Here is a 121,896-nt window from a genome sequence, read left to right on the forward strand (position 1 = left end):
GGAGAGTTGGCAAGATCCCTTCCAGACAGTTTTTTGGTTATCTGATATAGCAGCCTTACGTTGTTGTTCTCAGCAGCTTGTTGTGCTTGGGCCGCTTGTTAATCCGCGCCCTTTTATCTCTTCTCACACTTCTCTTAATCTCCTTGTTTAATTGGGCATGCTTCTTTCTCAGGTCAATTCTCTCACTTAGTGACTGTGCTGCATTGAGTAGGGCTTTGACGCACTTTCTCTCGTCAATTATGTTCCACGTCTTTTGGGAAATCCACTCCTCTCTAGAGTTTCGTCTGTAGCCCACAGCTGCTTCACCAGCACCGATAAATGCGGCTTTTAATAGCTTCCAGCTGTCATTAAGATCACTTGGGTCAGTGTGTTGCGTTTCACGTGCCAACGTATTCAGGCTTTGCACAAAGTTCCTTTTGACCTCTTTTTGCTTTAGACCAGACACACTTATAAACTTTTCTATAAATACTGTTCTGTTCAGTATAAAAATAGAAAATATAATAAAGATAGAGAGAAAAGGGGGAGAGAGAAAGGAAGTGTAAAAAAATTTAACAATTATAAAAAAATACGATTTAAATTTATATATTTTATATTTTAATAATATATAAAGTAATAATATAGTTCTTTTATAATATTTTTTATAATTTTATAATTTCATAATTTTTGTTTATAAAATAAATATATTTTAATAATATAAGATTTCAATTGAAGTAATTTATATTAATGCCTCCGCCTCGATTTCCTCTTCCCCGTCCTCTTCCTCTTCCTCCTCTTCCTCTTCCTTTTCTACCTCGCATCCCGCGCCATTCTCCTCGTCCTCTTAGCGCCGTAATTACGGCGGAATTAATAAGATTGCCGAGCTCTTCTTTCTGAAACATAAAATACAAATGTGTGTGTAATATAATAATAATAAATATAAGATACATAACAAATGTTAAACATGTATATCAATATATATACAGGGTGATTCTAAATAACTTTATGCTTTTGCAAAAACATAATCTTGACCGAATTCTAAGACGATTTTTCCTTTGGCAAAATTTCGTCCGAAGCTTAGTTTTTGAATTATTAAAGGAAGTAGTTAACGTATGACGGGTCGAATACAAGAAGCAGGCAAGGGTGACGCGATTCACCGTCAGACGCGGGTGCTTACGCGGGGCGCCTGCTGCGATCAGCTGGTCGCTATACACATACATACACACATGCGAACACATACATTCTCTCTCTGTCTGTCTGTCTGTCTGTCTCTCTCTTTCTCTCTCTCTCTCCCCCCCTCTCTCGCTCATTCGCTCACTCACCTGTTTTTTTTTTTTTTTTTTTTTTACGAGAGAGGGGAAAATACATTTTATGCATACCCATCGGTCGATCCAGTGAGTTATGTGGGACTCGAGTACCAAGTCGAATTACTAACTCGGTACTCCCTACCCACTAAAAACCCCTCTCTTTTCACGAATTTCCTTTGACACACTGTCCCTCTGACTTCCCGAGATCTGTTTTCACATAACGTCAAAAAATAATTATAATTACCTTGTTCGATGACTTTTGATGACGTATTGCTGTAATTGCTTGAAGGAGAAATGAATTTTCCGATAGATCGTACGTTCTCAAATTTAACGTAGATATCACGTTACAAAAGACAAGAAATCCACACTAAATTATTAACTGAAAGTTTTTCTCCTTTCATGAACTGTATTCTTTTATAAACTTTAACGTAATCACATTTATTTACTCACTCGATGAGACGAGAAATTTACTAATGACTCTATCATTAATCACTATTAATCACTGTCGAATAATAACTGTTGGCGATTAAAAATCACTCGATGAAAGAAACACGCGCGGACACGTTACTACACGACGCGACGACGCGACAATGCGACGATAATTACTCGGCGACTGCAAGCAGTTTTTTGTCATGGTAGGTTGCGGTAGGTTAAGGTACTACTGGCGCAATCGAACGCAATCATGTGTTCGATTGAAGAATGCGGTAAACATAATAAACATTTAACATATTAATATTATTATTATCATGAATGTGTGTGATATCCATACATCGTATATCTATTTAAAAATTAATTAGATTAAATAAGTGTTTTTAAAATATTTATTACTTTTACTATTATCATATAAAATATTAATATTAAATATTTATTTAAGATAATAGTAAAAGTAATAAATATTTTATATAAAAACACTTATTTAATCTAATTAATTTTTAAATAGATATCATATGATGTATGGATATCACACACATTCATGATAATAATAATATTAATATGTTAAATGTTTATTATGTTTACCGCATTCTTCAATCGATCACATGATCGCGTTCGATAGCGCCAGTAGTACATTAACCTACCGCAACCTACCATGACAAAAACTGCTTGCAGTCGCCGAATAATTACCGTCGCATTGTCGCGTCGTCGCGTCGTGTAGTAACGTGTCCGCGCGTGTTTCTTTCATCGAGTGATTTTTAATCGCCAACAGTTATTATTCGACAGTGATTAATAGTGATTAGTGATAGAGTCATTAGTAAATTTCTCGTCTCATCGAGTGAGTAAATAAATGTGATTACGTTAAAGTTTATAAAAGAATACAGTTCATGAAAGAAGAAAAACTTTCAGTTAATAATTTAGTGTGGATATCTTGTCTTTTGCAACGTGATATCTACGTTAAATGAGAACGTACGATCTATCGGAAAATTCATTTCTCCTTCAAGCAATTACAGCAATACATCAAAAGTCATCGAACAAGGTAATAATAACTATTTTTTGACGTTATGTGAAAACAGATCTCGGGAAGTCAGAGGGACAGTGTGTCAAAAGAAATTCGTGAAAAGAGAGGGGTTTTTAGTGGGTAGGGAGTACCGAGTTGGTAATTCGACTTGGTACTCGAGTCCCACATAACTCACCGGATCGACCGGTGAGTATGCATAAAATGCATTTTCCCCTCGTAAAAAAAAAAAAAAAAAAACCACGGGTAAGTGAGCGAATGAGAGAGAGAGAGAGAGAGAGAGAGAGTGTGAGAGAGAATGTATGTATTCGAATGTATGTCCGTGCATAGTATAGCGACCAGCTGATCGCCGAAGGCGCCCCGCGTGAGCGCCCGCGTCTGACGGTGAATCACGCCACCCTTGCCTGCCTCTTGTATTCGACCCGTCATACGTTAACTACTTCCTTTAATAATTCAAAAACTATGCTTTGCACGAAATTTTGCCAAAAGAAAAATCGTCTTAGAATTCGGTCAAGATTATGTTTTTGCAAAAACATAAAGTTATTCAGAATCACCCTGTATATATATATATACAGGGTGGCCCATTTTAATCCATCCAGTCGAATATCTCGAAAACCAAGTCCGGAAGAAAAAAATGTTTCAGACAAAAGTTGTTTGGTTTCGAGGGGGCCATAAGATGGTACCATTGGTTTGACCTTGAAGAGTCATTTGAAGGTCACGTGAAGGTCACCTCAATTTTTTTAAATGGCACCCCCTATTTTTTATTACTTATTCTTGTAGCTTATCTCGAGAGCTTTCCAAAACACTATAATCAAGTATTTCTTCATTGAGTACTTTTCGAGTTATGAGGCTTGAAATCATTTCTTAATTTTACATAAACCGTAAAATATCTTGTAAAATATTCATTTTTCGATTATCTTACCTTAATACTTTTATGTACAAAATAATGAGAGGAATCAATTGGTGTAAAGAAAACATAGTTGTTTTTAAAAAAAAATATGTAATTGTTAATTGCAAATTATATATTTTTTCTTCAAAACAACTATGTGTTTTCTTGGCTCTAATTGTTGCTTGAGGGATTTCATTCCATATTTGATTTTGTAAGAGATTATCCGAAGACGAGCATACACATTTATAAATATGAACATTTCCACATTCCCGTCCCCAAGGTATGCATCAGGTAATGCTAATGCTAGCGGTAAATGAACAAAAATGTATAGGTAACTTTGGAATGCGTCAAATTATGCAATTTTTTGGAGACGTAACACGTTCTTACTTTTAAGGAGAGAGAGGGAGGATAAATTCTAAATCTGACAAATGATTTTTAAAATAGAGGCTTTAAGCTTGAGAATGAAAAAAAATTATCAAATACAATCTTTTTTGACGGAGTTATACTTATTTGAAGTTATGCGAAAATTTGACATGAAATTACCTATGCGATAATTTTGTTGACGAGTGTACTTGAATTTATACAGAGTGTATAAAAAGTACCGGGACGGTGAAATATCTCGAAAACTAAGCATTTCAGAGAAAAATGTTTCAGAGAAAAGTTGTTGAAGTTGTTAAAAAATGTTTCAGATACAAGAAAACACATGGTTTTTTCGAAGAAAAAATATGTAATTGTTAATTGCAAATTACATTTTTTCTTCGAAACAACTATGTGTTTTCTTTACACTAATTGATTTTTCTCATTATTTTCTACATAAAAGTATTAAGGTAAAGTAATTGAAAAATGAATATTTTACAAGATATTTTACGATTTATGTAAAATTAAGAAATGATTTCAAGCCTCATAACTCGGAAAGTACTTAATGAAAACTAACTTAATTATAGTGTTTTGGAAATCTCTCGAGATAAGCTACAAAAATATGCAATAAGAAATAGGGAGTCCCATTTAAAAAATTCTAGGTGACCTTGCTCTGACCTTGGCGACGCCACCCAAGGTTAAACTCATAGCGCCAGTAAATAGATCTTTTGAAATCCTACAATTTTATCTGAAACATTTTTTTCTGAAATGCTTAGTTTTCGAGATATTTCACCGTCCCGGTACTTTTTACACACCCTGTATGTGGCAATTGTGTATAGCGCAAAGAATTATGCGTCTGTTCTTTGTACCGGGAGTTTGGATTCAAATCCGGTCAAAAACATCAGATTTTATTTGATCTTGGAATGTAATGACAAACTAGTCCCCAGAGTGCGAAACTTTGCAACGAAAAGCTCCTAAATAATTCAGAATCGTTCAGAACTGATATTTAATAGACTATTAAGAATTTTCTATTTAATTATATTTCTTAAGGATAAAACAATTATAAGAGTTACATAAATGTTAAGAACTCAGAAAATATATCATAATATAAAATGATTATATTCGGGTTTAAAAATAATAGAAAGTCCTGGAATTCATCGGGTTAATATATATATAATTTGTTGCATATTTCCAGGTCGGTCCTGGAATTCATCGTGTTAATATATATTGCATATTTTCAAGTCGGTCCTGGAATTCATCGGTTTAATATATATTGCATATTTCCAAATCGTCCTGGAAATATACTTATGACATAAAAAAGTTCCATGCCCGACCTCAAAGTTACAAAAAGACCTGGAAATGATCGATGTACATCTAAAATGGACCTGGAATTAACCCTATGACATATATATATATATATATATATATGTAATATATGTAATATATATATATGTAATATATATATATATATATATATTACATATATTTGAACCTATATTATAATAAATTAATCATTAATCATCTGTGTGTTGAATATATTGTTGAAAATATTGGTTTTGAGCATATATGGACGTTATTATGAAGAACAAGAAAGAAAAAGATAAAGCGATAATTCTCAGATGTAAGTTACATATAAATCTAGGGTAAATATTGAAAACAGGTACAACCTCACCGATGACCTTGAGCTTGTGATATGTTGTCAAAGTCAATGTCCTGAGTCATATTCAGAAGGATTTATTTGGCGGTCACTCTTAATTAAAAAGTTATCAATAAAACAAGTATAATGAACAAGTGATATAGAATGAATAAAAATAACACAAGTAAATTGTAGATATTTATATATTGCAGTGTACAAAATCAGTAGATGTTATCGGATACATTCTTGCCATCGTGTCGAAAAATGCTTCAATTCTGTCTCGATATTCGTGTTCTCGTTTAAATAAAAACTCGGCAATGTAAGCACTATAATGTTTGTTAATAATTCCATACTTAGGAATTGCGGAACGTAAATCACGCCATACGCGTTCAATATTCTGTGTGTGAGCACTTGTTTCCGGATCAACAAAGTTCATCTTATGATTTACGCTGCAATGAAGAAATCCTTCCTCTGTCAGGCAATTGTACGCTTTCCAACGATCAGAATAGATTGTTGTGTTTGGTGCAATTCGTCGTTTTATAATTTCTAATAAATTTTTTGAACTCCTGGATGGAACTGGTTCGATAAAAATTTTCTTTGTCTCCCTATCAATGCCTCCAAACACCCATTGACCTTTAACTATGCGACCTTTTCCATATTTACGTTTTCCGATTTTTGCTTCATCAATTTCGACGATATGATTCGAACCACCAATTTTACAATTTTCTTGTGAAACCCAAAATTCACAAATCTATAAAAAAATAGGTTTATATTAGTGTCTAAGTAAAAAAAAATCAGTAAAAAAATTTGCAATTTATTTACAAGTGAAGCTGTGATTCTAAATAATCACTGAATATATAAGTAAAAAGTAAAAAATTCAATAAAATTTATGAATGTATTTTGACTACATTTTACCTGACGGCAAAAAGATGACCAATCAATCGCTGTTCGGATATTGATGCTAAGTTCGCTCATTAGACGATGCACATGTGGCGGTGGATGATAAATAAAATATGCGATAAAACGACACATTTTTTTTAGATTTAGATGTGCGTTTTCAAACCACGTACCTCGAAAAGTACTAATGTTGTAACCGCAATAAATTTTCTGTCTCTTCTTTTTGTTTCGTGTTACATACGAAACACTGAAACATCTCAGACGCAATGTTTCACGATTTAGATGTAATTCCGATCCACATTTCGGACAAATCACTGTATCACGAATAACGCGGTGCAGAATTAAAAAATCTAGCAACGTATCGAAATTATCAGCAATACGTAAGAATTGATATAATTTCATTTTGAAAACTGTTTCCTTCAACAGCTGAAACAATACTGTGCGATTCTTTCTCTTACTCTATAAATTTCTCAGAAAAAATGTAAACAAAAATGAAAGAACAACAGTTTTATTTACATTCTTGTAGCATGTTAGGTATATATATATGTATATATAAGGGCTATAAGGTGAAAAACAATAAAAATAATTGTTCTGTTTTACATTTTTTTTTAGCGATGACATTACCACACACACACACACACACACACGGGGGGGTGCAAGGGGGGCCTTCGGCCCCCCTCCCGCACCCACCCCGTCCCCCTCGCTTCGCGTGGAAAGTTGCAAAATGGAATCTCGCTTCGCGTGAGAAGTTACTCTCCTGCATTTATTACGTAGATAGAGGTGCTTACGGTAGAGTGCAACTTTTCACGCAAAGCGAGGTTCCAATTTGCAACTTTCCACGCAAAGCGAGGGGGACGGGGTGGGTGCGGGAGGGGGGCCGAAGGCCCCCCTTGCACCCCCCGTGTGTGTGTGTGTGTGTGTGTGTGTGTGTGTGTGTGTGTGTGTGTGTGCGCGCGCGCGCGCGCGCGCGCGCGAAAATATTTGATTTCGGCCCTTATATATATATATATATATATATATATGAAATTACTCAGGAAAACCGATTCTGAAAATATTTGAAACTAAATTTTGCTTGGAAATGGACCTTGCTTTGCGCGAATTTCAATTGCTCATAACTTCTTAATAAACAATGACCGCCAACTAAAACTTTTTGCAGGTTACTCAGGGTCATGACCTTGACCACATATGTCAGGGTCAAGGTCATCGGTGAGGTTGTACCTTTTTTCAATATTTACCAAATCTAGTAATATTCGTAAATCCATTATTTCTCCTCGAAGAAGTGATAGTTTTCCATGAATTTTTTTGTTAATATATTCGTTAAATAATTATGCATGGTGCGACAGAGCCAGATTTTGCATTTTAGCTTACAAAAATTTATAATAAATAAAATTCGCGAGACTCGTATTTAGCTGCACCTGACCCGCTACTAGGCACGCATCTCTCACATCTATTAGCAATTTTATTTTGATGTTTTATCCAAAACATCGCTCTGTGGCACCTTGCAGATCATCCTCCTGATTATGAATATCATAATTTTAATATGATTCTGTCTATATTTTGGTCAAAATAATGGGTTTACGAATTTGTAGTTCCCGGCTCTCCGTGAGAGGTCTCTACCGTGCCTTTAACCGACCTTTAGGCTGATGGCAGAGAACGAGATGTTAGCGTTTACGTCTGTCGTAGTCATGGACGTAAAGTAAGACAGAGAAAAACGTATACGTAAGTAGCATATATATTTTTCTCTGCCTTATTTTACGTCTATGACTACGACAGACATAAGCGCTAACATCTCGTTCTCTGCCATCAGCCTTAAGCACGGATCGGATTTCTCACTAGAATTGAACAGTCCGTTCCAGTTCCGTTCCGTAATAGTTTTCTTTGCCAATCTTATGTAGCAAAAACCACAGATATCTATACTATAACTAGATCGCTAACTCCCATTGATTTTGTACATAAAATGTGTCCCCGAAAACCATGTAATATGGCGGTCGCGCATGCGTAATATTGGTGGAAAATTAATATGGTGGACACTTGTAGCCAGCTAATATTTAAGTTTTCACCTTAAAACTTGTACTTTTTACATTATAAACTTTTAATTTTGTAATAAAATAAATATAAATATATATATAAATGTTATATACATATATTTTTAATCTTTATATATTTTTAATTTTCTATATATATTTTTAATCTTGATTTTAATTATATCATATACCTTTTAAATATATTTTGATATATTTTATCTTTAAAGGCTGTAATAAATTTTAATTAAAAATGAAGAACATTATATATTATTTAAAAATAACTTATATTCAACTGTAAGTTTATACAAATGTAAGTTTGTACAAATTACACTTATGTACATTGTACATAACATCAACCAATCACAAACGTGACTGCTGTCCACCAACGTTACGCATGCGTGAGAATTTAGTACATAAATTTCGTGGACATGTATTTGACGCAAGTTAGCGGTCTAGTATATAGTATAGATGTCTGTGGCAAAAACGGAACGGAATCTGGTTACAAAATATATTTCACTCTTACAATTCAGTATTTCAGAGTACTCACACAATGTTATCGGCAAGATAATTACACAAATTACGTATGTTATTTGTATATTTATTGTTTCAGTCGCATCAAAATAACGAAATATCAACGAATCAAGCACATTTACCTGCGACCGATGCGACATTCCGTTCCGTTTTTGCTACATGGGACTGGTAGAGAAAACTATTACGGAACTGGAACGGACGGCTCAATTCTAGTGTGAAATCCGATACGTCCTTCCGATCCGTGCTTAATGGGACTGCACCCTTAGGCCGATATTACATTTGTCGTACGACAAATTTTTTAAGCACATTGATTGGCTGCGGGATAATAATTTTTTGAATTAGCCTTAGCCTAATATTACATTTGTCGTACGACAAATGTTTTAAGCACATTGATTGGCTGCGGGATAATAATTTTTTGAATCTTTAGAAATTTTCTATCCCGCAGCCAATCAATGTGCTTAAAAAATTTGTCGTACGACAAATGTAATATTAGCCTTAGGGTGCCGTCACATGCGGCGTAACTTGCGTAAGCGTAACTTGCGCCGACCAATCACATCGTTTCATTTAAGTATCAGCTTCCGCCTAGTCATTTTACGCTCTTTACGCTATTATCGTTACGCCTAATCCAATTTTTGGCGGAAGAAACTGATGTATGTGTATTAATAAGCGTATCGTACAGTGTTGTTCAAGACATAGGTCCATATTCTGGATCCTCTTTTATCGATAAAAGTGCCTCTAAAAGTGGCTTACAGCCAATCAGAAGGCTTATAAACCACTTTTAAAGGCACTTTTATCAATAAAAGAGGATTCAGAATATGGACCATAGGATAGTGTAGGTACTTGAAGTGGCATCAAAAAGGCATCATTCATATTTTTAATAAAATATGAATAACGATCAAATCTTCTTCCACTTTTGCCATCGTTTCCAAATAATTATTAATATTAAGTTAGGATCCATTATTATATACTTTTCTGTGGGTTAAAACCTCTGAATTACTTTCTAAATATGTAAATACTAATATTCAAATTTTAACTTTAAATTTTAATTTTATCTAAATTATTATAACATAATTAGGATTAATAATAGATTTAATTAATATTTTTTTGAATAGTGAGTCTACTGGTATCACTGATAGTCCTTAACATGGCCTCAAGAATACATGTACTCCCTGGCAAAAATGAGACGTTTCATGAACGTTTGTTTGGCGTTTACATGAAGTGGAAGTTCGTCGAGAGTTTAAAAACGATTAGTAAAGAGTTTGTAGAACAAAAATTGCAACACTGCAGCGTTTGAAAGACGTTTGTACATAACGTTTTTGAGAGTTTGCATAGCGTTTACATGGCGTATGCAAAGAGTTCTTTAAACATTTATAGATCCTCTATTAAGTGTTTAATTTCATCTTTGGAAACTGCGTGCATCCTCTATTAAGCGATTACCCGACAAAAACAGTACGTGAAATCCACGTTATTACCACGTAGATTAATATCGTTGAATCTACGTGGATATTCAAGTGGATAATCCGCTCAAAAACGGTACTAGAATCTACGTGGAATCTATGTGAAAATTTCATGAACTTTCGAGACATATTACTTTTTTCATTTTTGATAAGTGAATATCTTGGACATTTATAAAAGTATATAAATACACTCGGCCATAAGAATAATTTTATTTTTATTTATATTTTATTTTTAATATACGCAATAAATAGGCTATCTCCCATTTATCCGTTTAATTTCAAATAATCTGTTCCATATTCTGAATCCCAACAAGCGATCCAGATTATTAAACAAATTATTTTAAATTAAATCAGTTTATTAAATTAAACTGACTAAAGAACCGTCTACAATGAAAATAATATCGGTGCAGTGGACGGTGGAGTAAGACTAAGAGTAATGCGAAATGGAAAAGAATCATTCGCTTACGCCTTACTCCACCGTCCACTCCATATTACTTCCATCGTAGACGGTCCTTAAAAGAAAAAATAAACTTCGGATCGTGTTAGTATCAGTTCTTTATATACACTTTATGACGGAAAGTTGAATACGAGTTAGCTAATTTGATGCAGCGCCGCATAGCGGCAAAGCGAGGAAGCATATTCTATATACATATGTACTATTACATTTCTTAGGCGTTTCTTAGGCGTTTCCAAGCCGTTTGTGTAAACGCCGTACAATTCGCCACATTGAAAAAGTATTTGCTGAAAGTGAAAAAACGGTATTGGAAAAAGTGTTTGTTAAACGTTTGAGAAGTCTGATAGTAAACTCTGTACACGAAGATGTATCAACGTTTACTGAACGTACTCTGAAAAATGTTACCTCAGCATTGCAAAACTTTTACGTAACATTATATAAAGAGTTTGTAGAACAAAAATTGCAACACTGCAGCGTTTGATAAGCATTCAAAACCCAACAGCGTTATGTAAGTGCTCTTACAAAGTTTGAAAAGCATATAAACTCTCAGAAAACCCTCACTCAACGGTTGTTAACGCTTTATAAAGTTTCTTATTTTCGCCAGGGCTGTTTTAAAGTTAAAAAGATTGAAGTAAATATATACTTAATATATCTTCTTAACTTTATAAATATTGCACACATTCCGCTTCACACATACTTGTATGCAGAGCATCGGTTCCCCATGATGCGTAATTTTCGAGACGCGTAGGTTACGAAGACCAATCGCAAATCTTCTTAGCATTTCCATTAGAGCGTATAACGGAAAATCTAATCTACAATTGGTTGTATTTGTTACGCATTCCGCACAATACGCCCCATGTGAAAGCCGACTTTCAAAATGACGTAACTTCAATTAAAAGTTACTAGAATACGCAAGTTACGCTTACGCGAGTTACGCCGCATGTGACGGCACCCTTAGGGTGCCATCACATGCGGCGTAACTTGCATAAGCGTAACTTGCGCCGACCAATCACATCGTTTCATTTATCAGCTTCCGCTTAATTATTTTACGCTCTTTACGCTATTATCGTTACGTCGAATCCAATTTTTGGCGGAAGAAACGCTGATGTATATGTATTAGTAAGCGTGTCGTTCAGTGTTGTTCAAAACATAGGTCCTTATTCTGAATCCTCTTTTATTGATAAAAGTGCCTCTAAAAGTGACTTATAAGCCTTCTGATTAGCTGTAAGCCACTTTTAGAGACACTTTTATCGATAAAAGAGGATTCAGAATATGGACTATAGGATAATGTAAGTTGAAAAAACATTGTCAAAAAATTTTAATAAAATATGAATAACGATAAAATCTTCCACTTTTGCCATCGTTTCCAAATAATTATTAATATTAAGTTAGGATCCATTATTACATACCTTTCTGTGGGTTAAAACCTCTAAATTACTTTCTAAATATGTAAATACTAATATTCAAATTTTAACTAAATTATTATAATTAGGATTAATATAAGATTAATAATAGATTTAATTAATATTTTTTAAATAGTGGGCCTACTGGTATCTCCGATCATCCTTAACGTGGCTTCAAGAACACATGTACTGTTTTAAAGTTAAAAAGATTGAAGTAAACACAATCTTCAATCTTTTTAACTTTATAAATATTGCATACATCCCGCTTTATACATACTTGTATGCAGAGCATCGGTTCCCCATGATGCGTACTTTTCGAGACGCGTAGGTTACGAAGGCCAATCGCAAATCTTCTTAGCATTTCTAGAATGTACAACGGAAAATCTAATCTACAATTTGTTGTATTTGTTACGCATTCCGCACAATACGCCCCATGTGAATGCCAACTTTCAAAATGCTATAACTTGAATTAAAAAGTACTAGAATACGCAAGTTACGCTTACGCAAGTTAGAGCCTCCGCACAAGGTGTTTCGTAACGCATTACATTACGTTAAGTATTGATCGTAAACTCCGTACGTAAATTTAAACTTCAGTCAACGCACAGAAAAAATCGTAACGTAAAGACAGTAGAACTGATCAATACTTAAGGGTGAAATTACACGGTACGGAATAGAGCGTGCGGAATAGAAAGTGCGTCATAGAGCAGCCAATCAGCGCTATTCCGCATTACGCATTACGCACGCTTTGGTGTGCTCTGTTCACATGGTACGTAAAAATGACTTAAAAGACTGAAAAAAATTTGAAATGTTTTAAAAATTGAAAAAATTAATTAGAATACATAAACTATTGTAACGAAAATAATCTTTTATACAATTTGAGGCATAATATGTCATAAAGACAATCAATCAAAATAAAATTAAATTTTATTTTCTAAATTCTATCTGTATTGGATACGTCAAAAAACCTTCTATGACGCACTATGTGAACAGAGCACACTGAAATCGTGCGTGATGCGGAATGCGTGTTTGTGTATGTTTCTTAGCATCTGCTAACGGATTTTGATTTTGGAGCATCTGTCTCGTTTTGTATTTTTAATTACAAACTTACTGTAACACAGAATACAAGAAATGTTATTAAATCTACAAAAATTCGCATTTTTTTTAAAATACTGGACATTTTTTTACTCACACTAGATTGTGGTTCACTCATGCTGCTAATATCACTGTCCATGTCTATTTATTTTAATAATAAACTTTTTCTTTCCGTTTTAAAATGACCCTCACGACGGACGTACTCCAAATCTGTGATGCACTCGCAGACGACATGAAAAAGTACAGAAACGTGCGGAATAGCGCTGATTGGCTGCTCTATGACGCACTTTCTATTCCGCATGCTCTATTCCGTACCGTGTGATTTCACCCTAACGTAATGCGTTACGGAACACCTTGTGCGGAGGCCCTAAGGCCCGAATTCATAATCGTTTCAAATCTTAGATCTCGTCTCCAATCTCAAATTTCAGCTTTCAGATTTCGAATCTCCAACCAAAAATTTCAGTGCTAGTGGCTAATCATCAAAATTCGGTCCTTCATGACTAAGTGAGAGTAGAAATCCTTAAGCCCCTTGCACAATACTAGGCAACAGGCAATAAGAACAGAAATAGTATCTATTCTCTGCTCCTATTGGCGAATATTTTCTGTTCCGCGTATTTATTGGTGAATAGTTTCTATTCCTTATTTCTATTGCCTGTTGCCTAGCATTGTGCAAGGGGCTTTAGAATATTAATACTTTTTATTCAATGTAGAGACCTGACTATTGAAATAAATAATAGTGAAAAATTAAAAATTATAGCTGCAAAAGTGTTTGTATAATTATTCATGTTTTTTTTTTCATTTTCTCGCTTCCCATTTCGCTCATTTTCTTTAATTCATGATAAATTATCTTTAATTATTATTTTGATTGATTGATTCACCTCTTTTCCTCACTTATTTAAGAGTTTAATTTATTTGTGATCAAAAATCATCGTCAAGTAATTATAAGTTTTATATCACATTAAGTTTTATATTATAAATAATTTACAAACTGTAATAATATTAATCTTTTAATATTGAAAAAGCAATTACAAATTATTTTTATAAACTTCTTATTTTGATTAAAACAAGCTCTTAATCAAAAATTTTATGCATATATGCATTGCATATGTTTTTTTTTTATTTTTCAATGGTCAGGTCTCTGTATTCTCTTAATCATGAAGGACCGAATTTGATGATTAGCCACTAGCACTGAAATTTTAGGTTGGAGATTCGAAATCTGAAAGCTGAAATTTGAGATTGGAGACGAGATCTAAAATTTGAGAAACGACTATGAATTCGGGCCTAAGTTTATACACAAATTAGGGCCTCCGCACAAGGTGTTCTGTAACGTATTATGTTACGTTAAGTATTGATCGTAAATTTAACTCCGTACGTAAACTTAAACTTCAGTCAACGCACAAAAAAATCGTAACGTAAAGACAATAGAACTGATTAGAAATATCATTATATACAAGAAATATTTATAGGTCTCTTGTTTTATACAAAATGTCATATACTTATCTTATATATAATGATATTTCTAATCAGTTCTACTGTCTTTACGTTACGATTTTTTCTATGCGTTAACTGAAGTTTAAGTTTACGTACGGAGTTAAGTTTACGATCAATAACTTAACGTAACGTAATGCGTTAAGCTAGCGCCAGACTATGCTCGTTTTCGCGAATCATGATGCGTGATTCGTGATTCGTATAACGTTCGCGAATAATGTGGAGGGAAAATTCGTCAATTCGTCATACGCGATTCGTCATTCGCACTGATTCGCTAACCGAGCGGTTTTTTGACGAAACTCAAAGGAGACGAATCGTTACGAATCAATCCATTCGTATCGCGCTACACTATGCGTAATTAGTTCGTGTTTCTCTTTGATAGGTTATTGTATCAATTATAATGAAGAGAGAGACAATGGAGAACTGAACAAATAATCGCGTGCTTGAATTTGTAGAAGACATAAGACAACAGATGTTTATGGGATCCAAAAGATAAATATTATAAAAAAAAACTGGTCGAAGTAACGCGAACTAAGAAACGACGAATTACGAATTACGAATGGTATAAAGCGAATCGCGAATAGTGTGGAAGGTTTACACTGACGAATAACGACTCTCCCTGAATGTCCAACGAATCTCTATTAATCACGAATTACGAATCACGCATAGTCTGGCGCTAGCTTTACGGAACACCTATATGAAGCTAGCCGACGGAAATTATTAAATATGATTATTTTTAATTTTTCTAAATATATTTCGTTTGTAAATCGTTCGTGATTGATTGTGAGTCTGTTTTTAACGTTTGTGACAAATTAGATTTTTTGTAATTAACAATTTAATTTTAAGCATGATATCAGCCGACACATTTTAGTAATAAACAGATTTTGTAATAACTGATAACTGTAATTGATAGGAAATCGTTTGTGATTTATAAATATATCAATATAATTGTTTGTGAGTTAATAATTTCTTAATTATTTGCAATAAATAATTTTATAATTGTAGTGCGCATGCGCAAAGTACTCAGGGCTCTAGCCAATAGTGCGTCGATGCATTATGCGCGAAGGAAGTCGACGTGGCAGCCAATCATCTTCAACTTTTCTGAATGAAACTAGCGGGTCGCGTTCTATGTTCTATGTTTTATGTTCTATGAGCAAAAGTCCTATTAATTTTTTGGAGTAGCTGTCATTTGTCATATTATGTTTGTTAATTAATGTAATTAATATTACATAATTTGTTAATATGATCTAAATCATACGAGTACGTTTACACGGCAACGTTAAATCAGGTTTACTAACAACCGCTGTTGCAATTACTGGTGTTAGATGCCGTGTAAGGGTGCAGTCCCACGTAGAAGAAAAAGCGGAACGGAAAAGCGGAATGGAAAAGAAGTATAGTGGGGGTAACCAATCAGAACGTTTCTCCAAAAGATATATCTGTTCCGATTTTAAATAACCGGTTCCCCATGTACCGGAAAAAGCGGAAATAAGTAAGAGTAAAAAATTATTTTTTATGAATTGTAGTTAACAAAAATAATCAATTTTGTAAAAAAATATCTTTATAATAAATGGAAAATTTCAATGGAATATAATTTACGAAAAAACAAAGTTAATTCAGAATTATTGTAAATTTTAGGTTAGAACTTTTTCCGTTTTTGCGTAAAATATATTCCATGGGGAACCCAGTCATATAAAAGCGGAATGGAATAAAGAACTTTATAATAATATAAATTTAACAAGAGAAATATATTATTTTAGTGTAATTTTATGTTTTTATATTTTGTAAAAATATAAAATTAAACTAAACTATTTATATGAAACAATGATAAAATTACATTTTATATTGTAACAAATATTTTATTCAGAATAATATATTTTCACCTAATTTAATGTTAAGTGTAATAAATTGTTACAAAATTTAATATATATATCTGAAAATAAAACACACACACATATTTTATATTATAATAAAAAATTTACCGATGACATTATTATTTTATATAAAAATAAATTTATAAATTTTATTTATGAATAAGAAAAACTAGATATGCTAGGTATGTACATACATACGAGAACGCTAGGTATGATGTCTTTTGGAGAAACGTTCTGATTGGTTACCCCCACTATACTTCTTTTCCGTTCCGCTTTTCCGTTCCGCTTTTTCTTCTACGTGGGACTGCATCTTAAACCGTGCTTTACGCCGATGTTATTACACCAGTTGTAGTAACGCTACTCCTGCTGAGGAAAAGGAGTAGACTTACAAATCCGGCTTTAAGAAGACGTGTAAACGCTACGAGAGTCATAACAATCGTATTGCCAACCTGAATAATCAAGTATCAACGAGTGACGAGTACTAGTATACAAAAACTGCCAATAAGTTAAAGTAAAGAGGAATAGTGATAAAATAAATCCTTGCGTGTAAACGAACATCACTTTTAGGGAGTTATAACTACGATTGTTACTAAACCAGATTAATGTTGCCGTGTAAACGTACTCATAGAAATGCATAAATAGTTCAGGAAAAGATCAGAATTGGATAATACATCTCTTTGATTTATCTGTTTTTTTTCCTCTAAAGAATAAGTATATTTGTCTTATTTTAAACATAGAAAGTGTAAAAATGTAAAGAATGTAATACTAAAGAAAAGAGCAGGTTCTCTCAGTACTCATAGCACTAGATCGGAACAGAATTTAAAGGGAAAAGTGAAAGCGACGTGGACGCACAGACTTCTAATATAATTAGACTGCTAACTCCCCATATTTTGCTTATATAAAATGTCCTCACATTTTATGTACTAACGTGACTTATTCTGCGCATGTTTACTTAACCTTGCGTATGTAGCTTGCGTATGTATATACATATACACATGCGTTATCGCAGAGCGCATGCGCAGAATAGAATACCTTTATATACCTATCTGTGATTTGTACATAAAATCGAAGCCGTCTTATATATAAGGAGTTAGCAGTCTAGTATATATAGAAGTCTGTGCGTGGACGAATGAAAAACAAAAGATTATCGGGACAAATACATAACATAATTAATCTGTCAATCAAATAGGGTGATTGCCCTGTGATTGCCTTGAAGAACTCTCGAGAGATGTCCACCCAATTATGCGTGACCTGGTCGAATCTAGAAAACAAAAACAACACGATGCAATTAAAAAATACCGCCCTAGGAAGCGCAAGCGCGAACGATGCAATCTAGGTTAAACTGCACCGAGTCGTAATATACCAGCATGACGGACACCGCCTCCGTCATTCGTAATTAATCGTATAATTCGCGAACGAAGCTCGCTACAGCGATTTATCCGCGTCGAAACTTACGACGAATCCTTATTCATATCAATCGAATTCTGATCCTCCACCATAGTCGCCATTATAGCGGATGATTATTTTAACCACGGTCTTACATACAGGTCTGGAAACTGGTCTACTTTTTCGGTGGTAGGGGTGTCCCGCTTAGGTGTCTCGAAATTGATAGTTTCCTGTATGTCCGCACGAGTCGTTGCGATCGAGGGATGTTCAGGCGCGCATGCGCAATTCTCTTTTGACACCATTGACATCTGAATAGATAGACGGAGCCTTTTGAGAGGGGTAACTGATAAATGCAGTAAGGGGGAGTGCATGAACTTCGGTTAATTCCGTCAACGTTCGACTATATTCGGCACAATTTGACATTACATGACGATTCCATTGACATCATCGATTCTCAATTAGATTTTCACAGACATGTTTAAAAAGTATTTATTTAGAGAAAATCGCTAACGCCGCTAAATATAAAAATAATATGAAAATATATAATAATATTAAATAATATATAAAATATACATACATACATACACATATATATATATATATATATATATATATATATATAATATTATGTATATATATTATTTAATAAGTAAATAAATAAAGAAATAAATATATATATTATATATTAAACAATATTAAATATATATAAATTTAAAAATAATATAATAAATATAAAAATAATATGACATTAGTCACAACACAACTTCGCACAATACATGTGAGCTGAACTTTGATGTTAATGATTGGAGTCGAATTATTAACCGATCATTATCGGGAATAACCGAATTCAACCGAAGTTCATAGAGTCCTCCCTTACCGCGAATATCAAAGCCCCCCTCGTCCTAATCGATAGCTAATGCTCCGTCTATCTATTCACATGTCAATGTTTGACACAGAGACAAAGATACATTTGCTTATCCTTTCCGATTACCACTTATATCGCTTATTATGTAAACTTATTAATAAAACATTTAAAAAAAAAACAATATTGATACAGTAAAATTATTTTGAATATAAATAAAATAAATGTTGAACGTACATGACGAAACTGTTACGAACAGGCCTGTTAATATGAGAAATTTGAATGTATTGGACTTACATTTCTAGCGACAAGTTTAATTCGTTCAGAATTTCAGTATTTCGCGATTCAACGAAAAGCTGAAAAAATTAAACCACATTCAAGATGATGGGAATATCGATTTATAACCACGATTTTACATACAGGTCTGGAAACTCCGTTGGTGGGAGGTGTCCCGCTTTTTGTCCTCGGTTTGTATAGTTTGAATATTGGCCGCGTGGTTCGCAACATGCATGCATGTTCCCATGGGATATTAGTTAAACAAGATAGCGGTATCTAGGCATCGATCATGTAATTTTAAGCGGAATTTTTCACTTTTCACTCAATAATTTCACGTGAACTTTTTCACGAATCACTGTGCGATTATATAGCTAAATCCGTGAAAAGTGAAATTACCAAAGGCGGAAACGAACTTATAGATTACAAAATTACTAATATTACTAAATTTGTAGGACTTTCGCTTCCGGTGCAATAACGGTTGACACGTGGAAAGTAGGCAAGTGTGATAGTGAGAAATAGTGAGAATTGCAGAAGGGTGGTGATAGTGAGAGTGGTGGAGTGTGAGAGCGGAGGTGAGAAAGAGTGTGAGAGAGTATAGAGGGAATAAGAGGAGGGCCGGATTAGGGAAAAAACGTGTAATAAAAGGGAAGCGAGGTGACAGAGTAAAAGGCATAGAATAGGGGGATAGTAGATAGAGACATAGGAAATCGGGCGGTTGGCATAGACAGTGAGTAGATAGGTAGGAAACAACGAGGCGCACGAGGGGCATAAAGTATACAGTAGGGATAGAAGGGGGAACAGAGAAGCGCGCGTGGCTCAAATGGAGACGGTGTCAAAGGAGAGAGTAGGTGTATTAGGAAGGAAGGAGAGGGAGAGGGGGGGAGTATAGGGAGTTTAGACGAGTTGTGGAAAAGGAAGAGGGAGGAATTGGAGAGGAGTGGAGGGGGAGAGGAGGAGATATTTAAGAAAAGTAAAATAATAGAAAGATCGCCGGTGAAGAATATAGAGATGAGTGAGCTGGGAGAGTGGATGAGGGAAATGAAAGAGAGCTTTGAGAGAATGGCAGAAAGAACGGAGAGAGCGATGGAGGAAGTAAGAAGAGAATGTAGAGAACAGGGAAGTGGGTTGAACGAGAAGATGGAGGAAATGAGGAGGGAGTTCAGAGAGCAACAGAAGGAATGGAGGGAGGAGAGGGGGGGAGTTGAGGAGGAAGCTAGAGGAGATGAAGGAAAGAATAGGAAAATTGGAGGAGGGAGAGAGGAAGGAGGATAACGTGATATAAGGCAGTACAGGGGGGAATAAGATAATAGACAAGGTAGGTGAGTTAGAAAGAAGGTTAGACACCAGAGAGAGGGAGGAGAGGAGGAGGAATGTGGTAATAAGAGATGTAGAAGTAAAGGAGGGAGGAAGAAGAAAGGCAGTGGAGGAGATATTAAGGATAGTGGGAGCGAAGGTGGAAGTAGGGGAAGTTAAAAGGATAGGAGAAGTGAAAGAAAGAGGGCGGGAGATGCTATTAGTCAGGTTAGAAAGTGAGGAGCAAAAATGGGAGGTGATGGAGAAAAAAAAGAATTTAAGAGGTAGAAAGGAGAGAATTCTGGAGGACCTGTCGTGGAGGGAGAGGAGGGTTAGATGGAGGTTAGATGGAGGCAAAAATGGAGGAGGCGAAGGGAAGAAGAGTTTGGGTAAGAGGAGGGAGAATGAGAATAGGGGACCAATGGTGGAGGTGGGATGACGAAGGAGAGGTATTGAGAGATGAAAGAGGTGAGATAAGAGGAGAAATACAGGGGGAAGAAAGATAAGTGGAGAAGAGAATGGGGGGATAACGGGGGAGGAGAAGAGAGGGGAGATTGGTAGGGAAGAATGGAGGGTGGCATTCTGGAATGTAGCGGGGTTGAGGAATAAGGACAGAGATTTTTGGAAGGGGTTGGAAAATTGGGACGTAATTGTGTTGTCAGAGACATGGGTGGATGAGAAGGGATGGGACAGGATAAAAGGAAAATTACCAAAAGGATATAAATGGGGGACACAAATAGCAAAAAGGAGAAGTAGGAAAGGGAGAGCAATGGGAGGAATGGCTATGGGGATAAGAAAAGAAGTAATGGAGGAAGGACAGGAAATAAAATCAGAAAGGGAGGGAATGATTGGAGGAAGAGTGAGAGTGGGGGGGGAAAGGTGGAAAATAATAGGAGTATATGTGAAGGGGAATTTAGAGGAAGTGTTAAAGGATATGGGGGGATGGATGGAAGAAAAGGAAGTGGGAAGTAGAATACTGATAGGTGGGGACTTTAATGCGAGAACAGGAAGAGAGGGAGGAGCGGTGGGAGAGGAAGAGGAGGGGGAATCAGGAGGTGAGAAAAGAAGGAGATCAAAGGACGAAAAGATAAATAGAGACGGAAGAAAGTTAGTAGAATTGGTTGAAGAAAAAGGATGGAGTATTTTTAATGGAAATATGAGGGGGGATGAGGAAGGCGAATTTACGTTTACGGGGGGTAAGGGATATACAGTAATAGATTATGTGATTGGAGATGAGGATGTGAGAGGGAGAATCAAAAGAATGAGAATAGGAGATAGAATAGAATCAGATCATCATCCGGTGGAAGTATGGGTGGAAGGGAAAGTGGAGAGGAAGAGGAGAGGGGAAAGGATAGAAGGAGTGGGAAGAGTGATATGGGATGAGGAGGGTAGAGAAATGTTTAGGGAAAAGATGGCATTAGAGACGGAAAGACTGAGGGAGGAATGTGAGGCTAAAAGGGTGATTCCGCAGAATCAGACAGGGTTTAGGAAGGGAATAGGTACAATGGATAACATATATGTGGTAAATTATCTAATAAATAGGCAATTGGGAAAGGGAAAGAGAGTAGTGGCATTATTTGTGGACTTGAAGGCGGCATTTGACACGGTGGACAGAGAGGTATTATGTGAGACAATGAGGATGAGAAGGATAAGAGAGGGTTTAGTGGAGAGAGTGAAAGAAGCACTGAGAGAGACGAAAAGTAGGGTAAGAGCAGGAGGGGAAACGGGGGAGAGTTTTTGGACGGCAAGGGGGGTAAGACAGGGATGTCCATTGAGTTCGTTGTTATTTAGTATAATGATTGCGGACTTGGAGGAGGAGATGGGAAAGGTGAAGTGGGGAGGGATCAAGATGAATAGGGGAGAAAGGATAATACCTTAGCTTATGCGGATGATATAGTGCTATTGGCGGAGGAGGAAGATGAAATGAGGAGCATGATTGGTAGATTGGAGGAATATATAGAGAGGAAAGGTTTAGAGTTGAATGTAGGTGAGACGAAGGTAATGAGGTTTAAGAAGGGAGGAGGTAGAATGAAGAAGAGAGAGTGGAGGTGGAAAGGAAAAAGGATGGAGGAGGTAAGGGAAGTTAGGTACCTGGGGTATACGTTGCAGAGGAATGGAGGATAAGAAGTGCATATTAGGGAAAGGATTAAGAGGGCGGCGGCGGTAATGGGAGAAGTATGGGGAATAGGGAGGAGAAAGTTTGGCAAGGATTGGAGTAGAAGGCTATGGCTGTTTGACAGGCTAATATGGACAATATTGTGCTATGGAGTTGAGATATGGGGTTGGAAAGAAAGGGAAGGAATAGAAAGACTGGAGGAAAGATATATGAGGTGGGTAATGGGTCTAGAGAGAAGAACACCAGGATATTTGATAAGAGAAGAAATTAAGAGGGGAAAGTTAAGAGAAAGAGCGGGAAGGAGAGCTTGGGGATTTGAGGAAAGGCTGAAGGAAGGGAAAGGTAGTGAGTTGACGAGACTATGCTGGAAGGAATTGAGGGAGGGGGCGAGGGAGGGAAAGGTAGGATCAGAGTGGGAGGAGGAGAGAAAGAGGTTCTTTGAAAGCAGGGGATGGAGGATTGGGTAGAGAGGAAGAGAGAGGAAGGGGATGAATGGTTTGAAGAATTGATTAAGAGGGACAAAGAGGAGCAAAGATTGGAGAGAGAAGGAAGAATAAGAGACTCAAGATATAACAGATGGTATAAGATGATAAAGGAAGAAGGAATACCAGAATATTTAAAGAAGGGATGGGGAGAGAGCAGGTGGAGGAGGGTATTGAGGTTTAGATTGGGGAATGAGATAGGCGAGAGTAATTATTGGGAAGAGGAAGATAAAAGGATGTGTAGGTTATGTAAAGGGGAAACGGAGACTTGGGAACACGTATGGGAGGGGTGTAGAGTGTGGAGGACTGGGGGGAAAGCTGGCAGGAAATGGCAGGGTGGATATTGGGGGGAGGAGGGGAGGGAGAATGGTGGATGAGAGAGATAAAGAAAGAGAAGTAAGAAAAGATAGAGGAGGGAGAAGAGAGGCAGAGGAAGAGGAAGAGAGAGAGTGAGAGTGAGAGTGAGAGTGAAAGAGAGAGAGAGAGAGAGGGTAGAGGGAGGGACGACGGAGTTGAGAGGTTGAATGAAAAGCAAGAGGAAGCGGAAGTCGAGGGCGTGTGTGTGTGTGTGTAAAGGAGGGAGGGGGAGCGAAGAGATTCGCGATCCCTCAAGTAGTTAATAAATATAGGTTAAGTTTAGGATAAACGTAGATTTAAGATTTTTTTTGTAATAGATTGTAACCCTGAGGGAACAATAAAGATTATTATTACTAAATTTGTAAACCGCGAAAATGATTTATTGATGATTTATTTGTAAATACTATACCTTTAGAAATATAACCGTTTCTTGTATCTCACAGTTGTAACACAATAGATATATATTACAAAGTTACTAGATTTTCACTTTTCCGCCAGGAAATTTGATGGCGAAAAAGTTCACGTGAAAAGTTTCACATTTCCACGTTTTGTCGAGTTACATGATCATGAGTTCACGTGAAACTTTTCATTTTCCCCTAGGGCGGAAAGGCGAAAAGTGAAAAGTTTCACGTGAACTTATGATCATGTAACTCGACAAAACGTGGAAATGTGAAACTTTTCACGTGAACTTTTTCGCCATCAAATTTCCTGGCGGAAAAGTGAAAATCTAGTAACTTTGTAATATATATCTATTGTGTTACAACTGTGAGATACAAGAAACGGTTATATTTCTAAAGGTATAGTATTTACAAATAAATCATCAATAAATCATTTTCGCGATTTACAAATCTAATAATATTAGTAATTTTGTAATCTATAGGTTTTAGTCTCCGCCTTTGGTAATTTCACTTTTCACGGATTTAGCTACATAATCGCACAGTGATTCGTGAAAAAGTTCACGTGAAATCATTGAGTGAAAAGTGAAAAGTGAAAAATTCCGCTCAAAATTACATGATCGATGCCCTGTTTGTAACAGTTTCGACGTGTACGTTCAATATTTTATTTATATTCAAAATAATTTTACTGTATCTGAACTTAATTAGTAATACTCTATTACACATGAAACAGTTAAATAAAACAGTATATAAACGTTTTGAATGATTAAATACTCACTACTGATATCGTTATTTAGAATATGATATTATGTGCGTATTATTTAGAATATGAATTATTTTACCGTCAAAGTATACTTATATTATATCATTGCATTTAGATACTTGGTATGTGTAATACTTTAGTGTGCGCACAAATTCAATGCAGTATAAATGATTAAATTTATCAGCAAATAGTATTTGAAATAGATCATAAAATATTAAGGAACTATAATAAAATATAATAAACAAGTATTATTATATTTATTTAGATATATCACAAAATCAATTAAATTTTCAACAAAAAAATAATATTGATAAAGAAAAGTGAAGTGTCGAGGAAACTATTACTTATGACCACGGTCTTACATACAGGTCTGGAAACTCAGGCCTTTTTTAGTGGTGGGGGAGGTCTCACTTAGTGTGTCCGTTTTTCGACTAGAAGTCGCAATACGAGCGAGAGAGACAGAGATAGACGGCAGTAATCGTTCTCTCTCTAACATACGTCTAAAATGCGACTTCTAGATCGCAGCGAACCTAGCAGGCAAGCCGTGAACTCCCGAAAAACGGACACACTAAGTGAGACCTCCCCCACCACCGGAGTTTCCAGACTTGTATGTAAGACCGTGCTTATGACAAATTAAAATTGGATGAGGATTTAATCAGTGCTGTTCAAAAAAGGCGTGCTTTATATGATTATCGTATACCATTAAAAGAGCGAGGAAGACTAAAAAAAGATGATTTATGGAAAGACGTAAGCCAACCCAGCAAACACAGAATATAATTGTTGTGCAACACAGAAGTAACAGGTAATACAACGGCTGTTACATGTTGTTAACATTGAAATGATATAATTTCCTCTTACAACTGCAATGTAATTATGTTTTATAATTATTTCATTGTTATGTTATATACTGGTTATTATCACTATAACAGCAATATAACTTAAACATATCACGTAACATAATAAGTATTATGTTATCGTTACTTTGTTGTTATAAAACGTGTTATATAGCAATGTTATATTAATATTATATTATATATATTATAACATGAATGTAATATATACATTTGAAGTGTTCCCGTCTTTACCGCCTTTGGCCCCCGTTGGCGCCATAGACATAGTCTATGGTTGGCGCCTTTGCATTCTTTCCTCATCTCGTAGTACTAGCCGCGTGTGAGTTTTGGTTAAGTGCTTTTTTCATTCAAGGTAATCCTTTTTATTTCTAATAGCAATATTAATTAAAAACGTTCAAAATAAATATTATTATAAAGAAAAGTATAAATATATATATTTGTCCATATTTTTCCAACAATATTTTTTTATGCATGTGAAATGATGTAGTAAAGGTTATGCACGCAAAAGTCGCATTGCAAGAATACTAGGTTATTTGTATTTCTGCGGAAACATTTAAAAATGTTTATCATTATCAAATATATAAAAGCACTAAAGATGATTGATAATAAAAAGTATTTCTAAAACTTTCGTATAAATAGACATGATTTGACATTGCATTCTTGCAATGTGACTTCTGCATGTAGAATTTACCACACCATTTTACATAGACTGACTACAATAAATTGTTTTACCATTAAATAATTAAAATTTCTTGTGTTATATTGCAGACCAATTTCTCAGAGATCTTTATGTACATGCATATATGTTTGGACAACCAACACATTGGATATTTTGCTGGGGTAGGACAGAATATGTTGGACAGAATACGTTGGATTTTTTGTTACGCATTAATTAGGTATGCATTAAAGTAAATAATATATGTTGATATTTATAACAATTATTATCTATCTGTTACATAATACATAGAAAAATTGGAAAGTTGGACAATTTTTAAAACTATAATCAAAATGCCAAAATGAGGCAGTGATACAATTTGTAAGTATAAAAATTCTTGCTACAATTGTGCGTTAATTATGATATAGACATATTTTTGAGATTTGATTGAGATTTTTTGAGATTCTTAAGTTAAATATGCCCTGAGTTGTTCGCATTTCTTTTTTAATAATATGTAAACACAGTTATTTCATTAAAAAATATTACCAAAAATATTTTATTAGACAAAAAAATTATTAATGAAGAACTTCATGTTATACTCTTTTTATAATATATTATTAGTGTGCTTAATTGGAATACATGTTAAATATATTTACTTTTATCTTTTTTATAGAAAGAGTTTATGTCAAAAAGTGGCGGACACAATGGCAAGGATAATATTCATCGAATATTAAGCAAAACAATAACAAATGAATGTGCAATAAAATGCTCTTGGAAAGGGTTGCGAAATAATTTCCGAGTTTCTAATTTACATTTTATTAAAAATTATGAAAAGTATGTTATAGATTTTCGTGAGTGAATGTGTACAATGTCTTACTGTTTTCCTTAACTGTATGATCTACGTTTTTTTATATTTGTATTATCTATTTTTTTCAGGAGAGGTAACATCACGTTATGCCATATTTACTGAAACAGACTTCGATAATATTACTGCAGAATGGATACGTTCTGCAAGTCAGAGAAATAAGAGAGAGAGAGAGCGAAGGAAAACACCGACGAAGATAATAATGAAATAAACGAATAAAGCAATAAAAAAAGTTTTTTTTATATTAAAGATAAATATTATAAGACAGATTATATAGATTATAGATTAAGAAGTAAGTTCGAGTACACGAGCATTTTATTTAACTTTCGAAAAAGTCAATTACCCTGTGCTAATAAGTATTCAAATATTTTTATTGTATACAAATTTTACAAACCGTTATTAGATATAATTTTTATTTTGTTTTTGTACACGACCATGTCGAGTCATTTTTTGTTTTTTGTACATGACAATCAGATGCATATGTATATTTATGTTCCTTGAAGGACTAGATTAGTGCAGACTATCTTTAAAAGGAGATAATAAAATATATATATATATATATATATATATATATATATAATAAAATGATAATCAATATATTTTTCCCTTTCATATTATACAAAAACATATACAGGGTGACCCATTTTAACTTAGGCAGCCAAATAACTCGAAAAATAAGCAAGATAGAGAAAAATGTTTTAGACAAAAGTTGTATGGTTTCGAGGGGGCCATAAGATGGTATCATTGGTTTGACCTTGAAGAGTCATTTGAAGGTCACGTGAAGGTCACTTCAATTTTTTTAAATGGAACATCCTATATATTTTTGTACATTCTTGTAGCTCATCTCGAGAGCTTTCCAAAACACTATAATTAAGTACATTTTCGTTAAGTACTTTTTGAGTTATGAGGCTTGAAATAATTTCTTAATTTTACATAAACCGTAAAATATCTTGTAAAATATTCATTTTTCGATTACCTTACCTTAATAGTTTTATGTACAAAATAATGAGAGGAATCAATTGGTGTAAAGAAAACACATAGTTGTTTCGAAGAAAAAATATGTAATTTGCAATTAACAATTCCATATTTTTTCTTAAAAACAACTATGTGTTTTCTTTACACCAATTGATTCCTCTCATTATTTTGTACATAAAAGTATTAAGGTAAGATAATCGAAAAATGAATATTTTACAAGATATTTTACGGTTTATGTAAAATTAAGAAATTATTTCAAGCATCATAACTCAAAAAGTACTTAACGGAAAGGTACTTAATTATAGTGTTTTGGAAAGCTCTCGAAATAAGCTACAAGAATGTACAAAAATATATAGGGTATTCCATTTAAAAAAATTGAAGTGACCTTCACGTGACCTTCAAATGACTCTTCAAGGTCAAACCAATGATACCATCTTATGGCCCCCTCGAAACCATACAACTTTTGTCTAAAACATTTTTCTCTATCTTGCTTATTTTTCGAGTTATTTGGCTGCCTAAGTTAAAATGGGTCACCCTGTATATGTCCTTTTGTACATCCCAGAAAAGGTCTTTGAATTAATTCCAGTGAAAGCAAATGAAATAGCTTTCGCTTAGAATTAATTCAAAGATCTTTTCTGGCTATGTACAAAGGTAAATTATAAGTTAATATACAGTTACAGATAACAGTATAGTTATATTACAATAATGCAAGTAATATAGCTGCTATATAACTTTTATATATTTTATTTGTTATCTGTTATATTTATGTTATACAACTGTAATAATCCATGAGTGGGAAATTTCAACTAACATTTACGTTACATGTACCGTATACGTTATATTATTTATTATATTTCGTTATATAGTAACAACATGATAGTTATATATCTGTGTTTGCTGGGAATATTTAAAAGGTAAAATTTATATTTACTGTATATATGTTTGTGTGTGTATATATATATATATATATATATATATATATATATATATATATGTGCGTGTGTGTATACATTGATAATAAAAATTTACGTTTCAGGATTATATACACCTGTAGAAGCTGAAAAACGTTGAAATTATTTAAAAGATTGCTACAGAAAAGCAAGAAATACGCTTAAAAAATTACAGAATAAACGAAAAAAGAAGTGGTGCAGCTGGAAAACCAAAAAATGAAGAAATGAAACCTTCATTTCGTCATTATAATGCAATGAATTTTCTTAACGATGTATTAGAACATCGACAGTAAGTTTAATTGAAAACGTTTAGTGATATTTTCGATTAATGTTTATTTATAATTTATAATTTTTATTTTAGAACTATTATATCCTTAAGAGATACAATACCAGATGATATACAAGCTTCAACTTCAACTGATATTACAGATCAATCAACGTCATTAACATTAAATGATAACTCATCAGATAATGTATTTGGCGATTTTTTTAATAATGAAAGCAATGATAATGAAAATATATCACATTCAGCCCTTTCGACTTCTTCTACAAATTCTTCGTCATCAGAAAGAAAAAGTACATATTTTTATTGTTTATTAATTACAAATATTAAATAAGTTAATAATTTTAATAATAATAATAATAATTTTGTTTCATACATTGATTTTTTACAGAAAGAAAAAATCAAGTTCTGAAGAACTTGAAAAGAAGAATATGAAAAAGTTCTTATTGAAACTTTAAAGCAAAACGTACAGCCATGTCCTGTAGAAGGATTTATGTTACATCTATCAGAAGGAATGCGTAAACTTCCTTATAAGGAAAGATCAAAATTAGAAATAGAGTTTTTATCAAGATTACGCGAAGTTGAAGAAGAACTAGGATTATTAACATAATAGTTTTCATGCTTTATTATTACTTATATTACACATTATTACATTTATTATTGTTTCTTTATAATATATGACTATAACTATGTATATATATATATATATAGCAACATAAAGAATTAATTTTTTTTATTTATTTATATAATATTTTATACTTATAATTTCTATAACTATTATTACTACACTAATACTAATTCTAATTACAATCTATTAGATATAATAAAATGTTTAAAAAATGTTAAAAAAATGTATTACATTAAAAAAATGTAATTGCTTTTATAAAAATAAAAAAAATTGTTTTTATAAAATCTTATTTAAAAATCATTATTGTATGCTTTTTCCCATTGCTGTTCAATAACTCCAGTTGTACAAAAATAATTTGCAAATAAATCTCTAATAGTTCCACCGCGTTGAATATTATTATTTGTTAGTATTTCCGGAATTTGAATTTTTTGACAACTATTTGTATCTTGTGGAATATTAATAGAATATGTTCTTTGTTTTGTAGGGAGAGAAAGATCTTTAATCATTAAAAAATTGTGTAAACATACGGCAGCTTTAATAATAGAAATAGCATGATCAACATTTGTTGCTAGAGATCTTCTAAAAATTCTCCATTTTGCAGTTAAAATTCCGAAAGCACATTCAACAATCCTTCGAGCACGACTTAGTCGATAATTAAAAACTTTTTTCTGTAGGTTTAAATTACCCATTCGTGGATATGGTCGTAACATATATAAAGTTAAAGCAAATGCTTCACCTACAATAACGTAAGGCAATTCAGGACCATTCTCTGAAATTGATCTTACTTTTGGCAAATTTAAACGATTATTTTCTAAACGATGTCCAAGTTCACTCTCCTGGAGTATACCCCCGTCACTTCGTCTTCCTTCTGCTCCGATATCAACTATAGTAAAAATGCAGTTTGCATCTACAAGTGCTAGAAGTACAACACTGTGACTGCCTTTATAATTATAATAAGTTGAACCGCTATGAGGTGGAACCTGCATCATAAAAAATGTTTAAAAAAAATAGTAATTTATTAAATTTGATAAATAAATAAATACATAATAAACAAATAACCTGGAGTTCCATATGCCTTCCATCAATTGCTCCAATGCAGTTTGGAAAATCCCATATATTTTCAAAATCAATAGCTTTCTTTATCCATAAATCTTCTGTAATTTCAGAAAAAACTTTTTCTTTTAAAATATCCCAAATAGCTTCACAAGTTTCTGCTATAATTTTTGACACAGTATTTACTCCAACTCGGAAAGCAAAAGATATTGATGACATACTGTCACCTGATGCCAAATAGCGTAAGCAGAGTTGCAGACGTGTATATGCAGATATTGGAACTCTTATAGCTTCTTGTTTCATGATTATTGGCTCGATTAAATTTAATAATTCAGTAAATGATGTTACACTCATTCGCAAATATTCAAGATATTTTTCGGGATCAATATTTTCCATTTCTTTGATTAAATTATTACTTGCTCCTTGATTATATCTTCTTTCTTCATTAAATATTGGTCGAACCCAAAATCTTCGTTGTTTTCTTTCTTCTTCTACTTTTTTTAATAATTTGTAAATTAAAAAAGCTTGTAATAATTTTCTCCGACGCAATTCCTTTTGGCATCTTAATTGTGGAGTTGTTTTCCACTCTCTAATTCTCTTTATTAATAGTAATAATATTTTATTTGCTTTCATTATTTCAATTTCCTAAAATAAATAAAAAATATTTTTTATAAAATATTTATTAAAATATTTATTAAAAATATATTATTCTGAATAAAATATTTGTTAAAATATAAAATGTAATTTTATCATCGTTTCATATAAATAGTTTAGTTTAATTTTATATTTTCACAAAATATAAAAACAACAAAATTACACTAAAATAATATATTTCTCTTGTTAAATTTTTATATTATTATAAAGTTCTTTATTCCATTCCGCTTTTATATGACTGGGTTCCCCATGGAATATATTTTATGGAAAAACGGAAAAAATTCTAACCTAAAATTTACAATAATTCTGAATTAGCTTTGTTTTTTCGTAAATTATATTCCATTGGAATTTTCCATTTATTATAAAAAGATATTTTTTTACAAAATTGATTATTTTTGTTAACTATAATTCATAAAAAATAATTTTTTACTCTTACTTATTTCCGCTTTTTCCGGTACATGGGGAACCCGGTTATTTAAAATCGGAACAGATATGTCTTTTGGAGAAACGTTCTGATTGGTTACCCCCACTATACTTCTTTTCCGTTCCGCTTTTTCTTCTACGTGGGAGTCCCACGGTGGGACTGCACCCTTATCGGAGTGGCAGCGAACTGATACCAAATTTAATCCGTGGAAACGCTTGATAATAAATAGTGCCAACCATATATTTACAGGTTAGATCCACAGATATCTATACTATAACTAGATCGCTAACTCCCATTGATTTTGTACATAAAATGTGTCCCCGAAAACCATGTAATATGGCGGTCGCGTATGCGTAATATTGGTGGAAAACTAATATGGTGGACACTTGTAGCCAGCTAATATTTAAGTTTTCACCTTAAAACTTGTACTTTTTACATTATAAACTTTTAATTTTGTAATAAAATAAATATAAATATATATATAAATGTTATATACATATATTTTTAATCTTTATATATTTTTAATCTTCTATATATATTTTTAATCTTGATTTTAATTATATCTTGATTTTAATTATATACCTTTTAAATATATTTTGATATATTTTATCTTTAAAGGCTGTGATAAATTTTAATTAAAAACGAAGAACATTATATATTATTTAAAAACTTATATTCAACTGTAAGTTTATACACAAATTACATACTTATGTACATTGTACATAACGTCAACCAATCACAAACGTGACTGCTGTCCACCAACGTTACGCATGCGTGAGAATTTAGTACATAAATTTCGTGGACATGTATTTGACGCAAGTTAGCGGTCTAGTATATAGTATAGATGTCTGTGGTTAGATCACATACTGTATTACATTCAACAAAAGTTAAATTGGCTGCACTGAAATTTAATCTTCCTCACTTCTATTCTACTTTCGATGGAAACAGTATGTTAAATCCGATGCGCACCGAAGCAGAATCGGATTGAAGACTTCGATGGAAACTACCCGGTAAAAAATTTTTCATATATAATTAGACAAAACTGATTATATCTAGTTATACAAACTTATATATCAATTTTGTCCATATAAAAACGGATATGCTGATGCATAAATGGATATGAATATATATATATTTGTATATTATTATATAAAGATATATTTTTATAATGAAAGTAACAAATATAGGTTTTTGTTTTTTATTGTTGCGTGCTTGTTACAAATTATTTACTAAGTGTTACATCGCATTTTTATTGTCTTACATTTAACTAGATACAGTATGATATCCTTTGTAATCACGTATATATATATATATATTGATTTCCGACATTGATTTCCGACATTCACCCGACATAAAAAAAAATTATATTCGTATATTTATTTCGAAATTTTATTACTTTTTTTAACTACGTTTGTTTTTTAAGATGCAGCCTATATGATGATTCTATCTGAAAATTAGCGTTTTTTGTAATGGATTAAATGTTTTCTCGTATTTGAAAAACACACTTACCTTGGTGGGACTCGAACTCGGGACCTCTGGATCGTGAGCCAACTGCCTTAAGTGGTAGCCCACACAGCACATGATATCATTCGAATATTCTATACTCACACTGTAAATATACGTTACAGATGTAATATACTGAGAATAATCTCATAACATCTCTTGTTGTATATTATTTTTCATATATTCTCAGAATATACTTTGAATATCTCGTATTAGTATATTCTTTCTCGTATATTTTCAGGATACTCTATAATATTGCATGTGTTTCTTCATTTTGCCGTTACGCGCGCCACCAAACTCGTACTTAATTTTTGGTGAAATGGACATAAAGGACTGGTACTAACATGAATTCCAAAGTTTCTTCTTTTTTCTTTTTAGTCAGTTTAATTTATAATAAACTGACTTAATTTAAAGTAATTTGTCTAATAATCTGGATTCCTTGTTGGAATTCAGAATATTAAACAGATTATTTGAAATTAAAATGAGAAGTAATCCATTTACTGCATTTATTAAGGTATTTCATCTATTACCGAGTGTACTTACATAATTGTACATAGATTATCGAGATCAATATTTCAATAAGAATCATTTAATAAACACTAATAGGTGTTTTTCAAACGTTTTATATTCATCTATTAGAAATAACATTTTTGTCTGAAATTTTGTTTATAAAGTAAATAATTTCACATTTTTATTTATTTTTTACATCACGAAGAATCTATTTTTTATTCTACATATGTATAGTCCAACTGTCTTCTATATTCATATATAATTTATTAATGTAAAAATATGCTTAAAATATTCTAAAAATATACTCATAATATACCAAGAAATATTCTGAGTATATACTGAGTAGGTTTCTAAGGCAGACATAGGAACATCCTCCGTACATTCTCAAAATATCATAGTATCTATATCGAATATTAGTGGGATATACACAATCTACGTTTGCGATATACTGACAAGTAACACTACTCAAGTACCATTCGCCGATATTCTTGAAACTTTGCACACACGTAGTACATCGAAAAACATTAAACACGTGTTTTTTTATTTTGGCTAACAAGGCGTTTTAAGGTTAGAAAACGCATTCGAAAGTTTAACACCACATTTAGCACAATACTAACTAACGCTACTCATGAGTGTCATTCTCTTACAGCTTTTACGACATTTCTCTATCATAATTTCATTGTCTGCGTGTTTTTGAGATCGCTAATGACGATTTTGACATCAGTTATATCAATGTAGAGGCTGATGAAAAATGGCAAATTTAATAGTAGTCATACGAAGGATGTCAAAATGTGACTGGGCAAATATCGGTGGGCAAATTTCTTAACACCCTTCTTTCAAATGACGGAAACAATAAGCAAATCACGAAATTTTAAGAAATTGAACCTTATGAAGACAGGATTATTAGGTCTTTTTAATGTTTCCAATTATACAATCTGACATATAGTAATCAGAACGGCCGATGGTAACTTATATGTTCAAGTTTCGTCTAATATGCTTACGATACCACAATTTGCACATATATTGTCAAAATGAATTATATTTTTACCGCATTTCATTATCATTATTGCAACTTTTGCTAATACCATTCATAACGAATAAGGTTTCATCAATCGTTTTTAAAGGTTGAAATCAGGGAGCAATACGACAGGTTTCTGATTACAATAAGTTATATTCACGAAGTATTATCTTTTTTCATTGCGTATTTTCGAACTACAATTGATAACAATTAGTTTTTCATCGGCCGTTTTCACAGCACGGCTTTAATATTTTCTACATTGTGTATCTCTTTGAATACAATTTACAACAAATAGGTTTTCATCAGCTGTTTCCACGTCTACTATTTGTTATTAATTGTAATAACGTTAAGTACTATTCTTTCTCTGCGTTTTTCTCGAAAAAATTCATCAAAACATGTCTATGAATCCAAAAAATATTCTTCGTTTACTAACACATAGTTTCAGTGATTCGCAGTATGATGTTGAATCGATTGTGACAGAAGATGAAAGATCATTTGCAGCTTATTTGGAAGATCTCATTAAATCTTCTGTTGGTTCCAACGTGTTCACTGAAACTTACGAAACATTGTGTTATAATGATGACAGCGTAATACCTGATGCTGTTGAAGTCGATGACGATTTTGAAGATGACTTTGAATGTGTTGTTCAAGATGATAAAAAACTGAAAGTTGAGATAGACGTTGATTATAAAAACAGAGCGGTCAAGTTTTGGCGATCTGCTAAAAATGGTAACATGAGCTTTAGTACGGTAAAAAGTAGATTTAAGAAGGTTCCAGATAAAAAAACGTTGTACAGGTGAGAAGCACAAGTACCGGAGGGAGGCACAAGGAATGAGAAATTGTTTCGTATTAGTACATATGTTTTAGATCAATTCAAAAATGCTATGGAAAAATCACTACCTGTTCATGATTTAGAGTTGAAAAGATGGGCTTTGAAAGCAAGGGATGATGTTAAACTATCAAATAAACTCTTCTCTGCTTCTTCCAAATGGATCCATACTTTCAAAGTGAGACATAGAATAGTATCTAGAAAGATTAACAAGTTTGTTACGAAAACCCAGATAACGAGTAAAGAAACTCTCGTACAGAAGAGTAATGAATTCGTTGCAACAGTGAGATCAGAAATATTATCTATAGGAGAAGATAATGTATTCAATTCTGATCAATCAGGCTTTAATTTAGAATCACATGCAGGGCGTACATTGTCATTTAAAGGTACTTTGAAAGTTGAATGCTTGGCTCAATCTATAAATTCACTGACTCACAGCTACACTATACAGCCTTTTATATCTGCAAGTGGGGTCTTAAAGTCACCTTTGCTAATAATGTTACAAGAGACACAAGGTGAATTTGGTCCGATCGTCAGAAACAATATTTATAAAGCTGAAAATATTCTTGTGCTTGCTTCGAAATCTGGCAAACTTTCATCAGATCTTGCTGTAAAATGGTTTGTCGATGCTTTTTTGCCTAATGTTAATGAAGCATCGGCTCTATGTTTAGACTCTTGGACTGGACAAACGGAAGAAAAGTTCGATGTTATAGATAAGCGTGGTAAAAGAGTCAAAATTTTAACTATTCCCGCAGGAACAACTGGTATGATCCAGCCATTAGATGTTTATACATTCAGACCATGGAAGAACTTTCTTAAACATTTCTCGGACTTAATCATACTATATAACTACGACATCAATTTACATTTGAGGAATAACATCTTAAAGATTCAGTCATTGATTCATAACCAGTTCTCATCACCAAGATTTGTAAATTTATTCAAATACGCTTGGTGGAAAAGCGGGTATACTTCAGAAAAACCAGAAAAATGTGCAACACCTGTGGAATACTGCTTCGAGAATTGTGGTACACACTGTAGGTTTTGCACAAACATTTCCATCATAAAATGCGCTTGGTGCAACGAATCTTTATGTATACAACACTTTTTTGCTCCAGACTATAATGCTTCTCCTCACTACTGCAAAAGATACGTGAAATGAAGGCAATATTTTTAATTCCATCCTTTTCTTTTCAGCAAGATATGGGGAATTAAAATTCAAGTATATGGAGAAGGCCGCACCTTGTCTTCAGTGGCCGGGTCAAATCTCTATCTTGCCTTCACTGGTCGAGTAGTACAACTATCTTGCCTTCACTGGTTGGGTATAGTACCACTATCTTGCCTTCACTGGTCGGGTATAGTACCACTATCTTGCCTTCACTGGTCGGGTAGTACCATTATCTTGCCTTCAGTGATCGGGTAGTACCATTATCTTGCCTTCACTGGTCGGGTATAGTACTACTATCTTGTCTTCACTGGTCGGGTATAGTACCACTATCTTGCCTTCACTGGTCGGGTAATACCACTATCTTGCCTTCACTGGTCGGGTAGTACCACTAACTTGCCTTCACTGGTCGGGTATAGTACCACTATCTTGCCTTCACTGGTCGGGTAGTACCACTATCTTGCCTTCACTGGTCGGGTAGTACCACTATCTTGCCTTCACTGGTCGGGTAGTACCACTATCTTGCCTTCACTGGTCGGGTATAGTACCACTATCTTGCCTTCACTGGTCGGGTAGTACCACTATCTTGCCTTCACTGGTCGGGTATACCCTGGCGAAAATAATTATCGGAGCGTAAGTCGAATGTAAGGAAAGAGTAACAGAAGTGTAAACGAAGCTTCTAGGAGGCGTAAATTGAAACAACGAAACGTAAACGAAATGTTAACGCTTCATTTACGTTTCGTTGTTTCAATTTACGCCTCCTAAAAACTTCGTTTACACTTCTGTTACTCTTTCCTTACATTCGACTTACGCTCCGATATTTATTTTCGCCAGGGTAGTACCACTATCTTGCCTTCACTGGCTGGATAGACCTTCCCATTGCCTTCAGTTTCCGCCATTTGGATGCGTCATATTGAATTTTTCATCCGCCACCTCTAGATTGATATAACTGTTGCCAAAATCGTAATCATGTATCTAATAAACTTCGCAAGTGGCGTTAAATAAAGTTTTTGAAACTTCTGCGATTTTGTCCACCATTTTGTATTTGCCATTCTGAATCTCGTTAAACTAATGTCAAAATCGTCATTAGCGATCTCAAAAGCACGCAGACAATGAAATTATAATAGAGAAATGTCGTAAAAGCTGTAAGAGAATGACACTCATGAGTAGCGTTAGTTAGCATTGTGCTAAATGGTGTTAAACTTTCGAATGCGTTTTCTAACCTTAAAACGTCTTGTTAGCCAAAATAAAAAAACACGTGTTTAATGTTTTTCGATGTACTACGTGTGTGCAAAGTTTCAAGAATATCGGCGAATGGCACTTGAGTAGTGTTACTTGTGAGTACATACTCAGGATCTACCTGTGCTGTATGGGAGACTACTTCTTCATTTAATTTAAGTGTTATATATTATCTACATATGTCATAACTAGCGCAAATATATAATTTTCCATAAATTATTTTAAGAACCAAATTTATCATTAAGAAACAAATTCAGTTTTAAGAAAGTAATAAAATTTCGAAATAAATATACGAATATAATTTTTTTTTTAATGTCAGGTCAATGTCGGACACCGCGTCAGCGGACAGTTGTCGCGGTATTGCCAACGTTGACCCGTGAGTCGGCATCTGGCAAGAGTCGGCTAACCTCGCTTGGACCGATGTCGCGCCGCGACTTAGAACATATAGATATGGAAGGAGAATGCCTTTGTTCTCGACCAGAAAAAGATGTCCGCAGGAAGTGAGAAAGAAAATCATCGTTGCCTCTCTCTCATGAGTTACTGCTCGAAAGTGCGCACGCGCGGCTTACGTTTGCGCCGGTCCCTTGCCGGTCCGGGTCTGAGAAAAATAAGGTTATATTATTAACCGCATGTTGAAACATATTCATTTCGTAGATAGATTTTACAGTTTATTTGAAAACGTGCTCATTCGCGAACATACATACAGTGTCAAAATTCAAGCAAGATGGGTTTATATTGTATTTTATGTGGTAAAAAGGACAAATCAGTTTCCTATTTACGGTGAGTAAAAATATATTTAATTTATTGATGTCAGCAATCTTAGCAATGGATATAATTATTGAACTATTTAAACTAATTACTATTGAAAATATTTTTTTCTATATTTTAATTACTTAAATGTATTTTATTTGTCAACAGATTTCCATCAAATAAGCACATCAGGAAGCAGTGGTTGAAATTCTGTAAGAAAAGTGAGAAAAATTTGTATGTCTCGCACAGATTGTGTACAGATCACTTCAAACCCGAGGATCTGAGGAAGCATTTAAAATGCGTTGTTGTACACGAAAAAGCTATTCCTTGTATATATACGGTGGAAGGACAATTTCTTACTGTTGAAAATGCCAGTAAGATTAACGATGACAATATCTGTTCTATTATAACAGAACAGATCAGTGACCCCGAGAATCACAACATGAACGGGAGTTATTTGTCCTACATATGTAGTTCTTCGTTTATTTCATGAAGGAAAACGCGCAACAAATGTTAATAGAAACGAATATATTCGACACAAATTTTCAAAATTAATTTTATTTAAAAACCAATAAAATTGTAACAAAATGTAATAAAATATTTATACCATATTATATAAAGACTGATCTTCTCAATATTGATTTATTCATTCTTCCATTCCTTTCTTTATATATTTATAAAATACATAGATATATTATACCTTTAAATAAATAAATATTTATTACTTTAATAATTAATTTATACGTAAATAAATAAAATTATTACAAATATACAGGGTGGACCATTTTAACCTTTAATGGAGAATAACTCGAAAACCAAGCCCGGGAGAGAAAAATGTTTCAGACAAAAGTTGTTTGGTTTCGAGGGAGCCATAAGATGGTATCATTGGTTTGACCTTGAAGAGTTATTTGAAGGTCACATGAAGGTCACCTTCAATTTCTTAAATGGAACCTACTATTTGTCATTGCATATTCTTGTAGCTTATCTCGAGAGATTTCCAAAACACTATAATTAAGTACCTTTTCGTTAAGTACTTTTTGAGTTATGAGGCTTGAAATAATTTCTTAATTTTACATAAACCGTAAAATATCTTGTAAAATATTCATTTTTCGATTATCTTACCTTAATACTTTTACGTACAAAATAATGAGAGGAATCAACTGGTGTAAAGAAAACACATAGTTGTTTTGAAGAAAGAATATGTAATTTGCAATTAACAATTCCATATTTTTTCTTAAAAACAACTATGTGTTTTCTTTACACCAATTGATTCCTCTCATTATTTTGTACATAAAAGTATTAAGATAAGATAATCGAAAAATGAATATTTTACAAGATATTTTACGGTTTATGTAAAATTAAGAAATTATTTCAAGCCTCATAACTCAAAAAGTACTTAACGAAAAGGTACTTAATTATAGTGTTTTGGAAAGCTCTCGAGATAAGCTACAAGAATATGCAATGACAAATAGTAGGTTCCATTTAAGAAATTGAAGGTGACCTTCATGTGACCTTCAAATAACTCTTCAAGGTCAAACCAATGATACCATCTTATGGCCCCCTCGAAACCAAACAACTTTTGTCTGAAACATTTTTCTCTCCCGGGCTTGGTTTTCGAGTTATTTTTCATTAAATGTTAAAATGGTCCACCCTGTATATACAGGGTAAGGCATTTATAATGACGCGGGCGTATTTCTCGGAAACGAAGCGAGATATTAAAAAATGTTTCAGACAAAAGTTGTAGGGTTCCAAGGGGGACATAACACCGTGACCTTGGATTATTCTCGGAATGCGATTTTGAAGGTCATTTCGATGTCTACTTGATTTTTTTAAATGGGAGGGTGTACTTTTTCTTCCGGAAATGAAAAGAGCGTTCAATTTTGAGTCTAAAAGTACTAGTACACTTATGACCTAAAATTGATAGTTGATGAGATATTTCAAAAATAAAACAACAGATATCCGTTCTCTACATTACCTGGGATCAACGACATAAACAACAATGAAAACAATCTGATGTAAGCAAACGTAGGCTTATTATTCAAAACTTAAATAATTTTATTCCAGTAAATGTTCGAAATGATGGCCATTAACTTCGATATATTTTCGAAAACGGTTTTCAAAAGAATGCTGAACTTTTATTAAAGTATCTTCATCGATACTCGCACAGGCATTGATAATCCGTTGACGCATATTCTCAGGTGTAGTCGGTGCTTCTTGATAAAGAACCTTATCTTTTATGAATCCCCATAAGAAAAAGTCTGGAGAAGTGAGATCCGGAGAGCGGGCAGGCCAATTAACAGGTCCTCTACGTCCTATCCATCGATCAGGATAATCTCTGTCTAATATTTGTCGAGCTGCAGCTGCATAATGAGATGGACAACCATCGTGTTGATACCACATATTCAACCGTTCTGCGATAGGAATGTCTTCAAGCAATTTTGGTAGTTCTTGGTCTAAAAAGTTTCTGTACTTCGGTCCATTGAGCGCACCTTCAATAAAGTACGGTCCAATTATTCGATTTCGGTGAATACCACACCAAACATTCACACTCCATTGCCGTTGATGCTCTACTTCCCGTAACCATCTTGAATTTTCTAATGCCCAGTAATGTATATTGTGTCGATTAACTTGACCATGATTAGTAAACGTCGATTCATCAGAAAATAATATGTTAAAAAAGTTGTTGTCTTGTATTTGCAGTAGAGCCCATTGACAAAATTCGACACGATTTTCAAAATCATCTCCATGAAGCTCTTGGTGCAAACAAATGTGATATGGATGGAATTTGTGGCGCTTCAGTATTCGAAGAACACTTCTTTGAGAGATTTCCAAATCACGTTCAATTTGACGGGAACTTACTTGTGGATTATCGGCCACGACAGCTAATACAGCGATTTCCGAATTTTCTCCAGTAACAGTTCTCATTCGATGTCTTTTTTTCATTGCAACACTCCCCGTTTCTGAAAACAACTTCACAACTCGTTGAAAACTGCTAGCGGATGGCTGCCTTCTTTCAGGATATCGTTCCGCGTATAAGTTGCATGCTACTCTAGCGTTCTTCTGTGCTTCACCATAAATGTAAATCATATCGATCTTTTCAGCAACCGAATATCGGATATCCATGATTTTAAAGAAATCATCAATGAAGTAATAATCGAATGTGAAAATTTCTCTTCCGAATCTCAATCTGATCTGATCTTCTTCTTTCAAACTCTTCTCCGTTGTCAACGCTTCGTTGCCTCGGACGCAAACCAAACAAAAACAAACTTTACCTCGATTTCCTTCTTTGTTTTCATTGTTGTTTATGTCGTTGATCCCAGGTAATGTAGAGAACGGATATCTGTTGTCTTATTTTTGAAATATCTCATCAACTATCAATTTTAGGTCATAAGTGTACTAGTACTTTTAGACTCAAAATTGAACGCTCTTTTCATTTCCGGAAGAAAAAGTACACCCTCCCATTTAAAAAAATCAAGTAGACATCGAAATGACCTTCAAAATCGCATTCCGAGAATAATCCAAGGTCACGGTGTTATGTCCCCCTTGGAACCCTACAACTTTTGTCTGAAACATTTTTTAATATCTCGCTTCGTTTCCGAGAAATACGCCCGCGTCACTATAAATGCCTCACCCTGTATATATTTATTTATATTAATAAGTAAACATATATTATATTTATTTATGCATCGGTTGTTCAATCCTATTATTAATTATTTTATCTTTTATTCATTCACTTATTTAACTATTACATTTATTCATGAATTTTTTATTACAGTCGATTTATTCATTTATTCATTAATCGATTAATTCATTATTTATTTATTCTGACTCGTTTAATCATTTATTCGGTTATTTTTATTCATTTTTTGACTCATGCATTTCATTATTTATTTTATTTATTTGTTCTCTGATCTTTTCATGATTTATTCATTAAAAAGAACGAATATATACATATGTCACGGACCAACTCCGCGCTCGCCGGCGGATAATCGCAGCCGGGAGCAGGATTCGGTTTTCGGTTAGGCAAGATCAAAGATCACGCTCGGGGTTTTCGTCAGAAAATAAAAGCGAGGTTTTCTTTACGTTAAATATGTACAGAAGAGAAATGTATAACTGGTCGAACGTATGCGGGTACGGTGTGACGGTACGATGCAGCGTGTATAAATGAAAGGTATAAATGTTCGATCGTATGCGTGTACGGTGTGACGGTACGATGCAGCGTATATAAATAAAAGGTATAAATGTTCGATCGTATGCGTGTACGGTGTGACCGTACGATGCAGCGTGTATACGGTCGCGATGCACAAGTAACCCGTGCTTTAATATCTTTCGCGGGTTCGCACGTTGGAATGCGCGTATACCGTGTGTGTTTACAAACGGCGCGGTCAATGACCGTTTGACGTAGCGTGGCTCGTGTTTTTGTCACTCGTCTGGGCTTTCGGTCTAGCCCCGTTTTTATGCAGATGATAAGCGTACGGTTCTTGGAAATTCGCGAGTATTTCCTAACGGAGATAAGAAATTCCGGGAACGCCGTGCCGACGAGAATGCCTCGTCCGAGGTAGCTCTCCTCTCTACCCCGAGGTGTATGCACCGGGCGTTTAGGCGGTCGGATGTTAGACCGATATCGAGATCTCTCGATCGAATCGGAGTGCACTCTGATTTGGTTTCTCTCGGTCGGAAGAATGCTCAGATGGAAGGAGCCTATGTCAAGAATCGAGAGTGCTCGATGGAGGAAGAGTGCGCTCTACCTCCGGATCTTGAAAGTTGGCTAATTCTTTTGGAGCGGTCTAGGTTTTCGGATCTTTTCACTTGCGTGAGCGGATTGGAAAAAGGATACTTAATTCGCCGAATGCGACCTTTTTATACCGGCTAATTACCCGCGTCGGCGCGCGGCGGTATTACCCCTTCCGAACGGGTTTCGGAAAAACGGTACGGTCGGGCCCGTTCGGAGGGATTCGGGAAGTGCACCGAACGCGGGTTTTCGCCGGTCGGCGGTTCGGGCCGCATCGGCGACGCTCGGTCGTTTTCGGCTAATTTAGCCTAACGGCTTAAAGCCGTATACGGTACGTGTTAAACGCTTAAGCCGGTTATACAATACGTCGCATGTCGCAGACGGATATCGATAATCGTTAGTCGCATGTTGTATGTCGAATGAAACTACAACATACTATTATACAATATAGATCGCAAGTCGCATGAAATTTTAAGGTTACAAATAATAATTAAATAGAAATATAAAATGGGTGATATGGAAATCTCAGAAATTTATTTAAATTTCTTATTAATTTGGATACAAATTATCAAAATGAGACTCATAATCAGAAGAAGGCATAGAAAAGTGAGAAGATGGTGGGTAAAACCTCACATTTACACGAATATTAGACAAAAATTTGGGGCACATCAAAAATTGTTTACATATTTCCAAACAACTGATCATGAGGAGCGTTTATAATTTAACACGAATGTCAGTACAGCAGTTTGATTATTTACATGATCAATTAAAATCATTGTTGATAAAAAGAAGTCGAAGAGAACCATTGCCAACAGAAATATGTATTGCAGTGACATTGAAGTAAGTTTAATAATGTTTTCTATTGCAATTATATTTAATGGTAATTTAATTATTTATACTATATTTATTCCTTAAATTGTCTTTTAATAATTTTAAAATTATTTTCAGTTTTTTAGCTCATGGTGATAGCATGAATACTCTCGCTTTGTTTTATCGAATAGGCAAATCAACTTTGTACAAAATTATTCCAGAAGTATGCAATGCTATTTGGGAAATATTGCAACCAAAATATCTTCAATGTCCGCAAGAAGAAAATGAATGGATAAAAATTGCAGAGGATTTTAACAATATTTGGAATTTCCCCAATTGTATTGGAGCTATAGATGGGAAATACTGCCGAATCCAAGCTCCACCTAATTCAGGCAGTGCTTTTCACAATTATAAAAGCTATTTCAGTCTTATATTACTGGCTATTGCAGATGCTCGTTATCGTTTTGTTTGGGTAGACATTGGGGACTATGGTATGTATTATTACAAGACTAGAAAAGAAATTTGTTAAGAAGTTATAAATAACTTCTTATATTTTCTGATTCTTATATTTTATATGATTATTTTCTTATATGATTCGTATGTTTTATATATTATATATTTTTTATAGATATGTTTTTAATATTTCAGGTTCCCTAAATGATGCTGGTATTTGGTCAAATACCACAATGAAAAAAGCATTTGAAGACAATACTATATTTATACCGAAAGCTCGTCCTTTGCCTAACACAAATTGCTCATTACCATTCTGTTTGGTTGGTGATGAAGGATTCCCCCTAAAGACATATTTGATGCGTCCATTTGCGAAAAGAAATTTACAAAATAATGATCACAAAATATTTAACTATCGGTTATCAAGAGCACGTCGAATAGTTGAAAATACTTTCGGAATTCTCGTTTCGCGATGGCGGATTTTACATAAACCATTAGCTTTAAAATTGAGTACTGTAGAAAAGATCATCCAAGCAGTAACTTGCTTACATAATTACATTATAATTACAAACATAACAAACAATCAATATTTAAATAAAAAAAGCGTTGATCAAGAAGATGCTAATGGTACTATAATACCAGGAGATTGGCACAAGTAATAGAAGAACATGGTTTCATTAATCCTTTAGGACGAATCGGTGCTAATATTGGTACAGCTGCAGCTATCAGACAACGTGAAATTCTTACAAAATATTTTGTTTCAGAAGAAGGAAGTATTCCGTGGCAATGGAAATGTATATAATAAATGTGATACATAATTTTTGTATTAAATTTTTTATAAATTAAAAAATATAACATTACAATATATAGTATTTTACATTACTATCACAGTGTCTCATTTTTCATTTCAATTATTTTTTAGAAAGAAACAACTCTACATTTTTTCTTTTCTTCTCTATAATAAGAACACTTACTTAAATTTTTTTTTAACGTAAAAATATTAGAAACAGTTTATAAAATTAAAAATCGTTTGTCAAAACATAATATATTCCAATATTAAAGATTACTTATATAATTTAAGCTCTTATATACTCTAAATACGTCACATATGAGATTAATAATATAACGTTACATAAAACTTAATTACTAACTGAAATATGTACTCTAACTTAATATTGCACTGTTGACTTAATATTTATAATATATATTGTTTTTATATATTGTTCAGCTTTAATATACTATTATATTAGAAATAAAAATGTAAATGTAAATAATATAAGACTTTGGTAAAACTAACAAAATTTTTTTTTTATACCATAAAATATTAAAATAAAAAACAGGAAACAAAAACTGCACCAATATTTGAGTACTAAAAATATTGCCGTTTTTAGTATCTAGAAAAATATAATTATTTAAAAAATCTTTGGCAAAAAATTTTAAAATATAATTGTTATAATTTATGTTTTATAACCTTTCTCATGTTTTATAACTTCTGAATTATTTGTAGCACTTCAATCAGACATTGGGTCTTATTTTTCGCACTAACATAGTTTAACCCTTCTTGTATAGCAAATATGTATCCATCGTTTTTACGTTTATGATCACTAAATTGTGATGAAATTAGTTTTAAACCCGTAGAAATTGCAGAACTTGCTTCCGCTAAATCTTTATTTATTTCATCATCTTTGGTCTTTCTACGTTTAGCAAAATTGTCCATTTCCGGTACACTTTTTCGTATAGGTTTAAACATAGGCTCATTTTCCGATTTTTGAGAGCCAGAACTTGAACTTGCTATTGAAAATTGTTTGGTACTTAGACTACTGCAACTGGACACGACACTTGCAGGTCTTTTTATTACTTCATCGACATTTAATATCACATTTTCTTCATTGTTTACTAGTAATGTATTATCTGAGATATTTTTTATTATATTAATATTATAAAGATTATTAGTAAACAATAATTTCTTTTCAGTAATACAAACCTTCGATAAAATCACTGGGTACATTATAATCATGTTCATAAAACGGTGAAGAATAATTTATACTTTTATTAGATTCCTCAAGTGGCAGCAAATTATTTTCTTCTGGTAGATTTGCCTATGATAAAGAAATCGTTGATTGGTTTAGAGGAACAAATGATGATTTCGTTCTATTAATAAAATAAAAAAATAAAATATAAGAAAAGAAAAATTATTAAAAAATCAAATAACCTATTTATTTTATTGGTTATTCTCTTGATGAATATAATGCAACTCAAAATAAATTATTACTTACTGTTAAAAATGTATGTGACTAGCTGACAGCTTTTGTGTCAATGGAACAGCAGTGTTTGTATCAATGGCCCATATTCTGAATCCTCTTTTATCGATAAAAGAGGATTCAGAATATGGACCAATATGTACATCTAATTTTAATATTACACAAACTGAGACTTACCGTCGATGAGCTATGTGAGGAATCAAAAATAACATGTTACGATATAACTCCCATTCTTTTAGTGGTTCATATCCGGAACCTGATGGTGCCAACTTTTTTTTCGATTTTCTCTTCCAAACATATCTCTCAAGGAAGACCAACGTTTCTCAATTGCTTCAGCTATATAAAAAATAAATTATAATTTGCATTTATTACAAATATAATATTTATAAAAAAGTATTTATATATCTGACATATCTACATGATACAAATTTTTCAAGTTTCTACTTATTCTTGACCATGTTTCCTTCTTTTTACTAGTATTCTTAAAATTAACATCACTTTTATCATATAAACATTTATTTTCACGAATAAAATCAATTAAAATTTCATCAACGCTGATAGACTCCATCTTAACCTAAAAGAATTGTTTCTTAAACATAAGTCGTAAGCCAACAAGATGGGACATGGTCATCTTTCTTTACGACAACGACAATCGACTTGTGACAACTTTATGCGTCAGCCGACAACAGAGTGCACATGCGTGCGACATCCGTTTGCGACCTGCGACGTATTGTATAACCGGCTTTAAAAAATGTGGGCGCACCGCGCCCCTGCCTCTGCCCGGCGGGTGTTCTGCCAGGCGGCAGCTTCCGGCGGATCGCATGCCGGGAACAAAGTAACATGCAGGGAGTGCATCGTTACACATATATACATGATTGATTTGTGGAGGTCTGTATATGTACACACATGATGCTTGTGTGCGTCAGCAAATGACACGCATGCGCACTTTCGAGCAGTAACTCATGAGAGAGAGGCAATGATGATTTTCTTTCTCACTTCCTGCGGACATGTTGCAGTCTGCTATTCCTCTTCCATATCTATATGTTCTAAGCGCCGCGATCGGATAGTGACAGTCGGTTGTCATGATATCGCCAACGTCGATCCGAGAGACGGTATCGGACAAAAGTCGGCCAACTTTGCTTGAGCCAACGTCGCGCCGCGATCGAATAATGACAGTCGGTATATATATACCTGAAAGCAATAGCGAAACGGTTCAGAATCACAATTATTTACTACGTGTTTAATGAGCCTTTACAAAATTACAAAAAAGGAAAACGAAATAATCAAAATGAATGAAATGCTGAATGATTAGCGACCCGACGTCAAAAGAAACGAATAAGAAATATATCTATATACAGCGTGAATATGTACAGAAAGGAACACGCGATCACTGAATTTTATCGATGCGAGCACCACGGATCAGAACTTTCACGCCCCAAGCGAACACTCTCGCGAAATATCGATCGGAAATCTTGAACCGCCTTAATTCTGCCGAACACCGCGACGGAAATCTTGCCGAGCATTCAATGAGATGCCCTCTCGACCGGAGATCTTGTCCGCGATCGACGGAAATCTTGTCACGTGGCAGACGGCGATCGCGACCCCGACGGACGTAAATTACTTGGAACGTTCGAGAGTCCTTTTCCAACGCGTGGAACACTCGTGCTCTGGTTTCGATACTAAATTCGGTTCGAAATAAGCGTGAATCAATCACTGATTGCGATATAAATCGATGGCCGAGAATTCGAGACTCGCTTATGCGATACAACGCGTTACATGAATGAAGGACAAAACGACTGCTCGGAGTATGGCGCGTGAGCCCAGCAGTTATTCCAAAGGAATCACTCGACGAAGAGAATTTGGGCGCGACGACCTTATCGATGCAGAACACGACGAAATTCTAGAAGAGATATTTGCGCGTGACCGATAGAAGATGCAACGCGAAGAATATCTGAAATTTTTAACACTTGAAAGAGTTGAATCACAGCACATCCACTCGACGCAATGTCTGGCACGGGAAGCAAGATTATTCGGCCACGAGGTCGTCTGTTTCCGCTATCACCACCTGTTGTTAGTGGGGATGATATTCGCACGTGGAGATCGCTGATTGCTTCGCGGATTTACCGAGTTGCGCAATCCGCGAAAATCACGCGGTCGCGATTTCTGCGCGTGTCCCGCGTTGCGCGATAGTCTTATTTAGGTGTTACGCGTGCGCCTTTGATCCTTCCCGGCGACGTCAGAATCACCGAAGGATCTATAATTGATTCCTTTTCGGGGCGCGATTCAGTGAAGTAGCGCGATTCGTAGCCCGGGCCGAATAACTTATTATTTTACGCGTATTTTCTCCGTCGAGTGATCCTTTTTTTTTTTAGCGCTCTTAAACATACCGCCCGCCTTGAAATGTTGATTTCGAAAAGCGCGACTTTGAATTAATCGCACGATCTCGGACTGATCATCAATATTACATATAATTGAATATGCTGAAAAAGAAAAACAAAACAAAAAAAAACGAAGAAAATAGACTTTAGGTCAGTTACGACACCGACAGCTATGACGGCTCTTATTTCTATGCTTAATGACTAACTTAAATGGAATTACAATTATTTATTACTGCAACTTTCAATGTCAATTGGCAACAAACAGATTTTTGAAATGGGTCGTTATATTCCGACGCCGCGGTTTTAACCGTGACTACTCGAGTCAAACCATCTAAGCCAGGATGACATCGAACGACTCTACCTAGCTCCCACTTACATGGAGGAAGAGTTGAATTTCGCAGAACTACGAGCTGCCCGGTTTTCACATTGAAGCGAAATCTCTTCCACTTGACACGTTGTTGTAATGTGTTAACATAATCGGTTTGCCACAGTCGCCAAAACCGTTCGGCGATCTGACGGACAAATTGCCAACGATTCAATCGATTTTCATTTATATTTAGAACCGACGGTTCTGGACTTACCGTGAGCGCCGAGCCGACCAGGAAATGCCCAGGAGTGAGCGATTCGTAATTATCGAAAGTGTCGCTCAGTAGGGCTAGAGGACGAGAATTCAGACAAGCTTCAATTTTACACAACAGCATGTTGAGTTCCTCGTACGTGAGGGTATGTTTCCCGACCATTCGGTGAAGATGGTGTTTGACGCTTCGAACCCCGGCTTCCCACAACCCTCCAAAGTGAGGCGCAGAAGGGGGGATGAAGTACCACGATACTTTATCTGTGGCGGTGCGATTAAGAAAGTTCGGATCGTTCACCGCGGTTCGATAAGCGAGCTTCAATTCGCGATCTGCACCAGTGAACGTGGTGCCATTGTCTGAGTAGATGGACTCGGGTAGTCCACGACGGGCACAGAATCGCGTGTACGCGTCCACGAACGCCGGAGTGGAGTAGTTTCCTACTAACTCTAAATGAATTGCTCGTGTGGCGAGGCAGACGAACAGAGCAATGTATGATTTTCGGGCTGTAATGCCGCGTCCGGAGGCGCGAACCTGAAATTGGCCCGTAGTCTAGCCCGCAATGAGGAAAACTACGAGTCGGAGAGGTGACTCGCAAGGCAGGTAAATCCCCCATGAGTTGAGTTGGAGCGGCGGCTCTTTCTCGCGTACAAATGACACAGCTGTGAATAACAGATCTGGCTAAGCTACGCGCTCGAACGATCTAAAAATTTTGACGTAATATGTTTAACGTGAGCTGCATGCCTGCGTGCAAAGCGCGTAGATGAGCTTGCAGGATGATTAGTCGAACTATCAGATGAGAGGTCAATAAAATTGGATGTTTTGTTTGAAACGGGAGCGGAGCGTTCTTTAAACGACCGCCGACGCGTAGTAATCCTTCCTTATCCAGGAATGGATTCAACGACAGGATTGAGCTTTTGGCAGGAACTTCGTGTTGGTTTGAGAGAGCTTGAAGTTCGGTTGAAAAGCTTTCTGATTGAATAGCTTTAAGCCAAAATATGCGTGCGGGATGGCATTCAGTCGCCGAAATTGCACTCCCGATTGGAGAAGAAACCGCCATGTCAGTTTTGATTTTTCGACAACGATTGATAAATCTCATGACGTAGGCCGTGACTCGGATTAATTTTGGCCAAGACGAATATCGATCAGCGAGATTCCACTGTTTGCGTTCCTGTACATGATGAACCTTTACCTTTTTAATTTCGAGGTCGGTATTTAGTGAAGACGTAGTTGTTTGGGTAGGCCAGTGTTCTTCAGAGAGTGGCAACCATTTTGGTCCCCGCCACCAAAGTGTGTACGTGGATAACTCGTCGCTAAATATTCCGCGGGATGCGCAGTCGGCAGGATTTTCGTTTGTGGGGACATGTCTCCATACGGCGGTCGAGGTCAATCGATGTATCTCGGCGACCCGATTCGCTACGAACGTTTTCCAATTAGCGGGTTGTTTATTCAGCCATGCTAGGACAATTGTGGAATCAGTCCAACAGTAACATGGATAGGATTGAAAACCGGGAATTTGCTGAACAAAATCAATTAACCGCGAGAGCAGCAAGGCGGCTGCTAATTCCAATCGGGGAATTGTGAGCGGTGTCACTGGGGCGACTCGAGACTTGGCCGCAATCAAGGTGAGAGTAACCTTCTGTGATCTTGAGATGACTTTGAAGTATACGACAGCGGCATATGCCTCGAGAGAAGCGTTAGCAAATCCGTGTAATTCGCAGTGCGCTAATTCAGAACCTTGATGGGTCCAGCGTGGAATACGTATGGTTTTGAGATGCGCGAGTTTCGAATACATGTTCCTCCAATGGGGATAAGAATCTGGAGGAATTTCATGATCCCACTCGACCTTGAGTTTCCATAACTCTTGCATGAATATTTTAGTAGTGACTGTTACCGGAGTTACCCAACCTAATGGATCGAATAATCTGGCGATTGTCGATAGAATCGAGCGCTTTGTGTTAGGGATCTCGGACGATAGCTCGACTTGAAATTGAAACATGTCGAATGATGGGTTCCAACTAATCCCGAGAACCTTTAGTTGTTCATTGACTTACAGAGATTTGTTACACGCAAGTCCGTGATTGGTTGAATCTATATCAGCCAATAATGTAGGAGAGTTGCTTGCCCATTTGCGAAGTTCGAAACCGCCTAGCTGCAGCAACGAACATAACTGATGGCGAACTTGCCAAAGACGATCTATATCATCCTCACCGAAAAGGACGTCATCGACGTAAATTTGGTTTTGAAGGATTGGAACGGCCAACGGAAATTTGTGACCTTCATCGAGCGTTAATTGTTTTAAAACGCGAAGCGCCTGAAAGGGCGCGGAAGCAGTACCGTAGGTGACGGTAAGCAATTGATATTCAGCAGGAGAATCAGCGGTATTTGCTCGCCATAAGATACGCTGATAATCCACGTCGCGAGGGTCTACGAGAATTTGCCGATACATCTTAGCGATGTCGGCGGTGTACACGTATTTATGCTGCCGCCATTGAAGAATTACGGTGGGCAGTTCGGTCTGCAGTTTCGGACCGATGAGAAGATGGTCATTTAAAGATGACCCATTACTTGTGACGCAAGATGCGTTAAAAACGACACGCAAGCGGGTAGTAACACTCGTATCCCGAATCACAGGGTGATGGGGAATGTAAACGCATTGATCGGGCATGAGAGGACAAGTGGACACTCTCCGCATGTGTCCGAGTTTCTCATATTCATTGAGAAATTCTGAGTATTCTATTTCGTGATCAGGGCGTTCCTTGAATCTTCGAGTTAAACTTTGGAGCATCCGTTCAGCACGGATGCGAAATTTTCCGATATGAATCGGAGCCCCTTTTGAAAGGGAGGCGCACTATGTAGCGGCCGTCTGAACGGCGAGAATGCGTGAGGCGGAAATGCTCTTCACATTGCTTATCTTGCTCGCTGAGCGTTGACTGGCGAGGGATCTCCTCATCTTCCCAAAATCTCCGGAGTTCTTGCTCGAGAGAGAGAGACTGAAAGCAGTGATGAGCGATTGCTTTAGTTGGCGATTGATCGACTGATGAATGAGCTGAAACCGTTGAACTGGACACCGGACCGGAGATAACCCATCCAAAAACGGAATTTTGAGCCATTGGCTGTCCGATAGATCCTTTGCGAACACCGTCGAGAATTAACTCAGCATAAAGATCCGCACCGATAATGAGGTCGATCGGATCGGCACTCAACGGGTTCTTATCTGCCCATGATAAGTCAGCCAAATAATTTAAATTAGAATCGATTAAAATGTGCCTGGGAGCGTAGGCGGTTAAGGACTTTAAAATTAATGCTAGAACTGGAAAGGTCGGAGTTTTCTCCTTAAGCGGCGATATCGTAATGTGAGCTGCGTGACTATGCGTTCCGGCATCCACGCATCCAACAGCGGAAATCGATATCGGCATTTTAACTCGCTTTGTTTTTAGGCTCTGAGCGAGCCTCTCGGTCATGAAGGTCATTTCCGAACCTTGATCCAGGAGCGCTCTTACGGAGAGTGTGCGGCCGGTTGCCGCACTTACGGTAACCCAAGCAGTTGCTAATAAGACTTGTGAGCGCGAGCGTACATTGGATGTGACAAATAACGATGTAATTTCTTTCTCGGATGCAACTGCTTGAGCTGGTGTAGGCGACGCCGTGGTCGCTGTTTCTGTATTGGAGCAAGAATCAGAGTCTTTGTGCAGCATTGTGTGATGCTTCTTTTGACAGATACGACACGTATATTTGCTTCGACACGCTTGAACAACGTGACTTTGACTTAAACAATTAAAGCATCTCTTTGTTTGATTGACGAATTCCTGACGCTGACTCGGATTCTTACTTGCGAATTTCGGACAAACATGAATATAATGCTTAGCTTTACAAAGTGAACACGACGAAGGAGAGCTTACGGACGCGTTAGAACTGTTGACTTTCTGAATTTGACTTGACTTGGGCGGTTTTGCACCCGCAGCGTTTGATTGTTTCGAATCTTCCAATGCGCGAGTTCGCGACGCAAGAAATTTATTGAGATCGTCATAAGATGGCGGATTATCGTTATCGCTCGCTTTCAGATGCCACGCTTTTCTAGTAACGGGATCGAGTTTTTGTGTTATGATATAAACAAGCGCGTCGCTCCACAATTCAGCTGACGATCGATTTAAATTGTTTAAGGAAGTGATCACAATATTAGCCTTATCCCATAATAATTGTAACTCGCTCGCGGAATCTCGATTTGCTGCAGGTAAATTGAATAATGAAGTTAGATGTACATTTATTAGTCGTCGCTTATTCTCGTAACGCGACACTAATGCTTGCCATGCTACATTAAAATTATCCGCGGTTATCTGGATATTACCAACGCATTCAAGAGCTTGATCTTTGAGGCATGACGTGAGATAATGCATTCGCGAAAAATCCGATAACTCTTTGTTATTTATAATAAGTGACGTGAATCGATCGCGAAAGCTCTCCCAATTCTCATACTTTCCTTCGAATGGCGGTATCTTAATCGGCGGGAGATGTGACAATGAAAATACGGAAGACGAGCATGAGCGCGAATGTCCTTGCTCGAACGACTGGTTTGGACTCACATACGGCTCCACTTCCTCCAGACACTCGAACATGTGATCCACAGTCTTCCGATACGTTTCCTCGTAGCGATCGTAGAAGTTGTCCTTGAAGTATTCCATGGATCGTTTCGTCGTTTCCGAGATGGTTTTCGTCATATCCGTATGAGTTTCTTGAAACTGCGTCCAGACTGCCTTGAGTGCATTGATGCGCGACCGAACTTTCGCGGGCGTATAATTGTTTGCGCCTATTTTTTTAAAGTTCTCGAACGATCGGTCGATGGAGCGCATGCTCAATTGTTGTTTAATAAATGAGTCTGACTCCGACATGGTTGCTCGTTAATTACGAATTTTCTCGTCGTCACTCGATTCGCGTACGCGCACAAGCTCTTCGATCCGGCTCGAAGGACCAGATGTTTCGAATCAATCGAGGATTTCCTCGCGACTCTTTAATTTCTGGAACTCGCTCTGATCAGAGCGCGAAGCTACTTGCGGCGAGCGTAGGAATTTCGGACGGAACGAGGATACAAAAAAATAAAATAAAGTATTTGATACGAATCACAATTATTTACTACGTGTTTAATGAGCCTTTACAAAATTACAAAAAAGGAAAACGAAATAATCAAAATGTGAAATGCTGAATGATTAGCGACCCGACGTCAAAAGAAACGAATAAGAAATATATCTATATACAGCGTGAATATGTACAGAAAGGAACACGCGATAACCGAATTTTATCGACGCGAGCACCACGGATCAGAACTCTCACGCCCCAAGCGAACACTCTCGCGAAATATCGATCGGAAATCTTGAACCGCCTTAATTCTGCCGAACACCGCGACGGAAATCTTGCCGAGCATTCAATGAGATGCCCTCTCGACCGGAGATCTTGTCCGCGACCGACGGAAATCTTGTCACGTGGCAGACGGCGATCGCGACCCCGACGGACGTAAATTACTTGGAACGTTCGAGAGTCCTTTTCCAACGCGTGGAACACTCGTGCTCTGGTTTCGATACTAAATTCGGTTCGAAATAAGCGTGAATCAATCACTGATTGCGATATAAATCGATGGCCGAGAATTCGAGACTCGCTTATGCGATACAACGCGGTTATGAATGAAGGACAAAACGACTGCTCGGAGTATGGCGCGTGAGCCCAGCACAGTTAGGGTGCAGTCCCACGTAGAAGAAAAAGCGGAACGGAAAAAAAGTATAGTGGGGGTAACCAATCAGAACGTTTCTCCAAAAGACATATCTGTTCCGATTTTAAATAACCGGGTTCCCCATGTACCGGAAAAAGAGGAAATAAGTAAAAGTAAAAAATTATTTTTTATGAATTATAGTTAACAAAAATAATCAATTTTGTAAAAAAATATCTTTTTATAATAAATGGAAAATTCCAATAGAATATAATTTACGAAAAAACAAAGCTAATTCAGAATTATTGTAAATTTTAGGTTAGAATTTTTTCCGTTTTTGCGTAAAATATATTCCATGGGGAACCCAGTCATATAAAAGCGGAATGGAATAAAGAACTTTATAATAATATAAATTTAACAAGAGAAATATATTATTTTAGTATAATTTTATGTTTTTATATTTTGTGAAAATATAAAATTAAACTAAACTATTTATATGAAACAATGATAAAATTACATTTTATATTGTAACAAATATTTTATTCAGAATAATATATTTTCACCTAATTTCATGTTAAGTGTAATAAATTGTTACAAAATTTAATATATATATCTGAAAATAAAACACACATATTTTATATTATAATAAAAAAATTTACCGATGACATTATTATTTTATATAAAAATAAATTTATAAATTTTATTTATGAATAAGAAAGACTAGATATGCTAGGTATGTACATACATACGAGAACGCTAGGTATGATGTCTTTTGGAGAAACGTTCTGATTGGTTACCCCCACTATACTTCTTTTCCGTTCCGCTTTTCCGTTCCGCTTTTTCTTCTACGTGGGACTGCATCTTAAACCGTGCTTTACGCCGATGTTATTACACCAGTTGTAGTAACGCTACTCCTGCTGAGGAAAAGGAGTAGACTTACAAATCCGGCTTTAAGAAGACGTGTAAACGTGCTAGGTATGATGTCTTTTGGAGAAACGTTCTGATTGGTTACCCCCACTATACTTCTTTTCCATTCCGCTTTTTCTTCTACGGGGGACTGCACCCTTATTCCGAAGGAATTACTCGACGAAGAGAATTTGGGCGCGACGACCTTATCGATGCAGACGAAATTCTAGAAGAGATATTTGCGCGTGACCGAGAGAAGATGCAACGCGAAAAATATCTGAAATTTTTAACACCTGAAAGAGTTGAATCACAGCACATCCACTCGACGCAATGTCTGGCACGGGAAGCAAGATTATTCGGCCACGAGGTCGTTTGTTTCCGCTATCACCACCTGTTAGTGGGGATGATATTCGCACGTGGAGACCGCTGATTGCTTCGCGGATTTACCGAGTTGCGCAATCCGCGAAAATCACGCGGTCGCGATTTCTGCGCGTGTCCCGCGTTGCGCGATAGTCTTATTTAGGTGTTACGCGTGCGCCTTTGATCCTTCCCGGCGACGTCAGGATCACCGAAGGATCTATAATTGATTTCTTTTCGGGGCGCGATTCAGTAGCCCGGGCCGAATAACTTATTATTTTACGCGTATTTTCTCCGTCGAGTGATCCTTTTTTTTTTTTAGCGCTCTTAAACATCAACAGTGAGATAATTTTATGATTATTTATTTATTGACATCGTATCTAGATTTTTGCAATGTGTATACATATAAGTATATCCCAATCACAGTTATTAAGCACAAAACAAAATGTTTCACCTATCCGTTGTTCATGAGTGCATTGAGGAAAAGATACATATACATTTCGATCAAAATTTCTCGTTTATATAGAATCGTATACAATTATGCATGATTGTATCTGAACTATATTTGTTACTTATATATATTTATATATGACGCAAGACTTATATATAATTATATATTAAACCAACAGAAATCCATATATAATTTTACATAAAACATTGTGAACATTATATATAAGTATGCAAAATGCGCACTTATATATAATTATATGTAACAGTTATTGCACTTATATATAAATATATATAATGTCCTGTACTCTATCATTTATAATTATACATATTTTTGCACAATTATATATAGTTTTGTACAATTATATTCAATTCTGCATGAATATACATGAAAAATTTTTTACCGGGTAGACCAGTGTTGTCAAGCGGGTCAGGTTTTTCGCGCATGCGCTGCAAACGAGGCCTCAATGAGTATCTAATACAGACAAAAAGGTGTGCCAACTTCTTTTTGGCGAAGTGTGTTAACATTACTCTTCTTGCACTCAATAATTTTATATTTATTTAAAATTTGCAGGAAAAGACTTTTTTCTATCGGTGTATAATGTTTACTTTTATTTCCTATTTTTCCTTCCATTTTTTCTTTTTCCATTTTTTTCTACTTTATTATAGATACGTTAATATTTTTTCGAATAAAATACCTTTGCAAAATACGCAAAATCAAACAGAACTGTATTAAAGAAATAAACAAAATATCCATCTTTTATTGGTTGTTCTAACAGAATTATTCCGAAAATTGCCGAACGCAAATGAGCATTATCTTAAGCACAGTCTTTATTAAGATAGTTTTGTACGGTATAAGACAATCCTAAGTATTAGCTTGTTTATTGAGATCTTATACATGGACTATGAATTCATAATGTCTTAAGACGATCTTCATTAAATAGGATGATCTTCATTAAGACGATCTTAAGCATTGCCTTGAGAATGGATTATGAATACGGGCCTTATTAGTGTGTCCGTTTTTCGGGAGTTCATGGCTTGCCTGCTAGGTTCGCTGCGATCTAGAAGTCGCAATGCGAGCGAGAGAGACAGAAATAGACGGCAGTAATCGTTTTAAAAATTTTTTTTATATTAATATTAATAATATATATAGAATATATATTGATAATATATAATAATATATAGATAATATATATAATATAGAAGATAATATATTTTTTTAAATTGCGTTTAGTTAATTTATAAACATTTAAAAAAAATTTTTTTTATCACATAGTATGAACATAAGCACATACTACGTAAGAATAGAAGATAAGTAATATCAAAAAAAGTTTTAATAATAAAAATAAAACCAAAACCGAAAAGCTAAACGCAATAAAAGAAATTAAAAGAAAAGAACGGTCAGGTTCGAATCCGCCTTACACATTATTATTAGTGTGTAACGCGTGTTCAAAGCCCACCGCTCTTTTTTTTAAATTTCTTTTATTGCGATACTTACCATATTGTCTCAACTTTACAAGTTTAAATCTCACGGCTTTCCTTATTTATTAATTTTTTTTCATTTTATTTTATCGCGATACTTATCATTTCTTATGCGCATTATGAGTAACCATAATTCGTATCCAAATAATTCGATTGTATATCTGAAATAAAAAGTTATGGGCTACTTTTTCGAACAAGGAAAATAATAAAAGTCACTGTACTGCACGGTTTCTTTATTATTGTTTTGTCAATTTAAACAATTTATTTTTTATTACAAAATTCTTTTGTTTTTGTTGATTTTGTTGATATGCGAAATGACGCATTCTAAGTCGGATATAATAACACAAGAACTGCATCTCTTTTTTTTCTCAATTAATGAGCAGTTAGTCGAACGGTAAACATCCATGTTATCCTTGCATATGGTGTTCACATCGAGATGAACGGCGACGTCTCCCAGCCTATCGCATATGCGCGAAGATTTGAATTGCGTAGCAATAGTCACTAGCGTTTGCGGATCGTTGACTAGCGACGGAAGTTGTTCAATGTGATCTTTGACGAGTTTTCCATGCACGTAGTATTGGACAAATCCCTTGTTATTGACAGCAATACTTTTTCTAATGACAGGCGCATCGTTATTGAAATCGTTAGCTACTATTTCGGACAAAAACCATTTTTTTTTTTTGGTTTTGACTGAACAATAATCCACGGCTTTGACATAGTCACTATACGCGTCTCATGTACTGTCTCAATTTTGAGCTGCACCTCGTTCACAACGGATATGGTAAATTGTACATCTTCAGCGCACGGCTTTGAAACGGTCATCGTATGAACTTCCTGCGGAGTGTCAGGTCGAATCTCTTCCTTGTTCACAACTGAAATTTGAAATGGTACGTCTTCAGTCCTTCTATACGTAGTTATGACTATAGAACAGGTTTTTTATTTTATTTGTAGTATTAATATTTTTTTTCATTTTGAAGAAAATAAAGATTTTAAATAAAATAGTCTTTGAATACGTTTGCAAATATTTGTACTTACCGATTTCTGGAGTAAAAGTTCCTTCGTTACATGAAACTACGGTGACCTGTTGTTGACTATCGCTACCTATAATTAGTTCCACAGGATCCTCATTGAAAATTGATGGGATGGCAGTCTCCGTCAGTCGAGGACGTTTATATGGAATCTATAGTAAAATTAAAAAATTAGAATATTCACGAAAAGCCCATATTGGCGTATATAAGAGTTCTTACGGTTAAATTTAGAATAGGGGGATACTCTAGGATTCTGGAAATTTTTTCTAAATGTTGTTTTTCAATGTTTTAAAACATTCGAAGCACATTTCCATAAAAATCGTTTAAAAATTTCTTTCGCGAAAACAAAGCTTACTGTACAAGGATGCAAATACTTACATCGATAAGGATTTTTCCATCAGAATCTCGTTTCACCAGACTTCGCACGATACATTCTTCTTCGAAATGTTTCTCACATACGTGCTGGTTCGGTTGTAACCTCGCGATACCGGGAATTGCGACCTCCCACATCTCGCGCAAAACTTCGGACTGAGGAACTCTGAAGAGCGAACACTTTGCCTTGACATTTTGTCTCGTTTTCCGACAATTTATAACTACGCACGAATTCGGCATCTTGCAAAAAAAAATTATCTTTGATACGACCGCGATTTCGGGATTTCGTTAAATGTACATAAACACTCTTATTACAGCTGGCTCAGCCGCATTTTAGACGTATGTTAGAGAGAGAACGACTACTGCCGTCTATCTCTGTCTCTCTCGCTCGCATTGCGACTTCTAGATCGCAGCGAACCTAGCAGGCAAGCCGTGAACTCCCGAAAAACGGACACACTAAAGGTGAAAGCACATAAAATTGCAGGAGCACATAACCATAAGCATAAGAAAATTGATTGGTTCATTTTCTTATGCATATATTTGTGGACCAATCAATTTCTTTATGCTTATGGTTATGCGCCTATGCAATTTTATGTGCTTTCACCTTAAGTGAGACCTTTCCCACCACTAAAAAAGGCCTGAGTTTCCAGACCTGTATGTAAAGTCTACGGCACACGGTACAATTTTTCGTACTGGATTTGATAAAATTTAGTAAAATATTAGAAATGCTGCATTCTGATTGGTGCATTTTTAGTATTTTACTAAATCTTATCAAATCCAGTACGAAAAATCGTACCGTGTGCCGTCGGCTTAAGACCGTGGCTTGGACTGTATGCTATCCTCCCCACTCTTGACCACAATGTAAGTTAGACAAAGATAACCGAGGAACTTGGGACCTCTCTCTCGTCACGCACGAAGACAATGGTTTTGTACGCCAGCGCTCATTCCAGTTAGTATATATTTCAGTGGGTACATCGCTGGCACAGTATATCCAGTAGCGCAACTCCCTAAAATTTGTGAAGTCCAAAATGGAGTGCGCATGCGCGAAGTTAGCGAGTAAACACAGTACCGCCATCTGAACTTTCCTCTCACTTTCTCCTTCATTGTTTACGATCACTCTCTCTCGCTCTCTCTCTGCATTTAAAGGTTTTGTGAATACCTGTGTGCATTTTGAAAGTATAAAATGAGTGTATAAGTCTTATAATTGCGTAAATAAAATTATTATTATAATATTATTAGTATTATAATTTATATTAAATAATTTGTATGTATATAATTTTTCTAATGAAAAAGTGGATCAACTGTTGGAATTATAATTTTATTTTAATATTTGATTATATAGATTTTAACAAATAAGAATTTTATAAAAATTTATTTTCACATATTTGGCTAATGGAAATACTAACTTTGGCATATATGTGTCAAATAAATTATTCATTATAAAATAATGTATTTATTTAAAATGTACTTATTTTTTACTCTTTAATTATGTTACATATATGTATATATGTATGTATGTGTGAAATAAATTATATTCATTATAAAAAATGCATATTTATTAATAAGTACATTTATACTTAATATTAAAAATGTTTTAAATATGTCTTTATTTAATAGTTACATATTAATGTTTTTTATATATGGTATTTCATTATTTATTAATGTACTTATGTTATACATATATTGTTTATATTATGTTATATATAATTTTATAAATTTTGTATCTTTTTTCTTTTATTTATCTTTGTGTATTACATTGTTATTATATATAATTTTTACTAAAATTTACTTCTTTTACATTTAGTAATATGTTGAAAAAAGAAAGAAAATGAAGCGAAGGAGAAAGAGTGAGAAAAAAATCCAGATGACGTTACTGGATTTACTCGTGTCACGTCTCAGTGACCAACTTTTCCCCTAGATGCCTCAGTTCCAGAGAAAAGTGCGCTCTCTTTATTTTCAAGGCAACCTGCGTACACCGGCTATACCTTGGGGATGCCGAGAGCGAGGATCTGACTTGTCGATTATGGAAAAATATAAGAAAGCCGCGAAACTCTATAATGGAATAATGTTAAATGAGTCGTGACTGCTGAAATAATTTTATGTATGGATATGTAAAGGGTATCTATTAAAATGGGATTTCGAGATTTTCTATCAAATCCATTAACTGGTCGATATCGATATATTGATCTATGAATTCCAAGAGTATATCGAGAATTTGAGCTTGCTCTTCGTCTGTTAAGGCGAAAAAATCTTTATCGTTGCAAGAAGGCCTCATTGGAGAGTCTGTAAGTAACTCTCTATTTCACACTGATTCTCCGGTAACTGAGATTTTAATTGAGTTAACAGATCTATTGATTTTAATGAAGGGTTTTCAATCTTATCTTTATTTTTTATAGTTTCCAAATAGTAGTTATAGAAAGAGTCAAATTCTATGTTTGAGGTAACTACTCGAGGAAATTTTTGTGAATTAAAATTTTTCGGTAAGTAAAAGAGGAATTTAGCCTTAACCCATAAAGCGGAGATAAAATTTTCTGGAAGGAAAACCCTTTTATCTGATTTGACAAGATTACGCCTTGAGTTCAATTCTAATCTCTTGATCCGACGGAATCGAGAAGCATCACGATATTCACGGGTTATTTTTCCTGCTCTATGCCTTTTTCTTTTGAATTCTGACGGTGGGGTTACCATTTAAAGAGACAATATTAATGTTAATATATATTTTTTCAGGTAGGTAGAATAGAGTATTGGTTAAGGAAAGTGGTATTTTATTTGCTCTTATTATTATTATTGACTGAATCAGCGTCAATGCACATTAGCACGTTGTATATTTATTTTTGTAATTTTGTTTCAGCTAAAACGTCAATGAAGGAATAATTTATAAGGATAAGTGGATGTCTCCGGCATGATCGTGGACGATGGAAACTTGAGGGCAGAACAAAGTTATGATAACGGAATTTGTGTATAAGGGTAAGGAACTAGGAGTAGTTAGTACTAGGAGAGTTCTAACTCAGGTCCTCTCAGGGGGTGTGAGGGGCGAGGGGATCTCAGCGGCGCGGGGGAATGACGTCACGCAGGATGGAGGGGGATGACGTCACGCGGGTTCTAACTCAGATCCTATCAGGGATGACGTCACGCGGGATTTCGGTGGCGCGGGGGCTGCGGGGCGGGGGACGCACGTATAAACAAAAATGGCGGTATTCCTTTGAAGAAGATTTTAGGTCTCTCTCTATCCCTCCCTCTCCCTCGCTCACTCTCTCTCTTTCTCTCTTTATCCCTTTTATCTCTCTCTCTGTCATCTCTGTATTATCGCAAGTATACAATATTACCAGTTAATAAACAATATAAATAGAAGTATTCTTTGAAGGATTGAGCGGATTTAAATACGTAGATAACAACACATTTTTGAAATATTTCGGGGTCCGACCTTTTCGAGCAATCTATGAATCATAGTGAGATAACAACACATTTTCAACCTTAGGATCAGTTACAAAAAATTTTTTCTTTTGTGCTGCCAACAATCTCTGAATATCCCTCTCTCTTTCTCTCTTTATCCCTTTTATCTCTCTGTCATCTCTGTATTATCGCAAGTATACAATATTACCAGTTAATAAACAATATAAATAGAAGTATTCTTTGAAGGATTGGGTGGATGAAAATGCGTGCGAAGAAATTACGTCATGATTTAGACTTAAAACTCTTTATTTATGTTTTATATATATTTTTCTTACGTACTATGGACTAAAAACTAAAGCTGCCAGTTCGCAATCGACGATTTTGTTACAATTAAAAAAAAATATATAATTTATTTAAATGTGTGTATGTGTGAATTTAATAAAAAGTATACAATATAAAAGAAAAATAATAATATATAAAATAGGCCGTCGGGCTATGTTGGGGAAGCCGTTTCTGAAAACAGAAGAAAACATATGCATTTCATTAGTTTAAATTATTTAATAATTTATTTTAAGATACTTTTGATATATAATAAATTAAAAGATACTTACAATGTTATCCATGACTCATCTATTTTAATTTGTGCAAATAGGGCACATGTTGCAGGCCAATATTTGATTCAAACATTTTCTGCACCCTGTGCATGACATATTTTCCACATGGACATAAGCTATGGTTCTATGTTCTCGAACAGAACTAGTTTCTTCAAACTGATACGGTACTCTTAGAAAGCATTCGATACAATATTTTGATCCATTTTCCATATAGTAATAGGAAATGCAACATATCTTTGTTGCTTCGTTGAATGTTATTATTTCAGGTATTTTGCTTAAATCTCGCTGTTTCTTTTGTAACAGTTCATCAAGAATATCGTCACTATTGTCACTATTGTAATCACTGTCCTTCGCCAAGGGTTCTATATCAGATCCATCATCTTCCATCTCTCTCCTCTCTCTCTCCTCTTTCTCTATCTCCATCCTCTCCGCCACAACTGGATCCATCCAATAATCGTAATCATCATCCGTATCGTCGTCGATGATAATTACGTTTTCTTCAGCCATTGCACAAGACTACCGAAACACAGAAGAGCAACGAAAGAAATGATACTCTAGTGCAGCAGACCACCGAAACACAGAAGAGCAACGAAAGAAATGATACTCTAGTGCAGCAGAGTCCTCTTCATTATATTTTTTATAACATACACAATATAAATAGAAGTATTCTTTGAAGGATTGGGCGGATGGAAATACGTAGATAACAACACATTTTTGAGATACTTCGGGGTCCGACCTTTTCGAGCAATCTGTGAATCATAGCGAGATAACAACACATTTTCAACCCTAGGTTCAGTTACAAAAAATTTTTTCTTTTGTGCCTCCAACAATCTCTGAAAGTTTGTTGGTTGAATATAAGAAGGATCGAAGCGCATCAGATAATAGTACGTGATTTGAAAGCGCATCGACACGTCGGTATAGCAAAAGTATAGTCAAAAAGTATAGTGTTCTATCAGAAAGTGTAATAATATATATATATATTGTGTGATTATATATATGTATATATATATATATATATATATATATATATATTGTGTGTTTATATATAAAATGGAAAACATCGAACAGACTGAACGCGACCTGGTGGACCAATCCAACCAAATTGCCACCTTGGGCGAATATTTTGCATGGCTACAACGATGTAACGAGTACATCGAGTCGCTGGAAGAGCAAAGTCGGATCAAACGACCACGATTATCGATCGGGAATCGACAATCGCTGATTGCTCGGATCGCGCGACTCGAAGGTGCAAAGACTCGATTGCAGAGACAGTTTATGCCCAGTGGTGGTAATTACAGTGGTGACAATAACGCGGGTGCCGGATGTAGCGCGCATCAAAATGAACTTGTGTGGCGCGAGATTGATACCGCATTCGATAACCGTATTCTGACCGGTGCTGTGATTAACGCAAACCATATCGAACCTCGTCAATTTCTCGAGGATGCCAAAGACATCGTGCTCGAGCAAGTGCAAGACGTTATAAGAAGACACAACAGTGTAAAAGTGAACACTATATTCAACGGTGAATTTGTGTCGGGTGATAAGCGTGCAAATAAAAGTACCAATACGAGAAACTGTGAACTCTTTCGCACATCCGATTTACACGAGTGGTACGAGCGCCGCGTTATCGAGCCCACCCTAGCATTGCTAGAAGAATTTCAGGAACGCGATAGCGGGTGGGCATTATCGCGAATATTGAATTTGACTGTAAATATGAATAAGTATAATCCTATGCGCGCGGGATGTCATATAAAATTGCCGCGGGAGATTGTGATGAAGAGAGTAATAAACATAAAATCAAAAGACAATGCGTGTTTCGCGTGGGCAGTGGTCGCCGCTCTATATCCCGCAGAAGGAAATGCGGAACGGGAATCATCGTACCCGTATTACGCGACAGTGCTGACTCTCCGGGACATTGAGTTTCCAGTGACTGTCAATCAGATTAAAAAATTTGAACTTGTCAACGATATTTCGATCAACGTGTACAGCATCGAAAGCGAGAACATTGTCCCGATACGTCTTTCGGAGCAGAAGCGAGATAAGCACGTCAACCTGTTGTATGTGGAAGACGGCAACAACGTCGGGCATTTCGCTTGGATCAAAAATTTATCCCGGCTCGTGAGCTCGCAACTGAGCAAACACAACGGTCAAAAATATATCTGTGATCGGTATGTATAATTTGAATAATTTATGTAATTATAAAATATAATGCATTGCATAAATCTTTAATTTAAATATTCTTTTACAGATGTTTACACTACTTTAGTTCGAATGACAAGTTGCAGTTACATACGGTAGACTGCGGAAATATGAACGACTGCGCTATCCGGTTACCGAGCGATAAGGACAAGTGGTTATCGTTCAACAGTTACAACAGGAAAAAGCAGCTTCCATTCATCGTGTACGCCGACTTAGAAAGCGTTTTGACCAAGATGGAGGAGGAAGAAAAGAACGCGTACCAGCACCATCGGGTATTTAGTATAGCGTATTATATGCATTGTTCGTACGACGACTCGTTATCCGTTTATAATTCTCGCCGTAGCGCCAATTGCGTTTTATGGTTCGCCGAAGAACTTAAAAATTTAGCAATTCGCGTTAAGACTATTTTAATGACTACAAATGTCCCCATGGTAGAATTAACGTTCGAAGAGTGGGAAAAATTTCACAGCGCAACGCATCGTCATATATGTGAAAAACCGTTTACGCAAGAAGACGATACACGTGTACGCGATCATTGTCATTTGACCGGACGATATAGGGGTCCCGCGCACTCAAATTGCAATCTAAATTACAAAGAATCATTATATATTCCGATAGTCTTTCACAATTTATCCGGTTACGACGCACATTTCATTATCGAGGATATAGCTACGGCGTTCGAAGGGGAAATCGAATTACTTCCGATAACCAAGGAAAAGTATATATCGTTTACAAAAACTGTTAAACTTGCACAAGACAATTGGAAAAAGTATATAAAATTAAGTTTTATCGATTCGTATAAATTTCTTACGGCAAGTCTCGACAAATTGGCATCTTATCTAGACAAAGACAAATTCAAAATTTTAAAATCAGAATTTCAAAATTTATCTGCAGAAAATTTCAGTTTATTAACACGGAAAGGCGTCTTTCCGTACGAATAGGTCGACTCTGTGGACAGGTTGCAAGATACATGTTTACCATCGCACGAATCGTTTTACAGTTCTTTGATCGGTGAAACTATATCCGAGAACGATTACGCGCACGCCGAGAACATCTGGACGCGATTCTCCATTCGAACGCTAGGCGAGTATAGCGATTTGTACCTGAAAATCGACGTCTTGTTATTAGCCGATATTTTTGAAAACTTTCGCGATAGTTGCATCAAAAGTTACGGACTCGATCCCGCGTATTATTATACTCTTCCCGGATACACGTGGGATGCCATGTTAAAGCATACAAAGATTACGTTCGAATTGCTTACCGACATCGACATGGTCATGTTTATCGAACGCGGTATACGCGGTGGTCTGAGTCAGTGTTCCAACAGATACGCGCGCGCTAATAACAAGTACATGCAACAATCGTACGATCCATCGAAACAATCGTCGTACTTGATGTATTTCGATGTAAATAATTTATACGGATGGGCAATGTGTCAACCGTTGCCCTATGCCGATTTTCGATGGGTCGACGACGTGTCGAATTTTGACGTAGCATCGATCGCGTTAGATTCGCCTACGGGTCGATCTCGAGTACCCGCAACATCTTCACGATACGCACACTGACCTTCCGTTTTGTTCGACACGCGACAAGCCGCCCGGCAAGCGGCAAGACAAACTCCTCGCAACATTATACGATAAGAAGCGTTACGTGATACACTACCGTAATCTACAGCAATGTACGCGACACGGCCTTCGCGTTACAAAAATACATCGAATTTTACAGTTTTCACAATCTCCGTGGCTTCGCAGTTATATCGAATTAAATACACAGTTTAGAACACTCGCGAAAAATGATTTTGAAAAAAATTTATATAAACTGATGAATAACGCGGTATTTGGCAAGACGATGGAAAATGTGCGTAATCGTGTCGACGTAAAATTATTAACAAAGTGGGACGGACGATACGGCGCAGAAGCAATGATAGCGAAACCAAATTTCCATAGTCGAAGTATTTTTTCGGAGAATCTGGTTGCCATAGAATTACGCAAACTAGAAGTAAAATTTTATAAACCAATCTATGTCGGCATGTGCATACTAGACATTTCTAAAACGTGCTTGTACGAATTTCACCACGAGTACATGTTTCCTCTGTATCGCGACAAATGCCGGGTAATGTACACTGACACAGATAGTCTAATATATCACATCGAATGCGTCGATGTGTATGAAAACATGAAGCGCGATATCAACCGATTTGATACGAGCGATTATCCAATTGATAACGCGTACGGTATATCGCTCGTGAATAAAAAAGTACCGGGTTTAATGAAGGATGAAAATAATGGCGCGATAATGACCGAATTCGTCGGGCTTAGAGCAAAGATGTACGCGTTACGAGTGAATGGGAAAAAGGACACGAAGAAAGTTAAAGGTGTCAAGAGTAACGTTGTCGCGAGAACGATAACATTTGACGATTACACGCGGTGTTTAAACGAAGAAATTGAAATGACGCGTCAGCAGTCGTGTATAAGATCGAAATTACATCAAGTATACACGATCAGCGAGACGAAAATTGCTCTGAGTCCGTACGATGACAAGCGGTATATCGTACCCGAAACCACCGATACGCTACCGTGGGGACATTATAGGATACCTTTGTAAATAAATGTATATTTTATTTATTATTAAATTTGCAATTAACAATTCCATATTTTTTCTTAAAAACAACTATGTGTTTTCTTTACACCAATTGATTCCTCTCATTATTTTGTACGTAAAAGTATTAAGGTAAGATAATCGAAAAATGAATATTTTACAAGATATTTTACGGTTTATGTAAAATTAAGAAATTATTTCAAGCCTCATAACTCAAAAAGTACTTAACGAAAAGGTACTTAATTATAGTGTTTTGGAAAGCTCTCGAGATAAGCTACAAGAGTGTGCAAAAATATATAGGGTGTTCCATTTAAAAAAATTGAAGTGACCTTCACGTGACCTTCAAATGACTCTTCAGTGTCAAACCAATGATACCATCTTATGGCCCCCTCGAAACCATAAAACCTTTGTCTGAAACATTTTTCTCTAAAATGCTTTGTTTCCGAAATAATTGCGTGCGTTAATTAAAATGGCTCACATATATATATATATATACAGGGTGACCCATTTTAACTTAGGCAGCCAAATAACTCGAAAAATAAGCAAGATAGAGAAAAATGTTTTAGACAAAAGTTGTATGGTTTCGAGGGGGCCATAAGATGGTATCATTGGTTTGACCTTGAAGAGTCATTTGAAGGTCACGTGAAGGTCACTTCAATTTTTTTAAATGGAACATCCTATATATTTTTGTACATTCTTGTAGCTCATCTCGAGAGCTTTCCAAAACACTATAATTAAGTACATTTTCGTTAAGTACTTTTTGAGTTATGAGGCTTGAAATAATTTCTTAATTTTACATAAACCGTAAAATATCTTGTAAAATATTCATTTTTCGATTACCTTACCTTAATAGTTTTATGTACAAAATAATGAGAGGAATCAATTGGTGTAAAGAAAACACATAGTTGTTTCGAAGAAAAAATATGTAATTTGCAATTAACAATTCCATATTTTTTCTTAAAAACAACTATGTGTTTTCTTTACACCAATTGATTCCTCTCATTATTTTGTACATAAAAGTATTAAGGTAAAATAATCGAAAAATGAATATTTTACAAGATATTTTACGGTTTATGTAAAATTAAGAAATTATTTCAAGCATCATAACTCAAAAAGTACTTAACGGAAAGGTACTTAATTATAGTGTTTTGGAAAGCTCTCGAAATAAGCTACAAGAATGTACAAAAATATATAGGGTATTCCATTTAAAAAAATTGAAGTGACCTTCACGTGACCTTCAAATGACTCTTCAAGGTCAAACCAATGATACCATCTTATGGCCCCCTCGAAACCATACAACTTTTGTCTAAAACATTTTTCTCTATCTTGCTTATTTTTCGAGTTATTTGGCTGCCTAAGTTAAAATGGGTCACCCTGTATATATATATATATATATATAATATTATGTATATATATTATTTAATAAGTAAATAAATAAAGAAATAAATATATATATTATATATTAAACAATATTAAATATATATAAATTTAAAAATAATATAATAAATATAAAAATAATATGACATTAGTCACAACACAACTTCGCACAATACATAAGAGCTGAACTATGATGTCAATGATTGGAGTCGAATTATTAACCGATCATTATCGGGAATAACCGAATTCAACCGAAGTTCATAGAGTCCTCTCTTACCGCGAATATCAAAGCCCCCCTCGTCCTAATCGATAGCTAATGCTCCGTCTATCTATTCAGATGTCAATGGTCACACTCGCTTATTTCGCGCATGCGCACTCCATTTTAGACTTCATAGACATCAAAGGTGCCGACAGAGAGTTGCGCTACTGGATATACTGGACCTGTTCTTTTTAGCTGCACTGCTGCACTAGTGCAATTAGTTAGAGTGAAAGAAAGTATGTTTGTCTCTTTTCAACTTATTGCACTAGTGCAGCAGTGCAGCTAAAAAGAACAGACCCACTGTGTCGCTGGTTAGGCTGAGTTTCCACTGAGCGCGTCACGCGTCGCGTCATCCAGCGCGAGCCAATCAAAACATCCCATTGTAATAACACGGAAAACATGTTATTACAATGGGATGTTTTGATTGGCTCACGCTGGTTGACGCGACGCGTGACGCGCTCAGTGGAAACTCAGGGCCTGAGCAGAATGGCTGCCTTATAATTTTAAGACTATGTTTTATGCCTTAGGTCTTTGTCTTAGGTAACGCACAATACTGTGTGTTATGTCTCGAGTCTTATGTATACGCGAACGTTTGTAAGAAATAAACGTTCGCGTATACATAAGACTCGAGACATAACACACAGTATTGTGCGTTACCTAAGACAAAGACTTAAGGCATAAAACATAGTCTTAAAATTATAAGGCAGCCATTCTGCTCAGGCCCTCAGCCTTAGCCGCCACTACTGTCGCGCATGCGCGAAAAATCTGACCCGCCTGACAACACTGATGTAAGACCGTGGTTAAAATAATCATCCGCAATAATGGCGACTATGGTGGAGGATCAGAATTCGATTGATATGAATGAGGATAAGGATTCGTCGTAAGTTTCGACGCGGATAAATCGTTGTAGCGAGCTTCGTTCGCGAATTATACGATTAATTACGAATGACGGAGGCGGTGTCCGTCATGCTGGTATATTACGACACTCGGTGCAGTTTAACCTAGATTGCATCGTTCGCGCTCGCGCTTCCTAGGGCGGTATTTTTTAACTGCACCGTGTTTTTGTTTTCTAGATTCGACCAGGTCACGCATAATTGGGTGGACATCACTCAAGAGTTCTTCGAGGCAATCACAGGTATTTGATTGACAGATTTATTATGTTATGTATTTGTCCCGATAATCTTTTGTTTTTCATTCGTCCACGTCGCTCTCACTTTTCTCTTGTAAATTCTGTTCCGACCTAGTGCTATGAGTACTGAGAGAAGCAGCTCCTTTCTTTAGTATTACATTCTTTACATTTTTACACTTTTTATGTTTAAAATAAGACAAATATACTTATTCTTTAGAGGAAAAAATACAGATAAATCAAAGAGATGTATTATCCAGTTCTGATCTTTTTCTGAACCATTTATGCATTTCTATGATTTAGCAAAGAAAATGTCACTTCAGACATACTTAATGATCCATGAAATTGAATAATAATATTTAATCTTATAATTATTTTTTATTCTACCTTAATTGTAATATTTGCATATACTTTATATGTTTTTTTTTGTTTTTAGATTGTAACTGTTATAAGTCTGAGAGAGATTGTTTTAATAAATATTACTGAGCTGCAATGCTTGCTTTGTATTAATTTTTTTTCTGTTTAGTTATCTCCTGATTTCTCATTAAAATTATGGTACATAAATATAATAATACAAGCAAAAAAGTATATTCTTAGTAAATTATAAAAGAAATATTGTTATATAAATTATAATAATAATATATGTTAGAATAGAATTATATTATTTTATAAGAGAATTTCAAGATATTGTGAATATTTTTTCTAATTTTTAAAAATAATATTTCTAAGATTAGATATTACTAATATAGAGTGAAATATTTTATTATTTTCTGAAATATACAAATATATAATTTCTTGAATAATTTTTTGAAATATACAAATATATATATTTTCTGTCTAGAGTTGGAACTGGGAGAATTGTTACACGATGACTTGTTTGGATTATTTGAAGCCATGTCTGCCATTGAGATGATGGATCCAAAGATGGATGCTGGCATGTTGTGCAATCGAGGAAACAACAAACCTTGCACTTTTACTCAGGCAGTTGATTCAGGCTCAATCAAATTGGAGAATTTTACACCTGCTGAAATTATAGGAATAATAGATTCCACATATGCATGTATAGTATCTTGGCTAGAAGGTCATAGTCTCGCGCAAACTGTTTTCACAAACTTATATTTGCATCAACCTGCGCAAATACTAGATAAGCCTTTAAAGACCTTTTGTTATGCAGTATATAAAATAATAGAAATAATCAAGGATTGCATTAATAAAGCTTTGGTATTTGAAGAGGAGGATTTCCAAAGTGTTACTTATGGCTACAGATTACAGCAAGACATTACAGAACAGAAAACTATATCGATGTTGCGAGAAGTGGAAGAAGAATTGCATCGAAAAAGCAGAATAAAACCTGTCGATGTTGAGTCTGAAACTGAGGTAAATTTCTTTGTAATTTTTAACTTTTTTATTTGTTTGATCACAAATTATTGGACCTTAAATTTATACCTTTCTTAAATTTAATAACAATTTTACATATGTAGATCTCTCTTTATGTATAATCTGTTACATATATCTTATTTGCAGTATAATGATGGAATAGCACTTTATGCAAGGATCCGATTCACGAAAATGTTCTATCAAGTGTTAACATTGATGGGTCGGAAACAGCAACTGCAACAGAATTTAAGTGATTGTCAGAGATTATTATCCAATTGTTCCGATATGCTTCATATTATGATTTTAACAGTAGGTCGTGGTGAAAAAGCTGATGAAGTTTGTAAGTATATAATATGTAAAATATATTATATTGTATATATTGTATATTTATTATATATTGGATATTTCTTCTTTATTATAAGTTTTTTAATTACACATTTTTTTCAATTAAGGCCAATTCTGTGGAAAAAAATAGATATTACCATGTTAATTTTTTATATGAAAAAATATTTATTTGAAAAGATATGATTGATGTTTTCTTTAATTACAGCTAATCATCCAAATATTATGGGATTTGATCCTATGGTGAATCAAAGATTATTGCCACCAACATTCCCTCGGTATACCAAAATTAAACCGAGGATAGATGCTCTGGAATATTTATTGGAATTAATAAATAGGTTCAAAATGGTTACAAAAATCACAAATCACACCGGATTTCATGCCGCCCTGGTAATTTACGATAAATTAGCGTTCTTTATCGATCTTATCGATGCGAAATTCACATGCGAAATAAATGAATTTTCTTTTAGGATTTTTTCTTAGAATTTTCGCGTCAAAGTCCATGCATATTGTCTAGGTCTATGTTGCAAATCGTTTATTTACCTACTACTAATCGTGTATTTGGCATACACAATTTCGCCGATGTGTTAAAAGATGCGGCGCGAAATTTTATCGCGCCACCAGTGCTGATGCCAAAAAGCACATTGCTTCAAAATCATCAAGCTAAGGAATATGTCGACAGCTTTCTATCGCATTGCGTTAGCTTATTCGGAAGCCTATTGCAGCTTAGTGGACATAATAGGGCAAGACAAAGAGATAAGTTAGCGCATTTATTGGAGGATTTTGCGACACTGCAAGATGAAGTAAGATTTTCTCGTTTTCTAATTATTTTTAATTAGAATGTTTAATTATTTTTATATTATTTTAAATAATTTCTTTTAATTGTTTTCTGAAATTACTATATACGCTTTTTATATTTCATTTTTTTTCTACAATATGTGTTTATTTTATATATTTGCCTTTTTATTATATTTAATTTTTAAAATATTGGCATTTCTAACAAAAGCATTCTAATAATGTTATTTAAAATAAACTAATTTACACAACACATCTAATAATAACACATATCTAATAATAAAAGTTACATACAATAAACTAATGATAATAGTTACAATAATTAACATTACAACATACATTTTAGGCAGAGAGAGTTGATGGATATCTGCATACTCTATCTTTAAAAAGTGATACACCAAGACCTCATTTGGCCTGCTTTGGTACTTGGATTTTGTACCACACACTACGTGTAATGGTTATGTATCTGCTAAGTGGCTTCGAGCTCGAGTTATATTCAGTGCACGAATATCACTATATCTTTTGGTATCTATATGAATTTTTGTATGGCTGGCTTGTATCTGCGATTACACGAGCCGATACGTTTTTAATGGAGCAGGATGTACACAATGATACGCATAAAGGTAGAGGCAGCAAGAAGAGTTCTAAAAATAAAAAGAAAAAGTCAACTCCGAGACCGTACAATTTGGAAATATTAATGTATCAGGCATTGCAAAATATATGTGGCGGATATTATAAAGTAAATTACATGTCTTTAATAGAATATACCAATCATATTAATCAAGTATGTACAATTCAGTACATAATATGCAACTTTGTGAAATTTTCAGGCTTTAGTCGGTTTTCGCATGGATGGAAAAATACCACTTCCAGAAAAGGAGTTCGACTCGGAACGAGTGAGATATGAACACAGATTATTACCATTTTCGTCTTTGTTAACACCACCACCTGTTCATTATCAAGAATTCTTAGATATGACAAATGCTCAAATGCATAAAAGGAATGTAAGTTTAATTCTTTAATCAGAACTTTAAAAAATGTACATTACAATCAATAACTCACAAATTACACATAAAAATATTACATTTTTTGTTCTTAATTTTTTTATTCTAAGGAAAAGGTTACTAGTGAAATGCAGTATATCGCCGGTTGCCGACATTTTCATCAAGCTAGAAATATGTTGGAACGTGCGTTATTACTTTACCCGTCAAATAGCTTAATGGAAAATGAAGTAAGATTATAAAAATACATAAGTTTGTAATTGTAAAAACTATATTATAACATTATCTTTACTATGCAATTGTTTTGCAGATTAACAACTTATTAAAAGTAGCAAAGACTAATTTTGTGGTGCTAAAGCTACTGGCTGATGGACATAAAAAAGACTCGAAAGAACCACCGATGTTCGATTTCTCTTGTCATAGACACTTTCCTCTGATTAAAATAACCTAAATTACATATCTGTATCGATTATTTTTCTACAATATAAAAGAACGTGCTATTTATTTCAAATTCCTTTGTGCAAAACAATATCTGTCTTTGATTTGATATTTTACTCCTGGATTTTAAGTGATCCTGGATTTTTAAATGATCTCTCTCTATTTCATACATTTCTTTTCATTGTTTGAACATAATTATAAATCTGAAAATTAAGAAATACATTTGATGCTGATTTACATATAATCTTATTAGAAGGAAATGATATTTGTAGATAAAAATTTTCTTTTTATTTCTTTTCTTTATAAATTGTGTTTATTTTAAAAGTAGAATTCTAAGAGATGATTTATATTTAAATATTCATCACACGCGCGCGCACATACACACACACACACGCGCGCGCGCAATTGTTTAATTGTGTTAGTTTTAAAAACTGCTATTGCTAAATTGCAAATAGTTGATGTGAGCTGTAAATATATTATGCAATATAGAAAATTATACAATCTCAAACATAGACATTTTTCTCACATACCATTTTGGTGACGTAGTTGTAGAAAAATTATTTTAATATACAGGGTGTTTTAGAAATAGTTGGCCAAACTTTAAGAGCATATTCCATTCATTGTAAGGATGAAAAAAGTCAAACATGGGTTCGGAAACGCTTCCTTTCAAAGTTATAAACATTTTCTATTTACATTGCATGTATTACGTCGGACGTTCAAATGTTAAAGTCTGTAAGTAAAGTAAATAGAAAATGTATAGCACCCTGTATAATACAAGAAAAAATTTACATTTATTTTTTCTATATACAGGGTGTGCCATTTTAACTTTGCCATCGAAATATCTCGTAAAGTCTAAAAGATACGAAAAAATATTTCAAACAAAAGTTGTAGAATTTTGAGGGGGACATCTGACATTGACTTTGAGTTTGACCTAGAGGTCGAATTTAGTGGTCATTTGAAGGTCAACTTAATTTTTTTAAATGGAACCCCCTATTTTTTATTACATATTCTTGTAGCTTATTTTGAGAGCTTTCCAAAACACTATAATTAAGTTAGTTTTCATTAAGTACTTTCTGAGTTATGAGGCTTGAAATCATTTCTTAATTTTACATGAACCGTAAAATATCTTGTAAAATATTCATTTTTCGATTATTTTACCTTAATACTTTTATGTACAAAATAATGAGAGGAATCAATTGGTGTAAAGAAAACACATAGTTATTTTTAAGAAAAAATATGTAATTGTTAATTGCAAATTACATATTTTTTCTTCGAAATAACTATGTGTTTTCTTTACACCAATTGATTCCTCTCATTATTTTGTACATAAAAGTATTAAGGTAAGATAATCGAAAAATGAATATTTTACAAGATATTTTACGGTTTATGTAAAATTAAGAAATGATTTCAAGCCTCATAACTCGGAAAGTACTTAGTGGAAACTAACTTAATTATAGTGTTTTGGAAAGCTCTCGAGATGAGCTACAAGAATATGTAATAAAAAATAGGCGGTTCCATTAAACAAATTAAGTTGACCTTCAAATGACCACTAAATTCGACCTCTAGGTCAAAGTCAAAGTCACCATTAGATGTCCCCCTCGAAATCCTACAACTTTTGTTCGAAACATTTTCTCCTATCTTTTAGACTTTACGAGATATTTCGATGGTAAAGTTAAAATGGAACACCCTGTATAATTCAATAATAAAAAAATAGTCTTGTGCTTTTTTTAACAAAACAAAAAATAAGCCGCATAATTTATTTTCCTATATATATTTTCTATCATACTGACATAATGACATATGTCAATGAAGTATAAAATATTGTATCTCAAGTCTTCGATATAAATAATAATAATTCATCTACAAGTGTGTATTTACCTAAAATAGATGTTTATATCAATTTCAATAAAAAAACGGAGAGATTTAAAATCAACATTTAAGATGGCCTTACCGGTTGAAATAGAAAAACAAAGGATTCTCAAACCTTATCTGGGTGGATGGCGACACAAAATTACCGGAATAGAATACATAAACGCTGCTTCTCAAACTGGACCTCTATCAAAACAGATATCATGGGAGAATACATACAGCAGAGCGGTGCAATGTGTGCAAACTAAAGACGAAGCAACACAATCTTTGCATCATTGTGCAACGCAAATGTGGCGGTATTAAATACTTAAATAAATTTATATGTCTCATAAAATATTGCAATTACATAATTGTGCAAATATAATCTAAAATTGAAAGGTGTATATGAAGAGACTTATATTTATCAAAGAAATAAAATATATAAATATGTATATATAAATCAGCTTATATACAAATAAATTATGTAAACTGAAAATTTTACAACATTAATTTAGACACGACTGCTACATACATAACGAAGAGGATACGTATATGATTGTAAAGCCTTATAAACGTTATGTCGAAATACAATCTTATTTAGATAGATACGCACGTGTGATTCAAAAAAATTATCGAGCATACAGGTTAATGAAATACGTCAAGGAATGCGCGCAAGCTTATCGCAACATACTCGAAAAATGTAATAAATACGAAAAAGAGAAAGCTATCGCATACAAGTAATTCAAAATAATATTTTATTTTGAAAGAGAGAAATTTTTTGAAACTTAAACACATACATGATAATCGTTTCTCAATTGTTTTTATATTATATAAATTACAAATAATTCTGAGAAATAATTAATAATTAGAATATTGAATATTCATATTTCAGATTTCTACGTAGTCCCGTAAGCTTATGTGTAGAATATCTTAGGTTTTTCGTTTTTCTTCATTATTTTTTATTTCTCGTTTTTGATCATTTAGATTCGATTTTTCTAAGCAAAAGTCTGATTTTTTAAATACTTGTAGTTCAGCTTTAATAAATTAAAATTTTGCTAATGTAACTATTTACTTATTTATAAAATTAGAAAAAAAAATGAATACTTTTGCTAAGAAAATATTTGCTTTAGCTGTTCCGTCACTTATAAAAGAATTTTTTCGATTTATATATTTTGAAAAATATTAAAGTGAGAAAAGTATGTTATTAAAGTATTAAGTTATATGAGAAAAATTTTGTGATTTGGTGGATATAATTAAAGTACATAATTTTTTCTCGATATAGATCTTTTCACGCATAATATACTTTGTTCACAACACTTTTGAAGATGTTCGAGCAATTTCATCTCACATTTTGTACATACGCCGTCATAAAATCATGCATTTCTTTTTACAGAATGCGACATAAACAGAACATTCTTCGCCAAATTTATCCACGATCTAGGGCTGATTTTGACATGCTCTATAGCCTAATCGAAAAATGGAAATCTGATTGTCTGAAGGACATAAAATCGCAATTGTTCAAAAGCGGGCAGCGTGCCGAGAATTACAGAATTCTAGAAAAGACAGTGGAAATGTTTAATTATATCGACAAACATAAACAAGCTATCAAAAGCTCGTATAGAAAACAGCGAGCTCTGAAATTTTTAACGCTGAATTGCAAGCCGATACAATGGACCGGTTACAAGGGTAAAGTGGAGATGATTACTATGAAAATTCAAAAGGCTCGGGAGTTCAAAGGATTCTATAACGCATTGAATAACCGCAATGTCAGTTCAGAGGAACGGATCAAGTTATTAATAATGTTAAAAAAGTTGCTCAAATCACACAATTGTATCGAAGCTTTTGATTTGATTTCTTTATTAGATCAAGAGATCGCATTGCTGAATCGAAGGATCAAGGATCTATCGCTCAATTATTTAAATGAGAGAATAATACGTAAGATATGAAATTCGTTAATATCCTGAAATAATGTTATTATTAACAACTAATAACGATACAATAAAAATGAAGAAATTGATTTTTTGTATTATTAATATTTATTAGTTATTAATAATATGCGAATATATAAATATTAATAATATGTCATATATCTCTAAACATTACCGGCGATAAATACAACATGAAAGAAATATGTATAAAATAATAAGCAAATAATTAAATTTTATATAAGGTAAAATCACACATAATAAATTAAAACACTTATACATATATATTTCTTTTTTTTAAGTTGTATTTATCGCTATAAAATTGCATATATATTATTGTATATAACTTTATTTATAATATGTTATTATATCTTACAGACACTTACTTAAATTTTGTAAGTATGTATAGCATGTGCGGATGTGTCGATGCAAAATCTAAAGACAATGAATTACGAGAACCATTAGAAACAAGAATGAAATTTTGTCGGAACTGCTTAAAATTACTTCCTTGCCATAGATTTTTACCACATACCAGAATGAAAAAGCTATCAATTTGTATTGGTGAGTGATGACAATATGAGTATCGTATTTTATAAAATTTTACCCATATTTGTGTGATCTTTAATATAATAACCCTGGCGAAAATAAGAAACTTTATAAAGCGTTAACAACCGTTGAGTGAGGGTTTTCTGAGAGTTTATATGCTTTTCAAACTTTGTAAGAGCACTTACATAACGCTGTTGGGTTTTGAATGCTTATCAAACGCTGCAGTGTTGCAATTTTTGTTCTACAAACTCTTTATATAATGTTACATGAAAGTTTTGCAATGCTGAGGTAACATTTTTCAGAATACGTTCAGTAAACGTTGATATATCTTCGTGTACAGAGTTTACTCAGACTTTTCAAACGTTTACGATTACGCTATAACGTACAAACGTCTTTTAAACGCTGCAGTGTTGCAATTTTTGTTCTACAAACTCTTTACTAATCGTTTTTAAACTCTCGACGAACTTCCACAAACGTTCATGTAAACGCCAAACAAACGTCTCATTTTTGCCAGGGAATTTATTAATTTATTGATCATCTATAATTTATATCTTTTTTAATCGAATAAAACATTTCTCTATGAAAATTTTAATTTTCTCGCGTAGAGAGAGTCTTTATATTGCGCGTGTGTATTTTAGTTTTTTTATCTATATTATTTATCTTACTCTGTCGCATTTTAAGAGGAAAAAAATAAGAAAATTGAGTATCTTTTCAAAAGTTAAATTTTACTCAAAAATAGTCAAATTTTTCTTTTTAATTTTTCTTTTTAATTCTTTTTAATTTCAATTCTTTCTTATTTATAAACATACATTTTGAAATTAATTAATTAAATATTTCTTTAAGATTGCAGTTCTCTAGCTCGGCGTAATATTGCGCATATCGATTACAATTCTTATATGTTTATATTAAATTGCGTACGAGCTGAGGAAAAGCGTCGGAACTCCACTTCCGTTTTGGCGTTTATGATGCAGGAACACGATATTTACCATCTAGTTAATCACATTTGGCACGGTCGATCAGCGGTCAGTAAGATTAACGATCTTTTTGTTCTGAGATTGGTCAGATATCAAAAGGATGTCGAGTGGGCGCCTTGGAATTGCATTCTTCTTACGGAGGACGAAGCCGGCGTACATTATCACATTCACGATCTCGCTACAATATATTCGAAGCACTTAATAAGCCAAATCAATTGGAAACATCAGATCGCAAAGAATTATTTTAAGTATGTGAGAATACAATACTTTTATCCATTTCTACATTTACATGAATGATATAAAAATTTTTGGAATATTTAAATGATGTTTAAATGATATTTGAAGAATAATTTTATTTTCATTTTAATCTCATTTTTTGATATTTTCAGACAATTGATGTTTTTTGAAAAAGATTTCCGAGAATCTTGCCACTTCTCTAAGATACAAAGTGAAATACAATATAAGCCACCGTTAACTGTAGAGAATTATGATCCATCTAAAAAATACATACAATGATAAAAGATTGTGTGATATGATGTTTGTAAGAATAATCACCAATTAAATCGCTTTACAATGAATTTCTTGATTATTTTAGCTTTGATGCATCGAATAATTGTTATTGTATATCGATGTGGCCATTAGTTTAATATTTATTACTTAACAACATGTATGTGTGTGTTTCATTCTTTCGCATTGAAATCGGATTTTATCGTATTTTGTTCACGCAAATATTGTTCGAATAATATGTGCGTTTTATCTACATATATATTTGTAAAAAAAAGACGAGTAAAATAAATAGAATAAAAATCTGTACATTTTTGTAAGTATATTATAGATTACGTATAGATGGAAGCTGATATAAGGCTAAAATTAAAAAAAAAATAAACTTATGTATATATATGTAAAAATGGTAAGAGAGAGAAAGAGAGAAAGAAAAATTATTAATAGTATAAAAATTTAAATTATTTAAAAATATTTAATACATATATATTTTGTTAATAAAGTTCTTTTAATATTTCTACGTCACTCGTTCACATGTTTTCGAGACTTCATTCCTTGTGCTCTCCACAGCAACACAGTTTCTTTTTTTCGCTGTTAGTCCTAAAATATAAAAACACGTTTATAACTGGTATCTGATGATCGCTACAAGATTGATATTACAAAAAACCTGTAATAATATCTTTCATTTCAACATATAGTTATAAACTCAAGAGAAACGTATTTTTCCATTCATTAAAACTGATGATATTAAACTCGCATCAAACAAATAAAATTAGTCTGTTAACTTTTCTACTATTAATTCCCTTAATATTTGAATTGTCAAATTACATTGTAATAAATTTTTTTTGTATATATATGTTTTTCATAATTATTATATTTTTTTTAATAAAAAAATATACAATATACATTCATGACTTAAAAAAATATATTAATATCATTTAACAAAATATTTTTTAATTAAAAAAAAAAGAGTTAAAAGATATACGATATACACACTTATAATTTAAAAAATCAATTCATGTATACATTAACAATACATATTGTTTAAATCTCTGGAGAAATAACAGAAAAGGTTTTATATCGTATATGCAACGTTATTTCGAGTGTTAGGCAATATCGTACAGATGCAACTAGCGATAGTGAAAGCTTTTACGTAAGGAACGTACACCGATGGCGATAGCGGCCGGTTTTTGCACTGTAAAAGCTATTGCGTAACGGGATATAAATTGTTCGCTGTTCTAAATTCGGCAGTCGCTATCTCGTATCATTTTATCGCTGTAACACAATCTGGCTTATACTTGCATTGCAAATATCAGTAGCGACAGCCTTAATTGGTTGCGAGGACGGATAATGGAAACCAATTCATGTTTGATGCGCTTAGAACAAAAATAAAGTAACAAACAAAAGATTTTGAACTCTGAAATAAGTTTGAATACTTGAATCTATTTAAAAATTTACTTGAATTTAGTATATATATATATACAGGGTGTCCTAGACCACCCGTACATCCCTTTTCTTTCAAAAACTAAGCATTTTAGAGAAAAACGTTTTCAACAAAAATTGTATGGTTTTGAGGGGAACATAAGATGGTGTCATTGGTTTGACCTTGGATGGCATCGTTAAGGTGAGGTCAAGGACACCTTTAATTTCTTAAATGGAACCACCTATTTTTTATTGCATATTCTTATAGCTTATGTCGAGAGCTTTCCAAAACACTATAATAAAGTATTTTTTCATCAAGTACTTTTCGAGTTATAAGGCTTGAAATAATTTCTTAATTTTACATAAACCGTAAAATATCTTGTAAAATATTCATTTTTCGATTATCTTACCTTAATACTTTTATGTACAAAATAATGAGAGGAATCGATTGGTGTAAAGAAAACACATAGTTGTTTTGAAGAAAAAATATGTAATTTGCAATTAACAATTCCATATTTTTTCTTAAAAACAACTATGTTTTTTCTTTACACCAATTGATTCCTCTCATTATTTTGTACATAAAAGTATTAAGGTAAGATAATCGAAAAATGAATATTTTACAAGATATTTTACGGTTTATGTAAAATTAAGAAATTATTTCAAGCCTCATAATTCAAAAAGTACTTAACGAAAAGGTACTTAATTATAGTGTTTTGGAAAGCTCTCGAGATAAGCTACAAGAATAAGCAATGAAAAATAGTAGGTTCCATTGAAGAAATTGAAGGTGACCTTTATGTGACCTTCAAATGACTATCCAAGGTCAAATTTTGGCCACCATCTTCTGTCCCCCTCGAAGTCAAGCAACTTTTATTTGAAATATTTTGTTGTACATTCAAAAATAAAAAAGTTATTGGGGTGGGTAACTTAAAATGGCTCACCCTGTATATATATATATATATATATATATATATATATATATATATACACACTAAATTCAAGTAAATTTTTAAATAGATTTAAGTATTCAAACTTATTTCAGAGTTCAAAATCTTTTGTTTGTTACCTGTATATATACAGGGTGTCCCTGAGCATGAACTCACGCACTTGTGAGGAGGTAGAGCGCAGTAAATTAAATAAAGAAATCCTATTCCATGTAAAGATTTTTGTAATAATAATAGAAATATTAATTATTGAAATCGAACGAATGAGAGAAGCGCTCGACCGCTCGAGCTATAGCACGGCCTACCGTGTCAGACATTGCCTGCCGGCGCGCGACGAGAGGAGGGACAGCACGCCCGTGGTTACCGCTATCATCATTTTCCCGTTTCACTGCATCGCGTCAAGGCTCGCCTCTCGCGTCTCATCCCCTCGCCGCGCGCCGGCAGGGAATGTCTGTCACGGTGGGCCGTGCTATAGCTCGAGCGGTCGAGCACTTCTCTCATTCGTTCGATTTCAATAATTAATATTTCTATTATTATTACAAAAATCGTTACATGGAATAGGATTTCTTTATTTAATTTACTGCGCTCTACCTCCTCACAAGTGCGTGAGCTCATGCTCAGGGACACCCTGTATATACATATATGTATATATACAGGGTGACCCATGTAAAGTGTTACAAATTTATACCTCGGAAACGAAGCAATTTAGAGAAAAATGTTTCAGACAAAAGTTGTATGGTTTCAAGGGGGACATAAGATGGTGTTATTAGTTTGACCTTGAAGAGTCATCTGAAGGTCACGTGAAGGTCACCTCCAACTTTTTAAATGGGATACCCTATATGCTTTTACATATTCTTGTAGCTTACCTCGAGAGCTTTCCAAAACACTATAATTAAGTTAGTTTTCATTAAGTACTTTTTGAGTTATGAGGCTTGAAATCATTTCTTAATTTTACATAAACCGTAAAACATCTTGTAAAATATTCATTTTTCGATTATCTTACTTTAATACTTTTATGTACAAAATAATGAGAGGAATCAATTGGTGTAAAGAAAACATATAGTTATTTTAACATATAGTAGAAAACATATAGTTATTTTAACATATAGTAATTGTTAATTGCAAATTACATTTTTTTTTTCGAAACAATTATGTGTTTTCTTTACACCAATTGATTCCTCTCATTATTTTGTACATAAAAGTATTAAGGTAAGATAATCGAAAAATGAATATTTTACAAGATATTTTACGGTTTATGTAAAATTAAGAAATGATTGCAAGCCTCATAACTCGGAAAGTACTTAATGAAAACTAACTTAATTATAGTGTTTTGGAAAGCTCTCGAGATGAGCTACAAGAATATGCAAAAGCATATAGGGTGTCCCACTTAAAAAGTTGGATGTGACCTTCACGTGACCTTCAGGTGACTCTTCAAGGTCAAACTAATGGCATTATCTTATGTCCCCCTTGAAACCATATAACTTTTTTCTGAAACATTTTTCTCTAAATTGCTTCGTTTCCGAGATATAAATTTGTAACTCTACGTGGGCCACCATGTATATATATATATATATATAAATTTAATACGTATTCTTTCCTTTTCTCCTTTTTCTTAATGCAAAACACGAGAGAAAGATCTGAGAAAAGCGTCGGAATCCACAAATCGAAAGTGTATCAAATATGATACACTTGAGGTTTTAAGGGGCATGTTTGACGCTATATACACATCTTGTAGAAAACGTTGAAAGCAGAGATGCATGAATATCGTTGAAAATTCTCTGCCCCGCGGCACATAATGTCCGCCACATACCAGTCTGAATTCATATCCGTCATGGAGGCTTTTGAGAAGGAAACACAAAATCGAAAATGGACAAGAAAGAGCTTTTGACCGATCGACCAAGCACGTTGCCACTAGCAACGTTGGATTTGAGGCTTTGAGCTTTCAGGTGCTGTGCTGCGGCATCCTGCATATGGAGGTAGTACCCCTAGGTCGCATTAAAAGCCGCTCTTCGCGATCTACTTATCCTGCTAGATCGCAAGTGTCAAAATTTGATCGACGATGCGCATTACTTTGCTGCACACCATCTCGATTTAATCCTATTAAATCGTTTAATTCTTCCGCGATAAAAGCGTTTTTCCGGCTTATAATAGCGATACCTGCAGTTTTAAGTAAATCATAAAAATCGTCGTTAAAATTAAATAGAGAAGAAGGGAGAGATTTTATAAAAATTATATCGACTTAATATAATAAAATTATGAAGTGTGAAGATTTAATAAAATTATGAAGTGTGTGCTCATAATATGTGACGACGAAATTGTCTTCGAGTTTTTTTCGAATTGTCTTCGGTAAGTTTCTTAGAAATACATTTTTTTTTACAAATTCTAATGTGATATATTTATATAAGAATTACTAATTTAAAAATTTAATATAAATTCTGACGGAATAAATCGAAATAATACAAATGTCCTTTGTAATAATGAATGTTACAGTAATATCGATACGAAAGTATAACGCATCAATATTTATGCGCTTCAAGTAATTGCACTGTGCGGCAATTAAATCCGACGGATGTAACGATTGTTAGTAATACTTGGATCCTTAATCATCATTGACGCCCTTGTACTTCTCGAGCTCCAATTAAAAGCGTGCTTTTACAAAAATGCAAAACAAGGGGTTTTTTCATCGTATTTGCTATTATTATTTCCTTTTTGCCGCCTATAATGTTTGCTGTATGTTTCGATACAAATTCGTTTGTTGTTACACAATTATTCGCGAGCAACGCGATTAATGGACCTGTTTGTTTATCCGTTTATTTCATCATTGCACTATCAAAGTTGCTATTATGTTGTATACATTATTACGCGTTGCATGTAAAATGATTATCAATCGTTTTATTCGACTTTTTCTTCTTTCTGTAAAATGACTCGTGTATACAAAGAAAGCTGACCAGATTGTTAAAGAAGCATTAGCCTTCGTAATATGAAACCATTTTCCGTTCCATCGATTATCAATGTGGGCACACTGGAAGGCGACGTACTTCATAAAATTCAGCTTTCCATCACAAAATCCTTCGAACCTTACCAAAGGTACCATTTCTTTCCCCGTTCCTTTAAGCGCTTTGTATCTCCAAATATTTTATATGAAATGTTTCTGATTGAAAATGCCAGAATTAAATTTATATATAATTTATGACAATAATATTTATTATACATTTAATAAATTAACTAAGAACTAAATTAAATATTGGGATATAAAGTATGTTTTTTATTCTTAATTTTTTCATATTATAAGTGATTAAAATAGTCCACAGTAAAAAGTGTAATAATTTATAGATTTTACATATTACACATTATATAATATACATTTTGCCCCCTCAAAAATATCAAAAAAAGAATCCATTAGGAGCTATGTAACCAATTGATTATTGAACCAATCTACTTACGATCTACTCTATTAATCTATCCTTTTTCTTTAAAAAAAGATGCTTGTACCATCCATAGTAAAAGTACAAACTGGTAACAAATTCTTACGAGAATTCTAAATGTTCTCAAGTAGACGATCCCTAAGTGATTTATATCACTCGTCCCACAATGGTTTAACTCCTTCATTTATCTCGCGATCATTAATCTCCCTTGTCTTATCCATATTTGTCGCGGAGTTTACTGGCAAATTACGCTTCTCGAGGAAGCGCGCACGGATAACTTCCGTCGACGAGAAGGAAAGAAAGGTGTCGCAAACTTTTTCGTGCCTGTTTATGTCTAATTTAAAATTTACCCCCGTCTTCCCCGATATCCTTTCTTTTGCATAAATATAACGCGTCCTCCTCCATGACTCAGGCGGCGGTTTCACAAAAAGTTTCACGACGTAACGTTTCTTAACAACATCATCTTTTTCTTCTCGTCTCTCCTTCTATTTTTCGGCATCTCGCGTGCAATTTACAATACATAGAAAAGTATGTCGTATCGCGACCCACATGGTCGGAAAAGTATATTCCCAAGTGTGAAATCCCTTTGCTATAAGCGATTTGCTATAAGCGAGCTTGTCGGTGCTATTTGTGCAAACATCAACTATTTTTTCCCCCTCTCCACATTCATGATTTTCTCTTTCACCTCTTCGAAATTAACATCTTTCATAATTATTGTCCGCAAACTGTCGCCATAGATGCTATTTGTTGAGAGCACTATTCGATGAAAGTTACTTTTCTTGGCCCCAAGCATTTTTCCTCTCTTCGAGTAACTTAGCCGTTTCGTCGAGGTTCCTAAAAGTGTTTTCTTGTTTCGCCGCGGCGGGAAAAGAATCTAAATAAGACGTTCTCGTATATTGTAAGATCTTTGTATTAGAGTATTTCTTTTTGTGTTGTATCAGACACTCTAAAGGATCGAAGAACAATAGATATATTTGTAAAGTATGCGGAAAGGCAAATGTTTGTGAAGAGAGTTTGGCAATGAATGTCGTATGCAAATTTATAATTCAATTTTAATGTTATAGACATGCGATAAATTATATACACGATTTAGAGGGAGAGAGAGAGTTCCTTTATATTAAATATCCTCAGCACTGAAGTAGTTCAATTTACGTACAAAATTTCGCTAAAGAGAAAAATTTGTTAATACCAGTATATGATTAAGAGAAGAAGGTTTCATGAATTCAGAAATACTATGTAAGGAATCTGTGAAATAAGAGATCTATAAATCTAACTGTCTAGAAAACGGACGGTCTGCAAAGTCGAAGATCTATAAATTCATGTGTTTGTGGAATAATAGGTCAACGAGATCAATAAATTCGAAGAAGATTAACACAGTAGTGTCAAAAAACAAAGTTGCACGCGGAATTCCAACAAATAGTATCGAGATTTTTCAAATGTAAATGTATATTATCTCATCTTACATATTTATATAATTTTATGAAAAAAACTACATATAAAACAATATATTTTATTAATATAAATATCAATATAAATATCAATATAAAATCAATATACATATCAATATAAATATCCATGGATGGGAAAGTTACTTTTTAAAAGTAACTCGTTACCGTTACTCGTTACCGAGTAAAAAAAGTAACTCGTTACCATTATTAGTTACTTATTTTTAAAAGTAACTAGTTACCGTTACCGTTAATTCAAAAGTAACGATTTGTTACTTTTCCCGTTACTTTTAATGTTAAAACAAGATAGAATTAAATAAAAAATTTATTTTGGTAATATTTTTTATTAAAATATTAATAAAAGCAACAAATTTTTTATTTTAAATTTACAAAACCATAAAAAATTTAAAGAGATATAGATTTTAAAGCACTTAACATGTAACTAAAAAAATCACATGTAAATAAAAAAATTTTAATTTCCATTAAATTTATAAATACAGCTAAATTTACATTCTTTTTGTGCTCTTGTCCGATATTACGTCAAACTTAAAAGCTGGCCAATCACATCCATTCCTCAGAAGAATGGAATAACTGTGATTGACCAATGATGTCATTAATCGCTCTCAGAGGTGTCTGTGAAGCTGGCACGACAATCTACGAATTTAAAAAAAAACTAAGAGTTCTGATAGCACTTTTCATAATTTCACAGTTTCTTGTAAAAATTAAAAAGAGTTCCGCATTCCTTATATTAAAAAATCGAAATCGAAAAATGTGCTAATTTTGCGAATCTAGCACGACACTCTTCTCTGTAACTCTAAAGTACCAAAACGCGTTGAATATTATTATTTTTAGCAAGAGTTCTGCTATAGTTCAGCTTATATATTTCAGATCGATATTCCAAAAATTAATAATTTTTTATGAATTTTTAATGTTCTTGACCAGCATGACATTTAGTGAAAATGTGTCGTGCTAATGATTTTCCGTAGTTTTAACGGCAGTTCTGGACGGTTCTATAAAAGTTCTATCCTCTAGAAACATTTTTACGCAGAGTTCCGACCGTTTACTATTTTATAAATAATTATTTATTTAATTTTCATCGCGTTTTAGTACTTTAGAGGGAAAGTGTAATAATTGGGTGCTGGGTAATTGTAAAAAATTGTTTAAAAAATAGTAAATGGTCAGAACTCTGCGTAAAAAATGTTTCTAAAGAATAGAACTTTTATAGAACTGTCCAGAACTGCCGTTAAAACTACGGAAAATCATCAGCGCGACACATTTTTACTAAATGTCATGCTGGTCAAGAACATTAAAAATTCATAAAAAATTATTAATTTTTGGAATATCGATCTGAAATATATAGGCTGAACTATAGCAGAACTATAGGGAACTCTTGCTAAAAATAATAATATTCAACGCGTTTTGGTACTTTAGAGGGAACAGTGTCGTGCTAGATTTGCGTAGTTAGCACATTTTTTCGATTTCGGTTTTTTTAATATGGAGGAATGCGGAACTCTTTTTAATTTTTATCAGGAACTGTAGAACTATGAAAAGTGCTATCAGAACTCTTAGTATTTTTTTGAAATTCGTAGATTGTCATGCCAGCTTCACAGACACCTCACAGAGCAATAAATTTCATCCGAAGTATTATCGAATTTTATATGAATGTCGATCGATGACTAAAAATTGAATATGACAGAAATACGATGTCATAAGTATTTTCAAAATATGAAAAGTAACGGTAAAAGTAACTGTTAAATTCGTTATCGTTACTAAAAAAATGTAACTACGTTATCGTTACAGTTACAGAAAAAAATGTAACGCCGTTACCAGTCCATTACCAAAAAAAAGTAACTATAACGGTACGACGTTACAAGTAACGCGTTACTTCCCAACCCTGTAAACATCAATGTAAATATCAATATAAAATATCAATTTATAAAATAATTCATATAAAATAATAAAAAATTTTTATGTATATGATATTTCCATTTACCAACCGTAATAATATTTATGCATGATAAATATTTTATTTAATTAATTAATTTAAAAAATTCTATTTTAAATATGCATATTCTATATATGATTTTGTCCGGCTGTAATACACACACATACATACACACAATTATCTTCGCATATAATTGTTTTAAAAAACATAATATATATAAGCATAATTGATCGATACACAATACTCGTGTGAATATGTACACACACAAACACACACACACACACGCGTGCACACATGCACATGCACGCACGCACGCACACAGATATATATACAGGGTTTTCGAAAAGTCCGGAAACGGTCGAATATCTAAAAAATAAAGCATTTCAGAGAAAAATGTTTCAAATAAAAGTTATTTAGTTTAAAGAGAGCTATAAAATGGTGGCAATGGTTTGACCTTGAATAGTCGCTGGAAGGTCACATGAAGGTCACCTTGAATTTTTTAAATGGAACACCCTGTATATTTTTGCACATTCTTGTAGCTTATCTCGAGAGCTTTCCGAAACACTTATGATAAAGTATTTTTCATTAAGTACTTTTCGAGTTATGAGGCTTGAAATAATTTCTTAATTTTACATAAACCATAAAATATCTAGTAAAATATTCATTTTTCGATTATCTGACCTTAATACTTTTATGCACAGAACAATGTGAGGAATCAATTGGTAGAAAAAACATAGTTGTTTTTAAGAAAAGATGTAATTTGCAATTAACAATTCCATATTTTTTCTTAAAAACAACTGTATGTTTTCTTTACACCAATTGATTCCTCTCATTATTTTGTACATAAAAGTATTAAGGTAAGATAATCGAAAAATGAATATTTTACTAGATATTTTTTATGGTTTATGTAAAATTAAGAAATTATTTCAAGCCTTATAACTCGGAAAGTACTTAATGAAAACTAACTTAGTTATAGTGTTTTGGAAAGCTCTCGAGATAAGCTACAAGAATATGCGAAAATATACAGGGTATTCCATTTAAAAAATTCAAGGTGACCTTCATGTGACCTTCCAGCGACTATTCAAGGTCAAACCATTGCCAACATTTTATAGCTCTCTTTAAATCAAACAACTTTTATTTGAAACGTTTTTCTCTAAAATGCTTTATTTTTTAGATATTCGACCGTTTCCGGACTTTTCGAAAACCCTGTATATATATATATATATATATATATATATATATATCTGTGTGCGTGCGTGTGTGCGCGTGTGTGTACATATTCACACGAGTATTGTGTATCGATCAATTATGCTTATCCTGTTTGATCTTGCACTGATGTATGTCAATAAGTGTATTGTTTGCGCTATCACGAAACTTACGCAAAAAGAAGATGCTACCGCAATTTCTACCGCAGCTTGTTATTGAATCCTTTATATGAAAGAAAAGTAATTTCCTTTATTACCGGATTTATTACTGTTACAGCGAGTACTGTTTGTCATGGCAATTATGCTTCAGCTTTTTCAGCCTTGGTGAATTATTTTCTCGTCTATATAGACATTTAAATCCCATTTGATGAGCTATCACATCACTGTAATTATGCTGGAAATAAAAGATCACGAATGATAATCATTCTAGAAGAAATAAGTACAGATTTCTAGTAAAATAGCTAAATGAAAATTGAAAATTATAATTGAAGAATTAAAAATGTAAATTTTTTAAAAGATTTTTTCTTATATCGCTTTCATACTCAACAAAATTATCGAAGCTATGCTTATTTGAATTTATGTGATATTTTGACGTGGACACCTATGCAAATTTTTTTGAGCAGTGTATGTTATAATCAAGAAATATTTGTTATACATTCTCTTAAATGCAAAACATTTTATATGATTTGATATTTCTTCATTTCATATTTTTATCATGTAATCATCGATTATCACACGTAAGTACCTTTTTTCTCTCAGTTCCTTCGATCAGACTCTTTTTCTCTCAGTTTCCCGACTGAAATCTTTCCCTTGTAAGCATAGACGATTACATTTCACGGGACAGTCGTTGATGTACCATGGCAGTCGTTGCGAGAATACAGGATCATGATCCAAAGGCGAAGCCATTTCTCGGTGGATGGAGGAACACCGTTACCGGCCTAATCTATCACAACGCCTGCACGCAAACACACAGCGGATGTACAACGAAAAGCAGAATTACACAAACTATCGCGGTTGTAGACGCGATCACCATCGTTGTTCACGATCAGGCGGTACAAGTAGAATTTTTGCCTGATGTGCGCGATAAAATCATTTCGCCTGAAACGTTTTCCTTTCTAACACCGGCAATGGAAGAAACTAAGCCGTTAGTTTGTCAAGATAACAATAGCATTCTCGATAGTGTTATTAAAATACAGAAATATTATAGGTAATGTCAATCTCTTTTGTTTTACACAAATAATATAATTTTCGCAAATGCATGTGCAATTTAATATTAGAAAGAATGTTCAAATTTATATAGGAATCATGTATGTGTAGTTTTTTTAAAAATATATCTATAATCAATTTTAAATTGAATTCTTGAGTATTGAAGAATAAAAATAATGCTAAATGAAATAAGCGGGAAAGGATCGTTACTCTATTTTACGCAGCTTAATTTGTTAAAAATGTATTTTGCATATCAAGATGAATGAATGAGTTGAAGTGCAATTACCGACTCGAATCCGTTTACAGGGCTTATCGAGCTAGAGCTACGGCCAGAGCAAATGCTCTCGAAGTGACTAACATCTCTCAACACGACAAGGCGAACGTGCTCGAGCACGCGAGACATTTGCAGGCACTATCCTCCTACAACAGCATGGATTTCGTGATGTTGAATCGCCGTTCACCGCGAACTCGCTCGGACTTCGAGTCGCTCTATAATCTCCTCGATCGTTGGCGAATTCTCGAGATTGAGCGGGCGAGTAGCACGCTTGTCGAGTCTTCCAGGATCGCCGCTTGCGGCCTGATCCTGTCCAAGGAGATCGAATTGTTGCGTGCGATAGACTCCAAGAAGACTGCCGTCTGGCTCAAGTGCAAAGAACAGAAACGACGCAAACTTCTGGATGAATTGTCTAGATCCGTCGTCTGGCAGGACGGTCGTGGCCAATCGATTCTGGTGGATACTCTACGCGTTCAACGAGCCCGCCAACACAGAAACATGTACACCTTGTTAGCCAACGAGAATCTGTCCGTTTCGGAACGGATCGGTCTACTGCGTGATCTAAAACGCGTCACCAGCATGCACACATGTAACCAATCCCACGAGCTCGTTTATCTGATCAATCAAGAACTGGATCTATTGGCATGTCGAGTGGATACGAGCAGACTCAACTGGCTCAGGAACCGGCTGAAACTGAGCTTTCTCAAGTTAGCGCGTAACGCTCTGCAAGGTCTTTTAATCCTCTGATTAGTGTCAGCGTTAATGACAATTTTTTATTTTTTATTTTTATTTTTTTACTTTTCTAGATATGAGAAAAATGATGTTATAAGATTATTAACTTTTTACTCAATAATTGTTTCTTCAAATAGTTTATTAAAACAGTAAATAATTAGAGATTTTTATTTTTGTAAAAAATAACTAATTCCATATTTCTTTTTTCATCTCCAAAGTATTAATTTCAGAGAAATATTTTGCAGATTATGTTTTTGATTGGTATAATGTTGCTCTTAAAGGAAGAGAGAGACTTTGTGTGTGTTCATAGTGTACTTAGCATTATCTTTATACCTGTCTTTATTCTTATGCTTTTATCATGCATTATCTTTCTCAGACGACCTCGAAGAGGACATGAATAGATTCGGTTGGGCGGACACCAGTATTACACGGCTCTGTAGGACTTGCGATAGGCTTTTATCTCTGGAGAAGTTTCCCCGCGAACAGCGATTGCGGTCTTCTTCTTGCATCTACTGCACATCCATGCGAACCCGGAGAGGTCCTCGCGTCGTGTACGAACTTTACGAAAGGATGTTACGAGAAATCAGGTGCTTCGAAGCAAAAATGGGCTGCTACAGCAGTTTAGCCTTCGTGGTCGGGGCTAAAGTCGTTTGTCGTCTGGTAAACGAAGTCTGGCATGGAAGATCTGGTATTTCCGAGTGCGACGATCTCGACCAGCTGATGTTGACTCGCTTTCGAAGCGAGCTCGAATGGGCGCCTTGGAATTCTTTATTATTGACAAAGAACGAAGCTGCAATTCATCATAATATCACTGATATCGAGGATTTCTACGACTCAACACTCCTGCAGAAGTTTTGGACGAAAAATCTCCAGGCAAAAGTATACTTCGAATCGATTTCTCAAACGCGAAGAAATATCGTGACACCATCTTCTATGGAAGATCAATAATGTACTTTTTTCTTTTAATTAATAAATTAAACAAAAAACATTAAATAGAAAGAAAATAAATATTTTTTACATTTTAAAGAGAAAGATTTTAAGACGAGCAATCTTCAATTTAATTTTAATCTTGCCATGTCATGTCATGTAAGGATATCGTGTTATTGCTTTTTGTAAAAAATAGGAAAGTTGACGAAGTTATTATATTAGCGCATTTTTCTTATAGAAGTTTAATTCCCGACATAAAGAACATACACAAGAATATGTTGGAATTCCACTTGTGACCCGCGCAATCTTTACCCGTCGACGAACGTTTCGGAGCGAGTATAGTACACGTGTTACCACGACGGTTTCGCGAGAGAGGTTGGCAAGTTGAAGGTATCGTCCTAAGCCAATTACCAAGTTGTAGAGAAACGCGCCCATCTCCGGACGTTGGCCGTTCGTCCTAGCGGAAGTTGGGCGTTGGGGAAATACGTTGAGCTCGCATTATAGTCGAGACATTGTTGTTTCTCGCGTTTTCCCGTGTCGCCTTCAAGGCAGGATGTCCTGGTCACGTTGATAGCGCTAGTTAATCGTGTTGCAGTTTATGAGCTAAGTTTCTACGAGAGAAAAGAGTGCAAAAAGAACACCTCAGCTCGAACATTTAAATGTTGTTCACGTGCACGACTATTATTGTAACGTATTTCTTGTTTTCTTTAACTTTTATAAGATGATTACAGATCAAAAGTTACCGTGTATCAAGATAGATGTGATTATGATAAGAATATCAGCGAAGATAATGATAAAAAGTTGTATTAACATAAAAATACTTATCTAAATTAAAAATTATTTATTGTTCCTATAAACAAAATTATATCAAATAATATTAAGATTGAGATAAAGAAGTTATCAGTTGAGACTTGATACACAAATAAACAAATTATATTTATATATATTATATACAGGGTGGGGCATCTAAAAGAGGCCACCTGAATAACTCGGCTGCTTTCGGTGATAGAAAAAAATACTTCAGACTACATTTGCTTGGTTTTACGAGAACTATAACCTGAGATCAATGGTTTTTTGTAAGTGAAAGGATGGAGGAGTTACGAAGGTTAACTTTGATTTTTTAAATGGAACCGCCTACTTTTTATTGCATATTCTTGCAGCTCATCTCGAAAGCTTTCCAAAACACTATAATTAAGTTAGTTTCCACTAAATACTTTCCGAGTTATGAGGCTTGAAATCATTTCTTAATTTTACATAAACCATAAAATATCTTGTAAAATATTCATTTTTCGATTATCTTACCTTAATACTTTTATGTACAAAATAATGAGAAGAATCAATTGGTGTAAAGAAAACACATAATTGTTTCGAGGAAAAAATATGTAATTTGCAATTAACAATTACATATTTTTTCTTAAAAATAACTATGTGTTTTCTTTACACCAATTGATTCATCTCATTATTTTGTACATAAAAGTATTAAGGTAAGAGATAATCGAGAAATGAATATTTTACAAGATATTTTACGGTTTATGTAAAATTAAGAAATGATTTCGTCTCATAACTCGGAAAGTACTTAATGAAAACTAACTTAATTATAGTGTTTTGGAAAGCTCTTGAGATGAGCTATAAGAATATGCAATAAAAAGTAGACAGTTCCATTTAAAAAATCAAAGTTGACCTTCGTAGCTCCTCCACCCTTTCACCTACAAAAAAACCATTGATCTCAGGTTATAGTTCTCGTAAAACCAAGCAAATGTAGTCTGAAGTATTTTTTTCTATCACCGAAAGCAGCCGAGTTATTCAGATAGCCTGTTTTAGATGCCCTACCCTGTATAATAATGCATGTACACAAATAAGTTTTATCTTTTGCTTTATGTTATCATCCCTGTACAAAATAAAATATATGAAACTATTTTATGACGAGTTTATAATCTGATATCTGAGATTGAAGAAATCTGGAGGCTATTGTTTTAGTGGCGAAATGCCAATAAATTGGAAAAACGATACACGTCTGTGTGGAAAAACAACTGGAACGTGGAAATTGCGTCATATACGGGAAATAAAGTGTTATGGAAAGGTCGACAATAAAAACGGCCTCAGCGTAGTAAAAGAAATAATAATGCAAAGAAGTGTTCGCGCGACAAGCCATTTCGTGGCAGTAACCACATATGATGATGATAATTTTTATTTCTTCGCCTCGAGCGACCATGCGTTTCGACCAGCGACAGCAAATACCTCCCTGGAGTAACGTTTAAAATGAATTTTCTTTGTGATAGCTCGGAAGAAATTCAACTCAGATATAAAAACACTCGTGTCATATATGAAAGCTCAGAAAACACGCACAATTTTTTTCAGCACAGTCGATAAACGCATTTTGACATGTGTCAAATTATAATTTTTATTAATGAGATTCAAAATTTGAGATGTATAATTTGATATCAAGTAACAAATGTAGTAGCATTTTTTATTTACATGGATATTATTTGATTAATAATAAATAATATTTAAAACTAAAGAATCATGAAAAAGTAGAATTTTATATTTTATTTAACACACACATACATAAGAGAGAGAGAGAGAGAGAGAGGGTGGAAGGGAGGGAGGTAAAGAGAGAGGGAGGGAGGGTGGAAGGGGGAGAGAGAGAGAGAATTGAATATATCACGAATAGATAATGAATCCTTTGGCGATATGCAAACGCATACATTTCATTGGTAATATGAGCTAGGCGTAGTCTTTCAATCAACATTCGAGGCAGTTAACCGCAGATCAACAGATAATCGTATTAACCCGGAAGAGCCGCTAATAAGTACACTGTAAGCGATTCACTACGACGAATGCGTCATTGCGGTCGGCCGATAGCTAGTCAATGGACAATCACGATACTTCCTAATGGATTTGTCGTGATTAAATAGTGGAGGGACATGATACATGGTCGGACGCGAGATACGCTCTCGGTAAGTAGTAAATGGATGTTTGTAGTCAGCCGCGATATAGCATCATTTAAGTGGTAAAGAGACAGTTTCGATTGGACGTGAACGCAAAGAAGCTCGATCTTATGTTCAAGTATATAGTCAGTATAAATCTCGTCAAATAATTGAATAATTATAATAATGCACATATATACAGGGTGACCCATTTTAACTTAGGCAGCCAAATAACTCGAAAAATAAGCAAGATAGAGAAAAATGTTTTAGACAAAAGTTGTATGGTTTCGAGGGGGCCATAAGATGGTATCATTGGTTTGACCTTGAAGAGTCATTTGAAGGTCACGTGAAGGTCACTTCAATTTTTTTAAATGGAATACCCTATATATTTTTGTACATTCTTGTAGCTTATTTCGAGAGCTTTCCAAAACACTATAATTAAGTACCTTTCCGTTAAGTACTTTTTGAGTTATGATGCTTGAAATAATTTCTTAATTTTACATAAACCGTAAAATATCTTGTAAAATATTCATTTTTCGATTATCTTACCTTAATACTTTTATGTACAAAATAATGAGAGGAATCAATTGGTGTAAAGAAAACACATAGTTGTTTTTAAGAAAAAATATGGAATTGTTAATTGCAAATTACATATTTTTTCTTCGAAACAACTATGTGTTTTCTTTACACCAATTGATTCCTCTCATTATTTTGTACATAAAACTATTAAGGTAAGGTAATCGAAAAATGAATATTTTACAAGATATTTTACGGTTTATGTAAAATTAAGAAATTATTTCAAGCCTCATAACTCAAAAAGTACTTAACGAAAATGTACTTAATTATAGTGTTTTGGAAAACTCTCGAGATGAGCTACAAGAATGTACAAAAATATATAGGATGTTCCATTTAAAAAAATTGAAGTGACCTTCACGTGACCTTCAAATGACTCTTCAAGGTCAAACCAATGATACCATCTTATGGCCCCCTCGAAACCATACAACTTTTGTCTAAAATATTTTTCTCTATCTTGCTTATTTTTCGAGTTATTTGGCTGCCTAAGTTAAAATGGGTCACCCTGTATGTTAAAGTTATTCTACTATTTCGATTAAAAATTATTTATTATATTTTTATATTGAAAATTTTTAACAAACCTTTTTATTAAAAGGATAATTTGTGAAATTTTAATTTTGAAAACTTATCTGAATCATTATTATATACATTGAGATAAATAAAAAAGAATAGAGAAAGATGAAATTTTACATGAGTTACATAGTACGAATTTGTTTCAATGTAACGCGTCATAATTTGTAATATATGTTGTTAACATCGCGCTGAGGAAGGATCAAAAGATGATCCGAAACTTTCGCTTTTTGTTGTTGTAATATGAGTTTTTTAATAAATTAATATTGAAAGAAGAATGAAAAGTTGTTGCTTCTCTGCGCTCCACCACTACTGCGCATTGGTTCTTATGCCATTTCCTTTTTCTAATTTTTTGATTATTTGAGCCAAATCTCTAATTATTAAATTATTATTTATTGATAAATAAGAAACAGGAAGAAAATAGAACATTAAACTTCTTTTATATTTATATAGGATGCCTTAGGATCACTGTATTACTTGTCAATAGCAGATCTTTGAGATTTTTTAGGCACATTTCTTCAATAAAAATGTCAAGATATCAATAATTTTCGAGTTATAAGCAATCCCCAAAAACTTATCTTTTTAAAAGAAAGGTAAAAAAGGGCGTCAAGTTTATGTAAATTGTATCTAACTGTTGTCTTATCTACAAAGATAGTGATATATAAAAATTGCGCCAATTAAGGATAAAAATTTGTACAAGATAAATAAAAGTACAAGGAAGAAAACTTGTACAAGTTAACTTGTACAAATTAATATAAAACAAAAAAGTAAGAAAAATTTAATTTAAAAAACTTGGCGCTGGCAATTTTATTATATTATAAAGTATATTGTTCAGCTTAAGAGTCAAAATTTCCAAAAATAAATCAATATCAATTAATAAAAGAAATTAAGTCATTAAATTTAAATGTTAGACTATAAAATTAAAATTATTAATTAATTAATTAAAATTAATAATCAGAATATGTTCCAATTTTTTAAATATATATTTAATTAGAATATGTGTCAATTTGACCCTCTAATAAGAGTCATGCCATGTGATATCCAGTTTTGATTGGTCCTCTAGATCTGAGCAATTTCCGCTCATATTTGAATCAGACAAATCTTAAACTTTATATAAACATTATATTTTAACAACATAAATAAAAAATAAACGTTTTAGAGAAACTAAACATTATGATTATTTGATTAAAATATCGAAATAATATATAATAATGAGAAATAAGACATAATAAAAAATTCTTTATATTTAATCTTTATTTAATTTCATATACACGGAAAAAAATGAAATTGTTGAATTAGCAAAGCTACACTTTGTTGCATAAATTTAATATTTATAACTAAGCAGATTTGTTAGTGTAGCAAGAAAATTACATCTAAAAGCAATTGTCAACATGTTCATAGAACAAACTCAGTTTTAGTATCATTCTAGTAATGCAAATTAGTTAATATAGAAAACTAATATGAATTTAAAAAATATAATCCGATAATTTTAATAAGACATGATGCTGCAGTTACAAACTATTAACTATTACTAACAGTTATAACAGTATTAAACAGTTGAAAATATCTACACTTTTAGTCTTTTTAGCAAAATTACTTTTTATGATAATTAGGCCTTTTAATGTTTAATGATAATTTCTTTAATCATTATTCATAAATATATTGTAAAGGTTTTATGTATGAATAATATTTATAATTTTATTTAAAATTTATTACTATTATATTATTAAAAACGATCGACTTTTTCGACCGTCACTTTCGTTGCTGGCTTGATAAAAAGAAGACAGAAAACAGTATATCTGTCTTCTTCTACTTTTTCGGAAGCGCCAAGCAAGTAATGCCAGTTTCGAGACGCTGCCCGCAGCGCACACAAAGAAAGAGCCGTGTCTGTGTACGCTCTCAGCGCTCGGTTAGCTTTGGGTAGAAGAGCACATACATATGATCTGCTGTCTCTTTCGCAGCTATAGCTCGGGAAGCGCGTGCGCTGCAGGCAGCGTCTTGAAACTGGCGTCAGTAGCGCCGAGCTTACATGCGATTTTCGCTTTCGTTAAGTGCGAAAGTCTTTTGTTTCGTGCGTGGTGATGTTACATGCAGCCAAGTGTATAACTTTGTGGAAAAATGTATGAAACAATACGAGCATTACTAGAAGAATGGAATTTTCGCTGAAGAAATTATCAAGGAATTTGAGAGTAAGTAAAAAAGAAATCATTATTTAGATAATACTTTTAATCTCTTCGATACGGTGCTCGTCAACTACGTAGTTACTAGTTGCGTAGTTAGCCATTAGTTGTTGGCCGAGAGCAAATGTAGCAGTGTAGTAAGTATTGGCACGAGATATTTTTATAACACGTGTTTTATAATAAAGCATGAATGTGTATAATTTATTTAATAAATAAAAGTAATAATTTTGAAATAAATAAAAGGAATAATTTTGAAAGTTTAATGAAAAAATTAAAAATTATATTATTGACACATGTACAATTGTTGGTCGTCGATTAAAATCGGCGCTTGTACTGAAGAGGTTAAGGAGTTCTTGCTATGATAATCTTAATATTTTATGATTTTTATTTATCATTATTATCTATTGGTTCAAGCTTTCCCAGGTAGCAGAGTGACGTCAAATGACATCTTAATAACGTTTTAATGACGTCATTGTACGTCATTAAGACGTCTGGAGACGTCATCTTGCTACCTAGGTTAATATTTAATATACTTTTAATCGTTAATATAGTAATGTATTAAAAATCTGTACAAGAAATGATATTACAATAGACATTCTTGGATATCTGACTAACGATGATATAAAAAGATTAATACCAAAAATTGGTGCACAAATTTGTTTCCAGGAAAAATTGAAAAATTTTTTGAGTAGAAAAGAAGTAAGAAAGTGGAGAAATTAAATATAAATTTTAATTTTTCTTAAATATTTTTAAATATAAAAATTAAATGTTTTTTTATAATTTTAATAGGCTAAAGATTTTGAAAAAATACAAGAACAACCTGTATATAACAAATAGAAATAATGATAATTTAAATAAATCAAATAAAGATAATATAAAAAATATCGGTTTAATCGATGATATTAATCAAAATATTAACACTGAAGATCCATTAATTCTAAATGTTGCTTCGATAACATGTAATAGCAACGATTGGGCCTATTCTAAAAATGAAGTGAATATATCATTTGTAGAAAACGAAAAGGAAAATCAAGGTAAAAATTTAATTATAATAATTAGAATCGTTCAAATTGTGACTAGAATTATGAATTTTTATATTATAATTTACTCTATTACATTAATTGAGTTAATTTTTATGTTATGTGTATATTTTTGTTATTGTTTTTATATTATATATATAGTATATAATAAAATAATGAAATAGTATACACTAAAATAAAATAATATAGATATAAAGTATGCAATAAAAGTATATAATAATAATATACATTAATAATTTTTAACTTTTAAAAAATATTGATTATTTAAAAAGAATATTATTTTAAAAATATATCTTATATGTGTATGTATATAGATATATATATGTATATAAATTAATAAGTTAAATTTTTTCACAGATAAAGCCCAAACCCAATTATAGGAAAAAACATCTAAACTAAGATTGAAATCTTTACGATCCGGTAATCAAAGCATTCAAGATTATATCAAACTCTATTCTGCTTTAGAAGAACCTCAGGGATACACTTTAGTAAGAATATATAAAAATATAATTTTCTTTTATTTTTTTTTGTCAATTGATATTCCTTTAATATTCGAATTTTTTATACAAATTTTATATACAAATTTCAATATCATTGAATAATTATTATTATGAATTTATTAGTAATTTTTTTGAAGTAATAATTTTGTTCGATTTATTGTATACATAATTTTAATTCTCCTTATTGTAGTTGGAAAAAGATTTTGAAGCATTATATCCAGATGTATATATGAAATTATATGCAGAATGGGCTAAATTGTCATGTTTTATAGGAAAAAACATATCAAAAATAGAATCTAAATTCAAAGCATATTCAAATCCAGGTATATAATAAATACATACATACATACATATCTACATATATACATACGTACTTATGCATACATTTGTAACATAAAATTATAATTAATTATTCCTTTAATATATATATTTTTCATATTTTGTTTATAACTTAATAATTTTCAATGTAATAGGTTTCTAAAATTATTTATAAAATTGTCTTGTTTATAGAAAAAAGAACAATCCAGCTTTTGTTAAAACTATCTTCCCTCTTTCCTGTATACACTGCAATTGTTGGAAAAGGAAAAAATAATAATTGACGACCATCATTATGTGAAAGACGAGAAGCATTTTTATGGGAAATTGAGGTATGAAAAGTTTATATTGTAACTTTTAATAACATTAAAATTTTAATTAATTATTAGTTTAAATTTTATAATCTTTTTTTTCATTTAATAATATTTTAACATATTTTTAATATATTTAAATAAAAAAAAACACTTATATAGATACACAAATAAGAAATAGGCTAATAAGAGCTGAACGCAGTAAATAGACGCAACTATATTGTATAGAAATCTTTTTGAATATTTCGATCTCCTTTTTTTTGGACCATTTTCAATAAATCTATATGATAAAATAATTCACGAACATGTTATATTTTATTTATAATACATATTTTGTCTTTTATATATATATTTTGTTATAGTAGATTTTTAAAATTTTGTTTTAGACATATGGCGACTTGAATATTAAAATAAAGGAAAGAAGAAAGAAGTTAAATACTTTTAAGTTGACATTGCAACCACAAGCTGTCATTATAGGCTCATCAGAAACTGATAAAAGACGCAATTTTGTCATTGTTGATGCAATATACTATGAAGTGAAAACAGCATTAAAGGCTATGGATATAGTTTTCAAATGTATTCATAGCCTGCATGCTGAATATCCTAAGGAATGTGAAAAAGTTTATCTTTTTTTACGAAAAGGTATTTATGGTATTAATACAAAATATGATAAGAAATTTAGTGCTGTTAGTAAAGCTTTAATTAAAGAACATGAGAATTTTTCCTCGTAAGAACCGTGTTTCTTGTGAACATTTCGATATATTATTAAATATATATTTTTTATTGGGGATATATATATATATATATATATATATATATATATATATATATGTATATATTAAAAGCAAGAGCAAACAATTAGATATAACTATTTTGTCAAAACTATTAGACAATAATTATTTTATCATATAAGAGAAAATATTTTATTATTATTTTAACACAATATAAATCATATGCAAAATACTGTTTTAGCCTAAATGTTATTTTTTACAACAAAAAATCGACTTCTGTTATTAGTTTTATGTTGGAATTACAATGTTCAAAATAAAAACGAATGTGTTATATATTTTGCTGGGTTTCACGTAACTTGTTTTGAAAGAGAAAAGATGTGTATACAACTGGTTTATTCGCCAACTATTATTTTACAAGAAGAACGCACGCGGCGCTGCTAGCGGTTCGTTGACGGTGCATACGCGCGTGATTATCGTAACATTTGAAAAAATAGAATTCTTAACATAAACCCCCCAACATTAAAGCATCGTCTTTAATCACTAAATAAAATTTTCAAAGAAAACGAACAAAGTAAAATAGTTATCTTGATTAAATTACACAACGTTATATAAATTTAAGATCCTGCGAAAATAAAATAAATATCAGTGCGCTTTGACTTATAATAAATAACTCACAATATAGACTAAAACTAAACGCATACAGTCTATTCTTCATTTAAAGGTAACGGGCATAATTTTACAAAAGCACGACGAATGACGCCAGAAGAAGTGCGTATTGAAGCTACTCGGGCTATACCATCCGAATCCGTATAAACGTCCTCTATTCTTCCAAGTCTCCATTTAGATGGAGGAAGATTATCTTCTTTAATAAGAACGAGCGCATCTCGTGGCAAAGTAGGAAATGGCACTCGCCACTTGGTGCGCTGCTGCAATTCAGATATATACTCCTTGTTCCATCGCTCCCACAAGTTTTGTTGGATTTGCTGCAGTCTTTGCCAAATAGAGAGTCTGGACTCCTTCACCTGTCGTAAGTCTGGGTCGACGACAGAGTCGAATCTCCATCCAATGAGAAAATGAGCCGGAGTTAAACAGGAAAAATCATTTGGATCAGAGGAAAGAGGAGTTAATGGGCGAGAGTTTAGAATAGCCTCTATCTGAACTAATAAAGTATAAAACTCTTCGAATGTCAATAGTGTGTTAGTGGCAACTCTTTTCAAATGATGCTTCACGGACTTTATTCCGGCTTCCTACAAACCGCCAAAATGTGGCGAATAAGCTGGGATGAAATTCCAAGATATGCCCTGTTCTGCCATTGAGTCACTTATAACATCTGCCTTATCGCTTAAAAATTTACTTAATTCTTTAAGAGCGTTATTTCCGCCGACGAAGCTTTTTCCGTTATCCGAATAAATTTGTGACGATTTTTCCCTACGTGCCACGAAACGCCTTAACGCTGCTATGAAAGCTTCCTTTGTCAAATCTGTAACTAGTTCGAGATGTACCGCTTTAGTAACGAAGCAAACGAACAGACAAAGATAGCACTTTGAGATTTTACAGCCTCTTCCCTTTCGATCTTTGATTTGAAAGGGTCCCGCGTAATCGACGCCAGTACATTCAAAAGGAAACGCGTGAGTTACTCGGGGTGATGGAAGATGACCCATAATATGCTGCATCGGCTTAGGATTAGCGCGAAAGCATTTTACACATGCCTTGACGATTTTTTGAGCTAAATTTCTTCCCCTTAAGGGTCAAAAACGTTCGCAAATTGAAGCTAAAAGTAATTGAGGACCGGCATGCAGCAACCGATTGTGCTCGTCAATGAATAAGCGATTTAACTGTAAACATGTGATTTCCTGGTAAAAGAATCGGATGCTTCTTATCGTTTTCAAATTTGGAGTTTCCTAGCCTACCTCCAACTCTTATGATGTCGTTTTCGTCTAAAAATGGAGTTAATGAAGCTAATGGACCTCTTGATATGTAAATGCCTTTCTTGAGCATCGCTATTTCCTTTCCAAAACTTGAAATTTGCGTGCGTTTTATTAAGAGATTTATCGCGGTCTTGTGCTGCTGAATAATTAATGTTTCAGCCTTATTTCCCTTTGATTTTAATTTGTTTATAAATCGAATACAGTAGGCGACGATTCGTACTGCCTTGGATAGGCTGGAGCACCGCAAGAGAATCTCATCTAGGATGTTATTATGTAGACTCGTTGTTGGTAAGACGATTTTTTCATTTGGTGTGCTTATTTTACAGGATAACTGATTTTGCCAAAATTAAGAATTTTCCTTTAAAAAATCGGGCCCGTGCCACCAGAAGCTAGATGAAATCAAATTTTGAGGCTGCATTCCACGAGAGAGCAAGTCTGCAGGGTTTTGACTCATGGGTACATGACGCCATACTCTTCCGTTGCTTAATTCTTGTATACCCGATTAGATTCAAAAACAGGCAGACAATTCGGTTTAGTTTGTAACCAGGCCAGAACTATTGTAGAATCGGTCCAATATGTGATAGAGTCGGCTTCAATCTCCAAAGCGCGTTCAACCGCTGAGATTAATCTCGCCAGTATTAAAGCCGCGCAAAGTTCTAGACGAGGGATCGTTTGCGTTTTCAAAGGCGCAACCTTAGTTTTTGCGCACAATAGGTTAAGGTGAACCTTTTCTTTGTTATCCAGTATGCGAATGTAGACGCAAGCTCCATAAGCGTCTTTGGAAGCATCCGCAAAACCGTGTATCTGCATTTTAACTCTATTCGGTGCTGTCAGGCAAGTCAAGCTTGCCTTGGAATCACGAACTCGTTGAGAGACTTCAGTTGATTATAGTACTGTATCCATTTAGAATGTAGACCTGACGGTAAGCTTTCGTCCCACGGTAATTTTTCCAACCATAGGCTTTGAATTAGAATTTTTGCTATTATCGTACAAGGCGCCAAAAGGCCTAGAGGATCGAAAATCATTGACGCTATGGAAAGTATGCTACGTTTTGTAACTTGGTTATTGTTTGGCAAGTTTATGTATATACGTTATGATATCATCATAGATACGTTAAGATATCATCACTTACCAGCCAACTTAACCCTAGTGTTCGCTTGCTTTCATCTTTGTTAAGTTGTATCTCAGCTTGTGCTTGATTTGTGTCCATGAATTTCTCTCTAAATTTGCTGTTGTTGGAGTTCCATTTCCTTAGTTTAAAACCTCCGCTAGCCAAAACGTTGCTTATTTCTCTGGCTGTTGACGTGATTTCCTCTATGGTCTCTCCACCTGACAACAGGTCATCTACATAGAAATCCTCTCTAATCATTTTAGCAATGCGCGGATTTTCCCTTTCACATTCTCTTGCAAGCTGTTCCAAGCACCTAATTGCAAGGAAAGATGCTGCCGTTGTACCATAAGTCACTGTGTTTAGTTCGAAAGTCTCGATGCTTTTCTCCGGGCTTTCACGCCACAGTATCCGTTGCAGCTGTCTTTGCTCAGGATGCAGTAAAACTTGTCGATACATTTTGGCTATGTCGGCTGATATTACGTACGTATGCATTCGGAATCTTAGTAGAATCGAAAATAAATCACTCTGAATAACAGGACCAGTCATCTGTAAATCATTTAAAGACAACCCATTTGTCGTCGAGGACGAAGCATCAAATACCACCCTAAGTTTAGTGGTTTCGCTATCAGTTCGAATTACGCAATGATGAGGCAAATAATACGAATACGGCTTTTCTTTAATGTCTGCTACTCTTCTCATATGTCCCAATTCTTCGTATTCTTTTAAAAAGGCTGAGTATTCTTTAGACAGGGCTTTGTCGCGTTGCAATCTTCTCTCAAAACCGCCTTTCGGCTTGCTTTCTTGAATCTCCTAAAACCAAAGGCTCTTGTTTTAATGGTAGCTTGACAATAAATCTACCGTTTCCGTCGCGCCTTGTATTTTCCACGAAATGCGCCTCACATGCCTCCTCTTCTGATGATAGACTCCTTTTTTTCGGAAATTCTTCAATGTCCCAGAATTTGATTAATTGCTTCTCTAAACTAGCGACGCTTGTCAAATAACATTTCACGTGTCGTGGCGCGGGAGCAGTCATTGGTCCCACGACCCATCCGAATTTTGTCTTCTGCATGACTAAATTGTTGTCGAGTTTTCTTTGACCCACACATAAAAGATCCCAAAACCATTCTGCTCCAATAAGTATGTCGATCCGTCCGGGAACGTTGAACGATGGGTCTGCTAATTTAATGTGCGAAGGAATTCCCATATGCTCCGAACTGAAAGCATAACTTGACATAAGCTCTTCGGTTATTTGAGGTACGATTAGGCATTAAATTTTGAATTTGCAGCCGCCTTGTCTCGATGCGACCTCTAACTCGCAACGTCCCTTCACATTTGGACCAAGTTGACCAAGCACTCCTATTTGCATGTTGATAGATGATTGCTTTAATTTTAATTTTTTACATAAACCTTGAGTTATGAAATTTGACTGGGAACATGAGTCTAAAAAAACTCGCGCTTTTGCTTTTATTTCCTTGTTTCCATATTTATTAATGCTGTAGATAGAACGATGCTACTCTCTCTGCGTGAATCCTTAAAATCTGTGGAACACATAGCTGCGGTAGTTACCATTTCTTCTTTCGCGTTGTCCTTGTGCACAATCGCTTTGTCTCTTTCAAAATGAAGCAATGTATTATGCTTTGCACTACACATCTTGCAAGAACCAAAACTACAATTTTTGGCGACATGCCCTGGTCTGAGATAATTTATGCAGAGCCTAAGTGATCTTACCTTTTCAGCTCTATGCTGGGCATCCAATTTTAAAAATGCTTCACATGCCTGGATGTGATGTTCTTTGCAAAACGCGCATGTCATCTTTCTTACGTGGAAAGCTTTGGCCTTTTCTATATTAACTCGTTTAGTCCTGCTCTTGCTCGTTTCCTTGACCTCTCGAGTGCTAAGTGTTTGAAGCAGCGACGCCCGAGCTCGCAAGCACTTAATTAAATCACTTAGTTTGGGTTTATCAGGATGGCTCTCTTTTTCTCCCATTCTCTTGCGGATGCGGTGTCTAACTTTGATACGATTATATAGATTAATAACGAATCCCAATGCTCGATGGGTTCGTTTAACTTTTCTAACGCTCATATGTTTAGTAACGCTATCTAATAGCTCTAATAATTTCTCCGCGGATTCAATTGACAACGCCTTTATCCTGAAAATAGAATCGATGTGATTTTGTATCAATAATTTAGGATTATCATACCTATCGTGTAACGAACGCCATGCTTCCTCGTAATTGTCTTCTGAAAATTCGTACTCGTTTATAGTTTCAAATGCGCCATCTTCTAATGACGCTTGTAAATAATGAAATTTTTGTATACTAGTTATATTTGGATTATCGTGGATTAGAGACTTACATGTGTCGCGAAACTTTAACCATTCAGATAATTCTCCCTTGGGAAGCTCTATCACAGATAGTCTTACGCCTAATGTATTGCCCGTACCTAATTGAAAAGACGCCACGGGATTGTACGCGTTTGTTGCTTGAACCTGACTCGACCCGGCTAATTCTGCTTGCTCACAATTCTGATTTAAATTTTCGCTCTTTTCGTCTTTTTGTATTTGTTTTGATTCACGGCGTAACAATTTATTTGCTAACAATTGCCTCGTAATAATTATTTTCGAACGCTTCCCTAGTCTTTACATGTTCGGGTACGTCATCAACAAGTTACTCAATGGTAGCCTGAATGTTCTCAAATTCGCTAAACACTCCCTTTATTCTGGAGATTCTTTGCTCTAATTGATCCCGAACCTCATCACTCAAAGCTTGGTCCGCGTTGGGATTGCTTTCTACCGTTTGCGATAAAAAATTTTTAAATGTGGTTATGCGCGACTTTACTGAACCGCGCTTTTTAATCCAAGCTTGCAATTCGACCATTGGTAAATCTTTACTTTAACTTACCCACCTCTAATGACTTTGACCTTGACCTATGTTGTCAAGATCACTACCCTGAGTGACCTCCAAAAAGTTTTAGCCGTCGGTCATTGTTTATTAAAAAGTTATAAACAAATAAAGTTTCATGAATTTCACGTAATTTTCGAACATATTACGTACTTAATAAAATGTATTTATAAGAAATATACGTTTATTTAATTATTTTTTATTTTTAATAACAAATATTTAATAAATTATTTAGGCAAAATAAAAAAAAAATATCAAAACAACAGTATCTCTATCACAAGTGAAATAAGTAAGCTAAATCAGAAATATATAAACATGTTATTACACAGTGCTTCGCAGTATATCAAACATTCAGTATATTCAAAGTTGTCAAATAGTGAACATGTTGCTTATGAAAAAATTACAAACCCATGAGAGGTCCATCAGAAACGTATGTGTACACACACAAGACGCGCACACACACACACACACACGCGCGGGGGGTGCAAGGGGGCCTTCGGCCCCCCCTCCCGCACCACCCCGCCGGTAGGCAAGGTAAACCTCGTTTTACAACTTACAACATCTGTCCATTGTAGCAAAGCAACGTCCACCTAGCCTACCGGCGGGGTGGTGCGAAAGGGGGGGCCGAAGGCCCCCTTGCACCCCCCCCGCGCGCGCGTGTGTGTGTGCGTGTGCGTGTGTGTATGTGTACACATACATTTCTGATGGACCTCTCATGGGTTTCTAATTTTCTATGCTAAGCGATGTATCCATTGTATCCATATAATTCGTCAAACTTTATTTGTTTATAACTTTGTAATAAACAATGACCGACGGCTAAAACTTTTTGGAGGTCACTCAGGATAATGACCTTGACAATATATGTCAAGGTCAAAGTCATTGGAGGTGAGTAAGTTAAAGTAAAGATTTACCCGGCCATTTTCTAAAACTCGACTTGACAAAAGATTAGGCAATTCTAAACATTCAATTTCAGGATTAAATGGAAGGATGAGAAATAAAGATGCTCATTACTCACTTGATCGACTTCCTGTGGTGCGTTTCTGCTTGGCTCGTTTTCCCTTCTAGGTTGAGTGACGCCCTCTGTGGTTGAATGCCTGCCTTGCTTGGAGCGCTTCCCTTCTATGTTGAGTGACGCTCTATAATTGGATGCCTGTCCTGCTTGGCGCGCTCTTTCTTGTATAAGGCTGTCTCGCTTTGATGCAAATAGCGACCATCCGCTACGCTTCACGCTGTCCTTTTCGTTAGCGAGCTTCAACGAGCTTCTTTTACAGGCTTTTAGGCTCTATTTGTTATAGCTGGCGCTTGGCACACCTGAATGCGGTCTCAACCTTTACCTTGTCTCTTCTAACAACTTGTCTTGCTCGACACGCTCTGGTCGTCCCTTGCTGTCGACCGGCGTTTTACCGCTTTCTCGAATTTCGTCTCGTTCTCGACGCTAGACGCTTTGCACTTGATTTTTTGGCGTTTGCTTCGCCTTCGTCTTGGCGATATCCGGCTCGAAGGACCAATTTATGTTATATATTTTGCTGGGTTTCACGTAACTTGTTTTGAAAGAGAAAATACGTGTATGCAACAGATTTATTCGCCAACTATTATTTTACAAGAAGAACGCACGCGGCGCTGCTAGCGGTTCGTTGACGGTGCATACGCGCGTGATTATCGTAACATTTGAAAAAATAGAATTCTTAACAGAATGCTTTAATTAAATTTGTAAATAAAATATTCTAATTATTCTAATTATTAATCACAAATATAATAAATTTATTAAACACATATATTATAATAAATATTTAATATATGTGTTTCATAAATTTATTATATTTGTGATTAATAATTAGAATAATTAGAATATTTTATTTATAAGTTTAATTAAAACATTAGTTTTTATTATGAATATTGTAGTTCCAACATAAAACTAATAACAGAAGTCGATTTTTTGTTGTAAAAAATAACATTTAGGCTAAAACAGTATTTTGCATATGATTTATATTATGTGTTAAAATAATAATAAAATATTTTCTCTTATATGATAAAATAATTATTGTCTAATAGTTTTGACAAAATAGTTATCTAATAGTTATCTAATAGTTTGCTCTTTTAATCTGCTCATTGATATTGTCTAAGATTATTTGTAATTGTCTTAATAAAAGATTGTAATTGTTTCTTACTTAATACTATATGCTATTGTCTAAGATTATTTGTAATTGTCTTAATAAAAGATTGTAATTGTTTCTTACTTAAATTTTTAGACAAAAATAAAAACAAATATACAAAATGTTTAATTTATGTTTAATTTATATGTTTACTTTAATTACCATAATAACATATATATATATATATATATATATATATATATATATATATACATATATATATATATATATATATATATATACAAGGTGGCCCACGTAAAGTGTTACAAATTTATATCTCGGAAACGAAGCAATTTAGAGAAAAATGTTTCAGACAAAAGTTGTATGGTTTCAAGGGGGACATAAGATGATGCCATTAGTTTGACCTTAAAGAGTCACATTAAGGTCACGTGAAAATCACCTCCAACTTTTTAAATGGGATATCCTATATACTTTTACATATTCTTGTAGCTCATCTCGAGAGCTTTCCAAAACACTATAATTAAGTTAGTTTTCATTAAGTACTTTCCGAGTTATGAGACGAAATCATTTCTTAATTTTACATAAACCGTAAAATATTTTGTAAAATATTCATTTTTCGATTATCTTACCTTAATACTTTTATGTACAAAATAATGAGAGGAATCAATTGGTGTAAAGAAAACACATAATTATATACAGGGTGATTCAAAATAACCTAATTGTCCTTAAAATGACACATTCTTGAGTCAATTCTAAGACGATTTTTCCTTTGGCAAAATTTCGTCCGACGCTTAGTTTTTGAATTATTAAGAGAAGTAATTAACTTATGACGGGTCGGATACAAGAGGCAGGCAAGGGTGGCGCGATTCACCGTCAGACGCGGGTGCTTACGCGGGGCGCCTGCTGCGATCACCTGATCGCTACAGCATACACACACATGCGAATACATACATTCTCATTCTCTCTCTCTCTCTCTCTGCCTCTCTCTCTCCCTCTCTCTCTCTCTCTCTCTCTCATTTGCTTACTCATGATTTGCTTTAAGTCATGATTATTCTTACTTAAATTATTATTTACTTTTTATTATTATACATTTTCGCTTTAATTATTCTTATTTTAAATTGTACTGTTTTTTTTTTACGAGAGAGGGGAAAATGCATTTTATGCATACTCACCGGGCGGTCCGAGTTATGTGGGACTCGAGTACCAAGTCGAATTACCAACTCGGTACTCCCTACCCACTAAAAACCCCTCTCTTTCGCGAATTTTCTCTAACACTGTTTATTTGACATCCCGAAATCTGTTTTCACACAACACCAAAGAATAGTTATTATTACCTTGTTCGATGTATTGCTGTAATTCCTTGAGAAATGAATTTTCCGATAGATCGTACTTTCACTCAAATTGAACGTAGATATCACGTTCTAAAGGACAGAGATCCACACTAAATAATTAATCGAAAGTTCTTTTTTCTTTTATAAACTGTATTCTTTTATAAACTTCAACATAATCACATTCATTCACTCACTCGATAAGACGAGAAATTTACCAATGACTCTATCACTAATCACTATCAATCACTGTCGAATAATCACTGTTGGCAATTAAAAACCACTCGATTAAAGAAAGACACGCGCACATACGTTATTACACGACGCGACGACGCGACAACGCGACGATATTTACCAGGCGACAGCAAACAGTTTTTGGTTATGGTAGGTTACGGTAGGTTAAGGTACTAACAGCGCTGTCGAACGTGAACATGTGTTTGATTGAAGACGCGACAATTTAGCGTATAATATTATTATCATATGATATTTATACATCGTATATTTGTTTTAAAATTAATTAGAATAAATAAATGTTTAATACTTTCACTATTAATGTTAAATATTATTTATTATTAATACTAAATATTATTATTAAATATTCTTAAATATTATTATTAATATTAAATATTTATTTATTATTATTAAATAGTATTATTAATATTAAATATTTATTTATTATTAAATATTATTATTAATATTAAATATATTTATTTATTATTATTAAATATTTATTAAACTATTATCTGATTGAAAATCGATAATCATATGAAAATAGTATGAAAAAATATCATTAAATTCTGGCGTTTCAATCTCTCTTGGTTTTTTCTTATAGTTTTAAAAACGAAAGAAAATGTTCCAAATGTTCAAAAATATTGGTCGCTCTGATTTCGTTTTTAAAACTATAAGAAAAAACCAAGAGAGATTGAAACGCTAGAATTTAATGATATTTTTTCATACTATTTTCATATGATTATCGATTTTCAATCAGATAATAGTTTAATAAATATTTAATAATAATAAATAAATATATTTAATATTAATAATAATATTTAATAATAAATAAATATTTAATATTAATAATACTATTTAATAATAATAAATAAATATTTAATATTAATAATAATATTTAAGAATATTTAATAATAATATTTAGTATTAATAATAAATAATATTTAACATTAATAGTGAAAGTATTAAACATTTATTTATTCTAATTAATTTTAAAACAAATATACGATGTATAAATATCATATGATAATAATATTATACGCTAAATTGTCGCGTCTTCAATCAAACACATGTTCACGTTCGACAGCGCTGTTAGTACCTTAACCTACCGTAACCTACCATAACCAAAAACTGTTTGCTGTCGCCTGGTAAATATCGTCGCGTTGTCGCGTCGTCGCGTCGTGTAATAACGTATGTGCGCGTGTCTTTCTTTAATCGAGTGGTTTTTAATTGCCAACAGTGATTATTCGACAGTGATTGATAGTGATTAGTGATAGAGTCATTGGTAAATTTCTCGTCTTATCGAGTGAGTGAATGAATGTGATTATGTTGAAGTTTATAAAAGAATACAGTTTATAAAAGAAAAAAGAACTTTCGATTAATTATTTAGTGTGGATCTCTGTCCTTTAGAACGTGATATCTACGTTCAATTTGAGTGAAAGTACGGTCTATCGGAAAATTCATTTCTCAAGGAATTACAGCAATACATCGAACAAGGTAATAATAACTATTCTTTGGTGTTGTATGAAAACAGATTTCGGGATGTCAAATAAACAGTGTTAGAGAAAATTCGCGAAAGAGAGGGATTTTTAGTGGGTAGGGAGTACCGAGTTGGTAATTCGACTTGGTACTCGAGTCCCACATAACTCGGACCGCCCGGTGAGTATGCATAAAATGCATTTTCCCCTCTCTCGTAAAAAAAAAAACAGTACAATTTAAAATAAGAATAATTAAAGCGAAAATGTATAATAATAAAAAGTAAATAATAATTTAAGTAAGAATAATCATGACTTAAAGTGAGTAAGCAAATGAGAGAGAGAGAGAGAGAGGCAGAGAGAGAGAGAGAGAGAATGAGAATGTATGTATTCGCATGTGTGTGTATGCTGTAGCGATCAGGTGATCGCAGCAGGCGCCCCGCGTAAGCACCCGCGTCTGACGGTGAATCGCGCCACCCTTGCTTGCCTCTTGTATCCGACTCGTCATAAGTTAATTACTTCTTTTAATAATTCAAAAACTAAGCGTCGGATGAAATTTTGCCAAAGGAAAAATCGTCTTAGAATTGACTCAAGAATGTGTCATTTTAAGGACAATTAGGTTATTTTGAATCACCCTGTATATATATATATATATATATATATATATATATATATATATATATAATATTTTATTATATTTTATTCCTTATATTTTACTAAAAAAATGGAAATAAATTAAAATTTTTAATAAGTATTATTGTTTCAGCTTATATTATATTAGTAAAACAACTAATCCTTTGCTATAATGAAGATTGTTAATATATCAAATTTTATTTAGTAAAGCAGCAAAAACCTATGTTACTTCAACAAATATACATTGTTGGAAATTTAAAGCCATATTTTGGATTGAATTAACTAAAAAGTCGTCTTTGCTATACTAACAAATCTGCTATGTTATATTACCCTATTTTATCAGCAGTTATAATCATTAATTTCTGACAGCTCTGAAACTTGGTTACTGTGACACAGAAGATTGGTTGTCCGTATATTACGGCTGTAGATTTGCTGGGCTATTAAATTTTTTAGCTGTTTCAGCAAATCTTTTCTTTTCCGTGTAGAGATTAACAAAATAAAATATAAAAGAAAATAAACAAACGAAACATTAATTAAAATATTTTTTGTACCACAAAACGCGAATTAAATACTTTATAAATCACAGAATCCACTCATTATCTCTTAATATTTTTCTCACTTTTACGTCGTAAACTGGTAGACTGAGTATGCGTGAGCATGTCAGAATTGGTTAGTTAAAAGAGAGAGATAGTAAAAGTATATCCCTCTCTCTCACAGAATTTTGCCCAGATCGCCTGATGTCTAGACTTTTATTAAAGGGTCTCTATGCCAATTTTATTGGCAACTCCAACTTTTTTTAATTAAATTTTTTTTACTTTTTTGTTTTATATTAATTTGTACAAGTTAACTTGTACAAGTTTTCTTACTTGTACTTTTATTTATCTTGTACAATTTTTTATCCTTAATTGGCGCAATTTTTATATATCACTATTTTTGTAGATAAGACAACAGTTAGATACAATTTACATGAACTTGGCGCCCTCTTTTTACCTTTTTTTTAAAAAGGTAAATTTTTGGGGATTATATCACTTCTTTTTTAGTATAATTTGGTTAGAGATATTATGTTAAAAAAAATATATATATGTATATGTATACATATACTTTATATATATAATATATTATATATATATATATATATATATATAGATACATATACATATATATATATATATATATATATATATATATATATATATTTTTATTATATTATATATTTTGTAACGTACGCTCCCGTATCGTTCTCGGATTTTATTTTATTTTATTTTTATTTTTATTTCGGATAACTCGTCGGAGCCAAAGATTCGGGTCGAGAAAGATAGACGCGAGTTATTGTATTTAGATGTACATGTTTATTTGTGTCTTGATGTACAGATGGTTGTGTAACAATGTGTATGAGTATGTGTGTCGATGCGTGTATTCGCAGTTTATCGAATTTAATAGCGTTTCGCGAGAATTCGGGGATTCCAATATACAGGGCGATCCTGAAAAACGTTATGTCTGTAAAATGACGTATTCCTGACACCATTCTAAGACAATTTTTCCTTTACCAAAATTTGATTTGAAGCGTAGTTTTTGAATTATTAAAGGAAGTAGTTAACGTATGACGGGTCGAATACAAGAGGCAGGCAAGGGTGGCGCGATTCACCGTCAGACGCGGGTGCTTACGCGAGGCGCCTGCTGCGATCAGCTGGTCGCTATACACATACAGACACACATGCGAACACATACATTCTCTCTCTGTCTGTCTGTCTGTCTCTCTCTCTCTCTCATTCGCTCACTCACCTATAATTTTTTTTTTTTTTTTTTTTACGAGAGAGGGGAAAATGCATTTTATGCATACCCACCGGTCGATCCAGTGAGTTATGTGGGACTCGAGTACCAAGTCGAATTACCAACTCGGTACTCCCTACCCACTAAAAACCCCTCTCTTTTCACGAATTTCCTTTGACACACTGTCCCTCTGACTTCCCAAGATCTGTTTTCACATAACGTCAAAAAATAGTTATCATTAGCTTGTTCGATGACTTTTGATGTATTGCTGTAATTGCTTGAAAGAGAAATGAATTTTCCGATAGATCGTACGTTCTCAAATTTAACGTAGATATCACATTGCAAAAGACAAGAAATCCACACTAAATTATTAACTGAAAGTTTTTCTTCTTTCATGAACTGTATTCTTTTATAAACTTTAACGTAATCACATTTATTTACTCACTCGATGAGACGAGAAATTTAATGACTCTATCACTAATCACTATTAATCATTGTCGAATAATAACTGTTGGCGATTAAAAATCACTCGATGAAAGAAACACGCGCGGACACGTTACTACACGACGCGACGACGCGACAATGCGACGATAATTATTCGGCGACTGCAAGCAGTTTTTTGTCATGGTAGGTTGCGGTAGGTTAATGTACTACTGGCGCTATCGAACGCGATCATGTCTTCGATTGAAGAATGCGGTAAACATAATAAACATTTAACATATTAATATTATTATTATCATGAATGTGTGTGATATCCATACATCGTATGATATCTATTTAAAAATTAATTAGATTAAATAAGTGTTTTTAAAATATTTATTACTTTTACTATTATCATGTAAAATATTAATATTAAATATTTATTTAACTATTTTATCTATTTATTTATTTATTTATCTATTTCACCTATTTATTTTTAACTATTTATTATCAATGATCGAAAATCGGTCATTGATAATAAATAGTTAAAAATAAATAGGTGAAATAGATAAATAAATAAATAAATAGATAAAATAGTTAAATAAATATTTAATATTAATATTTTACATGATAATAGTAAAAGTAATAAATATTTTAAAAACACTTATTTAATCTAATTAATTTTTAAATAGATATCATACGATGTATGGATATCACACACATTCATGATAATAATAATATTAATATGTTAAATGTTTATTGTGTTTACCGCATTCTTCAATCGAACACATGATCGCGTTCGATAGCGCCAGTAGTACATTAACCTACCGCAACCTACCATGACAAAAAACTGCTTGCAGTCGCCGAATAATTATCGTCGCATTGTCGCGTCGTCGCGTCGTGTAGTAACGTGTCCGCGCGTGTTTCTTTCATCGAGTGATTTTTAATCGCCAACAGTTATTATTCGACAGTGATTAATAGTAATTAGTGATAGAGTCATTAGTAAATTTCTCGTCTCATCGAGTGAGTAAATAAATGTGATTACGTTAAAGTTTATAAAAGAATACAGTTCATGAAAGAAGAAAAACTTTCAGTTAATAATTTAGTGTGGATTTCTTGTGTTTTGCAACGTGATATCTAAATTTGAGAACGTACGATCTATCGGAAAATTCATTTCTCCTTCAAGCAATTACAGCAATACATCAAAAGTCATCGAACAAGGTAATGATAACTATTTTTTGACGTTATGTGAAAACAGATCTCGGGAAGTCAGAGGGACAGTGTGTCAAAGGAAATTCGTGAAAAGAGAGGGGTTTTTAGTGGGTAGGGAGTACCGAGTTGGTAATTCGACTTGGTACTCGAGTCCCACATAACTCACTGGATCGACCGGTGGGTATGCATAAAATGCATTTTCCCCTCTCTCGTAAAAAAAAAAAAAAAAAAAATTATAGGTGAGTGAGCGAATGAGAGAGAGAGAGAGACAGACAGACAGACAGAGAGAGAATGTATGTGTTCGCATGTGTGTCTGTATGTGTATAGCGACCAGCTGATCGCAGCAGGCGCCTCGCGTAAGCACCCGCGTCTGACGGTGAATCGCGCCACCCTTGCCTGCCTCTTGTATTCGACCCGTCATACGTTAACTACTTCCTTTAATAATTCAAAAACTACGCTTCAAATCAAATTTTGGTAAAGGAAAAATTGTCTTAGAATGGTGTCAGGAATACGTCATTTTACAGACATAACGTTTTTCAGGATCGCCCTGTATATAGATATATTTCGCGGCTCTCAGCCTAGACGGCGTCTACGCTTTTTTACAGCTGTTTGGTTGCGTTTTTGCGGCTAGCGTGCGTGGTCGGGAAATCAGCTGGTGGTCTTTAAACGCGTGTGCCTGCGAGTATAATTTGATTCGTTAACGGAGTCTCGGTGTCTGGACGCTTATTTATAATTATTGTAACGCGGTGATGGATGCGCGGTGTGCGTGCTTTGTCTCGCAGATTTCACGGGTGTTTTTATCGCGGGTGCGTGTCGTTGCGGCTACACGACCGGTCGCTGGCCTGCTTGGAGGCTATCGCAAGATGTGCGCGGAAATCACGTCCCGTTAATGCGGTCGGAGATGGTTTAAAAGGACGGAGCGTGTTGACCAGAACGCGGACGAGAACTCTCGTCGGAGGCGGCTCTTTCTCCCCGTGAATTATGCAGTTCTGGTGTGAGTATGACTTAGTCGGTCGGTCGAGAACGCTCGGCAGGATCGGAGCGGCCCTCCGATCCTATGCGACGACTATGATTGTACGGATGCACGGCTTGTTGTCGAGAACTCTCGACGAAGGCGGAGGTACCCTCTACCCTCGGTTTCGAGTCGTGCTTCTGGTCAGGATTCTCACACGATATCCATGTGAGAGCGGATGAGGAAGAAGTGTCTTTTCTTGGGCCGATGAGCCCTTCTTATACTGGAGTTCTGGACCCGCGTCAGCGCAGAATCAGGATCCCCCTACCGAGTGTGGTCGGAATCAGTACAGGGTACTCGGCGGGGGATGAGATGCCGAACGCGGGCCGTTCGCTCGTCGCGTCGTCGGGCCTCATCGGCAGTTTTCGGCGCTTGTACGGCCGTTTATTGTTTAAAATAAAATGTGGGCGCACAGCGTCCCTGCCCTTGCCCGACTGATGTTCGTCGGGCGGCAGCTTCCGGCTGGTATACGCCGGGAATTCGTAACGATGCCCGGGTGCATCGTTACATCACCCCCCTCCGGAATTAGCGCCTGAATTTGAGGCGCATCTACTCGATCTTACGGCGATATCGCAACTTGCCGTCGCGTGAAAAGCGCAAAATCCACCGCCCCTGCGGTGTGCGGGCCTTGTAGCGCCGTGCGGTGTGTACCGCGAAGTACGGCACCTCCACGATCATCCCGGGCTCTACTTCGACGCGTATTGGCGGAGCTGGAATCGGGCCGGCCGGTTGGAGTAGCGGTGGTGGCGGTTCCGGCGTTGATTTCCGGGCTGGCGGGGGTCGCCGTTCGTGCGGTCGTGGTGGCCGTCGCTGCGGTGGCGGCGGAGGCGGCATTGTGAAAGTCGCTGCCTTTCGCGCGTTTTCCCGGTCGGAACGCTGGATTAGCGTGCCCACCCTGGGTGGCCGGGAAGGCGTTGGTGTCGGTGGTATCGGCGACGGGGTGCAGGCCCTGGCTTTCGCTGCTTCTGCCTGATCAGTGGATTCTGCCTCTATCTCGGCAAGCCAGTCGTTAATCTCGCTATCACGTCTGTCTCGGTCGACATCCTGCTAGCTTCTGTGCCGATTCTCCGTGTTCGTCTTCGCTTTCCGTCGAGTCAAGGTTGATGTTGTTTCCTTCGGCGATGTTTTGAAGTTCGCCATCCTTGTCGCACTCGCTGGCTGGTTTTAGGTCTTGAAT

The 121,896-nt window shown here is 34.2% G+C and overlaps 11 protein-coding genes, 2 long non-coding RNA genes and 1 pseudogene across 21 annotated transcripts; 7 read left to right on the forward strand and 7 right to left on the reverse strand.

The window, feature by feature from the left end:
- The first annotated feature begins 20,863 nt into the window (after positions 1 to 20,863).
- Positions 20,864 to 22,528, forward strand: LOC145972375 (uncharacterized). The gene is made up of 2 exons (XM_083100935.1): positions 20,864 to 21,038; positions 21,141 to 22,528. Exons 1-2 carry the CDS (start codon positions 20,864 to 20,866, stop codon positions 22,526 to 22,528), a joined length of 1,563 nt encoding a protein of 520 aa, XP_082957061.1.
- A 3,347-nt stretch (positions 22,529 to 25,875) lies between these two features.
- LOC145972009 (uncharacterized) lies at positions 25,876 to 30,176 on the forward strand. 3 transcript variants are annotated; one of them, XM_083100176.1, is made up of 9 exons: positions 25,876 to 25,965; positions 26,382 to 26,509; positions 26,581 to 26,649; positions 26,942 to 27,102; positions 27,205 to 27,425; positions 28,975 to 29,022; positions 29,145 to 29,347; positions 29,420 to 29,634; positions 29,733 to 30,176. In XM_083100176.1, exons 7-9 carry the CDS (start codon positions 29,283 to 29,285, stop codon positions 29,774 to 29,776), a joined length of 324 nt encoding a protein of 107 aa, XP_082956302.1. In that variant the 5' UTR covers positions 25,876 to 25,965; positions 26,382 to 26,509; positions 26,581 to 26,649; positions 26,942 to 27,102; positions 27,205 to 27,425; positions 28,975 to 29,022; positions 29,145 to 29,282; the 3' UTR covers positions 29,777 to 30,176. The 3 variants fall into 3 exon arrangements, 2 of the variants coding, with proteins under 2 accessions (XP_082956302.1, XP_082956303.1); XM_083100177.1 differs by lacking the exon at positions 28,975 to 29,022; XR_014439018.1 differs by lacking the exons at positions 28,975 to 29,022; positions 29,145 to 29,347; positions 29,420 to 29,634; positions 29,733 to 30,176 and adding an exon at positions 28,783 to 28,797 and having other exon boundaries at positions 25,877 to 25,965.
- A 16,277-nt stretch (positions 30,177 to 46,453) lies between these two features.
- LOC145971900 (uncharacterized) lies at positions 46,454 to 48,141 on the reverse strand. Its single transcript, XR_014438999.1, has 4 exons — positions 47,786 to 48,141; positions 47,545 to 47,703; positions 47,091 to 47,205; positions 46,454 to 47,017 (listed from the first exon to the last, which is right to left on the reverse strand). It is a non-coding gene; the product is annotated as an uncharacterized LOC145971900 (long non-coding RNA).
- Positions 48,142 to 49,951: 1,810 nt separating this feature from the next.
- LOC145972376 (uncharacterized) lies at positions 49,952 to 52,316 on the reverse strand. The gene is made up of 2 exons (XM_083100936.1): positions 51,108 to 52,316; positions 49,952 to 50,851 (listed from the first exon to the last, which is right to left on the reverse strand). The coding sequence occupies exons 1-2, from the start codon at positions 52,314 to 52,316 to the stop codon at positions 49,952 to 49,954; spliced, it is 2,109 nt and encodes a 702-aa protein (XP_082957062.1).
- A 51-nt stretch (positions 52,317 to 52,367) lies between these two features.
- LOC145972377 (uncharacterized) lies at positions 52,368 to 53,105 on the reverse strand. The gene has a single exon (XM_083100937.1). It carries the CDS (start codon positions 53,103 to 53,105, stop codon positions 52,368 to 52,370), a length of 738 nt encoding a protein of 245 aa, XP_082957063.1.
- Positions 53,106 to 53,109: 4 nt separating this feature from the next.
- On the reverse strand, positions 53,110 to 55,206 carry LOC145972378 (uncharacterized). The gene has a single exon (XM_083100938.1). It carries the CDS (start codon positions 55,204 to 55,206, stop codon positions 53,110 to 53,112), a length of 2,097 nt encoding a protein of 698 aa, XP_082957064.1.
- Positions 55,207 to 59,435: 4,229 nt separating this feature from the next.
- Positions 59,436 to 61,217, reverse strand: LOC145971816 (uncharacterized; annotated as a pseudogene). The gene is made up of 3 exons (XR_014438981.1): positions 60,614 to 61,217; positions 60,243 to 60,387; positions 59,436 to 60,079 (listed from the first exon to the last, which is right to left on the reverse strand). The product of XR_014438981.1 is annotated as an uncharacterized LOC145971816 (transcript).
- Positions 61,218 to 65,889: 4,672 nt separating this feature from the next.
- LOC145972379 (uncharacterized) lies at positions 65,890 to 67,093 on the forward strand. The gene is made up of 3 exons (XM_083100939.1): positions 65,890 to 66,782; positions 66,863 to 66,908; positions 66,983 to 67,093. The coding sequence occupies exons 1-3, from the start codon at positions 65,890 to 65,892 to the stop codon at positions 67,091 to 67,093; spliced, it is 1,050 nt and encodes a 349-aa protein (XP_082957065.1).
- A 1,313-nt stretch (positions 67,094 to 68,406) lies between these two features.
- LOC145972380 (uncharacterized) lies at positions 68,407 to 69,417 on the forward strand. Its single transcript, XM_083100940.1, has one exon. The coding sequence runs from the start codon at positions 68,635 to 68,637 to the stop codon at positions 69,415 to 69,417; it is 783 nt and encodes a 260-aa protein (XP_082957066.1). The 5' UTR covers positions 68,407 to 68,634.
- Positions 69,418 to 71,722: 2,305 nt separating this feature from the next.
- Positions 71,723 to 76,634, forward strand: Naa35 (N-alpha-acetyltransferase 35). 4 transcript variants are annotated; one of them, XM_083099934.1, is made up of 11 exons: positions 71,723 to 71,927; positions 72,121 to 72,182; positions 73,015 to 73,233; positions 73,390 to 73,550; positions 73,698 to 73,890; positions 74,101 to 74,282; positions 74,363 to 74,695; positions 75,034 to 75,426; positions 75,518 to 75,691; positions 75,802 to 75,918; positions 75,999 to 76,634. In XM_083099934.1, the coding sequence occupies exons 1-11, from the start codon at positions 71,869 to 71,871 to the stop codon at positions 76,137 to 76,139; spliced, it is 2,034 nt and encodes a 677-aa protein (XP_082956060.1). In that variant the 5' UTR covers positions 71,723 to 71,868; the 3' UTR covers positions 76,140 to 76,634. The 4 variants fall into 4 exon arrangements, with proteins under 4 accessions (XP_082956060.1, XP_082956058.1, XP_082956059.1 ...); XM_083099932.1 differs by having other exon boundaries at positions 73,015 to 73,550; XM_083099933.1 differs by having other exon boundaries at positions 71,913 to 72,036; positions 73,015 to 73,550.
- A 1,009-nt stretch (positions 76,635 to 77,643) lies between these two features.
- On the forward strand, positions 77,644 to 81,997 carry LOC145972018 (IQ motif and ubiquitin-like domain-containing protein). 3 transcript variants are annotated; one of them, XM_083100183.1, is made up of 7 exons: positions 77,644 to 77,992; positions 78,068 to 78,291; positions 78,490 to 78,711; positions 79,368 to 79,909; positions 80,278 to 80,460; positions 81,289 to 81,667; positions 81,809 to 81,997. In XM_083100183.1, the coding sequence occupies exons 2-7, from the start codon at positions 78,068 to 78,070 to the stop codon at positions 81,933 to 81,935; spliced, it is 1,677 nt and encodes a 558-aa protein (XP_082956309.1). In that variant the 5' UTR covers positions 77,644 to 77,992; the 3' UTR covers positions 81,936 to 81,997. The 3 variants fall into 3 exon arrangements, with proteins under 3 accessions (XP_082956309.1, XP_082956308.1, XP_082956311.1); XM_083100182.1 differs by having other exon boundaries at positions 77,644 to 78,291; XM_083100185.1 differs by having other exon boundaries at positions 77,647 to 78,291; positions 81,500 to 81,667.
- Positions 81,998 to 82,440: 443 nt separating this feature from the next.
- On the reverse strand, positions 82,441 to 84,482 carry LOC145971667 (uncharacterized). The gene is made up of 3 exons (XR_014438921.1): positions 84,406 to 84,482; positions 83,087 to 83,296; positions 82,441 to 82,520 (listed from the first exon to the last, which is right to left on the reverse strand). It is a non-coding gene; the product is annotated as an uncharacterized LOC145971667 (long non-coding RNA).
- Positions 84,483 to 93,160: 8,678 nt separating this feature from the next.
- On the forward strand, positions 93,161 to 95,463 carry LOC145972381 (IQ motif and ubiquitin-like domain-containing protein). The gene is made up of 3 exons (XM_083100942.1): positions 93,161 to 93,510; positions 93,816 to 94,513; positions 94,892 to 95,463. Exons 1-3 carry the CDS (start codon positions 93,161 to 93,163, stop codon positions 95,461 to 95,463), a joined length of 1,620 nt encoding a protein of 539 aa, XP_082957068.1.
- A 9,830-nt stretch (positions 95,464 to 105,293) lies between these two features.
- Positions 105,294 to 121,553, reverse strand: LOC145972382 (uncharacterized). The gene is made up of 11 exons (XM_083100943.1): positions 121,371 to 121,553; positions 111,543 to 111,776; positions 109,829 to 110,151; positions 109,195 to 109,777; positions 108,942 to 109,009; positions 108,533 to 108,842; positions 107,650 to 108,438; positions 107,016 to 107,366; positions 106,433 to 106,848; positions 105,845 to 106,329; positions 105,294 to 105,748 (listed from the first exon to the last, which is right to left on the reverse strand). The coding sequence occupies exons 1-11, from the start codon at positions 121,551 to 121,553 to the stop codon at positions 105,294 to 105,296; spliced, it is 4,197 nt and encodes a 1,398-aa protein (XP_082957069.1).
- Positions 121,554 to 121,896: the final 343 nt, after the last annotated feature.

The sequence above is a fragment of the Camponotus vicinus genome, unplaced genomic scaffold (genome assembly GCF_025532165.1).
Source record: "Camponotus vicinus isolate PSW18456_S1 unplaced genomic scaffold, iyCamVici1.0 SCAF_5, whole genome shotgun sequence".
NCBI lineage: Eukaryota > Metazoa > Arthropoda > Insecta > Hymenoptera > Formicidae > Camponotus > Camponotus vicinus.

What these genes read in the sequence shown, in the direction of transcription:
- LOC145972375 (XM_083100935.1), top strand. Translation starts at nt 20,864, where the DNA reads ATGCTATTAGTCAGGTTAGAAAGTGAGGAGCAAAAATGGGAGGTGATG. An exon ending in CGAAGGGAAGAAGAGTTTGG is followed by an intron (nt 21,039 to 21,140) that starts GTAAGAGGAGGG and finishes GGAGAAATACAG; the next exon opens with GGGGAAGAAAGATAAGTGGA.
- LOC145972009 (XM_083100176.1), top strand. Translation starts at nt 29,283, where the DNA reads ATGAAACCTTCATTTCGTCATTATAATGCAATGAATTTTCTTAACGAT. An exon ending in GATGTATTAGAACATCGACA is followed by an intron (nt 29,348 to 29,419) that starts GTAAGTTTAATT and finishes TTTTTATTTTAG; the next exon opens with AACTATTATATCCTTAAGAG. An exon ending in TTCGTCATCAGAAAGAAAAA is followed by an intron (nt 29,635 to 29,732) that starts GTACATATTTTT and finishes GATTTTTTACAG; the next exon opens with AAAGAAAAAATCAAGTTCTG.
- LOC145972376 (XM_083100936.1), bottom strand. Translation starts at nt 52,316, where the DNA reads ATGTTTCAATTTCAAGTCGAGCTATCGTCCGAGATCCCTAACACAAAG. An exon ending in TATTGACCTCTCATCTGATA is followed by an intron (nt 50,852 to 51,107) that starts GTTCGACTAATC and finishes GGCCAATTTCAG; the next exon opens with GTTCGCGCCTCCGGACGCGG.
- LOC145972377 (XM_083100937.1), bottom strand. Translation starts at nt 53,105, where the DNA reads ATGCTCCAAAGTTTAACTCGAAGATTCAAGGAACGCCCTGATCACGAA.
- LOC145972378 (XM_083100938.1), bottom strand. Translation starts at nt 55,206, where the DNA reads ATGTCGGAGTCAGACTCATTTATTAAACAACAATTGAGCATGCGCTCC.
- LOC145972379 (XM_083100939.1), top strand. Translation starts at nt 65,890, where the DNA reads ATGCCCAGTGGTGGTAATTACAGTGGTGACAATAACGCGGGTGCCGGA. An exon ending in CAAAAATATATCTGTGATCG is followed by an intron (nt 66,783 to 66,862) that starts GTATGTATAATT and finishes ATTCTTTTACAG; the next exon opens with ATGTTTACACTACTTTAGTT. An exon ending in ACAAGTTGCAGTTACATACG is followed by an intron (nt 66,909 to 66,982) that starts GTAGACTGCGGA and finishes ATCGTTCAACAG; the next exon opens with TTACAACAGGAAAAAGCAGC.
- LOC145972380 (XM_083100940.1), top strand. Translation starts at nt 68,635, where the DNA reads ATGAATAACGCGGTATTTGGCAAGACGATGGAAAATGTGCGTAATCGT.
- Naa35 (XM_083099932.1), top strand. Translation starts at nt 71,869, where the DNA reads ATGGCGACTATGGTGGAGGATCAGAATTCGATTGATATGAATGAGGAT. An exon ending in AATGAGGATAAGGATTCGTC is followed by an intron (nt 71,928 to 72,120) that starts GTAAGTTTCGAC and finishes TTTGTTTTCTAG; the next exon opens with ATTCGACCAGGTCACGCATA. An exon ending in TATGTGGCGGATATTATAAA is followed by an intron (nt 75,427 to 75,517) that starts GTAAATTACATG and finishes TGAAATTTTCAG; the next exon opens with GCTTTAGTCGGTTTTCGCAT.
- LOC145972018 (XM_083100182.1), top strand. Translation starts at nt 78,014, where the DNA reads ATGTTTATATCAATTTCAATAAAAAAACGGAGAGATTTAAAATCAACA. An exon ending in TGTGCAACGCAAATGTGGCG is followed by an intron (nt 78,292 to 78,489) that starts GTATTAAATACT and finishes ACATTAATTTAG; the next exon opens with ACACGACTGCTACATACATA. An exon ending in AAAGCTATCAATTTGTATTG is followed by an intron (nt 80,461 to 81,288) that starts GTGAGTGATGAC and finishes TATTTCTTTAAG; the next exon opens with ATTGCAGTTCTCTAGCTCGG.
- LOC145972381 (XM_083100942.1), top strand. Translation starts at nt 93,161, where the DNA reads ATGGCAGTCGTTGCGAGAATACAGGATCATGATCCAAAGGCGAAGCCA. An exon ending in AAAATACAGAAATATTATAG is followed by an intron (nt 93,511 to 93,815) that starts GTAATGTCAATC and finishes ATCCGTTTACAG; the next exon opens with GGCTTATCGAGCTAGAGCTA. An exon ending in AGCGCGTAACGCTCTGCAAG is followed by an intron (nt 94,514 to 94,891) that starts GTCTTTTAATCC and finishes TATCTTTCTCAG; the next exon opens with ACGACCTCGAAGAGGACATG.
- LOC145972382 (XM_083100943.1), bottom strand. Translation starts at nt 121,553, where the DNA reads ATGCCGCCTCCGCCGCCACCGCAGCGACGGCCACCACGACCGCACGAA. An exon ending in CACCACAGGAAGTCGATCAA is followed by an intron (nt 110,152 to 111,542) that starts GTGAGTAATGAG and finishes AATTTAAATCAG; the next exon opens with AATTGTGAGCAAGCAGAATT. An exon ending in GTCTATCATCAGAAGAGGAG is followed by an intron (nt 108,439 to 108,532) that starts GCATGTGAGGCG and finishes CTTTGGTTTTAG; the next exon opens with GAGATTCAAGAAAGCAAGCC.